Here is a 124,220-nt window from a genome sequence, read left to right as displayed (position 1 = left end):
CCAAAAACTGAAACTATCTTTTCCATCTATAAAAGGTATATCCCGCGCAGGAAAACTTGGAACATCTCTCCCCTTTAGAACCACAGAACTCTGGAACAACCTCTCATCCCCACTCAGAAACTCAAGCTCCTTCCAATCCTTCCGCAAACATTTGAAAACTTGGCTCTTTGCAAAAATCTAATCTCCTCCCATTCTCCAGTATTCTGTCCCTCTCTTTCCTCTTAGTCCCTCTCTTTTATCCCTTATTGTAGTTCCTTTCCTCTTAACTCTGTAAACCGTGCCGAGCTCTGCGCTTGCAGAGATGGCGCGGTATACAAACCTAAGGTTTAGTTTAGTTTAGTTTAATACCACACATAAAACAACTTTAAATGACTTCTTCAAACACAAAACACAGACCGATCTTTACCAAATACAGAACAAGAGACCACAAATAGAAATTGAACTGGGAACCCCAAGAAATTAAACTCAGCAAGTATTACAAAACTGGAGAAATAAAATCAGATATGCACTTTCTGTATTGAACGCACAAGGCCCAGATCCACCAAAATTTAGCCACCTCCCTTGCTCTGGATGGTGGAGATCCCAAAACCCTGCCAGTTGAAGACCACCTCCTCCAGTCTGGCAGCCAGAAATCTCCCAAGCTCTGCAGCTAGCAACAGTGTCTCTGAGCTGTCACCAGCGGCAGAGCTTGAAGAGTTTTGGATGCCGGACTGGAGGAAAAGATTTTCATCTGGCAGGGCTTTGGGAAATCCACCAACTTAGGTACAGGCAGTCCCCGAGTTATAGATCAACTTGTATGACTCGTACTTAAGAACGTGGTTGCGGCTTCATTTGATTTCACTGAGCAGTATTTCCAGTGGCATAGACTCCGACACTTTAGCAGAATCAGGAATGATATATGGCCACATTAAGAACAGTGTGTGGTTGTACATGCTGTTTGTTAGGGGGAACACCGGTAGGGACAAGAAATGTTAAATCTTCAAGTTTTGAGTTACTTAAGAACAGCTTTAAAAACGTAACTCATTCATAACCCGGGGACTGCCTGTATTTATATTTTGCATTTGGGAAGGAGGCATGATAGGAAGAAAATTTAGTACCCACCCACTTTGGGTTCAGGGCCATTGCCCTTCCTCACTCCCCCATCAGTTGTATGGTAAGCCATTGGACACAATACAAAAATCTGTGATGCATATCCCAAAGCTAACATATTCCACCAGTGGTATATCTAGCATATATGACACCCAGGGATGATCATTTTTTAACATCCCCTGCTCTCTATAAAGAACATGATTTTTGGTAATAATACACAAGTCACACATGAGTGTACCTAGGAAAAGGCAGCAACGAGCACTAGAATAATCAATACACCCAATGTAAAACAAACCCAAGTCCGAATAGAATAGATCAACCCTTCACAATCAATGCTAACAAAAAGAAAACAAACGTGTCTTTTGTTCACACAGAACACAGAAACACCCTCGCCCAAAATAGAATAAGTAATCACAAACTAAAAATAGAAATATGTAGACAAAAGTTAAACTGAACCACCAAGAAGCCAGAGTCTGCATACAATGCAATACCACAGAAATAGTGATGCATGTCCGCTAATATTGTACAAAATATAAAGACAGCAGATGTATATTTGAGAAAAGAGAAATAACAAATCACATTACAAATTAACAAATAAAAATAAAACAAAAATTGGAAAATAAGATAATACCATTTTATCGGATTAATACATTTTTCAATTAGCTTTCAGAGGTCAAAATCTCTTTCTTCAGGTCAGTAAAGTATACTGCTGTTACAGTATCCTGTCCTGACCTGAAGAACAAAGGGGATTTGGTCTCTGAAAGCTAATTAAAATTAGTCCAATAAAAGGATCACCTTATTTCCATTTCTGTTTATATAAACATTTATCAACACATTACACACAAACTACACTACACACTACAACAGTACTTTATCCTAAAGCAAAAAAAATACAAATAAATATAAATTTTTTTTCTACATTTTGTCGTTTAGTTTCTGCTTTCCTCCTCTCATCATTCTCTTCCTTTCGTCCACTGTCTGCCCTCTTTCTGCCTCTTCTGTATGGCATCTGCTCTCTTTCGTTTTTTTTCATCTGCTTTCTTTCTATGCCCCTTCCAGAAACTGTCTGCCTCCCCCCTCCCCCCAACATTGGTCTTCTTTCCTCCGCTCCCCCATGGAAATCTCTGTCACTTCCCTCCCATCTCTCTTTCCCTCCCCCCCCCCAAACTGCTCTGGCATCCATCTTCTTCCCTCCGTACCTCCCATGGTCTGGTATCTCCTCCCCATCTGTGGCTTTTAGTGTCTTTCTCTTCTCATTTCCTCCCCTCAGATCTGGTATCTCTGTCTCCTTCCTCCTTCCTTTCATTTTCTTCCCTGGTCTTCCTTAACAATTTATTTTCTGCCTCCATCTAGATCAGTGTTCTTCAACCTTTTGACACCTATGGTCTCCCATGCCAGCCCGGCCGCTCTCCCCAGCCGCGGGACGCTGTGTCTTGGTTAGTTGGGGCTGCTCCCGATGGCAATGGAGTTGCCCTGTATCAAAAGAATTGGTTCGAGGCTGCGGGGGGGGGGGGGGGAAAGAGGGTAGGGTAGGTGGAGTTGGCCTCCCACGCCGACCTGGTCTTTCAAATAGGGGACCAAAAACCAAAAGTACTAATACATACAAACAAACCCTAAGATGCAAGACTCTGCATGCAGTACAAACCCAGAGGAAAAGAAACAAATGCATTTCTTCCTGAACAGTACAAAATACAGACAGCAGATGTAAATTCTCAAAACTGACACAATTCAATCACTAAATTAAAAAATAAAATAATTCCCCCTACCGTTGCCTCCTTCCCTCCATGCTGTGCTTTGCCTTCTGGCTTGCTCCCGCCTGGCCGTTGTATGCTGCCCCCCCCCCCGGTGTTATCTACGGGCCGGCTCCCTCTTCTTCAGTGTTGCAGTGCACAAAGCCGTGGGCAGCAGTTCCTTGTGCGTCCCGTGCCTCATCTGGAAGCCTTCCCTCTGACGTTGAGAGAAGGCTTCCATCAGAGAGAAGGCTTCCAGTTCAGGTGCAGGATGCACGTAGGAGCCTCTGCCCATGGCTTTGTGAACTGCAGCACTGAGGAAGAGGGAGCCGGCCTGAAGACAACTCCACATCGATCGCACCATGGACCAGCGGCTGAAGAGCACTGTCTGGGACTTGATGCATGTGCTGGACCTGTGGACTGACAGGAAATTTATGTGGACCAGCACCAGTCCACGGATCGGTGGTTGAAGAACACTGATCTAGATTAAATTCTTTCTTGCTATCCAGTCCTCAATTTCCCTCTTTTCACTGTGTCTACCTACAGTTTGCCACTCATTTCCTTCACCTCCTCCAGTATTAAACTACCGGTAACTCTATCCTCTTTCCCCCCATCCCCATCCAGCATTTTGCCTTTTTTCTTTATCCACTCTTGCCATCCAGTAAATGCCATCTTTCTCCACTTCCATTCAGCATCTGCTCTCCCCACTGACATCCAATATCTGCCCTCTTCTCTCTCTCCCTTTACTCCACTTTCACCATCTTCCCCATCTCCATCCACCTCAATTCCATTGAGTATCCTGCCCCCTCTCTCCCTCCACCCTAATTCCATCGAGAATCATACCCCTTCTCTCTCCCTCCATCCTATTTAGTATCCTACCCCCTCCCACCCCAATTCCATTTAGTATCCCAATTCCCCTCCACCCTAATTCTATTTAGTATCCTGCCCCCTCCACCCCAATTCCATCAAATATCCTGCCCCCTCCCACCCCAATTCCATTTAGTATCCCAATTCCCCTCCACCCTAATTCTATTTAGTATCTTGCCCCCTCCACCCCAATCCCATCAAATATCCTGCTCCCTCTCCCTTCATCCCAATTCTATTGAGTAGCCTGCCCCCTCCATCCCAATTGCATCGAATATCCTGCCCCCTCCCACCTCAATTCCATTTAGTATCCCAATTCCCCTCCACTCTAATTCTATTTAGTATCCTGCCCCCTCCACCCCAGTTCCATCAAATATCCTGCTCCCTCTCCCTCCATCCCAATTCTATTGAGTAGCCTGCCCCCTCTCTCCCTCTACCCTAATTCCATTGAATATCCTGCCCCCTCTCACCCCAATTCCCCTCCACCCTAATTCTATTTAGTATTCTGCCCCATCCACCCCAATTCCATTTAGTATCCCAATTCCCCTCCACCCTAATTCTATTTAGTATCCTGCCCCCTCCACCCCAATTCCATCAAATATCCTGCTCCCTCTCCCTCCATCCCAATTCTATTGAGTAGCCTGCCCTCTGCACCCCAATTGCATCGAATATCCTGCCCCCTCCCACCCCAATTCTATTTAGTATCCCAATTCCCCTCCACCCTAATTCTATTTAGTATCCTGCCCCCTCCACCCCAATTCCATCAAATATCCTGCTCCCTCTCCCTCCACCTCAATTCCATTGAATATCCTGCCCCCTCCCACCCCAATTCCATTTAGTATCCCAATTCCCCTTCACCCTAATTCTATTTAGTATCCTGCCCCCTCCACCCCAATGCCATCAAATATCCTGCTCCCTCTCCCTCCACCCCAATTGCATCGAATATCCTGTCCCCTCCCACCCCAATTCCATTTAGTATCCCAATTCCCCTCCACCCTAATTCTATTGAGTATCCTGCCCCCTCCACCCCAATTCCATCAAATATCCTGCTCCCTCTCCCTCCACTCCAATTCCATTGAATATCGTGCCCCCTCCCACCCCAATTTCATTTAGTATCCCAATTCCCCTCCACCCTAATTCTATTTAGTATCCTGCCCCCTCCACCCCAATTCTATCAAATATCCTGCTCCCTCTCCCTCCATCCCAATTCTATTGAGTAGCCTGCCCCCTCCACCCCAATTCCATTGAATATCCTGCCCCCTCCCACCCCAATTCCATTTAGTATCCCAATTCCCCTCCACCCTAATTCTATTGAGTATCCTGCCCCCTCCCACCCCAATTCCATTTAGTATCCCAATTCCCCTCCACCCTAATTCTATTTAGTATCCTGCCCCCTCCACCCCAATTCCATCAAATATCCTGCCCCCTCCCACCCCAATTCCATTTAGTATCCCAATTCCCCTTCACCCTAATTCTATTTAGTATCCTGCCCCCTCCACCCCAATGCCATCAAATATCCTGCTCCCTCTTCCTCCACCCCAATTACATCGAATATCCTGCCCCCTCCCACCCCAATTCCATTAGTATTCCAATGCCCCTCCACCCTAATTCTATTGAGTATCCTGACCCCTCCACCCCAATTCCATCAAATATCCTGCTCCCTCTCCCTCCACTCCAATTCCATTGAATATCGTGCCCCTTTCCAGCCCAATTTCATTTAGTATCCCAATTCCCATCCACCCTAATTCTATTTAGTATCCTGCCTCCTCCACCCCAATTCTATCAAATATCCTGCTCCCTCTCCCTCCATCCCAATTCTATTGAGTAGCCTGCCCCCTCCACCCCAATTCTATTGAATATCCTGCCCCCTCCCACCCCAATTCCATTTAGTATCCCAATTCCCCTCCACCCTAATTCTATTGAGTATCCTGCCCCCTCCCACCCCAATTCCATTTAGTATCCCAATTCCCCTCCACCCTAATTCTATTGAATATCCTGCCCCCTCCCACCCCAATTCCATTTAGTATCCCAATTCCCCTCCACCCTAATTCTATTTAGTATCCTGCCCCCTCCACCCCAATTCTATCAAATATCCTGCCCCCTCTCCCTCCATCCCAATTCCATTGAGTAGCCTGCCCCCTCCACCCCAATTCCATCGAATATCCTGCCCCCTCCCACCCCAATTCCATTTTGTATCCCAATTCCCCTCCATTCTAATTCTATTTAGTATCCTGTCCCCTCTACCCCAATTCCATCAAATATCCTGCCCCCTCCCACCCCAATTCCATTTAGTATCCCAATTCCCCTCCACCCTAATTCTATTGAGTATCCTGCCCCCTCCATCCCAATTCCATCAAATATCCTGCCCCCTCCCACCCCAAATCCATTTAGTATCCCAATTCCCATTCACCCTAATTCTATTTAGTATCCTGCCCCCTCCATCCCAATTGCATCGAATATCCTGCCCCCTCCCACCCCAAATCCATTTAGTATCCCAATTCCCCTTCACCCTAATTCTATTTAGTATCCTGTCCCCTCCACCCCAATTCCATCAAATATCCTGCCCCCTTCTCCCTCCATCCCAATTCTATTGAGTAGCCTGTCCCCTCCACCCCAATTCCATCGAATATCCTGCCCCCTCACACCCCAATTTCATTTAGTATCCCAATTCCCCTCCACCCTAATTCTATTGAGTATCCTGCCCCCTCCACCCCAATTCCATCAAATATCCTGCCCCCCTCTCCCTCCATCCCAATTCTATTGAGTAGCCTGTCCCCTCCACCCCAATTCCATCGAATATCCTGCCCCCTCACACCCCAATTCCATTTAGTATCCCAATTCCCCTCCACCCTAATTCTATTGAGTATCCTGTCCCCTCCACCCCAATTCCATCAAATATCCTGCCCCCTCCCACCCCAATTCCATTTAGTATCCCAATTCCCCTCCACCCTAATTCTATTGAGTATCCTGCCCCCTCCACCCCAATTCCATCAAATATCCTGCTCCCTCTCCCTCCACCCCAATTCCATCGAATATCCTGCCCCCTCCCACCCCAATTCCCCTCCACCCTAATTCTATTGAGTAGCCTGCCCCCTCACCACTGCTGCTGCTGCTTTCCCACACGCACCTGATGGAACATAATAACGCTCAAGCGCCACTCAATCTCGTCCCCCTGATGACACATATTTCCCCCCCCCCCCTTCCCTCTCTCACCTCAGGGCCAGCGTTAGGGGGTAGCAAACAACTGGGCCCCACAGCCCGGGCATCTCCCCCCCTTCCCCTCACCTTCGAGGTCGCCTTCCCAAATCGCAGTTTCCTTTTTTGAGCGGGGCCTCGCGCCGCTGCCGTTTTCATGTAAGCGGCGCGCGGTTGCCCAGTTCGAAGCTTCCCCTCTGACGCAGCTTCCTGTTTCCGCCCGGGCGGATGGCCTCAGAGGGGAAAGCTTCGGGCTTGGGGCAGCCGCGCGCCCCTTATGGAAAACGCGGGAAGGCGACCTCGAAGTTGAGGGGAAGGGGAGGAGATGCCCGGGCTGTGAGGCCCAAGGCAGCTGCCCGGCCCTGAGGTGAGAGAGGGACTGGTTGAGGGGGAAAGTGCTATGGGTGGCCTGAATTGGGGGGGGGGGGGGTGGATGAGTGAGTGAATACCATGCTGAAAAGCCGCAGGGGGCAATGGGGGAAGAGAGACTGGCAGGACCCTAGCTTTTCATTTGGCCACTTACCTGCCCTTTTGACATTTAGATAAAAGCTGGTCATTCTCTCTACCAGATGTACTTTTTTGTTTCCTGGGAGGGGGGAGGGGGAGATGCTGATTGAGGGGAAAATTGTGAGAGTTCAGCACCCCCCCCCCCCCCCAATCATTTTCAAAGGCTGGCTCCTATGATGAGGACGCTTACCCAGTCCTGCTTTTTATCCTGGCTATTCTGGGACTTGTAGTTGTGTCATAAGAACAGCAGGGATTGTAAATTAGGGGTGTGCAGCCAGAGGATTTTTAATTTTGTATTTTTCCCATGTGTTATATGGGAATCTTTTGTTGTTTCTCATATATATATTTTTTAATGGGAGTTCTGGTGGGAATAATGTCTCTTTTGGAAGAGACTCAACAATGAGGCAAAAGAGGTCTAGGGGTTCCCACAGTGGTAGCGGTGAAGAACACAGCTCAAAACTGAACAAAATAAATAAATAAAGAATAATAATAATGAAGTGAGATTAGGTGCCCTCAGTGTGAAGGGACAGCGACGGGAGAATTTCTCCAACGCTACTCACATCAAGGCAGAGACAACCAAGCCCCCACCTACACACCATCACCGGGCACCTAAGTGTGCTATAAAATCAATCACCATAACATAATGAATATAATATTTTTGGGGAGTATTGTTGCGCTCTTTTGGAAGAGAACATTATTTCCAAAGAAGGTTCGATGCATGCCTTTGCTATCAGGAGAGAGCATACGTTCTCCTAAACAGTGTACAGTATCTCCTTTTAAATAGCATGCATTCTTTGTGAAAAGTGCATCCTATTGACACAAGGAAAAATATGAAACTTTGTGTTTTTTTCAATGAAAGGACATGGGTTGTGTTATTGAAATTTTCCATCTGTTTCAAACAGATGTACAGTACATTCCTATTATATAATCCCAGTGTGCATTGTGAGAAATCCAGGACTGGATCAGTTTATCCTGATACAGTGGAGCCTCTTTGTGACCCTTACTCTGGCATAAACTGTGTCCAAAGTAATGCATTTGTTCTGGAATAGAAACTTTGCTCAGTAACTGATGATGTGGAGCCTGCCCAGCTTTGCTATTGGTCTGTGGCTGTCACAGATGAATACCGCTGGGCTTCTGACTCTGAATGCGAAACCTGGAAGTGGAGCTGGTGGCCTCTGGCCCTGGGCCAGGGACTTTCCACTGAAAACACCCAGAGGTCCCACCTCAAGCTGAGCAAGAGCTGTTACATCACCTGTAGGACACAGACAACACCTCAGCAATAGCATCCACCAGCCCTGTGTACATAAACAGGCACCCATGTACCTGACCCTGCCCTGCTCTGGGTTTCATGCACTGTTTAATACAGAGCTCCTTGGTTACCCAAATCCAACAGGGAGATTTTGGGCAAGTCCTGATAAACCCTTTAGCCTGATGCTGATTTCAATGGGTAAAATCATTGACCACAAATCCCACACTGCTTTGGGGTACAAGTTCAAAACCAGGGCTAGCCAAAAAGCCTTCCTCTTGGAACTGCATAATGTGGCAGCTCTGTTATTTATGTTGCAGGGTCCCTCAATCACCTATGATTCCACAGCCATGGGAAGAGCACCGCATGACACCAGGGACCAAGCCAGGTGGTGTGGGCAGCAGCTGGCAAGCAGTGTGTTTCAGTGCCCTCTCACCTGTGTCAGGCTCCGTTCTACCCCTCTGCTGCCTCAGACCCCGTTGCTTTTGAACCACAATGTTCAGAAAGGTATGTAGTGGCAGAGGAAATTGAGGAAACATAGGGCTACTCCCCTTCGCCTTCTGTAGCAAATTGGCATGGGCGGGAAAGGGAGGCTTGAAATACCCCACCAGCTAGAGCAGGACTGGAAGACCTGCAGATGGGTCCAAGAGGAGGTATTGGGGAGGAGCAGGGATTGCTGCACTGAGGACCCATTGTGATGAAGTGTTTTGACTACCAGAGACAGCTCACTGGAAGGGCCCCAGAAGAGAGGAACAGGTGGAAAGAACAGCAGATCAGTGGGCAGACTAGATGGGCCATTTGGCCTTTATCTGCCATCATGTTTCTAAGCGTTGCATCTTGTTCTTTTTGGAGGTCTGTGTATATGGAACAGAGGGCGTGATAGGATCCAAGTTGCTCCAGAGGTGGAGGGGATTGGAAGGCGTGCAGGAGAGCGGGGGGATCAGAGGTAGTGCCGCGAGGTATGACTGAAGAGGGAGCTGGATATTGGAGAAGTTGGTTGGGGTGTAAGGGGATTGATGCTCCATCTCCATCTCTTCCCTCCCCAATGTCTAGGATCCTCTTCTCCCTCCCCCCTCCTTGTTCTCCCTTTCCTCCTCTCCATGCCCTACTTTCTTTTTCCTTCTCATCCTTTGCTCAATGATGCCTCCCTCTCCCCTTATCCCTCTGACTTGTCTACTTGAGATCCCCCTTTCCCTCTTCACCGCCCCACCCCAAACCTCTCCCAGCCCTAAGACTCATTTTCCTCAATAAAGCACCAAATAAATTAATCAGGTATATGCCAGCAAATGACATTGCTTATAAAGTAAAGAAATGCACACACATTAATAGCAAATTTATAGTGATTTATTGCATAACTGCAGCATAAGTTTGAAACATCTGACACAAAAATCCAGGGCTGGCTGTGTTTATGAGCAGGGGACATTTTCTCCTCTGCCTTCCTTTTTCTGACTAGTTGTACACTCTCTGGAAGGCAGCGTCACCAAGTGGATTAATTTTGTACATACTGTGAGAGTAAGGAATCTCCCCTGCTAAGCAGCGTGTGTGGGGTATGATCTCAGTCTCTCAAATTTTACTGCTAACACTCACCATAATGCTTTGCATTGTGTCAAAGAGAGTTTCTTTCTGGAGATCATTAAGGTTTAACATGTTGGGAATTATTTTTCATAAAGCCTGGGGCACCCAATACAATAGGAAATATTTCTGTACCCTTCTGCCGCATTCTCTTGGTCTCTGATCGTAGTGCTTCATATCTGAGGATCTTCTCCATATCCACACAATTCATAGAATATAGATAAGGTAGATGAAAAGGCTCCAGACTGGATTACCTAAGACATTCTTTTCATTTTTATGTGTGTGTGAACAGATTTAGTACATCTGGATCCCAGCTTCAAAATTAGTAAGGGAAAGAAGGTCATCACCTATAGCTAGCATTGACATACACTGTTAAAACACACAACAGGAATGGCTTTATTTTTGTATCACGGGGTTCTTCTGGATGGTTCCGTATGCAGAATAGCTGTGGGAAGTTCTGAACTCCGAAAGCAACTTTATGTGAAGTTTTTGGAGCATTCTGAAATACAGCAATTGAATGTCTACAAGGTTCACAGTCACAAGGTGAAACCAAATTGAAATGAGATGGGCTAAGGGAGCTTGGAAATGACGCCACAGAAGAGTTATCTCATGATCTTCCACTGTTATGAGATGGTTCAGCAGCGGTGGGGTACACATTGTACTTTGGGTTTACTTCAAAAACTGTTTTAACATGCATGAAGGAATGACCAAGTCCTAGTTTAACTTAGTCTAAGCCGGTGACGTAAACTGTTAATACATACAAATACATTTACAATTCACATTTTAATGGAATGGGAATGTGCAAGTTGATCCTTAAAATTGGTCCACAACTATCTAGGTCCTTTGAACTAGGAGCCAAGGGACCACCAATAGGGGGGGGGGACGGACACTGAGCACCAAATTTCTCCTCAGAATATCCCACAGATATTAGATTCCCTAAGTGAAGGTGGTGGGCTTAGATGTAACCCAGCAAGAGATTTTTATTCTAGAAATTCTTCCTTCCTTAATATGATCGTCCCCTGGGTGCCCCTTCATATCAATGGAATTCTGTTCCTTAATGTAGGCGGGGGGGAGGGGGGGAGAGAGTGTGTGTTGCCTTTCCATCCCTTGTTTTCAGTTGCTCTCGCTGTCTTCACTGGCTGAGGAAATTCAGGGTCCAGCAGTGACTGTCACTGCATCCTCCCCATCAAGTTAAGATCTGTTTGATCTCCAGCAGATACAGTAAGTTTTCCAGATCAGACAACAGAACAACAGAAATTCTAGTCCTGTAAAAACATTTCCATTTAATGTGATTTTATGCTCTGTACTGCATGTGGTTTATTAAAAAAAGGAACTAAATATGAAGAGAAAAGACTAGAAATATGTCACAGTACAGGAGAAGGAAGAAGCAGCCCAGAGAGAAATAAAGGAGAATTAGTGAAATGATAAGAACAGAAGAATAGCCATACTGGGTCAGACCAATGGTCCATATAACGTAGTATCCTGTTTCTACAATGGCCAATCTAGGTCACAAGTACCTGGCAAAAACCCAGGGGGTCTCCATAGAAAGAATCTGAATGTGTTTACCCAGAAGGAAAGCGTAGATATGAAAAAGAAATTAAATATATCCAATGAGTAAATGCACAAGAGAAGAGTCTCTCAACTGAAAGGAAGCTCTGGAATGAGGAGGCAAAGGATGAGGGTGAAAGGGGGCAGACTCAGGTCGGGAGTAAACTAAGGAAATATTTCTTTAAAGAAAGGGTGAAAGATGTGTGGCGCAGCCTCCCAGTGGAGGTGCTGGAAAGGAAGACTGTATCTGAATTCAGGAAAGCACGGGACAAGCACAGAGGATCTTTAAGGGAGAGGAAGGGGCAGTAGAGTTGAGCAGTTGGTGTGGATAGGCAAACTGGACAGACCATATGTCTTTATCTGAAAGAGCTGAGAAGGAAAGCAGCAGGCTTGAAACTGTACAGAATCTAAAAACCAACACCCCCCCCCCTCCCCCAAAACAGCAAAATGATAAAATAGACATTACAATACAGTTCAAAATACTTACAAACATTAGAAAATAATACTCTGAGCACCTGAATTAGTTTGATTTCTTTTTTTTATATATATAAAATAAGACGCTTTGGTGGTAGATAAAATTTTCCGAGCACCATCATGAATTTGTTCACAGATATTTTTGGGGGTTGTTTCCCATTCACTTCCATATTTTTTTGGTTCATTTTCTTTCAACACTGAATGCAGGGCAGGACCATTTCACAAGTTAAATAATAATATAATAGCTTTTTTTTCTTTTAAATAGGAGTTCTTTTCTTGTGCTGCTTATTAAATACATCTATAGACATAATTTAAAAGTTGAGCAAAGGACGGCGGTCCTTCCACTTCCCAGAGGCTGGGGGATATGAAGCGTTTGTGTTTTTGTTTTAAGGAACAGTTCTGCTCCAGAAATGTTTTGTGGTAGGCTGGTAAGAAATCTCATTTGGAAGCTTTGGCTTTCTACCTTTTTCGGTCATATTTATTCTAAAAGAAGTCAGCTTGTTTTCATGTGACACAATGAGTCCTGTGGGCACGATATATTTCTTGGCTGTAGGGTACCTTTGGTCACTTTGTCCTCACCTTAGTTTGAGATGTTCTGCTATTTCTTCCAGGGTTTTGAGGAGACGTCTTGCCCTCTTAAATCGGGGCAGCTTAGAGCTGGAGTTCCATGTGGACAGGGAGGGTAATGGTGGGGAGGAAAGGAGGAGATTTAGCCAAGAAAACAAACTGGTCCTACTTCAAAGCCAAACTGCTGGTTGGGTTCGCTGAAGTCCATGAACATGGCATCTGTAAGGGGAAGTTGATCGACCTGGGGAGTGTTCACCTCCAGTACAGTCTTGGCATAACCCTTCCTCATCTGATGTGGGAGGAAGAAGAAGGGAAGGAAAAAAAAAGCATGTCAGTGAAGAGATTTCTAATCCTTGGGAAGGAGAGCTTTCCATCTACCGGAAACAGGTACCAGACCTTCAATACTATGTACCCACAGCTAAAGGAGCCTCAAGATATGGGATTGTTCAATTTACGCTCTTAACAATACTCATACAGATAAAAGCTCTATAATGGGGTGTCTAACTGGAGCCTATTGGAACATAGACTACTACACCTGCCCAGTGGCATGCAGTCAGGGCCTTCAGGGGATTCACCCCACCCCCTGAAGGCCCTGCTCTGGATTTTATTGGTTGAGCAGGCAACAGGCAGATGCTGCTTAGCCAATCAAATTCAGATCAGTACTGTCGGGGCCTTCAGTGGGGTTTGGTGAATCTCCAGCCCAAAAGCCCTGCTTTTTTTAGGGTTTACATTTTGTTTGATGCAGTTTCACTGGCTGAGCAGGCTGCCTACTCAACAAATCAAACTGTATCAAACAAAAATAATATAAAAGCAGAGCTGGGAATTCACCAAATTCATTCATTTATTTATTTAATTAATTTTCTATCCCATTCTCCCTAAAGAGCTCAGAATGGGTTACAGGTAAACATACAAACATAAAGTCAGACGGATTACAATTTGTCATCCTTATGAAACATTGTGTACATCCTAACTTTACCTAAATAGAGGATCTAACACCGTATGCATTTTGTAAACATTTCTTTTTACCCATAGGCAAGGGGATTCTTCTCCTACGATACTTACTGCACAACCGTCTGCCATCGCCTTGATGTAGGGACTACTGTGGAAGGAAATCTCCTCCTCATTGGCCCCCATGAAGTGCGCGGCCTTCTCGTAGTTGCCGGAGGCTAGGCTGTGCCAGATCACAGACTGGTGGCAGTGGTAGGTGAAGTTCTGCCGGGCAGAGACACTGAGGAGGCGCAGGAAGGTCATCTGAACCACTCCTAGGGGGTTGCCATCAGAGTCCATGTACAGAAACTGGGGGGAGTGAAGCAAAACATAAGACTCTGAATCTCACACCCTCTCCTTCCGGGCCTTTCCTTTTTTTTTTTTTTTTTCTGGCGTCTCCTCTATTGGTCCATGATTCCTGTTTTAGGTGAGCTCACTAATGATTCACTAATGCTGTTTTCTAGTTTGGCAAGTGGGACATTTTCCTAGCCTGAGTGCAAAATGTTATCTGTTCAATTTTTGCATGAAATGAGATAAATATATTTCAATATATTGCTTTAAATTCTTGAATGCTAAACAGTTGTAAGTTCTGAAAGGCCATATTTTAAATTATAATATTATTGATGATTTATAATAAAGCACATTAAACTTCTAATTTTCTGTGTTTTGCATCAACACTTTTAATTTCAGGTGACAATTTAGAATTTGCATCTGAAATGCAGCTGCAGTTGTCACCAGGCCCAAGGTTCCAGTGGCTGTGACATCACAATGCATGGAGTCAACTGTGATGTCAGGCAAAGGACTCTTGACGTTGCACAGCACAGCTCATCGCGTCATCCCTGACCTCTGAACAGTGAGCAGCCCAGCCCCTTCCTTACCTTGTTCCCATTTTGGAATTCGCTGAACCAGCTGTCACGTTTCTCCAAGGTCCAGGAGGACATCCTGACCTACAAGGGAAAAAGGGCCACAGAGAATTCAGAAGCGGGCATACAAAGCTTGAAAACCGATTGGCCAGAAATCCTGGGATAATCCACTGCTTTCATCTCATTAAGGTAATGAGTCCCAGTTTCTATTTATCTGCATGGTGATCTATTTCCACAGACAATTTTCAAAGGGATTTCATGGCTGCACGACCAAATTTAGCCAATCTAAAGGTAGCAGTTCTTGATGGGGGAGAAAATTCTGTGCATTTATTCAGTGCTTGAGTGCAGTAGATATGTGTAGTTTCCCTAGCTTATCTCTATCTGCAGAAATACCAGGATCAAAATGTTCCCATGTACCTTTAACTAGAGGCGTAGTAGGAGTGAGCGACATCTGGGGTGGTGGCACCCCTCCCCGCTGCACGCCCACCCCTTCCCCATACCTTTTTAACTTCTCCGGCTTAAGCAGCGTGCCCACGTCGGTGTCAGCTCGCCTCTTGATGTCACTTCCTAGGCGTGAGTCCCGAAAGTGACGTCGGAGAGAGCGCCGATACTGCCGACGCGGGCAGAAACCTTGCGCTGGGGAAGTAAAATGTACATGGGGAAGGCAAGGGGCATGTGCGGCACGGAGAGGAGCAGGGAGGTGGAGAGGATGAGGGGTGTCGCACCCTTACGAAGACTGTGCCCGGGGCGGACCCCACCCCACCCCCCGCACCCCACTTACTACGCCACTGCCTTTAAGAAAGAAATCAACCTGATAGGCATTAATAGAGCTTTGAGATCTGAAATAGAGAGTTGCGCGGGGACAGAAATCCCGCCCATCCCCGCCAGGATCCTCTCCGTCCCCACTCGGCCCCGCCAGGATCCTCTCCATCCCTACCCATCCCCGCCAGGATCCTCTCCGTCCCTACCCGTCCCCGTCAGGATCCTCTCCATCCCCACCCGTCCCCGCAAGGAATTACCTCCATCCCCGCCCGTCCCCATAAAAAGCAGCAATTACTTCTGACAGGATCATCAATTCCAGTTTCTTTTGCTGTTTTCCTTGTGGAATCTCTTTGGTGGAACCCTTTTTTTTTGTTTTCTGTTCAGGTAATTAACTTATAAACCCCCTCTTTCACTAAGGCTGACGTGTCCATTATATTATATGGATGAACCCTGCTTCCAAAGCCTTCCATCCCCGTGGGAGTCCCGTTGGCTAGAGGGGGGTCCCCATGGGAGTCCCATGGACCAGAAGGGGGTCCCCCTGGGAGTCCCGTGGATTAGGGGTGATTCCCGCGAGACCTGCGGGATTCCCGCGATCCCCGTTCTTGTGCAGACCTCTAATCTGAAAATCAAAAGTTGTTGGAACCAGTAATGCGAGAAAAATATGCTGAATCCTGAGCCGCTGCTTTTCGTATTGCAAATATTAAGCTATAGAACGCATTGGTGGGACAGTTACGGCTGTGTTCTGATTGGTTAAGATTTTAAAAATTATTGAAAATGCAATTGTTACAGCATTTTTGTGAAATGTCCAAGGTTTTCAGTGACACAGTGGGTTATTTTAAGAGTAGTTGTTTTTAAGATTTTTGCTTTGTTATTCCAAAGTTTAGACGATATATAAATTAAATCAATCAATCAATCAATCAGCCTAGGTAACCTCCCACTGAGAAGTTGCTAAAAATGTGCAGGTACTCTATTTTTCTGCTGTACTAAATACCTGATGGATGGCTCGCCTCCCTACGAGCTATCCCTCGGTTCACAAAGAGAATTCCTCAGCAATAAAAAGATGGGGATGGAATGGGCCGAGCTCTGAGCTGCTTCCTCTTACAGATCAGGCAACAGGGAGAGATGTCAGCCTCAAGTGAAGGGGTTGATGCAGAGTGGCGACCACGAAACTCACCTCTTGTGTCTCTCTAGTGGGGAAAATGCAGGTCTCCCCTCCGGCTGTAAAGTTACAGTACACTTTGAAAGAGTCGCGGGAGCAGCCTTGGTTAGGGTCGATCCAGTATTCACCTGAGAAAGGGGTGGAAAAATCCATGTTAAGGTGTGAAGGATCTGAAATAAACCCAGGGCTGGAGAAATATGAACACAATAAACCCCAGCGGATGTCTCCACCCAGGCACTGTTCTTTCTGCTCCATCCTCTTCACAATGCTAATGCTACACATTTTCTCATGTTGGACAAAAGTGTCTAGTGCTGGTTGACCATCTCATACCTCTGCATATTTTATTACCTGGATTGGCCACTATTAGGATATTGGGCTAGATCAGAGGTAGGCAATTCCAGTCCTTGAGAGCCGGAGCCAGGTCAGGTTTTCAGGATATCCACAATGAATATGTATGAGATGGATTTGCATGCACTGCCTCCTTGAGATGCAAATCGATCTCATGCATATTTATTGTGGATATCCTGAAAACCTGACCTGGCTCCATTTCTCGAGGATCGGAATTGCCTACCCCTGAGCTAGATGTACCTCAGCTTTGACCCAGTATGATAATTCTTAAGTTCTTAAATTTTCAGGAGACTTTAATGAAGAAACAGACAAGAAGAGAGAGACGGATATATGGAAATCATATAGCTAAATAGATGAATAATTTGCCCCTCAGGTATGGCTTCTTCCTTGAGTCCCCTGCAAGTTTGAAAAGTATGTAACTAGAATACCATGCATAGAGGGCATATGGAGACACAAGCATTTCTCTCTACATCTGTCTCTTCTTCTTTCCCTGGCTATGCATTTACAGCCTCCCATCTATCTCTCCACAGTCTCACCCCACAGTATCTGTCCTTCTCCTTGGTTGTCTGTCTGTCCACAGTATCTCTCTCTACTTCTCATTGTTTCTTGGAGACCTATGGACTTGGGCTACGCTCAAGTGATGCAACTGGAGATTATTGAGTTTGGCCATCAGTTTTATGACCTCGAGATTTTACTTCTGCAATTTACAAGATGGGCCATCCTATTCATTCTTAAAACCTGCCCAGTTGATCCCTTGAAGCTGGGTAGTAGGGGTACACACCGTCAGGCAGGTTTGGATGGCACAGCTGCAGGTCCTGGCAGGTTCGAGCCGGGTTATCCCTGGTGCCCATTGGGTGTTTCATGTGCTCAATTTCTAGTTTCAGGGCATTGAGGGAACCAAGGATCTCCTCCATGCCATTAGTATAATCCATGGCGGCCTCCTCAGCCATCTCTTTGTCATCCAAAATCTGGCTTGCGTCAATGGATCGTTTGCTCTTTTTGGGCATCTGGATTGGCAGTGGTTGGATGACCTCACCGGGCGGACCCTAGGAGAGAGAAATGGATTAACATCAGAAGCGGAAGGAGCCCCTGGCCAGGGCTATTTCTCAAGCACGATATAGGATGGAACCTTCACATGTCACCTCATGGAGTGTACCCTAGGAAATGAATAAAAAATTAAGGCGGGAACTTAGAAGAGATTGTGACTGGGAGAGATAAAAAGAGGCACCATAGGAAAGTTCCACAGATATATTACTTCACCGGGAGAAATCTGGTACAGAAGAACGGATTATGATAGCGTATAGGAAGATTCTTGAGCCATATTAATGTCTCATATGTTAGACGAGTGGGAGAATGTAGAGACAGGAGAAGCCAAAAATAACCTCAATGCATCTGCTCACGGGGAGAATTTCTGGACAATAAAGGGATTACAGGGAGGGAGAATAAATGAAATCCCATGCTACTTCCTCCTATGGATCAGAGTGAGGATGGGCTGAAAGAGACTTCAGACTAAAGGCAGATTCTGGTGTAGATATAATAGATTACAGAGGAGGACTAGCCCTAGAGTATTTCACAGGACTATCCCAGGGCCATCCCTACTACTAGGCATCTGTGGTGGTCCTTTGAGTATCGACACATGCATGCATGCTCAAGACCTGCAGCATCCTGACATGACAATGGAGGGAGCAGAATACAACATGTCTTTATCACACATGTGCGTATAAATGCTCAAAAGCCCATTGCTGTGGTTATTTTTCTGTTTTACACAGGCTCAGTTCTGGCAGTGGTTCAGGTAGGAAGGGAAGAGGGAAAATGCTGGACACATGGGAGAGGGAGTGAAGGAAAGGAGAGAGATGCTGGACACATGGGGTAGAGGGCAAGAAATGGGAGATGTTGAACTACTGGTTGGGTTGGGAAGGAGAGATGAAAGACTATTGAGGGGGGGAGGGAGGGAAGGGAACAGGAGATGCTGGACTCTAGGCAGGGTGGGCTGGGAGGATGATGGCTAATGGTTTGTCTAGGGCAGGGGTGTCAAATGTCGGTTCTCGAGGGCCGCAATCCAGTCAGGCTTTCAGGATTTCTCCAATGAATATGCATGAGATCTATTTGCATGCACTGCTTTCATTGTATTCTAATAGATCTCGTGCATATTCCTTGAGGATCGACATTTGACACCCCTGGTTTAGGGTGTCAGATACCCTTCGACTGGCCTTGCATAGTCCCATTCCAACAGGGGGACCCAAGAGAACACTATAGTACTGAGAACATTGTGGGTCTGAGGCAATGAAATGGATAAGCAGAAGAAAAAAAATGATAGAAGACGCCACATTAACAGGAAACTATAATATGAGACTGAAAATGATATCAGAGAACTGAGACTCACAGGAGGCCCTGGAGGTCCTTGTACGCCCTTCTCACCCTTCGGACCAGTCTGACCCTGTAAATATAGAGAGGAAAGTCATCCCACAGGTGGCACTGCATCCTCAAAGACAGCAGAAATGCGTTAGGTGTGTTAGTTGTAGATATGGAACAGTAAAATAGGAGAAATTGGCTTGGTTAGAGAATGGTGGCATTATTTTGGTTAGGGAATAGTGGCACTCGGGACTCACCATGGTTCCTTTGGCACCTTTAGGACCCTCAGGACCCTATAAAGAAATAAGAAATCAGTAAGGGTCATGGCAACAGCTGGCTTGTCCGCTACATACACTTCCAAATGTGGTACTTACAGGAAGGCCAGGGATCCCAGGGGGCCCTAAGGGACCGGTAGCACCAGAGATACCCTGAAAGAATGCAAAGAAAATTGATGTGAGAGGGAATCTGTCTTCCACTGAAAGGGTAAGCCACGTGATCTGCTCTTTTCAGGCACATTAGAAGATGTTATGGAGATTCACACCCTCCCGGCTAACAGAAGATCTGTAACAGGGCATGGGGAGTGCCACTGAAGTTTTGGCCCAAGTGTTTCTGAGATGTATAACGTGCTATGCTCAATGCCACAGAGCCATTCGCATGAGTTTCTTCAGTATTAATTCTGGTTTTCAGGAAATTTGTAAGTAACGTGGCATGGTCAGTACCACCGATCTCTTTTCCCCTCATTTTCTAAGGTATTTGTCCTAGATAAAAGGCGATGTGTGTGTTACATGGCTTGGTCAATTCTACGGAATCCTTCTCGCATAAATATCTGTAGTATTTATCTTGGATGATGGGAAATGTGCGTGGAACGTGGCATGATCTGTGCCACGAACCTCATTGTCCTCAGTTTGTGTGCTGTTCTTCAGGATAATGCGTAAATCAGAAATACCATTTGTCATGAATCCGTGGCACTTACTTAACCCCTCTGGGAAAGAAGTGTTGGTTTGATCTGCCACGTTAATGTAGGCTTTGGTGCTGCTAATTTTCCTGCTTTGTAACAAAGTTGTGGAGCCCACAATTATAAATTTTTGTGAAAAATGAAAGTATTACTCACTGTTTCACCTTTCTGACCATGTGAACCTTGTGGTCCTGGCAGCCCGCGGTCCCCTTTCTCGCCCTGCTCACCTGGTGGCCCAATCAAACCAATCAGACCTGCGTGACCCTGTGAAATAAGTCATACAATAAGGTCACATCAGGGTGCCATGATACTGAAACTTTGACCCCCTTTTACTAAACTGTGCTAGCAGTTTTTAGTGCCGGGAGCCGCCTAAATGCTCTGCGCTGCTCCCGATGCTCATAGAGTTCCTATGAGCGTCGGGAGGAGCAGACAGCATTCAGCGCGGCTCCCGGCGCTAAAAACTGCTAGTGCAGTTTAGTAAAAGGGGATATTTGTGTGTGTATGTGTACATGCGTTTGTATAAATTCATATATATGTATGCAGGGTATTTGTATGTACATGGGGGGGGTATGCATACATATAAGCACCTCTGTTCGTTATGGATAATCACAAAACCAGCTCGATTTTTCAATAGAAGACAGACCACCACCAGTGGTTTAGCGGGATTGAGCGGCACACACATTCCTCCCCCCGCCCGGTACCTTTTTTTCCAGAGCTCGCACCCCTCCTGCTCTCCGCCCCCCCCTGCTGCGTATGCCCCTTCCCTCTCATATCTTTTTTTAAATTCCATGCCCTTTTTTCTTACTGAAAAGCTGTGAGCTACCAAATCCCTTTAAAATGATTTGGCAAGCACTAAATAGATGTATCACGGACCTAAACTCGATGTAGTTTGTGACAAAACAAGAGGAACAAAACAAAATCCAAACTCTTTAATCATGCACAAATCAGGGTTTGCCCTGCAGTTACATGTACCATTTCTCCACTGCAAAACGGGATGCAAAATTGGATATTCATAAATAGAATGATGTAGTAGCACTGTGAAAAATTCATTTTTATGTAGATAAATCTGTAGCCCAGCCCCCTTTTTGTATGGGTAAATTTGCTCATGTAATGAATTGACACTTTTATTTATAATGTGTAGTTCTTTATATTTACCTGAGTCTTGACTACACCTCTGAAAATATGTGTGTGTTTGTGAGATTGGAGAAAAGACCACTGAGAGGGGGATACAATTCTGAGTAGGGTGGAACAGTTAAATAGCGAACGGCTGTTAACACATAAACAAGAGGATACTGTATGAAATTAAGGTCCGGATGGTTAAAAACTCAGTGTGGAAAGACTTTTATTTCATAGAGTGTGTAATTCAGCTTTATAATCTGTTGCTGGAGGACGTGTTCAAGGCGACTAACATAGGATTCAAAAGAGGCCTGGACAAGTTCCTGGAGGAAAAGTCCATAAACAATTATTAGCCAGGTAGACTTGGAAGAGTCACTCTTCATCCCTGGATGTGAACTCTGGGAAATACAGTAGATCTGTTTTTTGGGATCTGCTAGGCACTTGTGACCAAGATTAGCCACAGTCAGAGAGAGGATGGTGGGCTTGATGCACCTTGGTCGGACTAAGTGTGGCTTTTCTTAAGAACAGAAGAGTTGCCATATTGGCAAGAGTTCTATGAAGTCCAGTATCCTGTTTCCAACAGTGGCCAACCCAGGTCCCAAGTACTTGGCAGAAACTCAAAGAGTAGCAACATTCCAGAGCTGAGATTGTGATGTCATAATGCCTCATTTCACCAATACCTAAGAGCCAATCTCATCAATGATGTCACAATGACTTGGTTCAAATAAGAACATAAGAATTGCCATTTCTGGGACATTAAGCCCAGCATCCTGTCCCAAACATGCTTATTTTTTGAGTTTACACAGTATATCTTGTTTTACCTTCTCACCCTTAGCCCCAGTTTCGCCCTTTAGTCCAGGGAGACCAGGAGGTCCCTGCATCACAAAAGAAGACAAGAGGATCATCAAAATTTGCAGTACACCACCTTGGGTGAATCTCTTCATAAAGGTGGTTAATAAATCCCAATTAATGAATAAAACACAGTGTTTAGCACTGAGACACCCACTCCAAATCCTTCCCCATATAGCAGCTACCAAGAAAAGCAGACACGCCCTCAAACCGTCCCCGCATAAGTTAGTGTGGATAACAATAAGACATCCTTAACAAACTATCCCCACGCCTATCAGTCTGAGGGGCTGAGACATCGAGATGAGGCTCCGGAACAGAGAAAAAGAGGGTTCCAAGAGAAAGTTCTAGAATCTGGGCCCTTGATTCTAACTCACCATTGGGCCTGGTGGACCCGCCTGTCCTGTAGCTCCGGGCCGGCCTGACTCCCCCTGTAAGAGAGTGAAGGAGAGAGAGAGAGAGAGAGATGACACCGGAGATTCTGTAAATGAAATGCTTCACTACAGAACAACTGGACACGCATCTCACAGTCTGTGGGTGCCAAAAAAAGCTAAAATAAAGATGCTTGATCATTCCTCGGAGACGTTACCTGCATTTTAAACATTTACACCGAGATATTTGTATTTATTTATTTCATTTTCTATCCTGTTCTCCCTAACAAGCTCAATTTAATTTAATTACAGGATAGTAAGTAAGAAGGGATAAGGAAAGATAGGAGAAAAAGAGGCAAATAGGCCACCCAACAGACCACCCAAGCCCTTTATAACTACCCAACTTGGGAATTTGGAGCGGCCTAGTGGTTAGAGTTGCTGGTCACCACCCTGAGGTTGCGAGTTTGATCCCAGACTCCTCCTTGTGACACTGGGCAAGTCACTTAACTCTCCATTGCACCAGGTACCACAGTTCGATTGTGAGCTTGCCAGGATAGATAGGGAGAATACTTAAGAGTACCTGATTACTATTTAATATATTGTAAATCACTTTGGGTGAAACTCTTCATGACAAGGCGGTTGATAAATCCCAATAAATAAATATAAGTGGCCAGCCAAATCAATCTCAACCAACCCACTGGAAACTCCTGATTGATAAAATAGGTTTCGAGGCCCACCTTGAATTTAGCAGAGAACCTGGATTTTATTCCTGGGTTAAGTTCTGTTCCCCGGGAAGGCTGGGCTCATGGACACCATGGAAGCAACGTTTATATCACCCAGAGTCAAAGCAGTCTCCGCCATCACTCAAACAGTGATGCCTAATGGCCAGGCTCTGGAGGGTATTACAAATTATGACCACTATAGTGGCTGTACAAGATATTGTCATGAGGAGTGTGATTTCACTATAAGTGTGGAAGAGTTGGCTAATGGTTCTTGCCACACAGCATCACCCTGAAGAAAGTCACTACAATGATTGCTCTGATTTGGGAGGGGGAAATAAAGATGGAGGACAAGCCAGGTATCTGCTAATGAAAGCTCTTTAGAAACTGATTTGGGTTGAGCCAGGAACCCAAACAAACAGTTGGACACTTACCGCAGAGCCTGGAATACCTCGCAGACCATCAGGACCTGGCTTTCCTGGTGTGCCCTGAGCTCCCACGGGGCCTGTTTTTCCAGGAGGACCCTCAACACCAGGCTCACCCTAGAAATGTAAAGAGAAGTCAGCTTGCCCTTCACAGGGGTTATAGTGAGTGCTCAGAGAGTAAATAAACAAATAAAGCCGCCAGCCTCCTTAAATCGATGCCCTTGTTTAACAAGAAATCAGCTCCTGCCAAATTCTCCTTTCACTCTGCACTATTGAAGAAAAGGATTTTCAAGCAAATTTACATAAATAATAATATTACAAATAATTGCTAAAGTTAAGGTCCATTAACCCTATATGAATCTAGTTCATATCAGCCAATAATGTCATTAAACATGGCTGATCTACTTGGATCTAAACGTGGACCTCCACATTATAACCCTAATCTTGCTACATCATGGCCTAAACAAGAAGGTGTCTCCACCCCACGACTCATTTCTCAGTACCTTCAACGTGTAAACCAAATATGGCTACATAGTATTTCAGTACCTTTAATCTATAATACTAATGTGTTTATACAATACCTCAACCCTTGACTCTGGCATTTCTATACCTTCAACCCCATGAATCTATCATCTCAGTGTCTTCGACCTACAACTCTAACATGGCTACATAGTACCTCAACTCTGTGACTTTTACATTTCACATCTCAATTCTTTCAACCTACAGCCATGATATGGCTACATGGTACATCACACCCCTCAGCCTAACATCTTAACACCTTCAACTAATAATCCTAAAATGGCTATAGTACCTCAACTCCATGACCCTAACTTCCCAGTAGCTTCAGCCTATGATCTTAAAATGGCTACATAATGTCTCCATCACAAGAATCTATTATCTCAATACCTATACCTTCAACCTTTAACCCTAATGTGTAGATACAGTATCTCCTTCCAATGACCTATACATGCCTGTACCTCTACCCCATGACTCTCACTTATCTGTATTTCTACCCATGATCTTAATATTCCTGTTCTATCAAACACATCACTGAGGTACCAGTCTAGCAGAACTCAAAACTAAGTGAACCCATTACTGCTACACAGAAAGCCGCCTTTAAGGTTATCATGAAAACAGTATCCTAATATTTGTTTACTGATGCAAACAGAACTTCCCCTCACACTGCAGAAGACAGATAAATGATCCATGCATAGTTATTTCATGGTATTTCTAGAGAAGCTTGGATACCTTGGCACCTTTAACCCCCTGATGGCCCTCAGGACCAGGTGAACCAGCTGGGCCCTAGAAAGAAGATGACACACAAGAAATGTCAGAAAACACAAAGGACAGGATATAATTAGCAGGTGCCCCTCCTTAAAGCTCATATCCTGGGTAGGTATCACACACACATATCTTGCTCTATACCAGGGGTGTCAAAGTCCCTCCTCGACGGCCGCAATCCAGTCGGGTTTTTAGGATTTCCCCAATGAATATGCATGAAATCTATTTGCATGCACTGCTTTCATTGTATGCTAATAGATCTCATGCATATTCATTGGGGAAATCCTGAAAACCTGACTGGATTGCAGCCCTCGAGGAGGGACTTTGACACCCCTGCTGTACACAAACCCTCAGTTCTGCAAAGCTGTCAGGATACCTAGGAAAATATCTGCGGTAATCACAGAAATGTTCGGACCCTTCTCCTGACAATTTATAAGCCTGTTACAAATGAATTCTGGATTTTATTAAGGTATCTGTGCCTTCCTGCAGATTACTACACACACTGAAGCATGACAGCGAATCAAAGGGTGAATCCAATTTTGAATAAAACCCAGAGATGGTCACTTACTCTTTTTCCAGGGGGACCCGGTGGACCATTTTCACCAGTGGAACCAGGAGAACCCTAAAAAGGAGGCAAAGGGGAACTCCGATGAGAACTGGAGAGTTTGGACTATCAAACGTCAGAGAGAGATCACACAGTAATTCCAGGCAGGAAAATGGAAGGCCTGAAGGTTAAGGGGGGAAACTAGAAGAACTTTTCATTTGAACTGAGGAAGACCCTTGGATCAGACACACTGATCCCAAGGATATCTATTAGACAATGGGAGGGCATGGGAATTTGATAAACTGAAATGAGGATGTCCCATCAGGTCACTGGGAAACCCCAGGATTGGACATGCCAGTCTTAATGGCTCCCATCAGACCATCAGAAGACCTAAAGATAGAGATACCAGTCCTCAGCATAGGAACCAGCTCTGTGGGTGCTTGAGTACCCCCAAAATTGAACAAACTCCTTTACAGTGTCCAGGAAGGGATAATTTCCATCAGGTTTAGTACCCCAAAATGTTTTGAAAAGTTAACTCTTCAGGATAAGTTAGAAAAGAGATAATGAGGTATGAAGATTTGACAGATTGTATTAAGCCTGTTCCACTCACTGCCTGCCCAGCCTCTCCAGCTTCTCCACGCTCACCCTTTGCACCATCTTGACCCTGTGTCATTGGGGAAAGAAAACAAGATATAGCTAACAAGATTTCAGCATAATGAATAGTATTGGTGACTAGTTCTTTGGTCTTTATCTTGGTTTGTCTCCCTGTTACCCCTGAATATATCATGGTAATAATATTAAAGCCTTGACACAAAGTTCTGTGTTTCAAGCTTGCGTTAATTCATCTATTTTCCTCATTTTATGGAATGGATGTTAGAGGAGCACAGTTTCTGGTTCTAGTATCTTTCCCAGAGTTAAGTATGTGTTTCTTTGTGTCACATTCAGTTAAGGATCGATAGTGAGCAAAATGTCAGTCTATAATATTCTTGGTTTATTCAAGTACTAGTGTTTAAGCCCGTTACATTAACGGGTGCTAGAATATATGGCTGTCTGTCTTTCTTTCTTTATGTCTCTCTCCCTGCTCCTGTTTCTTTCTTCCTTTCTTTCTGTCTTTCTCCCTCCTGCAATTTTTTTTCTCTCTCTCCCTGGCACCCTTTGCCTGTCTGTCTTTATTTCTGTGTCTCTCTGGTCCCCTGTCTGTCTTTATTTCTGTCTGTCTCTCTCCCTAGCCTCCTTTGTCTGTCTGTATTTCTTTCTGTGTCTCCCCCCCCCCCCACTTTCCTTTGCAGAAGCAGCAGTGCTATTTCCCTTCCCCTCCAGATCCCTGTGAAGTAGTAGCAGCATTTCCCCCCACCCACCCCCCATTCCCTTCTCTCCCCCCCCCCACTTTCCTTTGCAGAAGCAGCAGCGGTATTTCTCTTTCCCTCCAGGTCCTTGCTGAAGCAGTAGCAGCATTTTCCCCCACCCCCCATTCCCTTCTCTCCCCCCCACTTTATTTTGCAGAAGCAGCTGTGATATTTCCCTTCCCCTCCAGATCTCTGAGAAGTAGTAGCAGCATTTCCCCCCACCCACCCCCCCATTCCCTTCTCTCCCCCCCACTTTCCTTTGCAGAAGCAGCAGCGGTATTTCTCTTTCCCTCCAGGTCCTTGCTGAAGCAGTAGCAGCATTTTCCCCCCCCCCCCCCCCATTCCCTTCTCTCCCCCCCCACTTTCCTTTGCAGAAGCAGCAGCGGTATTTCTCTTTCCCTCCAGGTCCTTGCTGAAGCAGTAGCAGCATTTTCCCCCACCCACCCCCCATTCCCTTCTCTCCCCTACCACCACTTTCCTTTGCAGAAGCAGCAGCGGTTTTCCCTTCCCCTCCAGGTCCCTGCTGAGTAGTTGAAACATTTTCCCCCACCCCCCATTCCCTTCTTACCTTGAGCTTCCCTGCTCCGTTCGGCCCCTCCCCCTTCCCTTCCCGTGTGCTGGCCTGCTGCGGCTGAAGGTTTTTTTCGGCGACTCCTCCTGTTAAAACTCCCCCCCCCCTCCCGCAACCGCTCCTGTTCAAAGCGGCCTGCTGAGGTTCGCGGCCGCTGTAACGAACCTCGCAGGCCGCTCTCCAACTCGGTAGCATGTTCCCTCTGACGCGATTGCGTCAGAGGGAACGTGCTACCATGTGGAGAGCGGCCTGCGAGGTTCGTTACAGCGGCCGCGAACCTCAGCAGGCCGCTTTGAACAGGAGCGGTTGCGGGAGGGGGGGGAGTTTTAACAGGAGGAGTCGTCGAAAAAAACCTTCAGCCGCAGCAGGCCAGCACACGGGAAGGGAAGGGGGAGGGGCCGAACGGAGCAGGGCAGCTCAAGGTAAGAAGGGAATGGGGGGTGGGGGAAAATGTTTCAACTACTCAGCAGGGACCTGGAGGGGAAGGGAAAACCGCTGCTGCTTCTGCTGTTGCAGGAGGATTTGGGGGGGGGGGGATTCTTGAGCGGCGGCAGGACCATGAGGCGGGATTGAGTTTTTCGGCTTCCCCTATCTGGGGAAACCGCCGTGCCGAACTGAGCTGCGGTGGGGCCGTAGTAAGCGCGGGGCATGCTGCAGTCTTGGCGGCCACGGACATACGGATCATGGAAGCACGCTGATAAGACTGCGCATGCGCCGCCTACGGTTTTATTATATAGATTGACAATGAATGTGACCATCCAAAATTATAAAACCACTCTTCCATGACTCTATGACTGCCCTATTTGTTCTACCAGTATTGGATCAAGAAAGGGTGTAACCTGCATGGAGCGGCATGTATGGCTCTGACCACCTTATTGGGTAGACTAGATAGGCCTTTATCTGCCGTCATATACTATGTATGTTATGTTATCTTTCCATGAACAGTGCTTCCCTTAGCTGATACTGGAGCAACACTCAGAATCAGACTTGCCCGTGGAGAGCAGCACCCCCTGCTGTTACTGTAATTTCCTGCAGATGACTTCCCCTTCATTTTTGAACCCTAGAAGCTTTCTTTATAGCAATGGCCACCTTACAGGGACAGATTATGAACTAGAGCACAGATGTGGACTCTAATGAAACCTGAGAGAAAGAAGACTGAACAATTAATGACACCCAAAGAGATAGGGGTGGTGCACGGGTACTTACACGAGGGCCAGCTTCACCAGGAGGGCCAGGATCACCAGGAAAACCAACAGGACCCTAAAGACCAACAAGTGAAGAAAGAGAAACTGTAAAAGGTTGAATCTTTCCTTTGTGAGAATTTTATCCTTGTTCATGAGGAGAAATCACTGATGGGGAACGTATGTTACATCAAAGCACCTCTGACCATTGTTGAAAACATACAGAAAAGAAAAGGCATTATAGTGAAACAGGGCATCAACTTCTGGGTGAAAAGGGCAGGGTCGGGTTTCCACTCTGGAACAGAAAATAAAACCATAGGGTAGAGTGTAGACTCACAAACAGAAAGTATAAAACCACTCAACACTACTGGGGTCAGTTTTAGAAGTACTCAGCAGTGGCATGCAGTCAGGGCCATCTGGGGGTTCATCCCACTCCCTAAAGGCCCTGAGGACATTGTTTTGAATTTGATTGGCTGAGCAGGCAAGAAGCAGAAACTGCTCAGCCAATCAAATTCAGATCAGTACTGTCAGGGCCTTCAGGTGGTTCAAAGAATCCCCAGCCCAAGAGCCCTGCTTTTTTTTTGGTTTACTTTTTGTTTGATGCAGTTTGGCTGGTTGAGCAGGCTACCTACTCAACAAAGCAAACTGCATCAAGCAAAGAGTAAACAAAAAATAAAACAGCAGGGCTGTAGAGCTGGGGATTCACTGAATTCCCTGAAAGCCCTCCCCAAATGCCACTGGTGTTAAGTCATAATTAAATTTTAAAGGGACAAATCTAGGGATGATTTTAGGCACCTAACCCCATTGAAAACTGAAGGATAAAATCACAGGAAGCCTGACAAATAAACCCTTAAACCAACCAGTTTAAGAGGTTCACGAAGCCTTATATCCCACACCGTTCTGGCTAGGGTGTGGGCACTGCCACACTTTTGGCTCACATCAGTTTAAAGCAGAATGTTTGGACCTGCATCAGAATAAAGTGGAGTATCCGTATCACTTACAGGGTTCCCCTTGGGTCCATCGTCTCCAGGTGGACCTTTACCACCAGGAGGTCCTGCAGCACCGGGTTGGCCGGCCTCTCCCTTTTCCCCTAGCTCACCTCGGGCTCCCTAAAGGAAGATACAGAAAATGAGATTCCCCTCTCCCACAGCAACAATTATTACATAAAGAAGACATAGCATAACCTCCATATCTAACAGAATCACTAGATAAAATATCAGAGGAGACTTCTGTGAGTTACTGGTTAACCCACATAACAACCTCAGTATTTCATAAGAATCATTAGATAATATACTGTACAAGAGAAGGCTCCTATGTGTTGCTGGTAAATAATCCATATACAGGTACTCGTCGACATATGACCTGTGCAAGTTACGACTGTTCGACTTTACGATGCGTCTTCCGCTCTCCCAAGTCTCGCTATGCAGCGTAATAACATACGCAGGGGTGTTGCCCCACATGAGTTTGTACCTTGTTGTTTTGGCGATTTTGTGGCCTTAAAATGACTACCAAGAGGAAATTGTCTCTGTCCACTCCTCAGCTTTCCAAAAAGGGAAGAAAGGCCATAGATCTAGACACCAAAATGATGATAATAAAACAGTATGAAGGAGGAAAGAAAGTGAATGCGATCGTATGTGATATAAAGTTATCACACTCTACTGTGTCGACTATTATAAAGGACAAAAATAGAATTCGCGAATCTGTGAAAGCTCCTGCACCTTTGCGGTCAACAGTGATTACAAAGCAACGTACCAGGCCCATCCATGAAATGGAGAAATTGTTAAACATTTGGATGAAAGATCAGATTCAAAAGCGGACGCTGTTAAGCTTCTTTACAGTACAGTCGAAGGCTAGAAGTCTGTTTGGGACTTTAAAGGAACACGCTGGAGAAGACTACAGTCAAGAATTTGTGGCAAGTACTGGTTGGTTTAAGAGGTTTAAAATAGATTCCAGTTGCATAATGTTCGGGTGACTGGAGAAGCAGCGAGTGCGGATGAGGAAGGAGCTAAAAAATTTGTTGATAATTTAGAAGAAATAATCAAGGTGGAGGATTACCTGGCAGAGCAAATATTTAATGTGGATGAAACAGGGTTATATTGGAAGCGGATGCCAGGACACACTTGCATCGACAAAGAAGCCAAAAGCATGCCAGGATTTAAAGCACACAAGGATAGACTCACTCTACTGCTTGGAGGGAATATCAATGGGTTCAAGCTGAAGCCCTTATTAATTTACCATTCTGAAAATCCATGTGAATTTTAAAATATGAACAAGCACACTTTGCCAGTTTATTATAGATCAAGCCATAATACCTGGATGAACCAGGCTTTATTTGAAGATTGGTACAGTAATTGTTTTATTCCTCAAGTGTGTGAGTACTGTTTGGAGAGAGGAATCCCCTTCAAAATTTTACTGTTGCTTGATAATGCGCCTGGACATCCACATCACTTAGCTGATCTCTATCCCAATGTGAAAGTATTATTTTTGCCTCCAAACACTATACCAGTTATTCAACCGATGACCCACTTTCGCCCAAGCCTTAGTTGCTATAGATGCCGACCCAGAACTATCACTATGGAAGAAGTGTGTTAAGCGCTATGTGAATACCTTTGTTGGATTTAACAGTGAACAAGAACTCAATGAGATTCATGAAGAAATAGTGAAACTGTCAAAAGACCTTTCATTGGAATGTGAAATGGAAGATGAGGAGTTGCTAGACCGAGAATCAGGGGAACTTACGAATGAAGAACTGATGGAATTAGAAGAAGAAAGAGTGGTAGAAGAAAAAATAAGAGAATTAGAGAAAGACCAAGAGAATGAGGTGCCACAACAAATGTTCACCACAAAGGGATTGTCAGAAGGGTTATCTCTGTTGAATAAACTCGCCCATTTTGAAGATATGGACCCAAACACTGAACAATTTGCAAGGATTGAACAGATGGCACTCGACACATTTCATCCTTATTGCGAAATTTATGAAGAGAAAAAAAAGCAAACAATTCAGACGAAGCTCACTATATTTATGAAAAAAGCGACTCCACCCAACACCACCATGTTCGCAGCCTCGCCTGATGAAGGAGATATCGACAACCCACAGCCAAGCACCAGTGGTGCCAGGAATTAAATGTACTTTATTGTACTGTATTTCTTATTTTTGTATGTTTTTCCACAATTGTACTGTTGTTTGACTTAGAAAGAAAATATTGTTAACAGATTGCTTTAAGATGATTAAAATATCATTACCCAGTCTAATATTCTTGCTTTAATTTAACATTGGCCGACTTACGTCCTGATCAACTTATGATCTATCAGTTGGAACCAATTGTGGTTGTAAGTCAACGAGTACCTGTAATAACCTTAGTATATCAAAATAATCATTAGATAATATACCTGAGGAGACTTCTCTGAGCTATTGTCTAAATAATCCATATAATAACCTCAGTATCTCACAGAAATCAGATATCAGAGCACACTTCTGCGAGTTACTAGTTAAATAGCCCATATAATAATGTCAGTATCCTCTGAGTTACTGGTTAAATATTCCACATAATAACTTCAGCATATCGCAGAAATTATTATTTAATATACCATGGGAGACTTCTATAAGTTACTGTCTAAATCAAGGTGAGTATTCTGGTCTGCATTAGCCAGATTCTGGTCAGGTTTTCCAAATAGAATTGTGTGAACTGCCCTCAATGTATGCATATTTATTTCTTGCATATTCATTAGTAATATCTGGAAAACCTGACTAATAGGTTACTCTCAAGAATCGAAGTACCCAGTAATGTGTGGAAGATGAGGTCACATTTCAATCAATCAACAGCTCCTGAGTTCACAAGGGCCCTTAGATAAGTAGCATATAGGTAAACTAATTCATTACAAGCTCAGGTTGAATGTCAGCACTCTTCCTCTTCACATTGGAGGATCACCCAGGTATAGGACATACCTTTGGTCCAGATTCACCAGCAATGCCAGGAGGTCCAGCTTCTCCAGATTCACCCTGTGACAACATCAAGAATAATTACTATTCCTGCACCTACTGAAGCAAAAAACAGCTATAGAAAGTCCCGGCATGTTACTAATCAACAATCACTTATAAAACTCACTTAGTTTTTAGGTGGGATATAAATCTGTTAAATAAATAATAAAACAATAGAAAGTCCTGGGATTTCCACAAACCTAAGCCTAAGTAGTTTTTATTCATGTACTCAAGTATTTCTCCCTATCTGTCTCGATGGGCTCACGATCTGACGTCCCTATACAGTAATACAGCTTTAGAAAGTCCTGGTGTTCCCATTAACTAACACCTCTCTATAACACATCTATAGAAAGACCTGAGGTTGCCATCAACCAACAACCAAACTCTTGGGTCCCTATAAACCAATTAAAGTATCTAGAATACTGCAGCCTAGAGGCCTAGGACTCCTATCAACTTTCTAAGATATACAAATAATTTCCCTAGCTGTCCTTAGCATTTGTTAGGTTATTATTGGAGTATTGTACCCAGTTTTGGGTCCCACACTTTAAGAAGGATGTGGAGAAAGTAGAAAAAGTCCAGAGGAAAGTAACAAACATGAGTAGAGGCCTAGTTAACATGCACAAGAGGAGAAGGTGAAGGAGGTAGGAATTATTTAGCTTGGAAAAGAGAAGCTTGAGGGGTGAGTTGATAGAAGTCTTCAAATATAAAGAAGGGGAGTGGAGGTCACAATGAAGATGGGGATTGATGTTCACTTCAGTGATGGGCTTAAAATTAGAGCAGAGGTATCGAGATGAAATATACCCAAGATAGAGGTGGATTCTCAGTTACAAGGATTTGTAAATGGAGGGATAATATTGAAAAAGTGGATCACATCTGGAGATAGATGAGGGTCTAGATGACCTCCGGAGGTCCATTCCAAACCTTATTATCCTACTACCCTATACTATACCTAAAGAGAACCTGGGAACTATGACCTGATGCTACTGGTATTGAACATGTGGACTGTGGGCAAAGGAAAGTCATTTTTTGGTTATTGCCCCGAAAACAGGGTATGCTACGGCCTTTATAATATTCTAACAAAATGTTCTCATAAAGTGAAAGGAAAACTTGACATTACCTTTTCTCCAATACTTCCAGGGTTTCCAATTCCTCCAGGTGGACCTTGTGGACCCTGAAGATTACAGAGAGCAGTTGGTTACATCAAGAAGATTCTATAACAGAGTAGCAACCAGAAGGATATGGACATAGAGAAAGAAAAGGCCACTTACATCAGCTCCACTGGGTCCAGCAGGGCCTCGGGGTCCAGGAGGGCCAGGTGGACCCTGAGGGGGCAAGAAAATTAAAGAAGAATCAGTTCTGAAAGTGCTGGATTGGTGTCAGCATGAAGAACCATAGAGGAGTTTGGTCATTCATAGAGAATGATCATATTCAATAAGAGAGAGGAGGCATCTATTATTCTTTACAGAATCCTAGTGTAACTTATATCCTATGTTACACATGTAAATTTATGCCCTGTCCAGGCTCAATGTGTGTGAACACCCCACCTTACAATTACATATTATTGGAGAAATATGCATATACTAGCACCTTCTCTCTGGAACTCTCTGCCTAAACATTTGCGTCTTTAACTCTTTTGCCCTAAATTTAAATCAGGGCTGAAGACCTATTGGTTCATACAGCATTCGTCACTTGACTATTGCTCTTCCTGTCCTTTGATTGCCTCTATATAGCACAACAATGGACTGTCCTCTTGACTTGTTACTTTACTATCATAATGATTGTTGTTCCTTTCTATTTTCTGACTCATGATGATGTTTTATTGTAGACCACTTTGCTACATTGTAAAAGGCAGTATATGTTATGTTAATCAGGTTTTCTATTCCGCCTTTACCTATTCAATTCAAAGTCAGATTACATTACAAGAGGTTGGGTATTACAAGAGGAAGTTACAATGGACAGTTTAACATGGACATTCAGTAGGGTTGCTTGAACACAAAAATGAATCAAAATCCAATCACCTATGCCATCAGGAGAAGGGACATAGGCACCATAGATGTCATTCTCCAGACAATCAGCAACAAAGTCACAGACATTTGTTTAAATACAAAAGCAGGCACATCAGCACCACATCAGAGAACTCAAACTCTGCTTCAAGCAGTCATAGTTCTCCATTTTATGCCTAAAAGGAAGTGCACACAAAAAAGGAAACATTTGTCACTGTCTCCTCCAAAACTATCAAGCTATGATTTTTCTACCTCAGAGCCTTTACTATCAAACCCCTTAGAGCAAATGGAACCTAATTTTACATCAAAAGAGTTAACACCACCCCAGCCTCACCCAGTATTTACTGAGTTATGGAGGCAATTTTTAGAAATCAAATATGAAATGCAATCTCCCGATACAATGCAAGAAGATCAGTGTGTCCAGAAGCCAGCAAAAACAATCACAAAGCAGTCTACTTCCCCATCCACTGAATCGCCACCACAGTCATCATCTGACCAAACAACAACACCTAATGCTGTGTCTGAGCAGACAACGCCCCCTGATGGTGTCTCTGAGCAATCTCTTCCACTTCCAGATAATCAGGAACCACCAGAAGATACCACTTATTCTATCTTTCTGCAGAAGATTGACAATTGCTTGTCATTATCTACATCTGACAAACCAGACCCAAGGAACAAATACCTCAAAGCACTAAAATTGATGTCGGCCTACGTTCCATCCCCTCGTCGATTAGCGATTCTACACTTAGCTCAAAATTTGTCCATGCAACAGTTTGCGATAGCAAAAACATTGCTGTGTCTACTAGGACATATGGCAGCTTCTATTCATACTGTTCCACATGAAGGCTCTACATGCGCTCCCTCCAATGGGGCTCAAATCGAAATTGAACCAATATCTGAACCAACTGACAGATGTTCTCCCAGTCACAAAAAACACTCGAGCTGCTCTCCAGTGGTGGCTTCAACCCACCAATCTCATGCGAGGGAATCTATTTCATGCACCAAAACCACAGATAACGATCATGACGGATGCATCGCACATGGATTGGGGGCCCCATACTTCACACATCAGTACACAAGGCCTCTGGTCTCCTGAGGAGGGCAAGCTGCATAACAACATTCTGGAGCTACGAGCAGTATATCTGGCATTTCAAACTTTCGAACGCCAGATAACCAACAAGGTGGTACAAGTTCAGACAGACAGTCAGGTAACAATGTACTATCTGAACAAACAAGGCAGGACAGGATCCCTTATGTTATGTCAGGAGGCAATGAAAATTTGGCAATTCGCATTGTCAAGGAGTATTTTCATAACCGCAGTTTACCTGCCAGGTGCATAAAACCAGCTGGCCAACTCTCTCAGCAGGCACTTACAGCTGCATGAGTGGTTCCTGCACCCAGAAATATTCTCCATCATCACAAAGAAATTCAGAGTACCACAAATAGATCTGTTCTTATCCCCAGACAACATGAAATGTCACCTGTTCTGTTCAATTATTTCAACAAATCAAAGCCTATCCAGCGATGCATTCACTCTGAATTGGTCATATCATCTCCATTATGCACTCCCTCCACTTCCACTCATGCAGAAGGTACTAGTAAAAATTTATCAAGACCGGACAAAGTGCATTCTGATAGCACCTTATTGTCCACGTCAGACCTGGTTTTCAGCCATACTCCGCCTACAAATAGAACCACCAATCCATCTACCACTCCACCCGGATCTACTGTTCCAAAATGCAGGGACAACGTTACACCCAAATTTATTCTCCCTTTCTTTGATGGCATGGAAGCTGAACCTTATGCCGATTTAAATCTTACAGCAGAGGTGGAGGAGGTACTACTTTATTCCAGAAAAATGTCCACTCGAAGATCATACACATACAAGTGGCGACGATTTTCAGCATGGTGTTCAAAATCTTCTGTTGATCCATTTACATGCCCAATTTCCATTGTACTACAGTACCTACTTCATCTTTCAAGCTCTGGATTAGCAGTTGCATCAATAAGGACACATTTAAGTGCTATATCTTCTTTACACAACCCTATCTCTGGTCTTCCTATTTCACATAACCCTTTATCAACTAGATTCCTAAAGGGATTTCTTCTAAGAAATCCACCAGCTATGAAACCTTCGCCACAGTGGGATCTCAAATTTGGTATTGTCAGCTTTATCCAAATCTCCATTCACTGATCCGGATCAAATGGATTTAAAATATTTAACGTGGAAAACTTTATTTCTTGTTGCAATAACATCAGCAAGAAGAATAAGTGAACTTCAAGCATAGTTTACTACCATCCGTATCTCCAATTTTTCCCAAGCAAGGTGGTACTCAGGACACATCCAAAATTTTTGCCTAAGGTAGTTACATCATTTCACATCAACCAGCCAGTTGTGTTACCAACTTTTTTTGAAGAGGCATCAGATATACCTCACATTTTAGATTGTGGCAATATTCTACGAGCATATTTATGTAGAACATCAACCACAAATCATCAGTCTCAACTATTTCTGTCTTTTGGTGTAAACACATTAGGTAAACCAGTTTCGAAGAGTTCCATGTCAAACTGGTTGGCAGACTGTATATCGTATTGCTATATGAATAATTCTTCTGCATTAATTTCTAAAATAACAGCTCATAGACTAAGATCGAAAGCTGTTTCACTTGCGTACTTAAAAAAATGTTTCAATAATTGATATTTGTAGAGCAGCTACAAGGAGCAATCCATGCACGTTTGCTAAGCATTATTGTTTAGATCAATCTCTTCAGGTTGATTATTTGCCAGTTGTTGATGTTAGAATGCATAGTTCTTAGGATGCATTTATTGTTACAAATAAAATTGTTTGAAATTCTGCTAACCTCCTCCTCCTTATTATCTGGTTAGTGAGAAAACCCTCAGCTTGGGAATCTCCACATGTGTGGCTCTTGCTATCCTGCTTATCCATGGAGAAAGCGAATCTTGCACACCTGTAACAGATGTTCTCCGTGTATAGCAGGATACAACAGCCACACAAACCCATCCCTTCCCTTGCAGAATTTTATTTTGGTTCATTGAAGCTATTATATTTAACTGAAGGGTTTATGTTATTTTGTTGCTAAGGGATACGTACAGTAGGGAACTAGTGCATGAGCTCAGAACTTTACAGTTCATTCTAAGCTCTTTGACAAGAGCCGACTGGCAACGTCAGCTGTGACGTCACCCACATGTGTGACTGTTGTATCCTGCTATCCACGGAGAACATCTGTTACAGTTGTGCAACGTTCGCTTTCAGTAGGGTTGCTAGTACTGGTAGATCAGTACAGTTATTAATACAGTTAGGTCATAGTTACAAGTTTAAGTAGGTCATTGGTTCATCGTTATGTCCCAGAAGTTGCATTAGACAGTTTAGAAATGAGCTTTTACAATTACCATTTCAGTTACTTCAGGGTTGACTCCCTGTCTTGGTAGATAAATGCTTTTAAAAGTTTTCTGAACCTGAGATGGTGGTCACAAGATTGCAGTGTTGGTTTCGGCATTTTGCTAATTGATATTGGATGGATAAGGTAATTTGCCTGGTAGACTTTATATTGTTGCATGCTGGGAATTTTAAGTGGAAAAGATTTCTGGTGGAATATCTGTTGGAGGCGCCCTGGAGTAGGATAGCCAACTATGTTAGATAGTCGGGGGCATTCCCTCTCAGGATCATAAAGGCAGTGATGTCTAATTTAAACTTGATCTTTGTGGTTATGGGCAGCCAATGTAGTTTCATATAGCAGGGTTATAGGTATTATGATTTCCATAGTCCATATATGAGTCTTACTGCTGAATTTTGAACTAGTTGTAGACATGATAGCAATGTATTAGAGCAAAGAACTAGTGTTATATTATAATATAAAAAGATTAATAAATCATAAATCATAATATTAGAATCTGCATGCATGTTCACGCATATGCCGGTATTCTACAAATTACATGCATACTTAGGAGAAAATTCATCAAGAGGCAAGGAATATAATGGGTGTTTTAGCATTTAGCGCCCCTTGTTAAATTTCCTCCTTAGCGCGTAACCATTGGTGTCTTCTTTATGGAACTGCTCCCTCAGTGACTAGATCTAAGATCCCTCAATACAACAATTTCAGAGTATCGACAGTGGGCCAGGCTAGGAAAGTGCATCGTTCTAGTGAAAATTAAATGCTCACCAGCGGCCCTGCGTCTCCTGATTCTCCTTTCTCTCCAGATGGACCGGGCAGGCCCTGTAGATGGACAGACAGACAGACTGCATGTTGGTGTTTATCAAAGTACGATGTCAGTGCTCTGGTTTAATCTGATATTCTGATTTGCTGCATATGGAAACTGCTGCATGACTCACCTGCAGACCAATGGGGCCAGGTGGGCCGGGGAATCCGCGAATCCCCTCATCACCTTTGGCACCGAAGTGGCCCTGGAGACCTCTAGGGCCTGGTTCACCATCAGCACCCTAGGAAACAAGCATAAGAGATATTCAGCTGTGCATATTAATATTTTTACTTATGTGTACACATGTACGGAAGATGACATATCGTCGGTATGTTCCAGCAGTTGAGAAGAAGAATCTCTCTACAGCACCCCCACCAAAAGGACCCGCTCCACAAGCCACTGAATGAACAGTCTCATTGTTTAATTACAAATATTGATTATACGACTCACCGCTGGCCCTGGCTGCCCGATTGTGCCCATGGGACCGGAAGGACCGGGGGGACCCTGGAAGAGAAGACACCATTAGCAGCTTCAGAGCACGGGAGACCATAATGAAGCAATAATTATCTGAGCAGAGAGAGCACAGCACAGATATGTATTAAAGGGATAAAAGGAGGAACAGGTAGAGGGGTACAGAGGGGTTAAGCATAAGAGGGAGGGGCACAAGCTATAGGGTGGATCTCTAACCTAGCAAGGATGGACAGACGGACTCATACGTACATGCTCTCCTTTGCTTCCCTTTGCGCCTTTCTGACCTGGTTCCCCAATTTCACCCTGTGAAGGGAGAACACCAGAATGACACAGAAATCTCACGCAGTGGTTTTTTTGGCACACACAGTGGCTGGACTGCAGTTTTTGGATCGAATTACTGGCTTTTCCAAATCCAAACTCAAAGGCGAGTTATACTCAGCAGCAGAAATTGCCCTCCGTGGCATAGTAAAGGGGAAACGGGGGCACCAGCACCTCTCCTCCTCCCCGCCCTTTCCCAGAATACCTCTTGAAATGTTCACTGGCGCTTGCAGCAGCATCCGCCTTCTATTTGTGCCGGCCTTGGCTCCTTTCTGATGTCACGTCCTGGTCACAGCAGAGGGGAGCCGAGGTCGGCATAAGCAGCAGGTGAAAGATGATTGTGCCAGCAAACATTTCCAAAGGTGAAGGGGCACTCAATAATGATATTGATAAAAATAATAATAACTTTATTCTTCTATACCACCATCACCAGCTGTTCTAGGCGGTTTACACAAAAGAGAAACTGGACAGTCAGCGAGAATACAATCACACAGTGAATACACTAATTACAATCTTAAAAAACGCCTAATTTAGGTAACGAATTTGTCAAACAAAGAGGTCTTAACTAATTTTCGAAAAAAACAGTAAGACAAGGCTTGATGGGTCCATTCGCCTAACCAAGATTGCAGTTTGTCTGCTTGAAACGCTAATATCCTAACAAAAAAAGTGGCAGAGGCGGTGATTAGCAGGGGGCGCACATCGCAGTGATGCCGGGCACCAACCTCCCCAGCTACGCCACTGATTGCCCTGTCCCCAGAAGGCTGGCACTCTAAGGACACGATTTACAAACCTGTATGAATGTATTAACCTGCATTATTGCACTTCAGTGCGTATTATTAGTAAATCGAAATCGTGTGCATTAATGCAGATTAGAAGACAAGGCTCTGCATTTAGTGTCTGAGGCAACAAGGAGTGAAGTGACCTTGCCCAATGTCACAAGCAGTGTCAGAGGCAAATGTGGGATTTGCCTGGTTTTCTTTCAGCACTAACCACTAGGCTTCTCTTCCACTCCCTATGAGAGACCAAGAGACTCACCTTGTCGCCATCCTCTCCAGCAGAACCCGCAGGACCTGCAGGACCTGGAAGACCAACTGGACCCTGAAGCCCATCACGACCAGCTGATCCTACTGGGCCTTTTTCACCCTGGACAGAACAGAACCAGAAGAGACTCCATAAAGCCAGGATATTATTTTGGGGTATGCCCATTTCCCAAATTAGCTCCTCTCTCCAAAGTGCCAGCTATCTCCATCATCACCCAAAGGCCAATAACTACATTTATAACAGTTAATAGAGGGAAAACTGTCAACAAGCTGTTGATTGAGCAGCTTTGCAGTCCAGGGATCCTGTTCACATGCTTCCTAGCTCTGGAATCTAACAAAAAGGCTCCATACCTCAGGGATCCAGTTCACACTCGTCTTAGCCCCGGAACAAAATCTCTGTTCCCCAGGGATCCAGTCCTTACCTGTGATAATTAAGGGATCCAGAATACAAACTCTATATTCCAGGGATCCAGTCCACACCCTCCATACTCAGCAATCTAGTCCACACCTTCCGTTTGCCAGAAACCTAAGCTATATCCTTCATAAGATGCTTATATTCCCGGGATCCACCCCATACCCTCCATAGACCAAGGATATAATGCTGATCCTTATACCTGAGGATGTCAACACTGATATGTTCTTTCCATAACCAAGGAGCCAGCACACAGAGATCCTGTCCAGCCCTTCCACAACCAAGAGATTACTATATCCCAGGATTACAAATCAGACCATGTCCCAGGGATCCAGCCCACAGCTTATTTCACCCAGAGATCACTGCCTAGAATTCTGGCCCAGCCTCTTCATATCCCAGGAATATGGACTCTGTATTCAAGGGATCCAGCACAGGCTTTTCCATATCCCCAACCCAGCACAGACTCTGTATCTTAGGGTCACAGTTAGAAATACAGGCTTCATGTTGATCAGCCGTACCCCTTCTCAGTTACTTACAGGAACACCTTTCTCTCCAGCAGGTCCTGCGGGCCCTTGAGGGCCGGGTCTTCCTGGAGGACCAATTGGACCTCCCGGTCCAGCAGCACCTCTCTCTCCTGGAGATCCCTACATAGAAGGAAAACATTGGACATTCAGATGTGTCTAGGGGCTTCACCCAGTACCCAGGCATTGGTAAACCGATGAGACGCCTACTCCGGGACTAACTGTTTCTCTGTCTAAACTGGGCACAAAGTGTCCCTGGCTGAGGTAGTAGAACTTGCACAGAGAAACTTGGATACTCACAGCAGGGCCGGGGGGACCAGCTGGGCCTTCGTTACCCTTCAGTCCTCCGCCACCCTGCAGAAAAACATAAACATCACGCAAGTCATTTCTGGTGGCAACAAAGTCCCTTAAACATACAGTAAAATAATTCACACTACCAGCAAAGGCATTTTCAAGTTTGCTTGTCTTGCCTTTTTTGTTACAATAAAAAGTTTTCTTCTGCTAAAAAAAAAATAATTATTATACCGCCTAATCAGGCTTCTAGGCGGTGTACATTAATCAATAAAAACAGTCACGTTAACAAACATATTTGGGGGAATAATTAACCAAACAGACAAACTTGTACAAAAGGAAAAAAAGGGGTCGAACTACAATATTATAGGAAAAAGACACTGAAGGAAAGAACAAGAGGTAGGGGAAAGACCAAAAGGAGAGAAGTCGAAATGTCCTTAGAAGGACAGTTGCTATTAAACAGCATCTTAAAAGAGTAGTTACTACTCAAAGGCATCTTTAAATAAGGTTTTTAATTTGGATTTAAACTGGTTTAAATTTGTTTCCTCTCTTATGTAATTGGGTATACAGTTCCAGAGGGAGGGTGCAGTGACTGAAAAGACTTTTAAGCGCATGGTATTAATATTTCTCAAAGGGGATATTGAGAAGATGTTGTGTAACAGAGCGGAGTGATCTGAGGGGGGCATAGAGTATAAGAAATCTGTTTATGAATTCCGGTTGGTTACAAGTTCTAGTTTTGAACGTAAGTAGAAGAATTTTATAAGTCATTCTGTGTTCGATGGGGAGCCAATGTGCTTTAATTAGTAGAGGTGAAACATGGTTGAATTTCCTTTCCTGGAAGATAATTTTTACAGAACTATTTTGAATAATCTGCAATCATCGGATTTCTTTTGGTGTGATCCCTTTATAGAATGCATTACAATAGTCAATACAGGAGATCACCAAAGAGTGAATTAGAATATTGACAGATGAGGGTTCGAGTATTTGAGAAAGAGAGTGGATCAATCGCAGATGGTAGAAAATTTTTTTAACTACGGCACTGTTTTGGTCGTGGTAATTGAATTTACTGTCAAAGATGACTCCGAGTAATTTTAGGGTAGGAACTGTTTGAATAGGGATGGAACTGAGTTTGATGGGCTTGAGTAGTGGCTGCCCTTCTCAGCAATATCAAATCTTTAATAATTTTATCATATACACCAGATAAATAAATATCACATACCTATGGTGATAGTGAGAAAGAGAGAGATGTATATAAAAAATAGTCAAGAACAATACTGTCATTCTCAAAATATAACAGGAAGTAGTGACAGAAAGAAGTGTAGCGAGGATGAAAGGCGGCCGAGGCGGTGGTGCCCCTCTCCCCCCCCCCCCACTCCACTGCTTCTCCAATCACACCTTCCCTTCCCCTGTACCCCTAGTTGAAGTTGTTGCTTGTGCTGGTCAACAGTGTATTCCTCGCAACCCTGTCGGCTCTCCCTCTAATGTCACTTCCTATGTGTGGCACCTGGAAGTGACAGCAGCGAGAGAACTGACAGGGTCACAAAGAGCACGTTGTTGACCGCCGTGAACAACAACTTCAACTAGAGGTACGGGGGAAGGAAAGGTGGGGTGTGCGAGTGGAGGGGAGGAATGGGAAGAGGCAAGGGGCAGAGAGAAGGAGAGGTACTGGCGCCCTCACCAACACGGCACCCAGGGTGGATCCCCCCTCTCCTCCTCTTACTGGTGACAGACTCCTCCTTGGTGATATATGATCTTGTGGCGCTGGAGCCCCAATGCAGACCATTTGTAGGTTCTTATCAGTTTTCGGTTTGGATCACTTTTCAGTTTTTGGAATTTCGGATAAAGGACCTTGTACCTGTATCAGGAGGAACTGCTGCACTCTACGGATGGGATGGAGATAATCCACACAGTGCTAGACTCACGCATATGCGCCGCTGCCTACTTGAAAAGTTCTGAGGTAATAATCTCAGGATGAGGGGCATCCTTTGGGCTCTAGAGAGAGACTATGACTACAGCACAGACACTGACTTCTCTCGATTGCTCACAGAATACTTTTTTTGGGGGGAAAGGGTATAGGAGACAATGCCATCCATAAAACGTAAATCACTGGTCTCAGGCTGGATCATGGTGACAACAGCAGCTGATTGTGAAGGTCAGCGAGTGGGAGGCTATCTCAGTGTGTGCTCTTCTCCCAGTCCCTGGGAGGCCCACAACATCCTGGCTTTACCACAGTCAGCTGCCGGTGTGGTATTGTTACGATGTAGGCCTCAGATCCATGGATCAGGGAAGCATGAAGTGAGGGGAGTTGAGCGTAGGGGTTGTGTCTGGTTATGAGAAAGTTGAGAACCCTGTGCCAGCACACCCCCCTGCTGCCCCCAGAGGAATACTGATGCTAGGCAGAGGGTGGTGGAAGAGAAAGGGGGATGTGAGTTCAGAGACACTGAAGGAGAGAAAGAGGGGAAAGCTGGACACTGGGGGGGGGACAAGAGGTCTGGAGAATTGTGGTGCCGGTGGAAAAGTGTTATTTTGAGGCTGCCAACCTTCCCTCCTTCCCATTGTCATTGTTCTGTGTGTGGGCAGGGAAGGTCTTATTTTGGGATCCCTGCTCTCTATTGTCGTTCCTCAGTATGCCCGGGGGGTACCAGGGAGGTGCTATGTTGGGGCTGCTGCTCCCTCTCCCCTGCTCCCTACCCCCTATCTCCTTCATTAATCATTATTCTTATGGGAGTGCTTAATCCTAACCTCCCAACTTTTTGCCCCCTCCAACCCCAAATTAAATAGTTAAATGCTGCCTAATTTATAATGTCAGAAGGCGTCTCGAGCTCTGGATTCAGTTTTTTCTACAGTAAACACTCTGATCACTCACGATAGCAAGCTCTCATACTCACTGCGGTGCCTGGGAGACCTCTCTCTCCAGGGAAGCCTCGGAGTCCGGCAGGCCCATCCTTTCCTGGGAGACCCATGATTCCGGGGTCACCCTGTGGACAGAAGAGATGCAGTGAGATGTTATATCTAATCTAATCTAATCTAAACCTTAGGTTTGTATACCGCATCATCTCTACATTCGTAAACTTGACATGGTTAACAAGAGTTAGGGTAGAAAGGAACTCCAGTGGAGGGAAGAGGCAAAATGAAGAGAAAATTTAGAGGACTAGAATAACCAGAGAGGATCACGGTGGTTTTATCTTAAATTATATTTAACCAAGTTTTAAAGCGAAATACAGAATCTTTGTGACACTGTAATTTCACCGATATGTTTTTCAAAGGCAAGAGCTAAATTCGGTAACCTGATGAAATCACTGGGGACTGTTTTAATCAAGTGGCATCATTCATAAACAGCAACTCAATCAGACACAAACCCGGTTTCCCAGGTCTTTTCACTCAGTGGCGTAGCGAAGGTGAGATGCGCATGGGCAGTGGCACCCCTTACCCGCCCTCATCTCTGCCCCCCAACTCCTTGCCTGACCCCCTCATACCTCTAGTTGTTCACTGCTGCGACCAACAACTTCAGTGTGCTCCTTGTGATTGCTTCCTCTCCCTTTGATGTCACTTCCTGTGCGTGGCACCCGGAAGTGACGTCAACGGTTGCCGACGTGGTCGCAAGGAGCACATTGAAGTTATTACTCACGGTGAATAACTAGAGGTATAAGGGAAGGAGGCTCACGCGCAGCGGGGGAGGGAGGAGTGGGAAGAGGCGGGGGCATAGAGGACGAGGGTTGCCAGCGCCCCCACCATGATGGCATCCGGGGCAGATCGCCCCCCCCCCCTTACTACGCCACTGTTTTCACTTCATATCCTGAATCTTCACTATGGCATACCATGACAAAGGACTCTTGTACCTATTACCTTTAGGGTACTTTAAAAGAAAAATGACCTCCATACTCTGCTCTTTGCATAGCAAAGGCTCCAGAAGCAGAAATGGCTTGCGTTGGTCGTCTTCTCTGTCCCAAACAGACCAGAGTCAGTTTTTAACCCAGGGTTCTAGGTGCCTAACACTGTGGTTGGGTAGCTAGAACTCTTTCAAAATAGTCCTTCATTTTACCCATCCAAAAGTGCAACATATTAGCAACGTAGTCTAGAAGTAGTTTCCAGATTTCTGGGTGCTTAAGAGAGTAATCACATTTATCAAGTATTAGGGTTATTTCCCCCATGTTAAGGATATCTCAACATTCTAGACTCCCACTCTTTTTACAGCTGGAACAACAAAATTTTTCCAGTTCGCTCCTACTAGAATCCTCACAGCCTCCAACCAAAAAGGAATATTTATTTATTTAAAAAATTTCTAGACCGCTTAAGTCTAAGCGGTTTATATAAGAACATACCTAGTATTAAAACAAACGACATATATCTCAGATATATCAACAACAGTAGTGCTTTGCATTTCACGTTAACTTGATGTTATAAAGTTACTATATCAATAACAAAGTCCTCCCTTTCTTTACATCTCTCGTAATCTTATTGTTATAGAATTATCACATCTAGATCAATGTCCTCCCATCATATATTACATAAAGGTGTCCACAAATAGTTGAATTTTCAACAGCCTCGTACAAATCAAGCAATCCAAGCTGCCTGTTTCATTTTTGCTCTTCTCCAGAGATCAATCCTAACACAAAAATTTCAGGCGTTAGGGCAAATTTTTATCTTCAATTTTGCAGAACCGTAGGCCAAGTCTATGATGCAATTGAAAACAAACTTAGCCACAAACATGCCAATACTATACTGCAACAGCTAAGTTAATCTTATTTAGGCTTACTGGAATCAAATACCATCTCAGAAAGGTCTCTGAGGGTGGTGAGCTCTTTCCCAAATTTGCAACTGGTTGTCTTTTGTTAAAATAAGTTAAACTCCAATTCTATGTGGCAATTTTATTTTCAAAAGCAAGCTAGAGAAACTGTATCTTACCTTGGTTCCTTCCTTTCCAGATGGACCAGACAGACCTTGTTCACCAGGTGGACCAGGAGGGCCAGGGTGCCCTCTCTCTCCCATTGGACCAGTCTCGCCAGTTGGTCCCTGGGAAAAGCAGAATCATGTCAGATACCAAAACTGATGAGTAATAACTAATCAAAGAAGCTCCCCAGAGATATTTGGTGTGTGCATCCTCTTTGCCCAGCATTCCTTAGCCCTGTGAGCTGCATCTATCAGCTCTGAAGGAAGATCTCTAGAGATATATGATTTATGTATCCTCTATCAGCCCTGAGGGAATGTGTGCCATCTGTGAACTGTTCCCATCACTCCTGACAGAAGATCCCCAGAGACCCTTGGGACATGCACCCTGTGTGATCTGCTTCTATCAGTCCAGACACTTGATCCCTCTAACCAGGGTCTCTAACAAAGTATGAGTTGTGATGCCAGTTCATAGCCAAAACCAGAAAAGCTCACCTGTGGACCAACCACACCTGGTGGACCAGCTGTTCCTGTCTTCCCTTGAAAACCCTGAGAGGAAGAAAAAACATGAAGCAGCGAGTGTAAAGGAGAGATTAATTCACTGCCAATCTACCACCAGTTTCTCTTACAAGAAGACAAAAGAACCATTTTGCCAACACTCACCACTTCTCCTCTCTGACCTGGATGTCCTGGAATTCCATCCTTTCCTGGGGGGCCCTGGGAAAACAATAGCAGATCAGTGGCCAGACAACCAAAGAGTAGCAAACATCTCAGAGCGGAGATTGTGATGTCATACAATTCTAGAGATTACTCATACTAACTGCTGACAAGGATTACACACACAAACAACTATGGTGAATTTAGAAAACACCTAAAAACATTCCTGTTCTCGAAATACCTAGGTAACGATTCAGGACAATAGCCCCCTTCGTAATCCCACCCAGATCTGATCTTGTAAACGGTTAACCTCTGATCTCTAACTATGATTGCTCCATTCAATTTATGGAATTTCTCTAATTCATTGTAAATCACACGGAACTTCACGGTCCTGCAGTATATAAACTGTTGCTATTATTATCAATGTTGTTACTATCAGATGTTCTCAGCTATACTCTAAGTCGCTGTCTGTACAGTTTCTCTTCGTTGTGAACCGCCTAGAAGTCGCAAGATTGTTGGCGGTATATAAGAATAAAGTTTTATTTATTATTTACATTCAAGCTCCAGGAATCTGCAGCCTCTTGGGCTGATATATCACTGAACCTCCAGATACCCTCTACCACCACTGTGACTTCTAATACCTTCACTGTGGTCCCCAAATACCTCCATTGTGGGATACTTACAGGAGGTCCTTTTGGTCCCAGGAAGCCATTTGGACCCTGAGGTCCTGGAAGACCCTAAACAGAAGAAAGGAGATGGAATTCGAAGTATAATAATTGAATTATTAATACAGCTAACATTCACATATTACATAACAGATCACTCCAAAGTAGATCCAGCTCTGCAGACTCAGATCCATATGTGCACAGCTTTGCAGGCTTACGTGCTCTCATTAAGCTTTGTTAGGGTTTGAGTTGAAATAAGGATATGAATTGTCAGGGTACAGATGTTATAATAGGGAGAATATGTCGGCCGATATTTTGACAGTGGCAGTCTGCATTTATATGTCCACTGTAGGCTGTATTCCCAGATATTAAATGACAGATTATTTCTTGGCACCAGCATTGATTATCAAGTTCTAGGTTGACCTCTAAAACTTATACAGTTAAGTAATTCGGCCAAGACATCCAAACGGGACATTAAAAAAAATTAAATTTGGACATCTAGTGGTTTTGAAAATGGACATTTTCCCGCCCTGACATTTGGACGTCTTATGGGAAATGTCTGAAATCGGACTTAAGACAGTGATCTCAGGCACCTATTCTCCTGTTGAGAGTTGTGGATCATTGGAACAGACTCCCACTCCAGGTGATAGAGGCCAGCAGCGTGACGGATTTTAAGAGAAAATGGGATACTCACGTGGGATCTTTAAGGGAGTAAACTCAGGGGGGGGATACTTGGAATGGGCAGACTTGGTGGGCTATAGCCCTTTTCTGCCGCTTTTTCTATGTTTCTATGTTTCCTTGTCTTATTCATATCTTCACTTTAGAAGGCAATTAAAAACTTTGTTTAGTAGCTAATCTTTTGTTAATCACATTGAACTTTACGGTAACTGCGGTTTAGAAATAAATTATTATGTTATGTTATCTTTTCAATAAGTTTATAGGTAACTTGCTTCTTTCCTACCTGCTTATTCCTTTGTATTTTTATTACTCTTTTGTGAACCGCATTGAACTACATGGTTATGCGGTCTAGAAATCAGCTTATTGTATTGTATTGTACACTGATGTTCTATCAAAAATGTCCCTTTTAGTGCGAGGATGGTTTGAAAAATTTGGTAAATTTCCATGAGATAGCACCATGGTCCATTAAGTCATCAATGCCGTCAATGAGTACTTTGCAGGGTTTGACAAAACCTATTTTTCTGACGGAATGAAAAAACTGGCCACTCGCTGGACTAAGTGTATACGCCTCGATGGAGACTACGTCGTTTAACATGCTTTTTTTCACCAAACCTTTCAAACCATCCTTGTTCATCAAGAATTAGAGAACTCGGAATTTCAAAGGGCCAACTCTGTCCCTGAAACACCCACAAGTTGGCCTGGTTCAGTGCAGATGGTAACTGCAAATATCCAACGACACTAAGAGGTTAACTGCCATTGAACACTGGCAGCCTGCTCGCTTTTATTGTTTTGAATATCGGCCGGATGTTTTTTTTACTTGGCATTAGTGTGGTTACTGGTTACAAATGAAGTACAGAATAAAATGGTATTCATAAGACTCCCAGGCGCGTTTTTCTCTGCCTCCACCAGCGACAAACCGGGGTATGATAGGAAAGGACTAGGCCCTCACACTTACCCTTTCACCAGGGGATCCAGAAGGACCTTCACCGCCAGAAGTGCCCTGAAAGATGGGAGATATAAAAGAAACCTGTCACCATCATAAGCAGAGAGATGAACAAATGTCTTCCATTATAGCCAATGAGGAGAACAGTTAGAGACAAAGGGAGCCAGTTGTGTGGATAAATGTGGACTTTAGGATGTGTTAAATGGAAGTTGGTATGCTAGTTACACACAAACGCTGTTTATAGACATGTACACACCATTGCTTTCAGTAGAAGTTAAACCTGAATGTCTCATTCTGCCCTCCTTTTTCTGGAGCCATATGGTAACCCTACCCAAGTACAGTGGTCAGTGCCAAAATTTATCCAGAGACTACTTTTGGGATCCTAGTTAGAATATAAGAATAGCCTTATTGTGTCAGACCAATGGTCCATCTAGCCTAGTAGCCCATCTTCACAGTGGCCAATCCAGGTCACTATAACCTGGCAAAACCCAAAATAGTAGCAACATTCCATGCGACCGATCCAGGGCAAGCAGTTATTCAAGGAAGATTTACGGATAGCAGACTGAATAACACCTCCTTGGATAGCAGGTTATGTTATATGGATATGTGCTTTTCAATACTGGCCACATCTCCAAAACATTCCCAGAAGGTCTCATTCTAATGCAGCTACACACGGACATGTGATTTTAGGAGGTTGATAATCCAGAGACAGGGTGATAGATGCAGATGATTACCTCTCTCTCTCTAAAACAGACGGTCAATGAAGACAGATTAAAAAAAAGAAAGAAAGAGGCAAAGTAAGAAAGGGAGAGTTAGAGACAAAGACAAAGAATGAGAGAACTGGGTACCTACTTCTGTATTATGTATTCATTGGACAACATTAGGACAAACTGTTAATACGAGACCATTCCTTCAGAGAGAGACAGATAGGAGATGAAGAAGAGAGGCAGAGAGAGTTCTTGAATCAGACACAAAGATGCAGAGGAGGTGTGGCCTCGTGGATGCAAATGTTGAGGTTATAGACATACATTTGGAATGACATCACAAGCCTCCATTTTTACCTGCCCCGTTGAAATCATTCACCTGTGCATGGCAAGTTCCAAAGGGCAAGCTAGGGAGGGAGAGTGGCAGGCAGAATTATGAGATCGTTAGAGAGAAGGGGATATGAACAGAGTAACAGAAGACATCAGCAAGCAGGAAGACGATAGAGACTGCAGCAGAGAAAGAGACACTATATTATTTTAATCATTGTATGAATTACTTTGGCAACAAATGTACAAACTCTCCGGCCCAGAAAGTTTCCTAAATATGAAAAGGACAGAATGGAGTGTGGGACAGTGATGGAAGAGAGGATTATGGAGCAATAACAGCAAGAAAGAGAACTAAAATGTCTGCCCGGGGAGAGCAAAGATGGGAGAAAAGCTGAAAGGACATACAGCCAGTGAGGGGCAAAGGTTTGAGGAATTAAGCCACTCCGTAACTTTGATTAAAGACTGACCTTTGGTCCCAACTTCCCTGTGGTGCCCCTTGGTCCCCTTTGGCCTCGTGGACCCTAGAAAAAGTTGAGATAACAATTTCAGTAGGCAAATTGGTGATAACAAAAGTCTCTTCTATGGAAGTACAGTATCATGGCATCTCCTGTTGGCCAGATTTTCTAATCTTGTTCAACAGATTTGAATTTCTGAAGGTAGTAACTGAAGGTAAGTTACATTCAAATCAGGTGTTTCCCAGAGGGCTTACAATCTACTTTTGTACATGAGGCAATAGAGGATTCAGTGGTTGGTCTAATGTCACGAGAAGTGGGATTTGAGCCAGGCTTCCCTGGTTCCTGTTCCACTGTGCTAACCACTATTCTGCTCCTCTGCTTTTCATGAGGGCCTCTGAGTTTCCACTGATGAACATTCAAAGATATACATCACTCAGCGTAGCTTTAGAAGGTCACCCTTGTGTGCTTTTGATGTGAACAATTTGCTTTAGTTCAGCAGTGTAAAGTTTTGCATTTACCGTAGGCCCACGCTCGCCTCTAGGACCCAGTTTCCCTGTTAAACCCTGTAGAAAAGAAACACAAATAGTCATAAAACACCCCCACCAAAACTTGATAGCCAACTATAATTTCCCTTCAAAACAAGGCAATCAATGGTCATCTTCTAAAAAGATGGCCAACATAATTTCCCTTCAAAAGAAGATGGTCAATGGCTATCTCCTAGAACAAGATGGCCAATGTAATTTTCCTTCAAAAGAAGATGGTCAATGGCCATCTCCTAGAACAAGATGGCCAATGTAATTTCCCTTCAAAAGAAGAGGGTCAATGGCCATCTCCTAAAAAAGATAGCCAACATAATTTCCCTTCAAAACAAGGCAATCGGTGCTCATCTCCTAGAACAAGATGGCCAATATAATTTCTGTTGCTATCTCTTAAAACAAGATGGTCAATATAATCAATAACTATCTTTCAAAACAAGATAGCCAACAGTAATTTCCCTTCAAAACAAGAGGATTAATGATTATCACACTCCAGAATAGGAGGGCGAATAGTCATCACCCTTTAACCCTTGAGCAGATTGTGGTGTCCACAGAGACTGAGATGGATGGATATTGGGCAATAACTCATAAGGTTCTGGTAGCTGTTTAGAATATTATAAAGCTTGGTGTTATGGGATCTGGGTATTCAATTAAGAATCGGGACCTGTATGCTTACCTATCCTGAATCTAATTTAGCTTGTGGTCAGCGCTTAAAATCCCACTGACCTCTGATGGCTGAATATTATCCTGGATATTATCTGAACCACAAGGAAGCAGTTACCCTCAGCATCCTGGGCTCATGAAGAAGAATATAAAATGAGCTCCAGCCTCTGTAGCCAGCTCTTATCAGTCTTCTCCCTATACACATTTCTTCTCTGAACCTTTACTTGATATAAATCAGGTCTGCAGAAAGCATCTCACCCTGGCTCCTTTCTCTCCGCTGGTTCCAGGGAATCCTGGGAATCCATTGGAACCCTGAAAAGGAAGAGAAGACACAATAACCACCAGTCCTAAGCCACCAAAGCACACCAATGTCACATTAGTCATGATTAGTTCGGGCTTCTCACCTTAGAACCTATCCGTCCTGGATAGCCAGGTAGGCCTGGAACACCGAGTTTGCCCTGGTAATGAGAAACAAAGAAAGCAGATTATTGGGACAGTTGTCCAGGGGAGGTGGTGGATTGGCATTCAAGAAAGAAGATTAGCATAGAGGATTCTTAGGATTGAAGGAGTGAGGGGAAACCTGGAATCAACTAATCCCTAACTGGCACCATATTCCATATTTCTACCAACAGCAGGCCTGCTATATGCCAACAGCAAGGACCCATCTCTAATGGTATCCATGAGGGGCCTTTTTCTTGTAGAATATCTGGAAGCCTTTTCCCCATATCAGTGAGTTACCCAAATACTGGTGGTGGGATCAACTGTAGTAAAGATGTCTTGTCCCCTGCAAGATATCTCATGTTGCATGGAACTCCACTTCACCCTTCACTAGTTCAAGGGTTGCTAAGGACTCCGTTCATGGGTTCTTAGTTGTCCTCTGAGATACCTCTTCTTAGGGTCTTAACCCAAACCAAACACAATCACAAGTTTGGCAAGACATTGTTGACCATACAGCCACAAGAAGTTTCCCTCACTTCCCAAAAGAATGATATCGGGGGGGGGGGGGGGTCATGGCTGAAACCCTAATTATTTCCTTCAGCTTCCCATGGAGCTGATGACATTTCCTGGAGGCAGCATTTCTATTCAATGTGTACATCTCCCGATATCATGAGAGGATCTACCAACCGCCTCAGCAAGGAGCTGGTTTGTACCCTTCCCCATGCAATATACTGATCCCATGGTGACCTAGCTTGGGGTATATCTGCTTCTCACCTTTTCACCAAGCAAACCAAGTGGACCAGCATCACCAGGAGGACCTGTTCGCCCCTTTGGACCCTCAGGGCCATCTTCTCCTCTAGAGCCAGGAACGCCAACCTCACCCTGTGAAGAAGGTTCTTTGTATCAGGATCACAACCAGTAATAGACATTAGATGAAGCAATTGGAGTCAGCTTTGCTGGGATTGAAAGACTCCATAACACTCACAGCGAAGGACAAATCAAAGAGCTGATGCAGTATTTAGGAGCTACACTATAAGGCTGAACTATTGAGAGATGATGACAAAACCATCATATTCAATACACACTCACGCAATAACACAAATATCAATATATACACAAATGATAATAAAACATCAACACATACACATAATAACACAATATATACTCAAACAAACACCAATATATACGCAAATGATAACAAAACATCAATACACACTAACACAATACACACTCACACAATAACACAAACACCAATATATGCAAATGATAACAAAATATCAATACACACTTACACAATAACACAAACATCAATATACCTTGTATACACAAATGATAAAACATACTCAACTAGATCACCTTATAATGATAAATATGAATACACTCATGAACTAATGTGTCAGCTTGACAGGGTATTAAGTAAAGCTTGAGGGGTTCTTCCCTGGACGCAGAGACTCATAAGCACCCCAGAAGTCTGGGTACAAAGAACCAAGATTGTGACTCAGACAAAGAAACAGGGATTAATACTTACTCTGTCTCCCTTCACACCCATGTCCCCTTTGAAGCCAGTAAAGCCTTCTTCACCCTGTGGCAATAAAGAATTAAACAGATTTGGATCAATTACGAACCTCAGTAAAATACTTTGTAACTAGGACATTATGGTATCAGGAAGTGCTGTGCTGCTGTACTTCATAAACAGGACATCTTCCATTCCCCCAACACTCCAGAATGGTGTAAGGGGACAATAGTCTTCATGCCCAGGGCACAATCCATCTCCCAGCACCTCTGCATGGTCTTAGGGGACACTGTGCTGCTGGAGGCACAGTCTATATTCAGGATCCCAGCACAATTTTTGTAAGCACTGGAGACACTGATAAGATCCATCTTCCTGAACCCCTGTAAGGTGTCAATGGCCCCCATAATAGAAAAATCAAAATATTCAGCAATGTTGCAAGTTATTTGAGGCTTTATTTCCAATTTTCTTCATGAGCTATGGGGCAGGATGGAAGAGGACATACCTTCTCCCCCTTGTGACCTTTCAGTCCTCGAATTCCTTCAGCTCCCTAAAACCAACCACATGGAAGAATGAGACAGAGACATGTAATAAGTACATGCACAGAGATACAAGGGCATGCTATATAAACTTTAGTAACTACTATGAGTGAGGTCACAGAGGCAATGCTATTCACTGCTCAGTAGGCTCTGCTGTGGTAGGATGACGTGGACACCTCAATCTATCTGACTTGAACCTACCCTTGATATCTACCTGTATAAGGTTACCTGACGTCCAGATTTCCCCCTGACATGTCCGGATGGCTTTTCAAAACCCGGCACTTTGTCTGGATTTTGCAAAGATTCCTTTTTTTTTTTTTTTTTTGTAACCAGTAATATCTCTTTTCTCTCATTTATCTCAATGCTCTGCTCATTGGGTAAGTCTCTCTTTATCTATACCCTTCTCCTCCATGGCCAACTCCAGACTCCGTCCCTTCTACTTTGCTGCATCGCATGCTTGGAACGAACTGCCTGACTCGGTATGGCGAGGTCCGTCTCTGGCAGTATTCAAAGAAATGCTCAAAGCCCACTTTGAAGCTGCTTTCAAGTCCAAACTCCAACCCATCTGCTAGCGCCCATCTATCTTGCATTCCCTCTGTAATTCTCCTTCTGATCACTGTGTACAGATGCACCTTTTTTGTCCAGTTTGTCTGCCATAACTAGATGGTAAGCTCTTTTGAGCAAGGACTGTTTCTTCCATGTTTGATTTACAGCGCTGTGCATGTCTAGTAGAGCTATGGAAATAAGTAATAGTAAATAGTAGTAGTAGACCCTAAAATGACAAAGTGGGATTGCTGTCACTAGTCTGTACAATCTGCACTTTTAACATGAAATAACGACAGCAGAAATACTGAGAATAAATAAAAAAATAAGAAAGCACACTAACAGGTTAAGGGGTTGGGGTTGGGAGCAGAACTGGGTGGACCTGAGGGGTGTGGCCATGGGTCCAGATTTTCCTTCAGGAAAATCTGGTAACCCTATACCTGCATCTATGTAACTTTTACTAACTGATGTGATTTAACTGCAATTCCCATATTATTATATGGGCCTTTTCTTAAACCTGTACTGGATAAGTGTGATACAGAAATTCAGATTAGATTAGATCTAAATCTGATGTACACAGTGCCATATTACACTACTTAACAAGATTACCTTGCTCATACCTCACAAGCAACAGCTCCTCCCCCTCCTAAGTGAATACGAATTTACGTATTTCAGCATCCAGTATTTCCTGCCCCTTCCGTAACTACCAAAATCTTGTTTTGCTCTTTATCAGCAGAAGATCTGCAAAACTCTAATCCTGAAGAATCATCCTTCACCTACCTTCATGCCACGTGGTCCAGGATAGCCAAGGGGGCCTTGAGGGCCAAGGGGACCCTAAACACAAACGCAATAAATTAATCAACCGGGAAGAAGAGCCACAGGCTTCATGAGGTACAAGAAACACCCTTGAGATTCAGAAATACTCAACACATCATTGCCACTGATGTTGAGCTTTTTTTACTGTAATTTTGATTCAGCAGTTTCCTCCACCTCCATTAGAACCATGTCTACTAGGCTATGGCACCATGAACATTCAATTGTAATTACCTGCATTTTTATCCCTATTATATAACCCCCCTTTCCTCCACTGAACCCAGTAATTAAAGCAACAATCCATGATCAGGAGCTCCAGATCATGGCTCCCTAATTCTGGTTGAACTGCAAATAGTAGACCTATAAATTCATCTCTTTCACCTTTTACATGGATAGCCCAAAAATCTGATTGATTATGGTGTCAATAGTACAATTTTGGGAATCAGTGTACTAGAAAACTGGTCCAGAACAGCCTCAGGACTTTAACTGCATAATAATGCTTACAGAAATGTTCCAGAACAATGACATGCCATTATGTTACCATAGAGAAGGAATGTTTAACAACAATAAACACACTTCACCATATTACTGTTCTGTGATTTTAAGAGAAAAGGACAAATTGGTGTTAAAATGTATTATTGCACCGCTCTATCACATATTAAAAGGGAAATGAAAGAGCCCACGATCACATACCTGATTGCCTTTGCCTCCAGGTGGGCCCTCCTTACCTGGGTGACCCTAAGAGAGAAAGAGTTCAGAGGTCATTCATGCTAAAGTTTATACTCTTTGCAAGAATGTGAATAGTACACCAGCTAGAACTTTCATCAAGGTCATCACTGGAGCATACCAAGGTCATCACTGGAGCATACATTCAACTGATTAAGGAGACAGGGGCCAACGTTTCCATCAAATGCTATACTGAGATGAGATGGAGGCAGAGTTCATCACTGAGACACTCATCCAACTCCATGGTAAAACAAGACTATTGAGTGCAACTACTTAATTCGTCTAGCCCTACAATGACTTTGGGTCAATATCTGAAACTGAAACATTCATCCATCTCTACAACAGGAGTCAACGACATTCATCCAGTTTCATAATAAGACTGGGGTCAATGTTTATCGTTGGGATGTTTATCCAGCTATATAATGAGACAGAGCCAATGTCTGTCCCGGAAGCACTCACCCAGCTCCAGAGCAAAGAGAGTGAAGATTATTTTAACTCTGTGGCCAAAGAAGGTCAATGTGTGTCTCCAGGACATTCATCTAACCAAATAGCAAGAAGGGGTCAGTGTCTATCACCAAACATTTGTCTGTCATGAGATATTCATCCAGGTCAATAACAAGAAGGGGCTCAACATCTATCTGATTACAATAGATATAAATCAGTTTGACTGAACCACAGAAAGGCAGTACATTGAATCCCATTACTCCTTTTCCTATAAGATTGGAAAATAATCTATCCAGGTCAGTTTTACCTGTCTGCTGTTAGTGGTATAGATTCTCAACTCAATCTATGACTGACATATCATTCCAGTGCTATAACGAATTTGGACCATTATCCGTCACTAGGACATTCATCCAAGATACGTTCAACGGTTATCATCAAGATGCTATTCTCTAATAAGGTGGGGCTCAGATACAGGTGTGTTTCAGTCAGAGACTTATTATTCTACTGTATGAGGATCAGGTCCATGTTTCATGTCTTCCTCGGCAGAAAATGGCAGCCTAAGAAATGTCTTCAAACATCTGTAGATAGCAAGTCCTGTGATTCCTACTGATGACTTTGGCCTGGAGACTTTGCTTTCTTATAGGCCTTAGCTTGCACAGAAATTTAGAGAGCGAATGATATCCACAGGAAAGCATCTGAGGTGTTTCTAGAGGTTAACAGCAGGAAAAAAACTTATTTACAATGTCCAATGTGACATGGACAAGAGGACATGGACTGAAGCTAAGGGGCGCCAAGTCCAGGACAAATATCAGGAAGTTCTGCTTCACGCAACGAGTGGTGGACACCCCAGAGGAGGTTATTGCGGAATCCACTGTTCTAGGATTTAAAAGCAAACTAGATGCACATCTCCTTACGAGAGGCATAGAGGGATATTGGTGACTAAAATTACGCCAGGTGTACACTTGGCTGGGCCTCTGCATGTGCGGACTTGATGGACCGAAGGTCTGATCCAGAGATGGCAATTCTTATGTTGGGTACTCTAAGTTGGTGAGATGTTGATTGACATCTTCTTGAAGGAATGTGCTCTAACCTCCATTTGGGATCAGGGTGGCCAATTGCTGCCTGTAGAACAGTAATGGCTAAAGTTCTAAGCAGTTTCCAGCCTTTCCTGAATCACTAAAATATGTCCCAATGGTGAGATATCAAAAGAGTCCTGACCTCAAATAACTCATGTATTCCTTCACTCATGTTATGTTAATCAGGTTTTCTATTCTGTCTTTACCTATTCAGTTCAAGGTCGAATTACATTACAAGAGGTTGGGTCAGTTACTTAGGAAGTTACAATGGGCAGTTTGACACGAATATTCAATATAACTGCTAGTACAGGTAGATCAGTACAATTATTAATACAGTTAGGTCATAGTTACAAGATCAAGTAGGTCATCATTGGCTCATCATATCCCAGGAGTTGCATTGGCCAGTTTAGAAATAGGCTTTTACAATTACCATTTCAGTTACTTCAGGGTTGGCTTCCTGTCTTGGTACAGAAATGCTTTTAAAAGTCACAAGATTGTAGTGTAAGGGGTAGTTGGTTCCATCATTTTGCTAACTGATATTGGATGGATAAGGTCATTTGCCTGGTAGACTTTATATTGTTGCATGCTGGGAATTTTAAGTGGAAAAGATTTCTGATGGAATAACTGTTGGAGGCACCCTGGAGTAGGATGGCCAACTCTGTTAGATAGGTGGGGGAATTGCCTATTAGGATCTTAAAGGCAGTGATGCCTAATTTAAACTTGATCCTTGTGATTATGGGCAGCCAGTGTAGTTTCATATAGTAGGGCAGTTGATGTTCTGATTTCCATAGTCTATATATGAGTCTTACTGCTGCATTTTGAACTAGTTGTAGATGCAATAGCAACATTTTAGAGCAAGGAACTAGTTTTACATTACAGTAGTCTAGTCAAGATAAGATTAGGGATTGCATTAAAATTTGGAAAGCCTCTTTTTCGAAGTATTTTCTGATGGATATTAGCTTTTTCATCACAAGGATATTGACTCTATAATCAGATGTTATATGGCATGATTCATATGGCCCATCCATCTTGTCTTTGGGAAGTCATTGGATGTTGTCTATGGAGTACAAAATTGGTTCAAGGTGATAGGCATAATGTGAATCCTGGTTGAGTGGCGTAGCTTATACACATTGAATGATATTTAAAATGACTGATGAGATCAGCCCCAATGTTGACTGCATAAGTCTTTTGTTTTTAAATCTGGCCAAGTGGTATCCCTAAAGATATGTTACATCCATGACTGTGTTAAACCGAATGTGAGTTTAGGGCAGGCCAGGGGCTGGCATTAAAGTTATCTGTAGGGTTAGTGGCAAAATTCATCTGCTGGCAAGATAACTTGTATGATTCTGTAGGCGTGATATATACATTCAATAATACCTATATAAACATATCACTCATAAATATATAAATAAGTGTAGTGCTACCACTGCTTGATTCAGGTGACTCCTGTACAGGAAAGGAAACCAGTGTTAGAGGCAGATGGAGGAGAGGAGAGAAAGGGCAGAGAAGCAAAGAGAGTATGAGATGTGTAGAGGAAGACACAGGAAGGAAGAGATGAATGGAAAGTGGCAGGGGGGATCAGGGAATGAAGAAAGCTGAAGGAGGGAAGAAGATCCAGAAAGAGAGAGAAGGGGAAAGGCAGGAAAGGGGCAGAGGTGGATTTTACTTACAGGAAGACCGTCAGAACCTGGCATACCTGGAAGACCAGGCTTACCCAGAGGACCCTGTAATGGCAAAGAATAGAATGTTATTCCAGCATCCAGGGCAGAAGAATTTCCTTTTACCCCCCTCCAGAATATATATGATCATTATTTTGGTTCTCATGAGCAGCTAACTCCTTTTACTACTATGGAATGCACTATGGAGAAATCATTGTGCAAGTGTACTTCTTGCTACATATATTGTGGTTTTAGTTCACTTGATTTGTCGACTCCTATTGTATTACAACTTTGATGGAGCTACTGGAAGCTCTTCTCATCCATACTCATCTAAGATCAACCCAGCTGGAACACTCAGTTTAATGAAACCATCCCAACTGAGTCACCCAACCCAATCAAGACCATACTTGCCAGGACATCAATCCCAGAGTGACCATCCCAACAGAGATGCCTAAGCCAGGGCACTCAGTCTAGCAAAATTGCCTCAACCAGGTTACCTCTCCAACCAGGACCTGACAACCAGTACACCCAGTCAAAAGATATCCTAAGCCCATACCAGCACAGACACTCTGCTCTGTGAAACCATCCCATCAGGGGCATCCAACAAACAGAGACCCCCCAGCTACACATAAAGGTAAGGTTAGTAATTAATGAAAGTGTATTTACCTTCTCTCCTGGGGGACCCATAGCGCCTTGGGGTCCAGACAAACCCTAAGACAAAATTAAACAATTATATTTCACAGTATGAAAGAATTATCTCAAATGAGGGCAGGAGATGGGAGATGAGAGACAGAACAAGGGAGATCAGAAAATGGGGGAGTGAGAGACAGAACAAGGGAGATCAGATGGGGGATGAGAGACAGAACAAGGGAGATCAGAAGATGGTAGATGAGAGACAGAATAAGGGGGAACTGAAGATGAAGGATGAGAGACAATGAGGGAGATCAGAAGATGGGGGATGAGAGACTGCTTAGAATAAGGGAGATCAGAAGATGGGGGGTGAGAACAAGGGGGATCAGAAGATGGGTGATGAGAGACAGAATGAGGGGGATCAGAAGATGGGGATGAGACAGAACGAGGGGGATCTGAAGATGAAGGATGAGAGACAGAATGAGGGGGATCTGAAGATGAAGGATGAGAGACAGAACGAGGGGGATCTGAAGATGAAGGATGAGAGACAGAACGAGGGGGATCAGAAGATGGTGGATGAGAGACAGAATGAGGGAGATCAGAAGATGGGAGATGATAGACAGAACGAGGGAGATACACTGTACCTAGAGAGGAAAGACCCGCAGATCTTGCCTGCTTCCTGCCTCACACAGAGAGACTCACCTGGGTTCCTGGTATTCCCTGCTGACCAGGAGGACCTGGCTCTCCCTGAGGACCCTGCAGAAAACCCCCCAATAACATTTATTAAATACTTCAGGAAAGACACAACGTCATCTTGTTAAGCGTTGGATAGTGTTGTGGCAACAACCTACTGCCTGTGACCCATCACATAGTTCACTGTGTATTACTGTACTGCAGCCCCTGTGCATCTCACTGCATGAGACACTGCAGCCATCAGATCGCACTGCACATTGTGACCCGTCACTGTGGTCATCGTACTGCACAACGCGTTTCTACATTCTACAGTCTGTGACACTGCGGCCATCAGAAGTCTCTGTGCAGCTGTCGCATTTCTCTTATGTACTACTGCACCCTGTGACCCAGTGACTGCAACTATGACCTGTCAGGCCAAGCAGTGGTGGAGAGCGTACCCCCTTCGCTTTCCCCGTAGCTTTTTAACTTCTCCGGCATGAGCAGCATGCTGCCCATGTCGGTGTCGGCTTGCCCTTTGACATCACTTTCTAGGTGTGGGTCCCAGAAGGGACATCGGAGAGAGCACCGACGCTGATACGGGCAGCAACCTTGCGTCATGGAAGAAATTAAAAAGGTACAGGGAAGGAGAGGAGGGTGCGTGCGCATGTGGCAAGCAGAGGAGTGGGGAGCGGGTGGGAGGGTTGCCACTGCACCCTTAGGAAGACCATGCCCGGGGCGTACCACCCCCTTACGACGCCACTGAGGCCAAGAATGTTTCATGAATCTTGAGAGGAAGGATTTCAGAAAAATGTCAGGCAAGAAGGGTGGGAAGGTGGAACGAGGAAGGCGGGGGAAATGCTGCATGACATACCAAGTTTCCTTTAGGACCCGAAGGGCCATCAACTCCACGGACTCCCTGAGAAGAGAAAGAGACACACATCACAGATGGAGTCACATATATCATGCCTACAACCAGGAATCACACTTAGAGACACATATCCCTCATGGAGACATGCATCTAGCGCCACGGTATCCGTGCAGAGACACTCACAGAAGATCCAGGAACCCCAGGTGGCCCCTTAGGACCCAGCAAACCTCTGGCACCCTGACAACAAAAGGAGAAGAGAGTTCAGTCAACAGCAACGCAACCTAGATGTCGAGTGTGTGTTGTTAAGTCATTTCTGGGCCACAAATCAACTGATCCAGGCACCTAACTTTAAATGAAAATTTCTCCTTGAACAGCTGATTTTTCAGCCAAAATCTTATGTCTTTAGTTCAGCTGAAAATTGGCCGGGCGTCCAGTTTTCATTGAAAATCATCCCTATATCTCCCCTGTTTCATGTACAAATTTAGAATGTAAGCTCTCGAGCAGGAACTCGCTGTATATACATGTACTTTGTCATAAAGGGTGACAGTCTACTAGGAATAATTCAAAATCAATGGTTCTTTCAAAAAGTACAAAGACTAGGGAACACTCAGGGAAGTTACATAGAAGAAACCTTTTTTTCATTCAAAGAATAGTTAAGCTCTAGAACTTGTTGCCAGAGGATGTGGTAACAGTGGTTAATGTATCTAGGTTTTAAAAAAGGTTTGGACAAGTTCCTGGAGGAAAAGTCCACAATCAATTATTGAAATAGACATGGGGAAGCCATTACTTGCCCTGGGATCAGTAGCGTGAAATCTTGCTACTATTTGGGATTCTGCCAGGTACTTGTGACCTGGATTGGCCACTGTTAGAAGCATGATACTGGGCTACATGGACTGTTAGTCTGACCCAGTATGGCTTTTCCTATGTTCTTAAGTGATAAAGACACGCACCGGTTCACCAGGAAGTCCTCGTGGTCCCACCTCACCATCATCACCCTGGGAGGGAAGGAAGGAGAAAGAGAGATGAGAAACCAAGACAGACCCCCAACAAACTAATTGCCCATGTGCCCTGTTCCACTCCCCCAGTGACAAAGCAGCAGAGGATGCTAAGTCTGTTATACCCTCTGGTACCCTAGGGATCAGCAGTTAGATCATTATACCAACAACACAGGGGAATCCCCTCCCCATGGCACATTTACTTGAAAACATTTTTATTATTAAAATTAGCCAAGTATACAAAACAGTTACTGACGAACAGTACAATGTTTCCACTCCCAAATTCGTCACATTCCCTGGTTCCCCCTGACAAAGTAAAACTAAACCTCTCCCTGTCCCCCAAACCCAACCATAACAAGCCAGAACTCCTTGTGAGAAGTCTTATGGTCTTCCCTGTCCTTACTATCCCCAAACAACAGTTCCAATAATGCAACATATGCAGTCTTTCTTTTTACATAAAAGATATTGCTACCAGCACACAAACTTCTCCTATGTCCAGCTCCAGCCAGATTATCTATGGTCTTGGTATTGGGAGTGTCCCCTTTTGATTATGTCATCCCCATGCATCCTTTGGCTTGACCTGCCCAGAATCTAGTACAGTGAGGATCCACTTCTGATAAGGCCATTTCCATGCACTTTGACCCTTCCATTTGACTTATATAGACTCTCGTGCAGAAAGTGTCCACTTCTGATGATGTCATCCTGCTGCTCCACTTTCCCTCTCTTTGTCCCTTCACTCATACCATTTGACAGATTAATCCTGCTCATTGGAAGTAGGCAAAGAAACTAAAACAAAACAATAACTCACCCTCTCGCCATCCTCTCCAGGGGGACCGGGGAGACCTTGGGCCCCAGGCTCGCCCTAGGAACACAAACAGGATTAGAACATTAATTGGAACTCGACATCTCAAAGCATGGCTTCTTCAGAAGGTCCAAAGTCCTTCAGTCTTGAAGTGCAGACCCTCAGGGATTAGGTGTGAATCCACGTGTTGCCAAAAGGAAGATGGATAGACACTTAAAGGAGTACTCACTCGATAACCTTTGTCCCCTGGAAGGCCAGGCAGGCCATCAAAACCTCGGTCTCCCTGTGAAAGAGAGACAGGATAGATGTCAGCCAGATCGCATTCTTCTCAGAGGGAGAGCCCTAGAGCTCAACCCCAGATCACCCTCCTTAATGAGAGAAAGGCAGAGACCCTATATCTCAATATGCTAAAATTGTCAGAGAGAGATACAGATACTCAGGGAACAGAACACAGTATCACTGGCAAAATGAATACTTGGCTCAGCTCTCAAGAGTGGATCAGATTAAGATGAAATAGTTAAAAGAATCTGCTTTTGTTACCTTAGAACCAAACTCGCCAGGAAGACCTCGAGCCCCATCTGCTCCTGCTCGACCCTGAGAAAGACACAATGATAGTCACCCTCTTATCATAACGCAGTGACTGCCTCACTGAATATCGACCCCCAATCACAGCACTGTTTGTTTCCAGTCCTCGAGGGACACAAATGGATCATGTGTTCAACTCACACTGATGAATATTCATGACACAGATTTGTGTACAATGGTAGCAGTATGAGTGCATGGAAATCATCATTGCGTTACGTCCATGCATACACAGATGCTGTTTGGGGAGTGGCTGGGGGGGTGGAACTGGGTAGTCCTGGGGTGTGGCCATTAGTCCGGATTTTTACTTCGCTAAATGCGGTAACCCTATGTACACAAATGGACATACAAACATACTTACCCTTTTGCCAGGCTTCCCTGAAGGACCAGAAAGACCCTGCGGACCTCGGGGCCCCTTAGGAAAGAAGAAAGGGAGAGACTGAAGAATTCATGGGAACCTTTACAATACAACAGAATATGGAGGAGAAATGACCAGCGTCTGATCAGAAGGGACTGGGACATCCTAGGGATAATTTTACAACAGAAGATCCTAGGGGAGAAGTCCAATAAGTTGCCTATTTTTCAATGACAACAGAAGTGCCTTTCTAAACGAGGATTTCAGACCTAGGATCAAACGCATGCAAATTCGCAAGCGCACACATTTACGCCAGAATATGTTATAAAATACATCACAGCTCCACGTTCGCTCTGCTCAAACTACGCCCCAGAAACACTGGCACCCAGATCGCATAACTCACAATGTTTTTTTTTTTTATATTATTTATTTATAGAATTTTTTACAAAATTTCCAAGCATATACATCTTGTACAGTAAAGTGAGATCACACAACATATTAAATTGACATTCCAAAATTAATATTACTACAAGGAACTTCTAATCTAGCTGATCTCACACTAGTCCTCAATATTATTAGATCCATAATTATGAGTAGAACAAATATAATTCAAATTAGTTAAATAAGAAAAAAAATCCTTTTCTGACTAAAGTGCAGGGAATTAACCTTAAATAGACGTTATGTTGTTATTATTCCTTTTTCTAGACGTTTCACTGAGATAAAGCTAATCAGCTGAGATGGCTCTGTAAATATATACTTAAATGATAAATATCTAACTACACATTTACATGGATATCTCAAAAAGAAAATACCCCCTATTTGAGTTACTCCAGGCTTAAGAATTAAAAATTCTTTCCTTCTTTTCTGAGTCTCTCTAGAGACATCAGGAAAAATCTGAATATGCTGCCCCAGGAAGTCTTTGGATCTGTTTTTGAAGAAAAGTTTTAATATCCAATCTTTGTCTGGAGCCAAAGCGACAGACAACAAGAGAGTAGCTGGAACAGCCAGTTCCCTATCTGATTGTTCCAGTATTGCCGAAATGTCCATTGACCTCTCCCGGGGTTCCTCAATTTTCCCTTCTTCTTTGGATATGGGCTTAGCAGGTAGGTAATACACTCTTGTAAGAGGAGGTAAGGAGTTTTCAGGAATTTCCAAAATTTCCATAAAATATCTTTTCACCATTTCTCTAGGAGAAGTTGACAGGATTCTTGGAAAATTTATAAATCTCAAATTATTTATACGACCATTATTCTCCTGCACTTCCAACTTCTTCCTGAGTAATATATTATCTTTAACCAACATATCTTGATTTTGTTTCAATAAGATTAACTCCTTATTTGTATTTTGTGTCTCAGTTTTAAATTGTAACATATCCTGCTTTAAAACTTTTATTTCTTCCTTTTGTTCTTTTAATTCTTTATCCAAACTTTTTATTTGAGGATTTAAGGAATTCCCCAAATTCACTACCAAGTCCCATAATGCTTCGAGTGTGACTGTAGGAGGTTTTGTAGGTGAAAAAAGTTGTAATGGTGTAGTATCTAAATGTTCAGAAATTAGCTTTACCTCAGTGTGGTCTTGTATTCCTCCAACCTCTGTTGTTGTCCCGGTCGCAAGTCCCGTTGTCATATTCAGCAAGCCCTCCATACTAGCCTCTGTGGACAAAGAACTAGCCACCTCCTCAGGTGGATTCTGGTCCCGTGGAGAGCTAGTAGCTTGCGGCGTGGGTTGGAGGGGTGGCGTCCTAACGTCGGGGCTAAGAGTGACTTCATGCTCAGGGGAGCCCACCGTACTACTCTCCGGGGGTATCCCCAATGAGCTAGCACCCGACCCTTCTTGTTCCCGTTGTAGGCGTCGGAGAAAATCATCAATAGTAACCACTGGAGTTAGGGGTCGCCGGGAGGCTCCTCCGGCGTTCCTTCCTCGTCTTTTTGGCATTATTAAGAAAAAGAAGAAAAGAGAAAAACTTCAACGCCGTCCTCACTGCAGCAGTTAAGGAATATATACTTCTTGGATCCAATAATAGGGAGCAGGATCTGATCCGGATCTAAATAATCCATATGAATTTCCCACTACCGGCTCCCGGTCTCCACGTGGCTCCTAAGGGGCTCCCAAGGGGCCTTGCGTGCCCCTTAGGGCACGCCCCTTCGGCCACGCCCTGCGGCCGCGCGGCTGCGGCCGCAACCACAGCAGCGGCTGCTTTAAATAATATCGGAGACGGACCCGGTGACGTCAGGGGTCCGTCTCTGCTAGTGCCTGCATGCACCGCCAGCCAGCCAGCCAGGAGAAAGGAAAAGCCGTCGCCGTTCACTCCGGGGTCAGCACGGGACACCCCACAACTCCTCTCCGGTCCAGTAAGCTGCTCCCAGCACAGTCACAGCAGCGGCTGCTTTAAATAATATCGGAGACGGACCCGGTGACGTCAGGGGTCCGTCTCTGCTAGTGCCTGCATGCACCGCCAGCCAGCCAGCCAGGAGAAAGGAAAAGCCGTCGCCGTTCACTCCGGGGTCAGCACGGGACACCCCACAACTCCTCTCCGGTCCAGTAAGCTGCTCCCATAACTCACAATGTTTATGCACAAGGTAGATTCACAAACAATGGAGGCAGTGCATGCAAATTTATCTCATGCATATTAATTGTGCCTAAATGCAAAAGACAATGTGTAATTTATAGTATTAATGTTCAGCCCTGCTCAGGTCCTCCTCAGATGCCACCCATGCTATCGGAGATAGATACATTGTTGCAGAATATCAGCATTCATCTGCCTGTGTGCAAAACATATGTGCATATATGTTTATTTATTTATTTATTTATTTAGATTTTTATCCCGTCCTCCCAGTAGCTCAGGACGGTTTACAATTGAACATACACAATGCGGAGTAACTAGACATATAAGTAGTACAACAGGTTTAGTGGTTGGATTTATAGTTTTTGGAGAGAATTAAATACAGGGGGATTGAGCAGAGAGAGAGAGGGGGGAGATACAGTAGTTTCATGTAAGGAAAGTTATAAGCGTATAGGTGCAATTTTTTAGTGGAAAGAGTAAGAGAGGGTAATACTGGAATTTCGGGAAGGAGATAGGAGAGTGGAGGGTGGGGCTTAAGGGGGGGAGAGACAGAGGGGATCTTTAATTGAAGAGGAGGGTCTTTACCGATTTACGGAATGCTAATAATGAGTTCTGTTGTCTAAGTTGGGGGGGAAGTTGGTTCCAGAGGTGTGGAATGAAGTGGCTGTAGGATCGTTTGTGGGCAGTTTCTGTGAGCAGGGATCTGCCATTCTTTAAGTTACGTGTGAATTTGGTGTGTAATGTGTGTCTTTTAGGCACACTTAAACCAGTGGTATCCAATGTAGAGAGATGCATGTTAATGGGGATTTGTGGGAATCCTGCGGAACTCATGGTATTCCCACGGGAATGGAAAAAGTTCCATGAGATTTCTTGTGAGAATGGAAAAAGTTGCTGTGGGATTCCCACAGAAGTGTAGTCAAAATCTCTGGTGACTCCAGAATGAGGCTTGGAATGCACTGAGAGAGAGGCAATTGGAACACCAGACTGAGGCTTGGAACACTCATTGGTTGAATAGTGAATGCCATCCAAAAAAACATGGGAGGCTGTTGGGGATGAGAGGAAATAGAGGGCTGCAAACAAGTCAGATAATAGCGTTGACTCCTGTGGGTGTGGGTGGGGATGCAATGGATCTTAGAGGGTACAAGTGGGTATGGGTTAGAGTCCATTGTTGATGGGTGAAGATTTTGTCTCCGTGCAATTCTCTAATTCATTGTTGATCTTCAAGAGTTCCCCATAGAATATGCATGAAATTATTTGCAGCAGTGAATGCAAATATATCTCATGCATTTTCATTGAGGAAATCCTAAAAATCCGACCTCAAGGACTGACATTGAATGCCCTGCTTTAACCCCTCTTACCTGAGGTCCCATGTCACCAGACTCTCCCTTCAGCCCTGGACCTCCTGGATGTCCCTTAAATGGGATAAAAAAGGTTACACGGTCAGTCTGAGTCAGCTTTATAGAGGTCTCATCTCTGATTGGTTAAAACACAAGACCATAGAACACAATTTAACTTCCTGGACACGGTTACCTGCCACAGTCAGAATTCAGTGACCAGAGTTAAAGAATCACATGGTCCCTTTTTGTTATGGAAATTTGGCTTTCAAGTACCAATAATCTCATCTCAGTAATACTCACCATGGGCCCCGATCGGCCAGTGAATCCCATGGGCCCTGGAGGGCCACGCAGGGCCAGCTGAGGAGGGAAAGCAGAAGAACTGAATGAAATTATGTTATAACTTTCACAGAATATCATCTGTTATAGAGCTGTATCACAGCTGAAGCCATTCAGTAAAGGAGTATCTCAGTAATTTATTTTTAGAGTAGTGGTTCCTGAACTGTGGGTCATAACCACAAATAGGGTCACCAAATCATCCAGTGGGATGTCTGCCAAGCACAGTGCTACTTCCAAAGGGCCAGCTTTTAAAGGGTGTTACTTTATTTTTGGGGGGGATAAGTCAGACTGACCAATGAAACAGCCAGGAAACAGCCCGTCAGATTTCTATTGCTTATATCTAGACTCTCCTTGGTTGATGCTGTCGGAACAAAAAGGCAACGGACAGCTGTAGCAGATGGTCAATGAAGACAGCCTGCTCAACCAATAAAACTGCATTAAACAAAAAGTAAAATCCTCTCCCCCAAAAAAATAAAAGCAGGGCTCTTGGGCTGGAGATTCTCCGAATCCCCTGAAGGTCCTAACAGTACTGATCTGCATTTGATTAGCTGAGGATCTGCCTGTTGCCTGCTCAACCAATCAAATTCAAATCAGTGCCCTCAGAGCCTTTAGGGGGTGGGGTGAATCTCCTGAAGGCCCTGACTGCACACCACTGCTAAAGAATAATAATCATCCCAATACCAAACTTCCACATCAATCCTGCAAAAATGCATAATCAGTCCTACTTCTAATTATTAAACTCTGCTTGATATGGACATGGGTGTCCACTCTCCCTGCAGCAAAAAGTATGCACTGATTGTTCTTTCAATTTGCCTGCTGTCAGGATCTGTTATTTTTCTGTTAGTTACTGCCCCTCAGAAATTGCCTCCCTAGGTGATTGCCTAGTCTAGCCTAATAGCTGAGCCGGCCCTGGATGGAGTTTGAAAATGATAAGCTGCTGGTGGCAGTGGGGATTGAATGGCCTTACCCTGGCCTGCTGTAGGATAGCCTGGGCCTGAGCTTCTTGATGTGACACTGCTGGTCCCTTGTCTCCTCCACTGCTTCCAAACCGGAACTGAAAAGAACAAAAAGCAAATTTAATGCTAACTTAAAACACGAGTGTGCAAGAGTCTGCTTCTACACGGCTTCACAATGTATTTATGTTAATTTAAGGCTCTGTATAGATTTTCCATCATGATGTGTTGGGACAGAGGAAAATAATCTGTAAAGGTTCTGTAGGTTCAAGTAACTCACCGGGAGCATCATAGAGCTGCCGGGTGGCCCAGGTAAGCCATCTGCACCCGGAAGACCTGGTCGGCCTGGAGGACCCTTGTGATAAGAGAAGATATTAGATATATTCTATAGTAAGATATTCAGGTGAGATTCTTTTATAGAAAATGAGGTTCTTCTATCAGGATAAGCAAACAGTGGTATGTGCCAGAAGGTGTCAGGAATCGACGTGACCTCTTCCAATCTAACATCTCCTCTATCTTGCGTTGCAGCTCAACTGCCTTCTTCACAAGATATATTCCAGTTCCCTACTGCAGCCATCTGGGCAGAGAGGCAATAGATGTTCTCATACTCACCCTTTCGCCAGGATCGCCAGCAAGTCCTGGAGCTCCCTGGGATCCGACAGGACCAGGAAAACCCTAAAAAGATTCAAAAGATAAGACAGACAGAAAGTGATGCAAATACAAAGACCATGATGGGCATTCCAACAGTAAAAGGCATCCAGTGGAGAAGGTTTCCAGGATATGCACTGCCTCTTCCTCGTACACTTCTATCGCTTCTCTTTCTCTTTAATGCACAATGTATGTGTCTCTCTCCCATTCCTAGGCCTTCCCTGTTCTCAGTCTGCCTCTCACACTCTGTCTACCTCCTTCTCGCCCACTCTAAGTTTCTTGCATGTAATGGATGTTCTCTGAAGACAGCAGTTCAATGGTCACGTCTACAGGTCATGCGACCACACTGCTAAAAAAAGATGAGAGGTTTCCATGTAGGGTCATGAAATGGTTAACTGTTGTTTAAAATATTGCTCTGGCCTACATGGCTGAAAACAGTGTATAATCTATTGACTTCATCTGCCTAAAATGTATGTCCCTACCTTACCATTTTTCTGGCTATACAACTGAATTCTAGAAAAAGCTTTTCACGTGTTACTTTTCTTAACACTCATTGGTTCTAAGCTCACACTAGCAGGTCACTAGCAGGACACCTATCTAACTCTAACAGTTAAATGTACAGAAGGGCAGGGTACATCATGGCTCAAACTCTTATCTATTCAGCTTACAATGTGGTAAGGTAGGGACATACATTTTAGGCAGATGCAGTCAATAGATTATACACTGTTTTCAGCTATGTAGGCCAGAGCAATATTTTAAACAACAGTTAACTATTTCATGACCCTACATCCAGACATTTCTGGAAAGTCAAAAAGCTTTTTGTTGCACACGTGCATGCTAATTCCTGTGATGTGGGCATTCTAGCATCTCCCTTCATTTCCTTTGTCCTCCAAGACTGTAAAATTAATTTTTCATCCTGCAGACTTGTAGATTGTAGAGAAGTGCTTTTCATCCTTCATTTTTGGCTTTTTGAGTTTGTCTGTTTTCTTGACATTTTTTTAAAAAGTTTTATTCTTTTTTACCCCATTCTTATTGAGTCAATCTGTGCTTTTATTTTCTTCAACAAAATCACACCAGCAGGCCTCCCAGTCTATATTTTTCAGGTTCAGTTTGGACTTTTTCCTCCTAAGAGAAAAATATCTCCATAATGCCTGTTTAGTTATTCTTGTCAGATCTGAGAAGCAGACCAGCGGCTTCAAGTTCTGTCCCTAGGGCAAACAGTAGATGTCCATGTGGAATAAGGCCACAATGATTCCAACCATGACACTTGGAAGATTCACGAGCACCATTGCCAACGTTTCCAGTAATCTGTGTGCAACGCCTCTAATTGCTGTCTACCTTATGATGTCCCAGCTGAATTACAGACAATACCAAACAGGCCCTTTCTTAGTTGTCTGGGACCTTGTGGCCCCTGCACAATACATAGTGGAACTGCGCTGCCAGTGATCAGAGGCCTCAGCCCAGTCAGTGGTAATGGAAATTACATAACCTTTGGGTGCCACTCGGTAAACTGCTTGTCTTCAGAGAATTCTATCTCCAAGGTCCGGTATATATTTCAAGCCCTTGTTCCACTGTCTCTCAGTATCTTTCTAATGTTTCATGCTACACATCAAGATGGTCCACATATTATTCAGATGTGTGGCTCTTCCCCACCTTAGCATAAATGTGAATTCCCAAAAATCCTGGGGAAGAAAAATGTAGTACTTACCGCTGGCCCCTCCCGGCCAGGTGGACCTTCTACCAGCATTCCCTGTGGAATATTTAAAAAAGATTAAACACAGGAAAAGGGACAGCCAAGGGTTAAAGACAGGTGACCTGATTTTCAGAAGTGCTTATCTGTATAACAACAGCCACTAGGGGGTGGTGATATTATAATAACCCAAATTTATTTAACACTTGAGCACATTGCCAGAGGTTGTGCTGTTCACTGTCCAGATGGTGGCGCCAAATATACCAGCTTCAGTTGGGCTACAGCCTTCATTCACAATATCCATTATGCAATATTCCCTCCTACCCTACTGTAGTCTACCCATTGCAGTGATGGTTCTCAGCCAGGGACCACACTCCAAGCCTCCTTCCAGAATCCTGAAATCTTGAGCCTCATATCCAGCCACTAGGTGTCACCATTGCACAATGGCTGAGCCCCTCATCCCAACACATGGGCTGCAAACACAGCCTCTGTTGCACTAGCTGACCAGGTGAATTGAAAATCTGACCAAGGAATCAAACCTAGGTGCTCTCTATGGCCAAACCGCTGGGCCGAGCCTAATCTCAGCTTTCATAGCACTGGTAGGAGACCCTTGAAGGTTATTGTGATCAGGAGTTTTGTAGTACTTGAGTGACACCCTGAAAATTAACATATATCTCATTTCTCTGTAATACAGCCCAACATATATTTATAGTCTCTGGGGTACATGCTTTCTATATATGTTTCAAGGCTCTCAGTGGGTTATTACCCAGTTATCTTATGGATCATTTTAAATTTTCCAATAGAAAACATCTACGTGATCTACAGCTCTTTGATTTTCCTTCTGTAAAAGGATGTGTGTATCAGGCAGCATTACGGGATTAACAAATTAGTATCTATCTTTCTATCTCCTTATTTGGCATTTAGAAACTGTATGAAGACTGATTTATTTGGTAAATATTTTAATTAATTAACTGTGTTTATGCTGCCTATATTTGTACAGTCAAACCTCGGTTTGCGAGTAACCCGGTTTGCGAGTGTTTTGCAAGACGAGCAAAACATTCTTGCAAAACGTGTCTCGCAAACCAAGTGTTGACTCGATTTGCGAGCACCCCCCCCCCCGATAACCGGCATCGCTCCCCCCCGCTCGCAAAGGGCCCCCTCCCGCTCGAATCGGCACCCCCCCCACCCCCGCGAGAACAGGAACCCCCCGCCCGACCAACTTTAACTCACCCCCCTTTGGAACCGGCACTTGTGGGCTGCGTGCCGGTGCCAAAGGGGGGGTGAGTTAAAGTTGGTCGAGCGGGGGGTGCCTGTTCTCACAGGGGGTGCCGGATCACGCGGGGGGGGGGACTTTGCTAGCGGGGGGGGGGGGGGAACGTATCAAAGCGAGTTTCCATTATTTCCTATGGGGAAACTCGCTTTGATAAACGAGCATTTTGGATTACGAGCATGCTCCTGGAACGGATTATACTCGTAATCCAAGGTACCACTGTATTTTAATTTTTGTTAACAGCACAGAACCGTGAGGTAGCTGCAGTATATAAGAAATTTTGTTATGTTATGTTAAAATGATCTCTGGGAGATGAAAGGACAATGTTGTCCATGTGGGTCATTGACTCCTGGTAGGGCTATTTCATTGATGAGTAAATAAAGAACATATTAGGAAAGAAAAGTTGGGTTCAGGTACGATGTGGATTTTTCATAGAAGAACAGCCCAATTTATGGGTGGAACACACCATTGCTTGTGAAGGATGGAGAGAAAGCTGGGATTAGCCAGAGGCCAGTCTGAATTATGAACACTATGGCGGCTTATGTCTACCAAAGGAAGGGCGTGAACTGTGGCTAGCAGCAAGGCTGACGTCATGTAACTGGCTTAGAAACCCTTTCTAAAAATGACTTACTGGCTCGAAGACAGCTGGCTCCCCTTTTACTCCTTTCTGTCCTCTCGCGCCTCTGAAAGCCTGAGGAAAACACACATATAATTGCAAAGAGGGGACTAGTCAATACATGATCTGACAGAGGAACCTGCATCCTGCACATAGAGCACCTCTCGTGCCATTTGCCCTCCCTCTCCATACTGTCTACAGCTGGAGCTAAAGCAGGATGCGACCCTCCAGCGGTGAACAGCACTCCAGCTGTGCTTCTACCCACTAGGTGAAGGGGGGAGCACAAGTGCATGACCTGATATGAGTTCACAAAAGAGCAGCAGGCCTGGCTTCACCATGCTCCCATGATGCCTCCAGACCCTGATGGCTGGAGGCAGTTGTCCTTGCTTTCTTCTGCAATTCCAGCCCGAGATTGTTCAACTGTCCCTCCATCCTATTGAATCTTAGCATGCTCTAACCCTCAGAATATCAGGAGGGGGAGGCAGAAGGCGCATCTGTTTTTCTTCCATACAAAGTTCAACAACCCCATTCCAAGCTTAGTAGCCACTAAGAGGCTTTCAAAGTATTAAAATTGTAACCAGAAGAATGATGACATCATCTGACGGGAAGTTGTCTGTACATGCATAAACCTTATAACACCAAGACAAATCCCATTCCATCATAATGACATCATTCATCCAAGAGGCCAACAGAATGCCAGTCACAACTGCGGTTCTTCCAGTAGACCACATTGTTGCACACCATCATTGGAGTCTTGGAGGTTAAATCATTATTGCAGTAGTTAATGAGTGCATGATGCATCATTAAAGCAGGTGTTGATGCCATCATAACATCCAAGAGGGCATTTAATCTAAATGGCTTCTGGATTGTTGATGATATCAACCACAAGGATACCATCACTGCGGTCACTGTGGCTTCACAGCGAGGCAGTGTCACTGATTCCAAGGTGAAACCTTGTGAAGGTCAGATGACCTTGAGAGAGCTCAGGACCATGTCAAAGCGCTCAGGGGCGATGCATCACACAGGAAAGATGTACCTTAGATTGACAGATGGAGCTCAGAAATCCCCCTTTCCCCTGCCCTTCCAGAAAAGAAGTAGGAGAAACATGAAGATAACATAAAATCTAGTGCTGTAAACAGGAAGTGACATCTTCAAAAGGGAAGCAGATCAACACACAACCTCAAACAGAGGGGAGGAAAGCGAATATGGACAAACAAAGCACAGTGGATGACATAACAGTTAATGACTGCTTCATACAGAAGATGAGGTCACGTCACAAGAAAGATGTGTAACATGTCACAAGATGGACAAGAAACAAGCATAATTACCAGAGAAACATGATACCGCACAAGAAGATGACTTTACGCAAAAGGGTGGTGACACTAAGGGGAAGAGAATTTCAGATACATAAAAATAAAGAATAGCATGAAAGGAAATGACCTCGTCCAGAAGTCTAAACATGAAAGAAAAAATAAAACAGTCAAGGGGGATAGGATATTATATTAACATCCCTTATTTATGACTTCTGAACCTTGTTGGAAGGCCATATTTATACTAGAACTAAAGACAGTTTTGCTGTTTGTTCCCTCCCCCATCCCTTATGAAGACAACTTACACCTCCACTCTCAGGGGTCTCTGCAGAGAGGGCAGGGCCCAAATCCACGTGCTCAGTTCCTTCATTATAATCCTTATAGATGTACTGATAATCATGCCCAGCCGTGAGGGTCTCCTCTCCAGTGATGTACTCCTCTGTGAACCCCTCATCACCTTTAACTACCGGAGCTACAGTCAGCTCCTCCTTCCAGAAGAATGGCCAAACAGGAAGAAAGAGAAACAAAGCCATAGCAAAGTTAGTGAAGGCTCTGTATAGATTTTCCATCATGATGTGTTGGGACAGAGGAAAATAATCTGAAGGAGAGAGGTTACGGCACTCAGTATGCTTACTCATCTATTTCTTGTTCGATTGATAGATTCATTGTTGGAGGGACAAGAGAGATAGCCTGAAAGTTGTTTTATTGTTTAGACAAATGGTGAAGTAAAGAGACTAGAAGCATGAGTGGCTGTGAGACAGATGGACATGTAAAATAATGGGGAGATATCAAGGTCATAGGACGAAGTAATTGAGCAGTGAATTAATAGAAAGGTTGAGAGGTCATTGTAGGGTGAACTGACAGATGGGTGTGAGTAAAGGTTGGCCAGAAAGGTTCACCTGAGAATGGACAAACGCTGCATCCGAGGGTTGGAGATACATGTTGTCAGCCTAGCTATCGCTACCATTCAGCATTTTCAGTTGGCATTACTTATGTCAGCGAAGGCCTATGGGAAATTATATCAATCTGACTCTGGCATGGGAATGCAGATAGACCCTGAGGGCAGGGAAACTGTTTTAAGTATCCCTGATATGTTTCAAGTAGCCCTGATTGAATCATGACTAGCTAAAAGGTGTTAATGTCTGATTAAGAGGGTGCTTAGGACTATGGGTCCAGTTGCACAGATCAAGAAGATAGGCTGCTTGAATGGGACAAAGAAGCCAGAGACTAATCCCATCTCCATGCCTGCAAGTATCACACCCTCCTTTATCAATTAAATTAACCATTGTTTCAAACAGTTTACAAATTCTAAACAGAAAGATACTGGGACATACAATAATTTCTATATTCAGAATAAGATTCCAAGGTATAAAAGCCTCCTCTCTGCTCTATCAAGCTATCTATCTATCTCTTGGCTCTTGGCTCTCTTGTCCTTTCTTTCTCTCTCTCTCTGGCTCTCCCTAGAACTTCAGACTCTCGGTCTCTTTGTCTCTGAACTATGTAAGGCAGGGAAACTGCTTTGCTCTCTGCTTAATTGTAATGCTTAATTATTGTAATGCTTCAGAATATTGCTTTTCTGTAAGACTATTTCTATAATATATTCTTTATGCAATCACCTCTGGCTGTGCCTCTTTGATTCTACTTCCTGGTGAGTCTTCAGTGAGGGAACTGAACCTGGGACCGGGCGTTTGTCAGGGCGCCTCTCACTTAACCCCTATCACCTAATATTGTGGGGGCCACTAACAAACCTGACACATGTGAAGATGAGTGTTCTGATGGATGGACAGATTGACAGTACAATGGGATTGGCAGCAAGAGAGAGATGGCAGCTTAGCTTGATAAGAAGAGAATGGATAACTGATTTGAGAGCCAGGGATGGCTTCTGAGCACCAAAGATTAATATGAAAATAAAACTTGATGATGGGTTGGTTAATCAATAAAGATTTATGAAGGATGATCAAACAGACTTATAAGATAATAGATGTCTGCCACTGGATTTCTTTGGTGGCCTCAAGCCTTAACCGATTCAACTATAACTAGGTAATACCAATATGGATCATCTGGGTCACACACAGCTGTGATGGCACTTTGTGAACAGATATTATTGTATGAGTTGAGGTTTGTAGACAGTATTCTCCCTCATGCTCCAATCATTACAAAACTTTAACCTCTTGTGTCCAGGAGAAAATCCTCACATCATAACAGTGTTATGAGAGCACTTTCTAATAGGTCATGAGGGGGGAGAACCTATGTTGGGCAGAAACAAGGTTTTACCTCTTCCAACCTATGAAGAAAGCAGAGATGAGAAGATGGCTACTAAGTCTTCAGCAGTAACAAGTGCATGCCAGTGGGGTGGGAGGTTATCTTACTCAAGTCAACCTAAATAGCCAGACCTGGCTTTATATGCATGGAGGTGTAATCTTAGTTTCTTTGAGGGATCTGATGCATTGACTTGGGTTAAGAGATGATGAAAAGAATCAACTTGATGGGGATGAGTGGAGATTGTTGTGTGTGGTGAAGAATGAAAGAATATTTAGAGGCAATATATTGTATCTAAGTTATAAAGGCATTATATGTACCTTTATGAAATTACCCCATGTAAAGTAGAGTGCACACATTTACACATTCTGAGGCACATATCCATGTATTTAATAAAATACATTTATAGGTGCCAATGATGTCCCTCTCTGCCCATTCTCTAACCCTGGAATGCCGGTGTATATTGATTAAAAATAGGTGCTACGTTTCTGTGTGCCAGCTTTGTACATGATTACAGTCTTGGATAACTTCATAAGAGCACACCTGAGTTCTTAAAATACTGTTCAACTCACTTAAATCCCCAAAAGGACAGTAGAACATAGATCCAAACCATCAATTGCCCCTATGGTCAGTTGAGGACAGCTCTTTCCCCCTTTCCATCATGGTTCCCTTCCTCCCGTACCACCCTGGGGATTCCCAGTTCACAATAAAGTTACCTCTGTGACAACCTGAGGGGTAGAAGGGTGGGAAGGTGGGACTTCATGCGTCAACTCTTCTCCCCAACCTCCATTCGCCTCCTCCTCAGGAGCTGGTGCATAACGGGCTTCCTCTTCCACCGCTGGTAAACTCTCAGTTGGGACTAATGCTAGGTCCTGAGCAGGGAGGCGGGAAAAGTGTATGCAGGAAAAAGGGGGTGGAGCCCAACGAAGACAGCAAATTAGAGAATCAATGCAGGCATAAAAGAAATAAGAGACAAGCATTAATAGTAATCTTTAGTTTCACTCCCCACGCTGGGAAGGAAAGCTGTAGCAGAAGAGCCATGCATAACTCATGGTGGATCCTTGTTATCTTCTGAGGAATGATAACAGATCACTCATGAAACATCCTCTATGGGCTGGGGGGAGAGGAAGGAATTATTTCCACTGTATAGCGGCAGCACATTCAGGAATGAATTCTAGACAAAGAAACAAAGCACACCTTGGTCTCTATATCTGCCAACAAGGTGTGACTTCATTTAGTTTTTATGTTCACACATTTGTTTTCTGTTTGAGATGAAGAGATTTGAGAATTTAGAACTTTCCATCTAGGCCCAAGGTCCAAAGGGAGGGGAAGAAGAATGGGAAAGCAGTGCACTATACTTTGGAGGAAAGGCGAGAGAGGGGAGATATGATAGAGACATTTAAATACCTATGTAATATAAATGTGCACGAGTCGAGTCTCTTTCACTTGAAAGGAAACTCTGCAATGAGAAGGTATAGGATGAAGTTAAGAGGTGATAGGCTCCAGAGTAATCTGAGGAAATACTTTTTTGTAGAAAGGGTAGTAGATGGGTGGAACAGGTGGTGGAAACAGAGACTGTGTCTGAGTTCAAGAAGGCCTGGGATAGGCACTTGGGATCTCTCAGTGAGAGAAAGAGATAATGGTTACTGCAGATGGGCAGACTAGATGGGCCATTTTGCCTTTATCTGCCATCATGTTTCTATGTTACTAATTCTCTGAGTGACCTGGAGGGGTCACTTTATCTCCCTGTGCCACAGTTCTAATCCCCGGTTCTGTCTCTGAATCTGTGTGATCTCTGGGTAGGTCCCTGTGCCTTTGTTCTAATCTTCTGCTCTGTTACTGCCTCTCTGTGACCTCTGGGTGGGTCACTATCTCCTCATACCACAGTTCTAATCCCCAATCATATGTTATACTGGGGGAAAGGGTGTGAGATTACTTTTCCAGTACTTTGAGGCCCAGCTGAAAACATGATGTTCATCTTAATTCTGTTTTCCAATGTACATAATTAACATTCTTTTTTATTTTTAGGGGGGTGAGGAGAGGGATGGTACTGGGAAAGGTCAGAATGGGACCTTAGATCTTGATTTCTTTAGTTTTGGCTTTCTGGGCAAGATCTTTAGTAAAATCAATCAGAGACATTGTCAATTTGACCAAATGCGTTAGAATCTGACCATGTATCATATAGGCAGAGGCATTTGAAGGAAACGTTCAATTAATGCATTAATGGGAGGGGTTTATATCCGGTCAGCTTTGAAAGAGAGATGTTGGTGTTTTGCTTCACTTGAAAGGGATCCATTCAGTGGAATGTGCATACAGTGGAAAGAACATGGAGCAGGGTGTGAAGGGAGAGTAGATGAGCTGCCATCTCAGTGTATGGTAGATCTCATGGGCTAGATCTACATACGCTGTTCTTGCTCTACCTGCTGGTAGCCGTTGCTTTGCTTTCTCTGTGTGCTGCCAGCGCTGGCGGAGGCCTTCTTAGGCTGAGTCTTGCCCAGCGAGTTCTTGGTGGTGGGAATGTAGCGCTTAGCTGGCGTTCTGGCTGTGGCCGCAGCCTGGGAATTGCTGGCCTTGCCAGCTTTGCTTTTGCCATTGCCCTTGGTGTTGGCCTTGATGGCAGCAGGTGGAAGCTTGGGTTTCGGCTTGGCGGGCTCCTTGCGGGCTTTGGTGCCATTGGCTTTAGATTTCTGGCAGCGCAGGGTGGAAAGGCAGGCAGTGGAGAGACAGGGAACACCGATACACACAAAAACAAGATGAGAAAACAAAAAAACACGAGTGTGAACACAATGGATGATGATGGATGAACAACAGGAAGAAAGCGATGTCCAGCAGTCCAAGCACAGACCTACATTAATGCTTTCTAATCTGGCCACTGGTTAAATGAAGAGCCACCCACCTAAGCCTCCATACAGATCTTAACCTGCTCCCTTCTCTCATCTCTCATCAACCTAGAGCTTCCTTACCTAGGGAAATGATCTTAGCCTGCATGTGAGAAGAGAAAGACTTGACCTCAAAGAAATGCAGACTAGAGCAGAGAAAAAAGTCAATACGGTCTTGATAAAGGATCGTAACTTTTCTCTGACTGTTCCAAAATTTCTCCCAAAATATGACTATGTAAAACTTATAACCAGGCCTTGTTACCCCTCTGTGGGATAGGCTGATAAGCATTAATGTACAGCAGTGTTTGTGAGTGCTGCTCACCAGCTCCTCAGATAACATGTGAAGACAAAGTGACTAACTCGAGGCATGAGGTGGAAGGAGGAAGACACCAGGTACTGACGGATATACTGAAACACAGATAGAGAGGTCTTGGATGTCCACCTCTCATCCTGCCACTGCTGGCAGGATTTTACCTGTTTAGTCAAGACTCCCTCGGAGGTCTGCACAGCTGTGGCTACCGTCCCTCCCTCCTTATTGTCATAATAGTAAGAATAGTCATAATAATATTCCATCTCTTCCTCAGCGTACTGACAGGAAGGCAGCGGAAGTGCAAGGACAAGGCAGGGAAAGAAAATAGAAAAGCAGAGACAGTCACTCCAAAATAGGCTGGAATATTGAGGCAGTGAGCAGTGAGAATCCCAACTAGGATTCTCCAGTACCACACACATGTCACTGTTCAACATCTCCTCATGTTCCTTTCATATCTTTCCCATCCTCCCTCCTTCCTCCTTCTCCTTCTCCCTCTCCCTTCTCCCCTCACACATCATTACCCAGTGTCTCCTCTGTATCTTATCCATGCTCCCTCCCATCTCCCTCATATCTTTCAGTCTCCCCTTATACATCATTATCTTCTCTGTTTCCATCCCTCTTGCCCTTTATCCGCCTCTCACACATCATTATCTAGTGTCTCCTCCATGCGGCCTCCATCTCCTTCCTTGCCTCCCCTCTCTCTCCTCTGCTCTTCTCCTCTTCATCCTCTCCTCATGCATCTTTATCCACTGACCTTCCATGTTTTCTCTACCTACTCTCCCACACCCTCTACTTCTTGTCCTTTCCCTTCTCCCTCCTCTCACGTATCATTATATAGTGTCTTCCCATATCTCTTTCAGCTGGAGTGGCAGCACTTTGTGCATGGAAGTCATCGCATATACTCAGATGGCATGGAAATGCTCTGACCCTCAGTGGTGGAAGTGGAAGAGTAGGTGAGTGTGGCAGTAAAAATTCAACACAATTCATGGACAAGAAAAACATTTATTACAGTCAGAAATTTCTGTAAACAGTTGTCCAAGGCAGGAAGGAGAAACAATTCAGAGGAAAACAGGGAAGGGGAGAAGTTAGAGGTTACAGGCTGCTGGGGATTTGGTGGGTTTGGGGGAGACAACTACACACTCAGGAAGACAGAGAAAGAGAAACTGTTGGGTACTTAGGAGGGAGGGAGAGATCATAAAGTATCCAGGAGAATCAGAGGGGCAGAGACTGCAGGGCTTCTGGGAAACATAGAAGAGCGTCCAGGAGACAAGGAGACCACCGAATAGCCAGGAGAGAGATAGGAAAAAAGTTTGTTCAAGTCTATACCATCTTCACAAACTATGCAAGAGAGGGGGTATGAGACTACTAAGGTAAGAGACTGAACAGCATCCCCATGGGGTATCCAGGAGAGGAAAGGGTCAGACTACCGAGGTCAGGTACTCTACCATCCTTATGGGGTATCCAGGCGAGGAAGGGGTGAGGCTACAGAAGTCAGATACTCACACCAACCCCACAGGACATGGAGAGAGGGTAGAGTAAGGTTACAGAGGTCAGATAATGGGAAGAGGGAGTAGTCAGAGGTCAGATACTTACATCATCCTTGCGTTTGGGGTCCTGGGCCTGCGGGGTGTCTTGGAGAGGGGTATCACAGTCTGGGCTATAACGTTCACAGTAATCATACGCAGCCTGAGCATTGGACGAGATTAGGAGCTGCTGGATATCACCCTGATGGGAAAGGAGAATGAAGAATAACACCAATGTTTCCTCCAAGACTTTACAGTGAGCCCTACTCATATGCATGTCATTTTTGCAAGTGGGTCCTGTGCTGTTTATATATTTGTATTCAGGCTGCTCCCCCCCCACACACACCCCACTTCTGTGAGCTGTTTCTACAAAAATGCTGCCACCTGCTTCCTCTCACTTTGGAAAACCTCCTCAGTCAATAGCAAGCTGTCTCATCTGGAAGGAAAGAGACAAGTACTGGAAGCAACAGATAACACCAGGTAACAAAGCAATCCAAAATAGGAGCTCCAGAGTTTATTAATACAATATGCCTGTTGTGGCCACATTTCACCTAATAAAGCCACTGTTGGAAACAGGATACTGGGCTTGATGGACCTTCAGTCTGTCCCAGTATGGCAACTCGTATGTTCTTATGTGAGCCAAGTATAGGACATCAAGCCATTGTGACATCACTACTGAGGTTGGCTCTTAGGCATTGGTGGAATAAGGCATTATGACATCATAAGCTCAGCTCGAATGTTGCTACTCTTTGGGTTTCTGCCAGATACTTGGGACCTGGATTGACCACTGTTGGAAACAGGATGTTTTGCTTGATGGAACGTCGGTCTGTCCCAGTATGGCAATTCTTATGTGAGCCAAGTATAGGACAACCAAGACATTGTGACATCACTGATGAGGCTGGCTCTTAGACATTGGCGGAATGAGGCATTATGATATCACAATCTCAGCTCTGGAATGTTGCTGCTCTTTGGGTTTCTGCCAGGTACTTGGGACCTGGGTTGGCCACTGTTGGAAACATGGCCATATAAGGTATATTTTATTAATAAACTTTAGAGCATCTGTTTTGCACTTCTTTGTTTCCTGGTTCTACTGGTATCTATTGTTTTTACTGGAAGATATCCTCATTTTATAGAAGGAAAGTTGTCTCTCACCTGCAAGATCTCCCTGTTCTGTACTGGAGAAATTTCTGCTTCACTGGAAGCCCTTCCCACTCTATAGATATGAAGAGACTCTAAGATTCTGCTCCCTTAAAGACTTAAAGAGACCTCTAGTGGCTCTACTTAAGAAGTGCACTTGACTTTTACATACTTCCACAGCTTGCTCTTCAAACTCTAGATTGAAAATGGTAGGAGGAGTCACCCTTTTGGAGGGAAATTGTCCTGGTATAAAGCACCAGCCCAATTTCAAATTCCCTTGTCCTTGGCTCCAACTTCCTCAACCATAGTACTATGCAAGACCTCTTTGTTCTAAAGATGGAAAACTATCTCTCACCTAGGGACTTTCTCATTCTAGAGAGGAAAGCTATCTTTCACCTGGACGTCTCCTCATTCTAGAGATGGAAAGCTGTCTCTCACCTGCAAAACCACTTCATTCTAGAGACAGAAAGCTATCTGTCACCTGCAAGACCATCTTGATCTAGAAATGGAAAGATGTCTCTCACCTAGGGCCTTCCTCATTCTCTCACCTGGAAGACCTCCTGATCCAGAATTCGTTTTCCGAAGACAGTGATTCCCTTGGTGCTGATCACGGCGTTGTTGCTACGTAACAGGGGCTTGGTGACTTTCTTCTTACAGTCCAAGATCAGTGTGACTTTCTTCTTCTGTACACTGATCGCAATCCGGTGCCACCTGGGGAGAGAGCGTACTGGAACATAAGAGAGACAGACAGACAGGGGCACAGGCTGATACTGAGACAGGAGGTGCAGCAGAGAGAGGGAAACACCATTAGGCACATAGTGATATGGATATACAGAGAGCCAGTGGTCCATAATCAAAAGATTAATACCATAAAATCAATAAAATTCTTCTCACCCGCCTCGTGGGGTAGGATTTTCAATTGTATCTGCTTACCACAATCGTTAGTGTTACCTAGAAAAATATGTGTGGATAACTGCAGCCACATGTTTTTTATGGCTCAATTTAACCATCTAGGGGGAATTCTATCAGAGTCACCCAACCTGCTTATAACAACCTGGACAAAAGGGAGAGACAACTAATAACATCTGGTACAAGAGGCAAAGAGACAAGTAAAAACAGACAGCATGAGAGGGAGAGAAAGGTAATAAGAGACAGATAACAGTGAATATGAGAGGGAGAGACTGTACAAGAAGGAGAGACAGCTAATAATAACCAGCACAAGAGAGAGAGCTAGGTAATAACAGAAAGTATGAGAGGGAGAGATGATGAAGAGAGAGACATGGAGTCCCTACTGTACTAACTTGCCATCGGCGAGGTTGATCCCCCTGAAGAGTGGATAATCCTCGGGGGCAGGTTTCCCTGTTTGGTCCTCATATAGGAAGACGGGGGAGCGTCCCAGCTCGAGCCCTAGCTGCTGGGTCCCATGCTCATTATAGAGGGACAGGAGGAAGGATTGAATGCCAGCCTTCGCCTTCACCAAGGTCATGATGGAGAAGTCCTCTGGGAATTTACCTGTGCCAGAAAAAAAATGGACATGTTTTAGGTTCATGAAAATATAGGGGCCAAAGGAGGTGACCTCATGATGTTCTCTGAATCCTAAAGTCTCCTAACTGAATAAACTCCCCTGAATAAGACTCTAGTGAGACCTCATCTAGAATATTCTGGAGACTGCACCTTCAAAAAGATATAAGCACAATGGAGTCGGTCCAGAGGTCTTTGTCATATATCATGTGAGAACATACTTTAACATTTCAATACGTATACTTTGGAGAAAAGGCAGGAGAGGGGAGATAAGCTAGACATTTAAATACCTACGTGGCATAAATGCGCATGAGGCAAGTTTCTTTCAGTTGAAAGGAAATTCTGGAATGAGGGAGGGCGTAGGTTGAAGGTGAAAGGGGATAGACTCAGAGGTACCCTCAGAAAATTATTTTTCACAGAAAGGATGGTAAATGCATGGGACGGCCTCCTGGTGGAGACGAAAAGTGTATCTGACTTCAAGAAAGCTTGGAATGTTGGATCTGTAGGGGAGAGGAGGGGATAGTGGATTGCTTAGTTAGGCAGACTAGATAGGCCCATATGGTCTTTATCTGCCTTCATTTTTCTCTTTCGTTCTTTTTAATCCTGCATGAGACCTTTGGACCCTCTGGGGTCAATATCAAAGTAATTTAATTGGTCAGGGGAGGCTCCTACCAGATTAAATTGTCTGTGCTGGGCTATCCAGTGAAATTCAGTGGAACTTAACCGGACAGTGCTGATAAATTAGGGCTACCAGACGTCCGGATCTCCCCGGACGGCTTTTCAAAACCTGGCACATTGTCCGGATTTTGAAAAGCCTCCTCTCAATCGCATCGGACAGGAGGCTATCCATGCATGTGTGGGTGTCACGCGATGACTCCCTCCTGCCCAACCAAAGCAGGCAGTGGGGGGCGGAGCTAGGGCGGGACTGAGGGCGGGTCTAGGGCATCCAGATGTTACAGTTGTCCTACATCCAGGAAAACCCAGACATGTCCTCTTTTTAGAGGACTTTCTGGGTGCCCGGAGGGATTTCCAAAACCTGGCAGTCTGTCCAGGTTTTTGGAAGTCTCCGAGCTCGGGGCCACGTCTGGAGGCCCTCTGTGCATGCACGGATGTCAACGCGATGATACCGTATGCATGCGTGTGACATCATTTCGTCAATGTCCATGCATGCGCAGTGGTCCTCCAGATCTTGGGGCAGGAGACAGGAAGTTTGGCTGAGGGTGGGGCAGGGCTGGGAGCAGAACAGGGCGGGGGCAGGCTTCCTCTGGCAATCCTATGCTACATATCCCTTCTAAACTGGCAATGGTTGAGGCAGTCTGGAGGTGGAGCTAGCATTTATCCAGATAAGTTAACCAGGTAAATTGGATCACATAAAACACAGTCCTAGCTTTATTCAGTTTCTCCTTTCTGGTTAAAGGCTTGATATTGGAAGAAGGAGTGGCTTAGTGATTAGAGCTACAGCCTCAGCACCCTGAGGTTGTGAGTTCAAATCCCATTCTACTCCTTGTGACCCTGGGCAAGTCACTTCATCCTCCATTGCCCCAGGTATGGAGCCCATTGGGAAAATGCTTGAGTGCCTGATTGTAAAGCAGTTAGATAACCAGATAAGTTCTGGCTGTCAACATATAACTGGTGTTAATAATATCTGGGCATAAAACTAAAGAGCTAAAAAATTGCTGATCGCTACTGGCTAAATATTTACCCCTCTGTCTTTAATAAAAAGTCAGTCCATCCCCCCTACTGTGCCACCACGTACCTGAGAAGATTTGCTTGCTGGGGGCGCTGATCTGCGCTGTCTTGGATATCCTATAGGCAACATCAGCGCCAGCCGTGGCTCGCCTGCTGGGGCAGAAGCCTGTTGTTTTCTTCACTCCTTCGGGTTGTGTGTGTAACTGCAGCACTTTCAGGACATCCACGGGGTCAGCTGTGGGGGGTAAGAAGAAGCAGAAGGGTGAGGAAGGGGCGACGTACCTCTCATCTAGACAGAGAGAGACATACTCGGGAGAGCAAAACAGACACAGGACGATTCTACAACTTAGAATTAGAGATGTTTGAACACCTCCTTGCTGGCTGTGAAGTTCAGAAGGCTCAGTCAGATACAGGAAAAGTCAATAAAAAAAGCAAGTCTCGTCTACTGGGAATTGTGCAAATGATGCTGATCCAGAAAAACAATGGAATCACAACCCTTTGAAAACTGGAGAATGAAGAGGTTGTGTTCACCTGGGACGTTCCTATTCGTGCCAATAAAATGCTCCATGGGAGGAAAACAGATATTGTGCTACAGGAGAAAAACACAAGAATGGCATTGATAATGGAGGTACAGCACACAGAAAGGGATCAAAATGCACAGAAAAATCAACGACGCCCACAAAAGAGTGTACGCGCCAACAGAACTGGGACCGATGATTCTTCTTTATTCACTGAAAAGACCCGACACTGCCAGTGTTTTGGCTCTTGGCCTGCATCAGGGGTCTCTTAAGATGTCTGCCATACAAATTCTTTACAAAAGTAGGCCCGATGGAGTGATTATTCTGTGAATCATGTGACGAGGGAGAAGGTCCTCAGCTCGCAAGAAATTAGGTGAGAAGCTTTTGCTCTAAGATACATAATAATAATCATACTGGGTCAGACCAAAGGTCCATCCAGCCCAGTCTCCTGTTTCCAACCGTGACCAATCCAGGTCAAAAGTATCTGGCAAAAACCCAAATAGTAGCAATATTCCAACCTCTCTGTTATATGATTGTGTATGTATGTTGGAACTCGCTTAGTTATAGGCGGGCTATAAGCTTTTTAAATAAGTAAATAAAATAAATCTCAAAGAGTAAGCAAGATTCCGGACCCCCAAAGAGTTGCAACATTCCATGCGGAATCCCCAAAGAAAAGCAGCATTCCACGCTACCGATCCCAGGACAAGCAGTGGTTTCCCCTCAACAGCAGACTATGGACTTTTCATCCAGGAACTTGTCCAAACCTTTATTTAAACCCATCTAGTTAACTGCTTTTACCACAACCTCTGGCAACGCATTCCAGAGCTTAACTATTCTCTGCGTGAAAAAAAACATTTCCTTCTATTGGTTTTAAAAGTATTTCCCTGTAACTTTCCCTTTGGCGTAGCAATGAGTAGGCCCAGGCCCACCCAGTAGCAGCATATCTACAGTTAAAAACTCCCCAAAATCTCTTCTGCCACATACCTTTTAGAGAGCTGATCTTCGGCGGCAGCGAGTAGCGTGACTGATAGGCATCACTCACGCCAGTCCCACAACCTTCCTTCTGACGCAACTTCCTGTTCCGCCTAGGCAGAGTACGTCAGAAGGAAGGCTGTGGGGCAGTCACAAGTAGCATGCATCAGTGGGCGGAGATCAGCTCTCTAAACGGTATGAAGCACGCTGGGGGGTTTGGCTTGCCTGGGTGGGATAGGGGTAGCTTGCTTGCTGCACTTCTTTGAGGGAGTAAACAGGCAGATAGACAAGGGTGACCCGGTCGACATTTTATATCTGCATTTTCAGAAGGCGTTCGACAAGGTCCTGCATAAATGACTACTTCAAAAAATTGTGAGCCATGGAATCGAAGTTGAAATACTCACGTGGATTAAAAACTGGTTGGCGGATAGGAAACAGAGTGTGGGAATAAATGGACAATACTCGGACTGGAAAAGTGTCACAAGTGGAGTGTTGCAGGGTTTGGTGCTTGGACCCGTGCTCTTCAATATATTTATAGTCAAATATATTTTATTGAGCTCTTCGAGAAAACCAAACAGAGATACAAAACAAAATGTATACAACTCAACAGTTTGTATTACAAATCCCCGTCCCCAAACTTCGAGCTACCCCACCCCGCCCCCCAAACCAACCCCTACCAGACCTCCCCCCCTCTTGGTCCTCCTTCCAAGTACAACAGTAAATACAAAATGAGACAGGCATACCTCTTCAATATATTTATATACGACCTGGAAATTGGTACGACGAGCAAGGCGATTAAATTTGCAGACGCTACAAAGTTATTCAGATTAGTGAGGACGCAGAAGGATTGCGAAGAGCTGCAATGTGACATAAACACGCTCGAGAAATGGGCCGCAACATGGCAAATGAGGTTTAGCGTGGATAAGTGTAAGGTGATGCATGTCGGTAAGAAAAATCTTATACACGAATACAGGATGTCTAGTGCAGTACTTGAAGAGACCCCCCCCCAGGAAAGAGACTTGGGAGTACTGGTCAACAAGTCAATGAAGCTGTCTACGCAATGCGTGGTGGCAGCGAAAAGGGTGAACAGAATGCTAGGAATGATTAAGAAGGGGATCACAAACAGATTGGAGAAGGTTAACATGCCACTGTACTGGGCCATGGTACGCCTCCACCTGAAATACTGCATCCAGCACTGGTCGCCGTACATGAAGAAGGACACGGTACTACTCGAGAGGGTCCAGAGAAGAGTGACTAAAATGGTTAAGGGAATACTTCAGTTTGTATATGATTTGTTATTCCCTTTTGTATTTTGATAAAACTTTCAATAAAATTTCATGGAAAAAAAATAAAATAAAATGGTTAAAGGACTGGGGAAATTGCTGTACAACTGGGCCTCTTCTCCCTTGAAAAGAGGAGACTGATAGGGGACTTGATCGAAACATTCAAAATACTGAAGGGAATAGACTTAGTAGATAAAGACAGGTTGTTCACCCTCTCTAAGGTAGAGAGAACAAGAGGGCACTCTCTAAAGTTGAAAGGGGATAGATTCTGGACAAACGTAAGGAAGTTCTTCTTCACCCAGAGAGTGGTAGAAATCTGGAACGCTCTTCTGGAGGCTGTCATAGGGGAAACACCCTGCAGGGATTCAAGACAAAGTTAGACAAGTTCCTGCTGAACAAGAATGTGCGCTGTTAGGGCTAGACCCAAATAGGGCACTGGTCTTTGACCTAAGGGCCACATGCTTCAAAGGACTGCTGAGCACTGGTCTGACCCAGCAGCGGCAATTCTTAGGTTCATATAGGGGACATGACTGAAACATTCAAGATACTGAAGGGAACAGACTTAGTAGATAAAGACAGGTTGTTCACCCTCTCCAAGGTAGAGAGAACGAGAGGGCACTCTCTGAAGTTAAAAGGGGATAGATTCCGTACAAATGTAAGGAAGTTCTTCTTCACCCAGAGAGTGGCGGAAAACTGGAACGCTCTTCTGGAGGCTGTTATAGGGGGAAACACCCTCCAGGGATTCAAATAGGGGAAAACACCCTCTAGGGATTCAAGACAAAGTTAGGCAAGTTCCTGCTGAACCGGAACGTACGCAGGTAGGGCTAGTCTCAGTTAGGGCGCTGGTCTTTGACCTAAGGGCCGCCGCAGGAGCAGACTGCTGGGCACGATGGATCACTGGTCTGACCCAGCAGTAGCAATTCTTATGTTCTTATGAGACACCAGAGCTGCCTCACCCTGGTGGGAGAGGGAGAGATCTGCCCACCCAAAACTGGATGTCTGGCTAGGCCCCAGCTATATCTTTAACAATTACATTGGCTGCCAGTCGTTTTCAGAATTCAGTATTAAGCAGTAATGATTTGTCATCAATTCCTGTATGGTTTTATACCTGAATCATTCAAGAGCAAGATGACCAATTATTCACCTAAATAGATCCCCGCGTTCCGAAAACTCAGCCTTATTGAAAACAAATGTTAATCCAAAATATGTTGAGGCCAGTAAAATGGCCAATGACGACAATGTTGTTAAAAGGGCAGTTTTAGAACATTACTTAAGACGCAGTTATTTGTAAACGCCTTTTTCTAGATGATTCTTTATGACTGCTGCTGGTTGAAGAATTTTCCTATGATTCTTTGTATAAGCTTTTCGGCTTTCATTTTTATAGTTGATTTTCTGAGGATTATTTGTTCATGTCTGTCTGATCTTATTTGTTTTATGACATTATATAAACCGTTTAGGTTTAAACGGTATAGAAATGTTTTAAATAAATATATATATATATCTAATCTAATCCTTAGGTTTGTATACCGCATCATCTCCACGTTCGTAGAGCTCGACGCGGTTTACAGTAGGAGAAATAGGAAGGAACTACAACAGAGGGTTAGAGGTAGAAGTGGGAAGAAAATTTAGAGGACTTGGGATGCCAAGATATAAGAGTTTCCTTGATTCCTAAGTTGGAGGGAGACTTACATTTTTTGAGAAAAGCCAGGTTTTCAGATGTTTGCGGAAAACTTGGAGGGAGCTCAAGTTCCGAAGAGAGGAGGTAAGGTTGTTCCAGAGCTCAGTGATTTTGAAGTGGAGGGAGGTCCCTAGCTTTCCTGTGTGGGAAATGCCTTTTAGCGAGGGGAAGGATAGTTTTAATTTGTGGGAGGATCTGGTGGTATTAGGGTTTGAGGAATTCCAAGAAAGAGGGATAAAGGGAGGGAGGATACCATATAGGATTTTGAAAGTTAAACAGGCGCATTTATAGTGGACCCTGGCGATTATCGGAAGCCAGTGGAACTTGGCCAGGAGCGGGGAGACATGGTCAAATTTACTTTTATATATATATATATATATATATATATATATATATATATATATATATGTGTTACATATTCTGAATCCAGTAGGAACTCTCTTTTGGCACAATGCAAGAACTATGGCAGGAGTTAGCAATGCATTTGAGAGCCTGAGATCACACACTCCGCATACCCTGGCTTAGGAGTGAGGTTCTTGTCATGGTTTATACAAAACATTTCTTTGTTTGTTTTTTTTCAGCAAATCCCTGATGAAGCGTATCAGCGAAACAGGGAACCCTGTCGGATTATGCTAGCGGCTATATTGGAGTAGCTGCTATGCTCTGAGTTTTTCTCCGATGGAGTGATTTTCTCCTGCTTCCAAGCCTCAGGATTACGTTTAACGGATTGAGAAGTCATTAAGAAGACAGAAATTTTCAGATAAGTGACTTTATTGAAAATTTTGAAATAGAGACTTGAAATTGACTGTTATTGTTTTTTTAAAGTTATTGTGAAATTGCGTCTTCAACTTTTTGGGAGTTTTTGTGACCGAGGATGTGTCTGCTGGTTTCAAGTGATATTTGTAACCAGCTTGTCTATGTGGGTTGCTGTTTGGATAGCCCCTATTAGACACTGAGGTCTTTTCTCCCTTTTAGTTAAGTTAAGTGACGTTATCCTGAACATTTTGAGGGTGTATTTTTGTGGATATTTATACAAAACAAACCCATTTGGAGACTCTGCCTTAAGAAAACAGATCACCAAGAAGGACGTGGTGGAAACATACAGAAAGAGATTCCTATGTACATTACTACTACTATGAATTATTTCTAGAGCAATACCAGATGTACACAGCACTGTACAGAGTCACAAAGGAGACAGTCCCTGCTCCAAAGAGCTTACAATCTAAACAGCCAAGACAGACAAACAGGATGCCATGGATACAGTTAAGGGAAAGGGTTAATCTGCTGACTGGGTTGGAGGGCAGAGGGACGTACAGAACAATCAAGCCATTGTGACATCACTGATGAGGTTGGCTCTTATTGGTGGAATGAGGCAAATATGACATCACACAATCTCAGCTCTGCTTCCCAAAGACTGAAACTCTTCACACTACTACTTCTACTATGAATTATTTCTAGAGCGCTACCAGACGTACGCAGCGCTGTACAGAGTATTAGAGATCATTTGTGGCACCCACTCAGGTGCCCGCCCCCTAATCTTGTCGCTGTCTGTGTACCCTCCTTCTAGACCCAGAAGGAATGGAGAGAATTAACAGGCACTATTTTGTTTACTTATCACGTCTGGGGAAGCAATCAGGGGAGGCCGAAGAACACCAAAATGGAATCCACACCTCCCGTTCTCTAGTAGTTCTCCAGTTGCATCTCTCCGCTACCGGCCAAGGGCCTGAGAATTCAGAAGAAAACACTTAGCTAAGTCAATTTCCTGACTAAAAGAGACACACTGGGAGAGCGGGGTTTGCCAAGAAACCCGGCCCTGGAATGTGAGAGGTCTGGATCAGTTGCGTTGGGAGCATAAAAGAAGGTTTTATGCCTGTTAAACTCATCAGGGAAGAACACCGAGAGACACAAATAAACTGTTTTAGAAAGACTGAAACGAATCCAGCTGCTGGAAGTGCTGAGGAAAGGAACGAGAGAACAGTGGTGGAGGCAATAGAGACAGTGAAGAAGGAGGAGGAGAAAGAGGTAGAGGCGGAGGCTGTGAAGGAGGGGTAATGATGAAGATGCGAGATGGACTCCAGGAGGAAGAGAGGCAGGGATGGGACAGGGAGGTGGGGATGAGGAGAGATGCTAGAGAGACTCATTGGTCACTGGAATTTAAAATAAGGTTAACAGATTTCCCCATGGCCACGCCTCCAGGCCCACCCAGTTCTGCCACGTTCCGCATGTGTCACACCCCATTTGCCCCCAAGCCCCACCCCAGGAGGCATCCACGCATGCACGTCCACGACGCAGTGATATTGCGCACTGCATCTGTGACCCAATGACATCACGCACGCTGCGTCTGCGCATGCACGGATGCCCTTTCCCGACACGATTTTGAGAGAAGCTTTTCAAAACCCGGACAAAGTCCGGAGAAATCCGGACGTCTGGTAACCCTAATTTAAAGGGAACTGAAAGGTTGGGACGCACAGATCCTGTCTGCCCAGCCCACACTAGTTCTTCAGTCACTCTTTTCTGTTCTTTCAAACCCTCCCTTTCTCCTTCCAAGTCAATTCTTGGACACCGACCCTCCTCTCATGGCTCTTACCCATATGTACACCTCCGTTGCATTACTGATGGACAAATGCTCAGAACCTATTGCCAGCACCAGATCGGATTAGCACCGGCAAAATCAGTCATGGTGCATGGGCTTGTCATGCCACTGGGGCTCGCGCGCATCTGAGAAGCTGAAAGTTACGCCGTCGGTCATTTCGCTACCATCAGGGCCTCCTAAGGTGGGTTGGTTTTCAGCGGACATGTCAGACTAATGATGTACCACCCATCTGGGCAGCAGCAGATGGGCGGTGTTGGAGGCGTAGGATCACGTCTGATGCAAAAACGGCGACAACCTCAAATTTATACTGTGCAGAAAAAAGGCCCGGCAATCTGCTTCTGTATTCTGCCATGAAAACTTAATGGCAATAAAGAGAGACATATGGCCTTTATCTGCCATCATGTTTCTATAACAATAATGCTCTATGACCTCACCATGCAAGTGTTAAGAGCCTTAGCCTATCAGAATAATGTTCTATGACATCACAATGCAGGTGTAATAAATACCCACCAAAATCAGGACCATTACAAATAGCAGTGGCTCAGTCCTGCACACACCTGGTCCTCTATTCTCTGAACCTTTACAGGGTGCATTCAGAAGAAACCTGCATTGCATTGCCTGTCAGCCAGCAAGGGACAGCATTGATGCAGACCAGCCCTGAGATGGAAGAGGAAGAGAGACAGATGCCCTATGTCCTGATATGCCAGTCTGCCCCCCCCCCCCCTGCCCTCCTGTCTCTCCTCTGCCTGATGTTCTTACTAGCTGGGGCTGGTCACTGGCAAACAGAGAGACTGTGGATGCTGTCCAGCGTGAGAAGATCTGGAGATACCATCAGCCTGAATTACTCTGAGACGTATCCCGCCATACCAGTTAATGGCCATACCAGTCTAGCACTGTAATGGAGTAGACGAACTCTGGCCCAGGCCACCCAAAATTAACTGGCCAGAAATCTGCATCAATTTTTTTGCACTGCCCTGGATCATTCTCACACACTTCCTTCTCTTTTATCTTTTCCCTCTCTGCCTTTGGTTCCCCACCACCACCACACACATACACCCCTTTTCTCTGGCAATTGAAGCATTTGTCAGCCAGGTTCTGTTTGGTGACTTCATGGAGGCAAATAACATTTTTAGATGGTCCTAAGCCAATAACCCTAATAAGCCAAGAACGAAAGGTATTCATAGAGACTGAACTACCTGCATGCTCTGAATTTTATTTTCTTCTTGTGCAGAATGACTTTCACCTGCACAAATCTCCCCCACCCCCACAAATCTCCCCCACCCCCACCCCACATATCCTCTTTTACAATTTTAGATATTGTCTAGGAAGCCCAATTTTCATTTGTTATTATTATTTTTTTTTGCCAAATGGAGATCCAGATCTCTGAAGGTGAACTGAGTCCATCGCAAACCCCCAAATCACAGCAGTCATGAGACATCTCTAAATGCAGCCAAGTTTCAAGTTTATTAAAATTTTGATTTGAACGCAATATCAAGTATTTTCAATGAGTATAACAATAATAATTTGGGGGGACAAATATAATCATTTAAAACAATAGACATACAATCATATCCATAATAAATTAGAAATACATAAGGAAGGCAGGACTAAATTACAATTGTTGAAAAAAAGAAAAGAAAAACATTGCGGGAAGAACAGCATCAGGAAGGGTATTAAAAAAATTTTTTAGGTAGGATTTGATCTAAAAGTAAATAGGACTTGGTCTAAAAGTGAATTTAGAAGATCAATGACCTGATTACAGATCTGGTTAGATTTAAGTATTTTGTCCTAAGATTGTTGATTAAAAAAAAAAAATTATCCAATCTAAGATTCATATGCATCTTTATATAGGTAACTTTTTAGTCTGTTTTTAGTCTGCCACAGTGTGGGAGACCCCCATAACTTGTAAGTTTCATGTGATATTACTATTCAATCTCTCAGGAAGCTCCATTTTTTCATGTATTCTTTACTCATGGAACTTAAATTAATATGTAACTTGTTTATGTAACTTTTCTATTTTAGGCTCCTTATCATTCGCTGACTGTCCAGCCTTCTTCCAATGTGAATCGCCTAGAAGTCGCCTGACTATGGCGGTATAGAAAAATAAAGTTATTATTATTATATTATATAACTTGATATTACATAACTTGTAAGTTTCATGGCTCCACATTGTTCTCTTCTTGATCGGGCTGAGAATTTTCAGCGGCCCCTCCTATTGTGATGTCATAATGCCTCATTCCACCAATGTGTAAGAGCCAACCTCATCGGTGATGTCACAATGGTTTGGTTTCCCTATTCTTGTGCCCATTTACTAGATGCATTTGCCTCATTGAAATGAAAAGTGTGGAATAACTTGTAAGTTTCACGGCTCCACGTCATTACCTTCTCGATTGGGCTGAGAACTTCTCAGCTACCCCTCGTATTGTGATGTCATAGTGCCTCATTCCACCACAATGTCACAATGGCTTGATTTCCCTATACTTGTGCCCATTTACCTCATTGAAACAAAGTGTCAAGAAAATTGTGGAAATAACTTGTAAGTTTGGGCTGAGAACTTTTCAGGAGGCCCCTCAGAGTTGGCTAATAGAAAATAATGTTACTGTCTTCCAGAAATTATTTGAGTTTTGAGCCAGACACCTGGTGTAGCCTTCTTGAGCCAAATGTATCATGATTCCTCTTCTGCCACAATAAAGTCCTGCTTAAAATCCCAGCTTTCCTAAAACCAGACTCTCTTTGAAAAAAACCCTTGTAGAACTAAACAATAAAATACATTTCCTGATAGCTCTTGTGCTTTGGCACGATTTTAAGCTCCAGGGGGTAGGGGCCATTTCTTATGTCATTAGTGCAGGAATGCTGTGAGATCAGTTTGCAAAGTGTTCAGGGCTGTAATTTTGTGGTTTATATACCAAAGAGTTGTAATATCACATGAACCCAGTGTTTATCGTGTATACCAACAGAATAACGGAGAAAAACGATTTTGGACAAGGGATGATGTCAAACAGGGATATATCCTCGGCAGCACGGACATGAAGAACGTCACAGTAATAGTAGACCGATTGGATGAGCTGGTTGGATCGCAAAGTACATTGAGAAGAGATTTTGAAACGTAGGGCTCCTTTTACGAAGCCGCGTTAGGAGAATAGCACGTGCTAAATTGCCACGCAAGCTAGACGCTAACTCCAACATTGAGCCGACATTAGTTCTAGCCACGTAGCTTGGGTTTAGCGCGCGTTAAAATGCTGCGTGCGCCAAAAAACGCTAACGCGGCTTAGTAAAAGGAGCCCATAGTAACACAGATCCCAGAACACAGTGACAGCATGAATTTCTTTTAGGAATTCGCGTCAGCTCTAAGATGCTGCTACTAGCGTCAGGTACTGTTGCAGGCAGCCGCACTTCAGTGAAGAATAAAGGGGAGACTTCTGTGCAGGATACAGGTAACAATTATACTCAACTCTTTTTGTTTTCTTATAGTTTAACTTTAACAAGCCATCTCCGGTGCTTTACACCCGGGCGCCTTCTGCACATTGGCCGCCAGATGGCGCCACTTTCCCACAAATAATAATAATAATAATAGTTTATTTCTTATATACCGCCAAAGCCGTAATAGTTCTAGGCGGTTTACAATAAAGAAGGGCTGGACAATCAGTGAATGGGTACAATCAGCAGATACAGATACAATTGGAACTGGTACAATAAGGATCAAATAGACGAGGTGGTGACGCTTCTTCCAGACTGTAGCTGCTGGAGATTTTTGAAGATCGTAGTCTCCAAAGGTAGGAAGAGATCTGAAGCAGAGTTGCAAAGAACTCACCCATGACATTGCCTTTTGATAATTATTAAGCTGTGCCAGTAAAAGGTTTTACCAACAGGTATAGTTAGCAGTCTACGCCAAGCTTTCCGATTAAAATCCTGGACGGTTTAAAAATGCAAAAAAAATACAGGTCACATTTTCCGGGAGGGGTGTTACCTTATTTTAATTCTTATCCACTATCAGGGTTAGCACACAGGCGATGGGACAGTGTGTGCCCAAAGTCTGAGCTCTTGTAGCAGACGTGCAGATCACAACAGAACAATTATACCTGACAGAATGACTCACTTCATTGAAAAATGCAAAACATAAACTCTAGGGAGAGAGGAAGGTGGTGTGTAGCAGTGAAGCAATGGGAATGATATATTGAAAGGGACATTTTCAAAGCCATTTATTTACCCAAGTCCCATGGGTTGCCTGAAAATTGCCCCACCCTTGCCAAGCTAATAACATTCGGAACCCACCAGTTTCTACAGTGCAGAAAATGAGCCCTTCCTAGGAACATTTACGCCAGAGGCCTAAAACCATTCAGGAACATGAGATTTGCAAATGTGAGGGAGAAAAGACCTGAAGAAGATGGTGATGGAGAGAGGAAGAGAAAGGCTCCCATTTACTATTCAGCGCTTTGGAAAAACAGTCCATGAACCCACCCAACATGAGGCCGTGAAGAGCAAACAAGCACAGTGCCCAGAAACCTTCCTCAAACATGCTAACAAAGTGAGGCATTCATAGCAAGGGAGGGATCCCCAGCTAGCAGATTGGAAGCAGATGGGGGAGAGAGGGCAGGCTAAAGCCCCAGAACAGTAGCAACTGTACCCCCATCCCGGGCTCTGACTCTCGAGACCAGCTGCAAATCTTTCTAATGATGTCCTTCAGTGTACCCAAGAGCATAGCTAACGCTGGTGCACAGTTAAGGACTTGACTAGCCTTACTGGGTTAGACCAATGGTCCATCTAGCCCAGTATTAGAGAATGACACGGTGACAAAATTCATCACCGTTCCCGTCCCCGCGGATAACCGTGGGAAATAATCCCATGTCATTTTCTAGTGTCTACTTCTACACCAGCATTCTTCAAAGCAAAGCTTGCGGGTCAGTGGTTGTGGCCAATTATACTCTGATTCTTCCCTCTCTCCTTAAAGAATGACATGAAGATGGTTTCCCGCGGTTATCCGCGGGGACGGGAACGGTGATGAATTTTGTCACCATGTCATTCTCGGCCAGTACCTCAATCCAAGTCAGAAGTAGCTGGCGAAATCCCAAATAGTAGCATCATTCTATGCCACCAATTCAAGGTAAGCAGTGGCTTCTCCCATGTCTGTCTCAACAGCAGTTTATGGACTTTTCCTCCAGGAACCTGTCCAAACCTTTTTTTAAAACCAGCTACATTAAACGCTCTTACCACATCCTCTGATAAGAGAGACATAGAGACCACCTTAAAGTAAACTGCCACACATTGTAGTATTAATTAGAAGAGATTCTCTATGCTATACAGATTTCATTCAGTGAAAGGATGGAAGGGGGGAAACCAGTCATTGCAAAACAGTGGCACCTATACCTACTGGTGAGACACAGAGCATATTAAAGGGACTTTAGCAGAGTTTCCTAAACTGTGGGTTGGAACCACAAATAGGGTCACAAAACCCATGTGTGGGATCATAATCTAGGTGAGTTCTCCATGAACTCCCGCCTACCTGCGCACCCCCACGTAATCTCAATGCTGTAATCTCCACGCTCTTTTCACTTGTATCGATAACTGCGGTATCCACATTGTATTTCTACTTTACTGTATACCGTCCTGAACCGAAAAGGTATGATGGGATATAAATAAAGCTATTATATAAAGTGCATCATTATGGTTCCTGACCCTTGGTCCATGATTGTTGATACATGGGAGAAGAGACAGTAGGTAAAGAATGGAAAGAAGCACCCCTACACAGGTATTTAAAAAAAAAAAAAAAAAAGCACGAAGGTTCACATCGCTGGGTATGGAAGCCTGGAAGAGCAGAGGGAAACTGACCAGGACAGCAAGATGAGGAAAAAGGGAGAAGTGGAACTGAAGGATGCTTTGTTTAATGAGGAGAAGAGGAAGGCGATGGTGATCAACAGAAAAACAGACAGTGGGAGGGTAGATTAAAGTGATGGAGATGGAAAAACAAAACAACAACCAGAAAAGAGAAATGTGTGGCCAGAATGGTAGAGACGAGATAAGAATTTAAAAGCAAGGAGGACCTAATATAGGCTCTGATGCTCTCAGCCTGACCACCGCAGAGGGATTGTCTATTTCTAGCTGCCAGTAATACATATTAATGACAGGCTTAATACTGCAATCACCTGCTGTGGTTCTTTATCCAAATTGCATGCAGATTTCCTTTCACTTTGTAACATAGTCTATTAATACATGTTATTTTGATTTTCGCTAAAGATAAATCTTGAGCTTCCCACAGAATCACATTCTGTCTTCAGTATTAAATGAGCATTGGTTATTTTGAATATAGAATAACTCTTAGTGGTTCAAAATTATTTCTTATAGTAACATAGTAGATGACGGCAGATAAAGACCCGAATGGTCCATCCAGTCTGCCCAACCTGATTCAATTTAAAAATTTTTTTTTTTTTTTTTTTTTCTTCTTAGCTATTTCTGGGCGAGAATCCAAAGCTTTACCCGGTACTGTGCTTGGGTTCCAAATGCCGAAATCTCTGTTAAGACTTACTCCAGCCCATCTACACCCTCCCAGCCATTTAAGCCCTCCCCTGCCCATCCTCCTCCAAACGGCCATACACAGACACAGACCGTACAAGTCTGCCCAGTAACTGGCCTAGTTCAATCTTTAATATTATTTTCTGATTCTAAATCTTCTGTGTTCATCCCACGCTTCTTTGAACTCAGTCACAGTTTTACTCTCCACCACCTCTCTCGGGAGCGCATTCCAGGCATCCACCACCTATACTTCCTGCCAGTTTGGATCTAGTCTACTCATTATTATAAAAATGTACTAACTCCCTTGTCAACCCACACCCTTTGTACACATTATACAATCACATGGTCCTGGGCTGGAGGCCATGAACTAAGATTTCTTCCAGAGTGCTGCAATCATAGGCTCTGAATCTGGCCACTAGGTGTCACCCTTAAGCAATGGCCATGACTCCCTCTACCGCTAACCCAAGGAAAATCAGGGATCGAACTAAGGACTTTTCACATATCACTGCCACTGAGTCAACCCTTATAGTTATTTGATTGCTAATATATTTAAGCAGGTGTATTGTCTCCTGCTTTGCAATGTACCCAAAGGGGTTAGGTTATGGCATATTTACCATCCCACATCATCCAAGTTGCCCATCTCAGTCAAAAAGTCAAGAAAGATTCATCCTCAGCTTTTGATTTGGACTCTACCATTGCATCTTAAACAAAAGATGATCACCATTATTTCTCATAGGTTATGCCTTCGATCTATTAAGATGATCATGAAATTACTATATCTCCAATGGGCTCAGGGGAGGACATGAATCCCCTCTCCCATGTCGTTTATGTTCAAAGTCTGAGCCAAAGGCCAAAAAGGACCCGTCCTCAACTCAGGGCTCGGCCTCTGAACTTTCACGACACTCAAGAAAGAAGCCGAGAGTGATATTCTGGCTTATTCGATCTGAAGAGAACTTTTACATATTGCCGTTAATGCTGTCTATCGTTTTCAACTTGCTAACATAACATAACTGCAAATTTCTAGACCGCATAGCCATGAGTTCAATGCAGTTAACAAAAGATTATGCTAAAGAAAGATAAAGAGAATGTTATGAAAAAAGGCACGAATATCTAGTTGATCAAAAATTTGGAGAAGAGGAAGGTTTTCAACAGCTTTCTAAAATGTTCATATGGAAATAGATCTGGATAACAGTGATATTTTTGATAATATGTTTGATTTAGCATAAGATTTTTGTTTTTTACAGGTCATAGAAACAGAAATAGATGGCAGAGGAAGCAGCGCAGGGCTCACTGGCATTGCGAACCCACGGTAGGCTGCTTCTCCACCGCAAACGGTGCGGGGGGGGGGCTGGGGGATGAATTGGACATCGGGGGAGTGCGAGCGGTCCTTCAGGGTGGGGGGGCCAGAGATCCTTCGGGGTGGGGCATCAGGCTTTCAGGGGGGCGGGCCATCAGGGAGGGGGACTTCAAGGGCAGGGCGACGAGAGGAGAGTCGGGGCAGCAAGACAGGAGCAGGGCGGCGATTCGGGGCAGAGGGCAGGGCGGTGAGAGGAGAGTCGGGGCAGCAAGACAGGAGGAGGTTTTACCTCAATGAGCAGCGTGCGCGGTATACGCATGTGCGCGCTATATGGAAATTTACATACATGCTGTGTTCCCGCGCGCTATACGTGTGTGCGCGTTATATATGTATGCGTGAAAATACGGTAGTCGTAAATCTTTATTATAATACGCTGCCTAATAAGCAAGACCAGCAAATCGACGGACTTTGCATGAGCCTGTGCTGACTGAGTTTGGCGTGTTATTCAACACCAAAATTGCTTCCGGTGACTCAAAAGCCAAAAGATTTTTTTTTTTTTTAACTCTGAAACATTAATATTCCGTTTCTTTTACATTGATTCCTTTGCAAGTATTTGATTACTTGCGCAATCATGATATAGATCTTTGACCAGTAAATGAGCAAAACATTGCCAGCACAGAAAACCGTGTTTAATAATCATTCTTATGATGAATATTTCCTGCAGGAGCAACCGGTTGCTGTGTAGATTTCAGACAGAGACATTCCCCTCGCAACACAAAGGTGCTTGAATAGTTAGAGCCCTGAGACAGCCCCCTCTCAGCCTGAGAGAAAAGGAACGCCCACAATCTATCCAGCTCCTCCCCTGGCCAGGCCCCTTTTTGAGAACTGCGCACTAGAATTTACGCATACCACTTTATACAGTAGACTACGTTTCGAACGTTGTGCCAGTTAGAGTAGTATCGATAATTAGATGTTAATTACCAGTTATCAGCATGGATTGGTTTGTCAAGCAATTAAATTACACACACAAATCAACAATGTGCACTTCTTTGGCCGCAACACCGGCAGTCCCCGACTTACAGATGCCCTACTTAAGTACAACTCATACTTAAGAATGCGTTTGCGGCTTCATTTGATTTCACCGAGCAGTATTTCCAGTGACATAGACTCCTTAGAGGGATATTTGGTCTTTTTGTCAGCTGGAAGCAGAGGTAAGCAGCAAGAATCTTAAAATCTACACGTTCTGAGTTACGTACAAATCCGGCTTAAGAACAGCTTTAAAAACCTAACTCGCTCTTAACCCAGGGACAGCCTGTATAGGATTAATCAAGCCATTGTGACATCACTGATGAAGTTGGCTCTTAGGCATTGGTGGAATGAGGCATTATGACATCACAATATGAGCTCTGGAATGTTGCTACTTAAGAACATGGTTGCGGCTTCATTTGATTTCACTGAGCAGTATTTCCAGTGGCCGAGACTCCTCCACTTCTCCTGCAGCAGATTCAGGAATGACGCATGGCCACATTAAGAACAGTGTGTGGTTGTGCGTGCTGAAGCTTAGAGGGAACACTGGTCTAGGGACAGTTGGCCCTTTTGTCAGCGGGGAGCAGAGGAAAGCAGCAAGAATCCTAAAATCTACACGTTCTGAGTTACATACAAATCCGGCTTAAGAAGAGCTTAAAAAACCTAACTCGTTCTTAACCTGGGGACTGCCTGTATAGGAATAATCAAGCCATTGTGACATCACTGATGAGGTTAGCTCTTAGGCATTGGTGGAATGTGGCCATTATGACAACACAATATCAGCTCTAGAACGTTGCTACTCCTTGGGATCTTGCAGTCTTTCCAGTGGCCTAGACTCCTAGAAGATTCAGGAACGATGCGTGGCCACATGAAGAACAGTGTGTGGTTCTGCATGCTGAAACTTAGAGGGAATACTGGTAGGGACAGTTGGCCCTTTTGTCAGCGGGGAGCAGAGGAAAGCAGCAAGAATCCTAAAATCTACACGTTCTGACTTACATACAAATCCGACTTAAGAACAGCTTTAAAAACCTAACTCGTTCTTAACCCGGGGACTGCCTGTATACAGAAACTAGGAGTAAATGTCTGCAGCCCCCTCTAGGGCTCCTATGGATATGGAAATATACAGGGGATGGGCTGTATCTGCGTAATTGAAACCCTGGATATACACATACCTCCACTCAAGTCAGGACAGCGGAATTCAAGGAGCTGCAGGCTGTGTTTAGGGGTTTTCAGAGCTGGCCAGACATTCAACCTGTGTGATTCTATGGAATTAAACACTCCTTCTCTCCCACCCCCACACTCTGGGGTTACGTGATGACAGTTCATTTCCTTAAATCATTATTTCCAGCCTCAAAATAACACTGCACAGATTGGCTGCTGAGGTGAACAGAGGTGTTCTGCCTGGAGTCTGAATGAAGCATCCCGAGTCCCTTCACGGACACAGCGTTGTGGCTGCCACGTCTGCACAGGAACTGCAAAATTATTTTAGAATGTACCGCTTCTGATGTATTTATCCTGCATGCTAACCGCAGGGCTGGCAGAAAAGTCAAGGGCTCAGTGGGCATGCCAAGAAAAGAGGCATCCAGGCACTGCAGTACTAGGGAAATATCTCAGCAGGTACAAAGCATTCCATTATCTGTCACTACCCTTCTATCTTCACTCAGTTATTCCAGAAGAGCGACTTCAATTTCCTTCCTGTATTCCTAGAGTTTTCACCACAAACCTTCCGCATAGTGGCTCCCCCCTATGGTCCTCATTCAATTGTTACATCGTAATGACACTTCCCTTCTATTTTTAATCTAGCCAAAGTGATTTCTACTACTTCTATCCCTATGGACCTCCCTCAATTATGACATCACTATGACGCCTCCCTTCTGTTTCAGCTCTACCCAGTGGCTTCTACACTTCTCTTCCTGTGGTCCTCCCTCAATTATGACATCACAATGACTTCTATTTCAATTCTACCCAAAGTAATTTTTATTTCCTCTATCCCTATGGTCCTCCCTCAATTATGACATCACTATTACACCTCCCTTCTATTTCAACTCTACCCAGTGACTTCTACACATCTCTTCATGTGGTCCTCCCTCAATTATGACATCACAATGACTTCTATTTCAATTCTACCCAAAGTAACTTGTACTACTTCTATCCCTATGGTCCTTTCTCAATTATGACATCACAATGACTCCTCCATCCCATCACCTAGGCATAGCCTGGGTTAGTAATGTGAGCTGAGAACAAGGCAAAGTTCCCACTGTAGCTCCTTGTGACCTTGGTCAAGTCACTTAAGCTTTCTTTGCCTTAGGCACAAAAACTTTGCCCACTAGGGACAAAGAAAATACCTAAATATACTCTGTATGACTAAACTTCGTTGGTTGTATCACAGAAAGGTGATATATCAAATCCATGATTCTTACTTCAACTCTCATTTTCTTTCAGGGCATATCATCACTTTTTCATCCAATTCCTTGATACTGGGGGCTCTCAACACACCCAGGCAGTCATGTTATCTGTAATGAATATGCATGAGACAGATCTGCTTACAATGGAGGCACTATAAGAACATAAAAGTTGCCATACTGGGACAGAACAAAGGTCCATCGAGCTCAGTATCCTGTTTCCAACAGTGGCCGATCAGGTCCCAAGTACCTGGCAGAAACCCAAAGAGTAGCAACATTCCAGAGCTGAGATTGTGATGTCATAAAGCCTCATTCCACCAATGCCTAAGAACCAACCTCATCAGTGATGTCACAATGGCTTGATTGCCCTATACTTGGCTCACATAAGAACATAAGAGTTGCCATGCTGGGACAGACCACAGGTCCATCAAGCCCAGTATCCTGTTTCCAACAGTGGCCAACCCAGGACCCAAGTACCTGGCAGAAACCCAAAGAGTAGCAACATTCCAGAGCTGAGATTGTGATGTCATAATGCCTCATTCCACCAATGCCTAAGAGCCAACCTCAGCAGTGATGTCACAATGGCTTGATTGTCCTATACTTGGTTCACATAAGAATTGCCATATTGGGACAGACTGAAAGTCCATCAAGCCCAGTATCCAGTGTCCAACAATGGCTAACCCAGGTCTCAGATACCTAGCTGGACCCAAGTAGTAAAACAGATTTAATGCTACTTATCCTAGGTTGGGTATGTCCTAAATATCGGGTAGAGAACCATTGTCTTAAATCATAAAATACATGATTGTTGCAGTTTTCCAGGTCTTGCCACATCTGGGTAGGTAGAACTGACATTTAAACCAACCACGGCAAGAGCCGGAAAACTGCAGCAATCATGTATTTATGATTTTAGACCTTGGTTCTCTACAATCATGACACCAGATGCAGAAGCCTAAGTGAACATATAAAAGAAATGATTCTATATTCACAGTAAATCCATCCTCTCTTTCTGGGTTATTAGATTAACATTGGTCCTACCCATCTAGCTGGTAGCAGCAGCCTTCAGAAGAGCTGTCCTGACCAGGGTAACCAAGCTAACTCCATATCAATGTAAACTGCTTATCCAGTCCCGGTTCTGATGCATTCTGTAGCACTAGCAAGCACTGGGTGGAAGCAATACTCCCCTCTAAGGACAGCCAGTTGTGTGTAAATTTGATCTCATGCGAGCGACGAGTTCTAAAAAATTGTTTTTGTGTGAGCAACAAGTTCTAAAAACCAACAATTTTCCAGATTTGTAAGTATTTATGTGAGCAACCATGTAAAATCTGTGAACAATGCTCCTAGAATATACGAGCGATTGTCATGTGCTCAGCTGAGAGGGAACATAGAGTGGAAGGAAGAAAACCGGAACTGGGCTTGTGTCTCAGAGCTATAAGAAGCTAAACTCTCCAGCCTCTTGAATTTAGTAGCAAGAGAACAGAAATTAAAGCAAGAGCACATATAAGACAAATCAGAGAAAATATTTCATTACTTAACGTGCAATTACACCAAGGGGTTCTCAAATCTACCCGGATGGAATCTCAGTGGGTCAGGTTGTCAGGATATCAACAATTAATTTGCATGAAATAGATCTGCATACCAAGGAGGCAATGTGTCGGTTTTGGGAATCATTGACTTAAACTTTTGGAATTCGTTAGCAGGGTTTAAAAAAAAAAAGGTTTAGACAATTTCCTCAAAGAAAAGTCCATAAGCCATTTTGTTCTTCCCGGAGCAACTGAGGATCCCCTCGGGCATGGGAGAGCAATCCGCCCTACCGACGCTCCAGCCGCTAAGCCAGTTGGAAGGCTCAGCGGGAAACCTTGCTTGTTTAAAAGTTCCCTTTCCTTTGGCTCTATCATTTCGTTCTTCCGGGAGTAACTGAGGTTCCCCTCGGGCATGGGAGAGCACTCTGCCCCTCAACGACACTCCAGCTGCTGAGCCAGTTGGAGGGCTCAGCGGGAAACCTTGCTTGTTTAAAAATTCCCCTTTCCTTTGGCTCTGCCATTTTGTTCTTCCCAGAGCAACTGAGGATCCCCTCGGGCATGGGAGAGCACTCCACCCCTCATTGACGCTCCAGCCACTGAGCCAGTTAAAAAGCTCAGCACCTAACGACATGCAGCTGTTCGGCGCACCATCTAAAGCGCACATTCCAATCACCGTCTAAGGCATAAGTCCCAATCACCACCAACAAACACCTAGAGAAAAATCAACATTCTAACCCTCAGGAAATCACCTACAACCTCACTCCCACCAACCCCCTATCTCCTATCTTTCACAATGAAAGCTATACCACAAACACAAACTATCCTACTACTGATCATCTTGCTCCTAACCAACTGAAGGCTGCAGTAAACAACATCTCCCCAATTCCAATTATTTCAACTACAAATAGAATTCACCACCCAGCCGGGAGAACCATTACAGACAGAAACATAAACTCCCAGACCAGCATACACCACATCTTCACACCAACATGGAGGAGAAGACCAGCAAACCCTTCCAGGACTAAACCACACCCCCAACCAAGAGCACTTGTCTACCCAAAAGCAACAAATAATGCGCAAACAGAATACACCACACTAACATGTGCCTACATAAACATCAGAGCTCTAGGCCCAAAGACAGAACATATAAAAGACTGGATAAAAAAACAAAAATTTAGACTGCCTCTTCCTCACTGAAACCTGGCTAACCTCAGACTCGGACCCCAGGATAACAGAAGTTTGCCCGAAGGGATACAAGATAACAGTGGTCTGCAGGGGAAAAAAAAAGAGGAGGAGGTCTAGCCATCTTAGTCATAAACTCCCTAAACTTAAACATACTAGACTAAACCTCTACCCCATACATGGATCTACTAGCCTGCCAACTTTCTTGCACCACACTAAAAGGATCCATAACCTGCATGCTCTGCTACATAACACGAGGGAATTGGAACACATCAAGACCAGAATTTGAAGATTTTATATACCGAAACTCACTAACGGTGACTTACAACCTAATCCTAGGAGATCTAAACCTCCATCTCGAAGACCATACTTCTAAGCAAGTAGAAAACCTACTACCTTACCTTGAAGCCTTTACCTACAAGATCTTAGACCCACAAACCACACACAAGAAAGGTCACCAACTAGACATTGCAACCTTCATGACCCAACAGCCCATTCTACCAGAGATTCATACCTCAAATGGAAAATGGTCCAGATCCATCTGTTCAGACCATTACACATACACCTTCACTATCAACTGGGCCAAAGGCAAAACCAAACCAAAATCCCAAAGCTTAACCTACAAATCACATACATATATCGATCCCTCCAAATTCTGGAATAAAACAGATGCTACAATCCAAAAATGTGACCCCAAAGACTTCATCTCACAATGGTGCAATATAAGTACAACTACCCCTAGACGAGCTAGCCCCAATACAAACAAAAACCAGAATCAGCAGACGATCAGACAAATGGTTCAACAACGAACTACTCCTACTCAAAAGACAATGCAGACGACCAGAAAGAAAATGGAGAAAAAGTAACCAAGAACACACAAGAGTAGCATGGAAAAAACTAAACCAACAATACAAACTAAAGCTAAAAGAAAAAAAGAAAGACATACTACACAAACCAAATAGGTATAGAAGCCCAAGACACAAAAAAATCTATTCCAATTACTAAAAGAACTCGTAGACACCAAACCCTACCTAGCCGAAAATGACAACCCTCCCTCTTCAGCCACCCTTTTAGCTGAATACTTTAAAAACAAAATTACAACTGCCAGGACAAACTTCACAGGAATCCCAACCCACCTAGAAGAGATCATAAAGTGCTCCACAGAAAAAGAATCAGTTGCAGCAGATAGAACCTGGTCCCATTTCTCCACAATACAATGGTCCAACCTTAACAAATTCTGTAAAAAATACAGCCACGCAACTTACGACCTCAACCAATGCCCTCCATACCTATTAAAAACCTCCAGCCTAAAATTTTGCACTCTCCTCATGCAATGGATACAAACCATGCTCACAGATGGCCTTTTCCCACAAGACATCTCCGAAATCATCGTCACCCCGATCTTAAAAGACCCAAAAGGAGCAATAGATCAACCATCCAACTACAGACCCATAGCCTCAATTCCACTATATGTCAAGCTAATGGAAGGCCTCATAACTAAACTCCTCACCAACTACCTAGAAAACCACAATTTGCTCCACCCTACACAGTCTGGATTCAGAACCAACTTCAGCACTGAGATACTACTAGGCTCCCTTATGGACATAGCTAGACAACAGCTCAGCACAGACAAAAAAATGCTGATTATTCAACTAGATCTCACTGCAGCATTTGACCTGGTAGACCACGACATCCTGCTACAAATACTAGATAAAGTAGGAATCACAGGCAAAGTACACACATGGTTTCAAGGATTTCTACAATCCAGGACCTACAGAGTAAAGTTAAAGAAAGAAAAATCAAGACCATGGTCCAATCCCTGTGGCATATCCCAAGGATTGCCATTATCCCCAACACTCTTCAATCTCTACATTGCATCCCTCGGCACCTGCCTAGACAAAATAGGCTTAACCTCCTATAGCTATTCAGACGACATCACCATTCTCCTTCCTTTTAATCAGCCAATGCCCACCATGACAGACACATTACATAGAACTCTAGAAACAGTAGCAACATGGATGAAAGACCACAAACTAAAACTGAACCCAGACAAAACAAAATTCATACTTCTCGGAAAAAATCAAACCCCCAACCATAACAAACCTAGTAATAAACTCAATCACATACCCTATTCAACCCACTTTAAAACTTCTGGGAATGACGATAGACAGATGCTGCACCATGCAACCACAAATCAACAAAACAATACAGAAATCATTTGCTGGCATGAGAAACCTAAGGCAAGTTCGAAAATTCTTCAACACAAAACAATTCCAGCTCATGGTCCAGACCCTAATCCTAGGTCTCCTTGACTACTGCAACATCCTATATCTCCCCTGCCCCATAACAATGATAAAACAACTACAAAGAGTACAAAACAAAGCCCTGAGACTAATCTATTCACTAAGAAAACATAACCACATCACCGAGGCATACCTCGATTCACACTGGCTCCCAATTCAAGCAAGAATACTATTTAAATTCTACTGTCTATTATTTAAATCCATATATGGTGACAGCCCAGCCTATTTGAACAACCACCTAATCCAAACTACCACAACCAGACACAGGAGAACCCAGACACCATTCACATCCAATCAGACACATCAAATGGAAAAAACTGTTCGATGGCCTACTAGCCACACAGGCAACATAACTAGACCACCAACTCTCCAATCTACTAATCGCGACCCCAGACTACAAAACTTTCAGAAAAGAAATAAAAACCCTGCTATTCAAAAATTCCATGAAGACTAACTAACACCGTATGAAACATTTCAATCCTCCCATCTGGAGATTCTTATGTATGTAAAGGGCTGGGGAGATGTAGTTTGCATAAGGCAAAGGTACAGTTGTGAAAGGTTGGGCAAGGGACACAGAGGAAGAGGGTTTAGACCTCCATTCCCTATGGGAATTTGTATGCCTATGCACCTAAAATGGCCAAATCGCTGCTGGACAGGTTGGATGCACCATACTGGTCCTTATCTGCTGGCATTTACTGTGTTACTGTTGGATGAAATGATGGTAAAAGAGGGAGAATGGAAAGAATGTAAATATCAGAGCAGAATGCAAAATCAAGCTGAGATGAAAACACCCCCGACCTTCTTTTCACCAAATAAATAAGGCTGACTGTGACTGCGGGGGGACAGATAGGAAATTCTTCATTTATTTAAAATGACCAGATGAATGCGAATGAGCAAAAATCCTCAGCTAGAGTTGCAAATGTATATAAACAAAAGACCACATGTCCTTCCCTCCACTTCTCTCGCCTCTTCCTCCGCCTCCCATGTCCTGTGGCCCCAGTCACGGTGGCAGCAATGACCCAGGTAGGCCTTTGGGCTGCAGGTGGAGACAGTGCACACGCCTCCTAAGTCCCATCTTCTGCACAGAGGCCAAGAGAGGGTGGTGCCATCTTGAGGTCTAGAAGTAGAATGCATGCCGACTCAGCCTACTGGTTAGCAGAAAAGCAGCCTTTCCACTGCCCATTTTTCTGGTCCTGCTGGCTGCCAGCCTGTCATCCAGAAAGCCTGCCAGGCCAGCCAGATCCCATCTGATTTGACCACTGTACGCATAGGGCCAATACAACAGCGTTAGATGCCCTAGGCCAGGGATCTCAAAGTCCCTCCTTGAGGACCGCAATCCAGTCGGGTTTTCAGGATTTCCCCAATGAATATGCATGAGATCTATTAGCATACAATGAAAGCAGTGCGTGCAAATAGATCTCATGTATATTCATTGGGGAAATCCTGAAAACCCGACTGGATGGCGGCCCTCAAGGAGGGACTTTGAGACCCCTGCCCTAGGCCTTGTAGCCCCCTTCATCAGCTTTCAAGCCCTCAGCTCCTCCCACCTAGGATTACCAGATGTCCGGGAAAACCCGGATATGTCCTCTGTAGCAGACTGTCCAGGTGCCTGGAAGAATTTCCAAAACCCAGCAGTTTGACCAGGTTTTGGAAATCCCCATGCTTGGGGCCACATCTGGAGGGCTTTTGCGCATACAATTGACATCATTGCGTTGACATTGGCAGATGTGCAGAGGCCCTTCAGACGTGGCCCCAAACTCAGAGAGTTTTGTGTTGGGGCAGGGCCAGGTGTCCTCTTTTTTTAAAGAGCAAATCTGGCAACTCTACTCCCACCTCATCTAAAGGTTTCATAATTACCCCCAATAATCATGATCACTCCGTCGCCATTCCTCCCAGAATGATCCTTCTCGTCCTCAGATATTCAAAGCCAGGTCCTGTCCCAGTTTTGACTTTGAATATTCAGTTATTTTTACGTCTGCTAACATGTAGCTACTTAAGTTGACATTCAGCACTTAAGCAGCCATGGAGTATTAGTAGCAGATAAGAATAGGGCAGATTTTTATGCAGTCCCATTTATGTGCTAAACCTGTCCACCAGTGTGCGCCCTCCTTCCCTTCCCCTATACCTAGTTGTTCACTGCTCGTTCCTCGCAACCGAGTTAGTTCTCTCACTGATGTCACTTCTGGTTGCTGCACCGATTAAGCCAGCCATGCCTATACCCAGCACAAGGCTCTGTGTTTCTTCTACCTCTTTCTAAGCACTTTTCTTAAATGAAGTGTAAGTACAGGAAAGAACCTTTGCTTAAAGATATAAACGTTTATGTTTGATAAGTGGGCACCACGGAAAATCCCACTCATGCTTTGGCCATGCTCTTAGACCTATCTCCTTCCCACAATCCATGCTGGTAAGCTGATGAATGCAGGAGTCGGCCTCTCGCTCGTCCTTTTCCACCTCGCCACAGTCCCCGTTTTCTGACCCATCACCTTGTTAAGCAGATCACTTCGGTTTTTTTGTTTTTGGAGAGGGGGGTGGTGTGGAAATAATTTGTTCCACAGCCACGAAATTCATTTCTTTCTGTTTCCAAGGGCCCTTGGACATTACGTCATAGATTAGTTACTTTTCTTGCAGAAGGAAAAATCATTCATTGCTTTACGGGGACTAGGAGAGATGGGAAAAGGATTGCAAAAGAGAGCGTGAGATTGAAAAAAAGACTGAAAAAGAGAACCCAAAGAGATTCTCAGTAAAAAGAGGGAGGGAGACAAAAAAAGAGAGAAGATAGAAATGTAGATTAATAAAATGATGCACAAATAGTACAACAAGAGAGAAATTCAAGGTACAAGGCAGAACTACCCACTGTCAATAAAAATATCATTTTTTTAAAAAACCCCGAAAGATGGAAGAGAGGCAGAAGTCCCTCTGGAACACTGCAGAGGTCTAACCCATCGTTTTCATTCATATCTGCAGCTAAATTTTCTCTCTCATGGGCCAAAGTTTAGCATTTCTGAATAGCTAATGCATCCTGCCTTTCCCTTCTCCTGCTGGGGTTTTTTTTTTCCCTTAATGAAAAGTTTGCTTTGTCTGGAAGATGAAAACTGTGGAGTTAAAAGCCAGAGTGACGTTCCCCGATGAGCTCTGAGCCTGCAATGGAGAGCGCAGATGTGCCACAAGGCATTCAGCTCTCTGCTCTGCCCTCTCCAGAGGGTCCTGAGGCAGGAGGGGAGGGGAGTTCAGTGGCAGCTCTAAGACTCTGTCCTTCACAAAAGAAGATGGACCCAGGTGAAGAAGCAACTATCAAATCCATAACCATGAAAAATCCCCCCCCCCCAAAAAAAAAAAAAAAGCCTTCCAATCTAGTCAAGACAGACAAACTGGACCAGAAGGTGCATCAATGCACAGTGCTTGGGTGAGGGAACCATAAACAGCTGCATTATGATGTCATCAAGAATTCTGGTTATGACCCAGATGCATTGTGATGTCACTGAGCATTCAGACAGTTTCTACTACTACTAATCATTCTATCGTGCTACTAGACATACACAGGGCTGTACATCAGAACATAGAAGGGACAGTTCCTGATCAAAAGAGCTTACAATCTAGTCTGGACAGCCAAACTGGACAATAAGGTGCTTCAATACAGAGTGCTCAGGTGGGGGAATTACAGAGGGAACGATAAGACAGACATTGACAGGTGGGTTGGAGTTTAGAATTGAAAACAGCTTCAAAGAGTTGGGCTCCGAGTCTGGATTTGAAGGCTGCTAGAGGTGGAGCTTGACGTACTAAGTCAGGCAATTTGTTCCAGGCATACAGTGCAGCAAGTTGAAGGGACAGAGTCTGGAGATGGCTGTAGAGGAGAAGAATACCGATAAAAGAGTCGTATCCGATTAGCAGAGTGTCCGGGGGAGAGGAAGTGTTGGGAGAAAGGAGAGATACTGAGGAGCTATGGAGCGAAACATTTGTAGGTCAGTAAGAGAAGTTTAAATTGTATGCGGAAATGGATAGGGAACCAATGAAGTGACCTGAGGAGAGGGGTAATGTGGGCATAGCAACCAGAGGCGTAGTAAGGGGGGGGGGGTAAGGGGGCGGTCCGCCCAGGCACCATGTTGGCAGGGGCACCAACACCCCCACCTCTTCCTACTCCTCCCCTCGCCATGGGTGTGCCCCCCCTTCCCTTCCCTCTAGTTGAAGTTGCTGCTCAAGGCAGTCAACCACATGCTCCTCCCGACTCTAGCAGCTCTCCCGCTGATGTCACTTCCAGGTGCCACGCAAAGGAAGTGATGTCAGAGGGAGAGCTGATGGGGGTCACGAGGAGCATGTGGTTGACCACTGCAAGCAACAACTTCAACTAGAGATATGGGGGAAGGGAAGGGCACACGCAGCAGGGAGGAGCTGGGAAGGAGCGGGAGGGATGGAGACGAGGTTGGGTGAGGTGTGCTTCTCACCCTCACTAAGCCACTGATAGCGACATTGGCCTAATATGAGGCATGAAGCAGAATTCTGAACCGATTGAAGGGGAAGGCCAGTGATTAGTGGAAGGCCAGTATTTCGTGGAAGGCCAATGAGAAGCAGGTTGCAGTAGTCTAACCAAGAGATGATGAGGGTCATAGCAATGTGCTCATAAAGAAAGGGTCCAAGAAGGAAATGACAGGTTTTGGCAGTCTGTTGGATATGTGTAGAGAAGGAGGGAGATGAGTCAAAGATTATCCCAAGGTTGAGAGCCAACGAGACAGGGAGGATGAGGGTGTTGTTCACAGAAATAGAGAGATGGGTTTAGGTGGAAAGATAAGGAGCTCAGTCTTGCCCGTGTTTAATTTTGGTCATCTAGGTAACAATGTCAGACAAGCAGGTTGAAACCTGGGACTGAACGTCTGTCGAGATTTCAGGTGTAGAGAGATAGATCTGCGAGTCATCGACATAGAGGTGATTTTGAAAGCCATAGGGGCAGATTACAGCACCAAGGGAAGTGTAGATGTAAAAATAAAAGATCCCAGGACAGAACCCTAAGGTACACCGACCAACAGCAGGATGGTGGTGGAGGAGGAGCCACCACAGCATACTCGAAAGGTGTGATAGGAGAGAAGTTTTAGGAGTGATCATAATTATTAAGTTTCATTATCCAAGTCGTAGGTGGGTGAGTTGATGATGGCCTTAAAAAGTAACTGAGATTGCATAAATTTGAAGGTTTGCCTAGGATTTGCACCAGCTCTGACAAATATGAATTGGCATGTTAGAGAGAGGTATTAGAGGTCATTTAAAGAAAATCAGCGAAGGTAGGTTGTCTTCGAAAATTAACTACAGAGTACATGGAGCCTGGTGGTTAGAGAAATGGGCTTAGTTAGAAACTAGGGTTCAAATCCTGCCTCCAACTAACACTCCGTATAACCATGGTGAAGTCACTTCATCCTCCACTCCCCAGGTACACAGCTACATTGTAAGCCCTCTTGGGAAGGGACCCACTGTACCCAAATTGGAAAAGTGAGCAATCAAATCCAAAATTACCTGAAACTAGGCAAGTTTCTTCTTAAATTGGGGATTCTTAACCAAGGTTGGTAAGTATAGGAAGAGGTCAGATGGTGTGCGGAGAAGGGTCTTGAAATCTGAGGCAATGTGTTGAATGAGGTAATTAGGACCATTGTTGATAGTGTAACTGTGTATCCCTGTGATTTGTTAGTGGTTAGTATTATTAGTGGCTAAAATACAGTATGTAGCTGTCAGTAGTCACTAGGGGACACTTGTGGTTTAGGAAGGGGGTGTGATGTTTCATTGATCAAGTAAAGGGGTGCCGGAATCTCTGCCTTAAGGTTCTTCTCTGATACATCAAGAAAGAAATTCTTGTTTTGGGTGCTTCAGCCAGAGAGGATAAAGATAAGAGACTTTTTTTTTGTTTTTGTTAAAAAGCAAAAGTCCTGCTAGATTAGTTCAGTTTCTTCAACGTGGTTAATCTGGCAACTTTTGGCAAGGGCTCCGAGCTCCCAGTTCACCAGGGAGCTCATTTCGGGAAAAAAAAAAAAGATCTTCCCTCCATTCATCCATCTCAAAATTAAACAAGCACGTTTTCATGATGTCCCAATAGCCAAGAATGACAGCTTTCATGGTTTCTTTCCAGTTGAGAGAGAGAGAGAAACAGGGGGCTTGGAGAGATTTGAAGTTGTTACCAAAATATCAGTGAAACAGCTAAAGATAGCCAGGCACGGAAAGGTTCCCAAACAGGAATGCATTTGACACATGCTGCCTAAACCCAAAATAAATATTAAGTGACCCCTCTGACAACCAGCCCAGCCTTTCGGGACACACACAGAGCCCTCTGTAAGCAGATCTGTGTGTGGTTCAGTGTTTAACCCAGTTAAAGATTCAAATGAGAGCACTGTCCATGAAGTTTGGGTGGAAATGGGGGGCAAATAAAAGGAGGGAGGGCTGGAAAGCACTGTAGAGAACCCTCACCCCTAAGTCAAGTCAATTCCACTTGAAGTGGATTGTGGGAAAATACGGGCTGAGTCCTGGGATGAATGGGGGGGGGGCTCCCATTAGGAGTCAGGATTGGGGTAGTAGAGTCAAATTGCTGATTTGCAAAAATAAGTCAAAGAAGACCTCTGAGTATCTCCCTGCACCCCTCCCTGCCCCCCAGTCTCAGGGCACCCAAGGCCCATCTGGAACCAGGTTCCTTCAGGCTTCAGAGTTCAGTCAAACCCTGGAACAGCAACAGAAATCTCCAGCACCTGCAAAGGAATAGCCTAGGGTCTGAGAAATTGGGGGGAGGGGGGTGTCACCTCTCTGAATAGCAATGTCCCTTCTCCTTGCCTATCCTGTCTTATAGATGGACCGCTCCCTGAATATCAGGACTTCCCTTAGCCCATCCTGTCCTACCGACCCTTCCCTGAATACCAGAACCCTTTCTCCTATCTGTGTCCTACAGGTGGACTCCTCCCTGGACACCAGGACTCCTCCTTTCTACAGACCCTTCTCTGAACATCAGTACCTCTTCTCTTATTCATCCTGTTCTGGAGGTGTGTCCCCACCCCCCTTGGAATATCAGCAACCCTTCTAGCTCCTACCGTATTCTAGATGAACTCCTCCCTGGAAGATGCCCTTCTTCCTCATAGCGCATCCCTTATTTTGGGCTCCTCCAAATCCTTCACTCTCCCTCCGATGCTCTCTAGTAACCATTTCTTCTACATCCAGGTCCTCTCATCCCTAAATCACAGAGCTGTCTCCTAGTCTTACCCATCCCAGTACACCTGGGGTTCATAGAGCCTTGTATATGCTTTTCAGGCTTGGCGTTTTCATGAGCACCTGTGCAACCAGTGCCAGGGTTGCAGGATGGTAGCGCAGCTCTTGCATTCGATTGTAGGACAGTGTCCAGAGGGGAGCAGATACAGGTAACGATGTTATTATTTGTGCGCTTGTTGGATGAAGTTGCCAGATAAAACAGGTGGGGATTGGAACTCAGTTGTCTCGGTAAATTCTTGCTTTAAGTATGAAATCTCAAACCTTTTACCTCCTCTAGAGGTCAGGGAGTCTTATTAAAAATAAGAATTTTTGCCCTCTCAGTTCTGTGGGGGAAAAAAGTCTTTCTTGAATGGACTATTGATTCCTGAGTCTCAGTCGGCACACTGCTGTGAAAAATGTCTAATTTTCAAGGCTAATTCCTACCTAAACCTGCCTCTGCATTACTACAGATGCCCTGTTGTGCCAGCTTCCTTCCCTCCACCCGTGCCTGCTACCTCCAAGCTGATTTTATTCACAGTAGCCCTAGTCAGCATTTCGCTCCTCCAAAGCCCCCTTTAAAGACAACTCATTGCCTCAGCTTCTTTACTTTCAAATCCTCCCCCCCCCCCCTTATCAGGATCCACATACAGCATCTCTACATCAGTGTTTAGAAAAGGACCCCTGACAGCTAGCAGCCACCCCCAGGGTGCATGACAGAAAAAAAAAGGGACAGAAGTCAGAGCCCACTACTTACCTGCCTGTGCTGGACACCATCTCCAGAGCATCAGTGCCAGGGTGAGGAGAGGGAGTCCAGAGTCCCATAGGTGCCTCCTGGAGCTGGAGCCAGAGCCCAGCCAGAGCATGCTGTCCAAGAGGGGTGCCGGAGTTGGAGAGGAGGAGGAGGGAAGGCAGGAACGGCTGGGCTGCCGAAAGGATGCCCGGGAGCTGCTGCTGTGTCTTTGCTGTCAGGTCCTAGATTGGCTCCATCACGCACCCAGCTCCCGGTGGTTAGATCTTTTTTTTTTTAAGGGCGGGAGGGAGGGCTGATTGAATGGACAGGATTTGGGAAGCTGAAAGGGACTGTCAGGGTGGGAGGGCTGCAGGGGTGAGAGGGTGTGTGCTGGATCAGGGGGTGGGCGGCTCTCTCTCCAACTCTTCTATAGGTCTCATTCAGCTGCTTCTAACCCTCTCTCCTGCCTGCAAGATCCATATGAGGTACAAACTCACTCACAGATCCCAGCCTGCCTTCCTCCTCCTATCCATGACAAACCCAGTCACTGCCTGCCCCTCATACTCACACCTTCAAACCAGCCCACCAAACTATATATGTAGACAGTAATTACTGTGCCATTCCCGGCACTTCTGATCTCCATGCCCAATCCAGTATCAGACACCTTCTTTCTCCATCCTCCTCCCTGAAGCATCAAACAATTCAATTCTCTGTCCCTCATCTCCTCTTGAATCTCTGTCCCTAATCTGTATCTGCTCGCTAATCAGACATACTTCCATTCTCCATCTCTGATCTCCGTCCCCCTTTCTAATCTCAGACAACATTCCATTCTCTGTCTCTGATCTCACCCTATCCCTTCTCTAATCTCAGATACGCTTCCCTTCTCTATTTCTGATTTGTATCTGATCTCTGAAATTATTTCCCAGAGCTGCCGTTGTATCCACTTTAGAAGATCTGAAAGTGACTGCAAGTGGGTCCACTTCTTCCTTGGCTGCCCACTCCCCGACACTAAAGGGGCCACTTGGGTGGATTGTATGCCACTGTTGAAGCCCAGCTCCATCCTTTCCCCCTCTTTAATCTCTGTTTCATGTCTAGTCTCGGATAAACCTGCCCGCCATCCCTCCATAATCTAAGTTATATCTCATTCTACCACTTCTTATCTCCATCCTATCTCGAACCCGATAAACCTCCACTGTCCATGTTCGTTATAATTTTAGACACAACTCCAATCCCAGTCTCCTCTCTAATCTCAAACACACTCTCTAATTTTAGAAGCATTCAATCTCTACGCCCTCATTCTTCAGTCCTTGTAATCACAGACTGATCTCCCTTCTTCATTCCCTTTCCAATCCATGAAAACTCTGCTCTACATCCCCTCTCTAATGTCAGACACATTAATTTATAAAGACTTTTACAGACTGGGCGCTGATGTATCATTGTCTGGCACCTACGTTCTCCTCCGCTGGGAATAAATTCTCAAAATATTTTGGAAGAGAACCTGGCAAACTGGAGGACAACTCATTTTCCAAATTTTCATATATTCTAGAAGCTCTGAGAGAAAAATATTATTCCAGAGCTCTTGGCTTCATTTCTTTGGAGAATTTCAAGCTTTTTTTTGTTCTAAATATAATTCCCCTCCACTCTCCCACAGTTTTATAATCAAACATTTAATGTGTCCAATAAAACATTTTTAACACATGGTAACAGTCTGCACTGAAAATCGGTGGCCGTGTCCTATAGGTGGCTTGCATAAATTCTGATTGTCAACACTCACAACTTTATAGACCACTTACATGTGCACAGCTGTCACATTTAGGTGTGAACATTTATGCCTGACATTCAGCTGGGGACTGTAAGTGGTCACACCTAATTTTCGGTGCATTGTTGCTGACTTACATTAGTGTTTCATGATCTTGGCACCAGTTGCGTAGTACAGAGGGGCGGTCCACCCCAAGAGCCATCTTGGTGGGGGAACTGATATCTCTCCTCCTCTCCAGCCTCCTCTCCCTGCTCCTTGCCATTCCTCCCCCCACCGCATGCATACCTTCACTTCCCCCCCCTCCCCGCCCCCCCCACTTTACCTCCAGCTCTTCGCTGGCATGAGCAGCAACAGTCTCCCGGAAGAGGTGGTGGAGACAGAGACTGTGTCTGAATTCAAGAGGTCCTGGGATAGGCATGTGTGATCTCTCGGAGAGAGAAAGAGATAATGGATGGGAAGGCTAGATGGGCCATTTGGCCTTTATCTTCCGTCATGTAACTCCAACCTGCTGTTCGCACCAGCGTCAGCTCTTCCTCTGATGTCACTTCCTTCATGTATCCAGTGGTCATCAGGTCCCGCGCCTTGGAAGTGACATTAGAGGGAGAGCTTGCGCTGGGAAGTTAAAGAGGTACGGGAGAAGGGAAGGGGGTGCATTCGTGGCAGTGGAGGGCAGGGAAGGAACAGAGGGTGTGGAGAAGAGGGCAGGGGAGAGATGCCTCTGCCCTGGGCACTCTTACCCCACTACACCACTGTTTGGCACACAGATTTCCCTTAGAGTTTAGTGCTCACTACTTTGGCACCTATTGTACTAACTCCTTATAGAAAATTACCCTATAGAGGGTGCCTGTGTGGTGTATATTCTGCATGGTATGGCACCTGGGTATTTAGTTGACCATTTCAATTTTTCTCGTTTTTGACGTTCCACATGTATATCAACAATGTCTGAGTTACCACCGGTTAAAGGATGTCGTTATAAAAGATTTTACAATAGATTGCTTTCATATCAAGCAGCTATCCGGGACTTTGTACTCCGCGGATGTCTCTGAGGCGGCTTGATAGTGAGTTCAGTCTGCAGAACCAGGTCAACCGGCCGCCACCAAAGAAGCAGGACCAGGAACCACGCCAATGAAGACCACCATGACACCCAGTATACAAATGCTTTTGTTATGTTACCGGAAAGTAGGCACCAATTATTCTAATCATTTAAACGGGAATTCAGTGTGACGTGTCGGGGCCAGATTCTGTAAACGCCACCTAAATCGGCAGCTGCCTACAAAGACAGCGTTGGCCATTTGTCAATCACATTTTGGTGCCTGCAATGTAGGACCAGGTTTTAGCGGCCTACATTGCAAATGCCTAAATTCTTTTGAGAATCGCATCTGACGACGCCTAATGTCATCTCCACCCCTAACCACACCTACTTATACCCTATGCACCCATTAGAACGCTCAGATCAAATGATCAATATTTATTAACAGTTCCCTCTCTTAAAATCATGAACGCAAGACAGCAATATATTTCATTAGTCACGGCACTGCAAGTATGGAACTCACTCCGCATTCATTTAAGAGAGAACGTTTTCTTGATAGGTTCAAGAGCAAGTTATAATGCTTTCTTTTGAAGGACGCTTTTGAGCTCTGACTCTTCAAGTTAGATAAAGCCTTCAACCCTCGATCTCTGATTCCCTATGCAAGGACAAGTTTCCTACTCTCTTATTCCCACTCTATCACCTTTTCTCTCTTCTTCGTCTCTGTTTCTCTTCTTCTCCATTGGCACTGTAAGTCCTGTATGTTATATATTGTACTCCCTGAATGTTTTAATACTTTAATTTTTGTTCATCGCTTAGAAGTATGATTAAGCGATTAATCAAATTTTAAATAAAACTTTAAACCTTAGGCACTGTTAGGCTCCTCCTTAGATGCGATTACGATGCTTGCCTTCGTAGGCGTCTACTGGCGCCTACTTTATATATCGAGTTTTTAATTGATTTTTATTAACAACACAGTCAATTACCGTGTGAAAGAAAACCAATTAAAGCAATCCCACCACCTAACTTACGGAATTACGAAATTCATTACCCCTGCAGGTCATGTGCCAGAAGGGTGGAAATAGGGTGAAAAGACAAATTGAAAGAGAGCAGCTCTGCTTTGAAAAGTCACACTTCTAAAGAGGTTGAAGAAGCTACGTCAAACCAACGTTCACTTTCCCTCAAGAAACACAACGGCTGACACTCCTCAGACTCGCCAAATGAATCTCCAAATGGCTAGCTTCATTCATAAGGACATTGTCAATGCGAGCTACCTATAGGGTTTCCAGAATTTTTTACAATCTCAGCTCTGAAACTCTTCACACTAAGGGGGAAAGTTATCAATGTGGGCTACCATTAACGTGTTATTTTACCACTAACGTGCTAATTTAGCACAGGATGCAATGAGACTAGTTACTAATAACTGAGGTTAACAGCAAAATAACACGTCTTAACGTCCCCCTGTAATTAAAGAAAAAAGAGATGTCTCTAGAAAATGAAATCACTTGTAAAAAAAGTGAGCCAAGTATTGGACAATCAAGCCATTGTGACCTCATTGATAAGGTTGGCTCTTATTGGTGGAATGAGGCATTATGACATCACAATCTCAGCACTGAAACTCTTCACACTGAGGGCGAAAGTTATCAATGTGGGCTACATTAACGTGTTATGTTACCACTATTTTAGCACAGGGTGTCATCACATAAAACGAGACCCTATACTAAATCAACATGACGAGGTAAAACAGCTCGTCAGTGGTAGCCCACATTAATCATTTTCCCTCTTAGTCTTCATTATCTGAGGAAGGCTAAGACCCAAATGCTAGTGGCCCATTTTCAACATCCTACTGAAGCTCTTGAACAATTCCTGTCATGTACGACATTATCCATGGATATATTTATGTGCACACTGACCATGCAGAGCACTAGCAGATCTGTACAGTATTACATATGTTAATTACTAGACAACTGCCTGGGCTGAAAAAAGATCACAGGGGCTTTATTTCCAGATTCTCACTACTATATACTTATGTCTTTGTGGTAACCCAGAGGAAGACAGAAAAACTGTGGATCTGGAACCGAGTCAAGAGCCTAGTTATAGAAGATTGCTTTCCAAAACAGAGTTATCCTCCATGGTCACTGGCTCATAACTTTTAACGTTGATCCTTCCTAAGTTTTATCCCAAGGTTATCTAATGCTTTATCCCAAGGTTATCTAATGGCCCCCAATTATCTATTACCTCACTTCGAACTTTACACACCCACAAGGACAACCAGAAATCGCAACCTCTTTGCCTACCCGAAAATCACAGGTTGCAAATATAAAACCTCTCTGGATAGATCATTTAAATTTCAAGCTGGTAGACAGCAACTTCATGGACAGAACCAGGTTAACCTACGGCGCCTTTCGGAAAGAAATCAAGACCGCTCTGTTCAATAGATTTAATTCCTAGTCAAAAAACACCCCCCTTTCATTTTAAGAAGCTCTCACTCTTCATGCTGATACTACGTTTCTTTATCTAACGGTACCCGGTTTTCAATCGTATTCTGTAATTCGCTGGCTCTCCTGCCCCTTTAATGTAACATATTAAGTTTATACTGCAACCCATTAATATCTTTTCTTGCTAATTTGTAATCACTGACTGCTCAGTGACACCTTCACTATTTGTACACTGTAATTCGCTGATTGTACAGCTCTCTTCTCTGTGAACCGCCTAGAAGTCGCAAGATTATGGCGGTATAGAAAAATAAAGTTATTATTATTATAATACTAGTTTGGGAAAGCAACAATTTAAGGCACAACATTTAAAGGGATGGACACCATTTAGTGGTAGTGACTATTTCGACAAATAAAGGCGTCCAAAAAGCGGCATAAATCGGCACTTGGGTGTCCTAATCGCCAGGATGTCTAAGTGCTGAATTTCGAAACCATGTCTCTGGATGTCTTGCGAGGCGTCCCAGCCGCTGTGTGTCCAGAATTCAAGGGGGGGGGGGCGGGTAGGGAGGCATATTAAGGGCGGGCTTAGAGTTGGATGTCTTGCGGGGATAATCAAACCTTTCCCAGGATGTCCTGGGCGGAATTTAGATGTTCTGAGCTACACCTGTATTAAAGTGCCAAAAAGTAATCCAAACTGATCAGATGAC

At 44.2% G+C, this 124,220-nt stretch overlaps 2 protein-coding genes across 7 annotated transcripts; one reads left to right on the top strand and one right to left on the bottom strand.

Annotated features, from left to right (window-relative positions):
* Positions 1-7,118: 7,118 nt before the first annotated feature.
* LOC117350578 lies at positions 7,119-37,134 on the top strand. Of its 3 annotated transcripts, XM_033924918.1 has the most exons (5): positions 7,174-7,245; positions 8,952-9,138; positions 13,825-13,992; positions 14,470-14,831; positions 33,735-37,134. In XM_033924918.1, exon 5 carries the CDS (start codon positions 34,596-34,598, stop codon positions 35,694-35,696), a length of 1,101 nt encoding a protein of 366 aa, XP_033780809.1. In that variant the 5' UTR covers positions 7,174-7,245; positions 8,952-9,138; positions 13,825-13,992; positions 14,470-14,831; positions 33,735-34,595; the 3' UTR covers positions 35,697-37,134. The 3 variants fall into 3 exon arrangements, with proteins under 3 accessions (XP_033780810.1, XP_033780811.1, XP_033780809.1); XM_033924919.1 differs by lacking the exon at positions 8,952-9,138 and having other exon boundaries at positions 7,119-7,245; XM_033924920.1 differs by lacking the exons at positions 8,952-9,138; positions 13,825-13,992 and having other exon boundaries at positions 7,132-7,245.
* On the bottom strand, positions 9,979-118,717 carry COL11A2 (collagen type XI alpha 2 chain). 4 transcript variants are annotated; one of them, XM_033924914.1, is made up of 67 exons: positions 118,317-118,717; positions 87,146-87,313; positions 85,170-85,380; positions 84,417-84,579; positions 82,802-82,933; positions 80,440-80,706; positions 78,736-78,891; positions 76,066-76,248; positions 74,466-74,525; positions 72,583-72,624; positions 70,839-70,901; positions 70,507-70,581; positions 70,241-70,327; positions 69,238-69,294; positions 68,959-69,012; positions 65,044-65,097; positions 64,641-64,694; positions 64,330-64,383; positions 64,107-64,160; positions 63,254-63,298; positions 62,487-62,540; positions 62,307-62,351; positions 61,466-61,519; positions 60,800-60,844; positions 60,146-60,199; positions 56,923-56,967; positions 56,197-56,250; positions 54,840-54,884; positions 54,353-54,406; positions 53,599-53,706; positions 52,791-52,844; positions 52,645-52,698; positions 51,706-51,750; positions 51,200-51,253; positions 49,714-49,758; positions 48,099-48,152; positions 47,422-47,475; positions 47,254-47,307; positions 46,777-46,884; positions 44,760-44,849; positions 41,881-41,934; positions 41,596-41,703; positions 40,643-40,750; positions 39,539-39,592; positions 39,269-39,322; positions 38,952-39,059; positions 38,782-38,835; positions 33,866-33,919; positions 33,715-33,768; positions 32,565-32,618; positions 29,620-29,727; positions 28,644-28,697; positions 26,131-26,184; positions 25,545-25,598; positions 24,944-24,997; positions 23,705-23,812; positions 22,558-22,611; positions 22,156-22,209; positions 20,375-20,482; positions 19,638-19,691; positions 19,521-19,556; positions 19,295-19,348; positions 17,693-17,957; positions 16,579-16,691; positions 14,658-14,726; positions 13,855-14,088; positions 9,979-13,081 (listed from the first exon to the last, which is right to left on the bottom strand). In XM_033924914.1, exons 1-67 carry the CDS (start codon positions 118,423-118,425, stop codon positions 12,935-12,937), a joined length of 5,580 nt encoding a protein of 1,859 aa, XP_033780805.1. In that variant the 5' UTR covers positions 118,426-118,717; the 3' UTR covers positions 9,979-12,934. The 4 variants fall into 4 exon arrangements, with proteins under 4 accessions (XP_033780805.1, XP_033780806.1, XP_033780807.1 ...); XM_033924915.1 differs by lacking the exon at positions 80,440-80,706 and adding an exon at positions 81,373-81,486 and having other exon boundaries at positions 12,935-13,081; XM_033924916.1 differs by lacking the exons at positions 76,066-76,248; positions 78,736-78,891 and having other exon boundaries at positions 12,935-13,081.
* Positions 118,718-124,220: the final 5,503 nt, after the last annotated feature.

The sequence above is a fragment of the Geotrypetes seraphini genome, chromosome 16 (genome assembly GCF_902459505.1).
Source record: "Geotrypetes seraphini chromosome 16, aGeoSer1.1, whole genome shotgun sequence".
NCBI classification, from domain to species: domain Eukaryota; kingdom Metazoa; phylum Chordata; class Amphibia; order Gymnophiona; family Dermophiidae; genus Geotrypetes; species Geotrypetes seraphini.
The sequence above is the reverse complement of the archived record's forward strand: the minus strand, read 5'-3'. Positions and strand labels throughout refer to the sequence as shown.

Excerpts from the sequence above, each read along its gene's own strand:
- COL11A2 (XM_033924914.1), bottom strand. The coding sequence starts at position 118,425 with ATGCTCTGGCTGGGCTCTGGCTCCAGCTCCAGGAGGCACCTATGGGAC. Across the intron at positions 64,384-64,640 it reads CTGGCGAGTTTGGTTCTAAG|GGAGACCGAGGTTTTGATGG; the intron begins GTAACAAAAGCA and ends TCTCTTTCACAG. Across the intron at positions 48,153-49,713 it reads CTGGATCCCCTGGTGAAAGG|GGTCTTCCAGGACCTCAGGG; the intron begins GTAAGTGTGAGG and ends TCTTCTGTTTAG.
- LOC117350578 (XM_033924919.1), top strand. The coding sequence starts at position 34,596 with ATGAATCAAAATCCAATCACCTATGCCATCAGGAGAAGGGACATAGGC.